Genomic DNA, 144,179 nt, shown 5'->3' with positions numbered 1-144,179 from the left:
CCATTAAGTCTCAAATGGCGATTTTTTTAATTTTTTTTGCAGTCACTATTGTGGTAAAAATCTTAGTTTAATGGGATTAGGATAAACAGTCGATGAGAAAGTACCTTGCGAACTAGAGGCCTTTTGAAAGATGATAGTGAGTGGATGCCTCACAAACAAGAGGTCTTTTATTGGATGCATAAAAGGTGCAAGTCACATAGGAATTCTACACAAAGATGGGATGAAATGGGGGAAATGTAGTGAAGCGAGATGAGCCTTATAGGTAATGGACCAAAAAACTTTTTTCAAGAACTTTTTTTGTCTTTTTAGTCTTTTCTTGAAGAACATTTTACAAATTTTTTTGGAGTTTTTTATTTTTTGATTTTTTTGGATCTTCATGGAACTTTAACAACACTATACAGAAATTGTGGAACTCAAGCATAAAACTACTTGAGATGTTGGATATTTATAGGCTCAGGGAGTGGATATCCCTCTAAAGAGGCAACCTAATATGCCCCATAACCATATTTGGCTATAATGACAAACAAACCAAGCCAATTAGCTTCCAATTCTCCTTTATTTTAATGGTTTTAGAGATTCCTCATGTTATGTTGCAAACTAAGTCACCCACGTCAAATTCCCGAGGTGTGACATTTTTGTGAAACTAGAGTTCAAGGAAATTTTCATACACGTGGAGTTTGTTTAGGTCATTGAGGTGTCTCTCATTGAGGAGTTGCATCTCATGCAAGTGAGCAACTTAGTATTCTTCTTCAGACATCATTTTCTTGAGAAAGATTCTGAGGGAAGGGAGCTAAATTTTAATGGGTAAAACAATCTCAGAACCATAAAAAAGGGAAAATGGAGTGGTTCTTGTGGGGCTATAGATGGAGGTGCGATAGGTCTGAAGGGAAGGAGCAATTTAGAGGTGCCAATCATGGCCAGTTGCATCAACAATTTTCTTTAGGATTTTCAAAATGGTTTTATTAGTGGCTTCAACTTGGCCATTGCCTTGGGGGAAGCATTTAGTGGAGAAATGTTGAGTGATTCCTAATTTCCTACACAATATGACAACTTTCTAGATTTTGAAAGGAGTTCTATTATCAATTATGATGTCTTGAGGGATACTAAAATGATAGATAATGTAGTTTAAGATGAACTTTGAAACCTATTTTCTAGTCATGTAGGTTAAAGGGATAGCCTTAACCCACTTTGTGGAATACTTAGGGTGGAAATAATATAATTGTGGCCATTTGCATAATTAGGATATATTTGACCAACAAGATCAAATCCCCAATAGGAAAAGGGCCATGGTGTGATGGTGGTTTGAAGGTCTTGGTCAGAAGTGTGTATCAAATCTTCATATTGTTGACAAGGAACACATCCTTTCACAAAATGATAGGCATCAACTTCCATGATAGGCCAATAGTAACCCATTCTGAGGAGATTTTTGGCTAACATGAGGCCACTAGAATGGGCACTACAAATTCCTTGACAAACCGCTTCTAACATATTTCTGGCTTCATATGAACTAAGACATCAAAGGAGGGTTCCATCAAAGTGTTTTTAGGAAAGTTTATCACCTAGGATAGTATATCAGTCAGTGCGACAGATGGAGGTTTTTCTTTGGTTTGTGGAAAGGGTGATGGGGATTTTTTTGTGATGAAGGTGGGAAAAAATGTCAGAGTACCATGGAGACTCAAGACTGAAAATCTCACACACCAGCTCTAATTCAGGTTACTCATAAGCAGGAAGAAAAATATTTTCAACAAGAAACTCACACTTAGGACTATATTTAGGCATGGTAATCATGGAGGATATGGTAGCCATGGTATCTACTACTTTGTTATTAGTCTTTGGTATCTACTGAAAGACTAGCTTAGTGAAGTGTTGTTTAAGATCATCAACTATCTGGTGATATGGTGACAACTTTTCATCCTTTGTTTGGTATTCATCTATGACTTTCCTAATGACCAATTGAGAGTCTCCAAAGACAAGTAGGCTCTTGATATTCCATCTAATAGCTTAGTGGAGCCCTGTTACTAATCCTTCATTCTTAGCTATATTTTTTGTGCAAGGGAATGAAATTTTATAAGACTTAGGAATAAGATCTCCTTGTGGAGTAATAAATAAAATTCTTGCCCCTGATCCTTTTTGTGTGAAAGAACCATCAAAATATAGTTTCCATTGTGTACTAGGGGTAACATTCATAATTGTATCATCTAGAAAATTTTCTATGATAGGATGGTCTCCTTGAAGATGAGCTTCTGCAAGTTGGTTGGCAATTACTTGTCCTTTTATGGCCTTGCAATCTTTATAGACAATGTCAAATTCACTTAAAATCAAGACCCATTTTTTAGCACGATCAGCAAGGGAAGCTTTTGATAAAAAATATTTGAGGGGATCTATATTAGAAATGAGGTGTGTAGTATGATAAAGCATGTAAAGGTGCAATTTCTATGTGTAAAAGACTATTGCCAAACAAGCTTGCTCAATAGTAGCATAGTTCAGTGCATAGCCAACTAATGTTCAATTCAGATAGTAGATAGCTTGCTCATTACCATTGTCATGTTGTTGTGCTAAAAGAGCACCCAGTGCAACTATAGTAGAAAAAATGTATAGAATCAATGGTCATCCTAGGATTGGAGGAACTAGAACTGGTGAATTAGCCAAATAGACTTTGACTTACTCAAACCTTTCTGACATAGGCAATCCCATTGAAACTTGGTGGCTTTTCAAAGAAAATATTGAAGTGAATGAAATTTATCTACTAACTAGAATACAAATTGTTTAATGGAATATAAACACACTTGAAAACTATAGAGTTGTTTCAATGTACACTAATACATTAGGGGCCAATTTGTGATGGCAGGCAAATGTAATGTGTTTTTGGCTTTTTTTTTTCAATTTTAGCCCGCCGACGTTGCAATTGCAATGCTAACACTAATACATTTGGAGTGTAATTGCGATGGAAATTTGTGATGGTGGCAAATGTTATGTTTCTAGCCCTTTTTTTTAATTATAACCTAAAAACATCGCAATTGTGATGCTAATGGGATATAAGAGAAAAAAAAAACCAAAAAATGTTGCTCATTTGAAATCGACATAGGTCTCTACGGTGAAAGGGCCAAGGCAAAATTCAGAGGAGGATGATGGCAAGGTGCAAAACAAACAAACCCATTACTCTTAGAATCCTTTTTTCTCCAATCATTATTATTATTATTCTGTGATCAATGAAATCGATGCCCCACATCTCCAAACATTGGTAGTTTTAAGGGCTTTTGCAAATTAGATGGAATCTTTGTTTTCTAAAAAAGATCTTTGGCTTAGAAGTTGGCAAATTTTTGTGCCGCATAGGGCATCAATGTGAGAAGAGTTTAAAGCCACGTAGCTTATTCGAGTATAGAAATGTATGAAGAATTTCATACCATGAGGCTTATTGGTACACAGATTATGTGAGAAAAGTTTTATGCCATGCTGCTTATTCCTTTCCTAAAAAATAACCCAACATTACTATAGGTAAAAGTAAACTTTCTCACCTTATGTATAAATGGTCTAGTCACTCCACACCAAAAGGGAAATGTATCAATTTTTTCTATGGATTAATGTCTATATGAGTGTTGATTTGAGGGTGCAGGTGAATGGTTCCAAAACAAAAGTAGGGTTTTCACATGTAGAGATTGTAATATGCTTTCTTCAAAGATTCACACACTCATTGCTTGTTTAATCTGGATGAAGCATCCGCACCAGATATATCTCATTTTATTTCTTATTTCATAAGAATCGTAGAAAAGTATTATGAGAAGTCATATATTATTTCAACTTTCTTAACCCCTATTAATGTTTGAGCTCAATCTACTATGTTTTAGAGCTTGTGTTCTTTGATCTTTCATGATTCGGTTTCCTGTGTTGCAGATTTGATTGAGTTTTATATCCTAATATAATACATAATTTGAGTGCAAATTCACTTCTCAATTTAAAGATGATTACAAGCTACCCTGTGGCACAAAAATAGATATATCTAGGCTCCCTGGTCATATCCTACAGACAAAAAGTAAGTGATATATGTACTTCTTCAATGCATTATTGTGGTTATCTTTCTCAGCAAGAAGATTAACATTGAGCAAGAACATAGTGATGCATGCTATGGAATCAACTTACAAGATAGGAAATGAAGATAAAGATGTCCATCTTTTTATGTACTTGTTTTACATTTAAGCTTCTATCTACAAGGTTATGTCTTAAAATGTGGCAGGGAGGTTCTACAGTTATAAGCAGCATCACTTTTGGATTTACCCTTGTTTTCAAAATATGATTCGTTTGAGTCCTTGAATGGAATTTAGTTCTCAGTTCATTAAGATTCTAAATCTATCCAAGCAAAATTTATTTTCATTTGACTATTCATGGCATGTTATCTTTATTTTTTTGGATTGCAACTACTCATACTATTTTGCATTTTCTTTAATAGAATTCTGAATTGGCCTTTTCCTCTAATATCTTGGAAATAATATGTTTGATCTTATTAAATTATGAATACAAAAATATAAAATTTTGGAAGACAAATACTACATGGAATATTCTCAGACATATCAATTCTAGACAGATTGCATTTGATCTCTTCAATTTTTATATGTAATTCTTTTCATGTACATTTTGTATAGATTATACACAATATTTGGTATTGCAGAACCTAATTTTCTTTGATTTCTCCCATACAGTTGATGATAAAGAGATTGGTAGCATTTAGAGCAAGCTATTATGTGAGTCTTTGTTTGATCAGACATATTGGAGAAGATCCACTTGACAAGCAGGCGAAAGAAGAAATTAGATCAAGTTTAGCATCCTTTTTGACCTAGTAGATGCATACCTTTTGCTTCTCTTACCCAGGATAAAGAAATGTTCCACTTGCTATGAAGATGTAATGGTTTTGATTTAGAAAAATAAGTTGCATTGTCTAGGGACATGCAAGCAGTTTGTATGTTCTGAATTTTCTAGCTATTTTAGAAAGTATCTTACTGGGCCATACAACATTGGTAGGCAACTTGAAATGAATCCATAAATATTTATGTGCGACTTCCACATATGATTCAATTTTTATCAAAATTTTATTTGCCTTTCAGCACAAAGTGAAGGGATAAAATGTTGTATATTTTTGTCAACCATTTGTTGGTAGAGATTAGCAAACATGTAGAAAGTTTTTACTGCATGATGGTTCTTCTTGTTTGCATGTAATAGTGAATAATTGTAGAGATCTTTCTTCCCAATCACATGTAAAATAAGAGTAGTAGAATACTTGTAATATAGTAAAAATTGAACGAAAGGTAACATTGTATATGAGCAATGCTTTTACCACTAAATGTATGAGACACATTTTAGGGAAAAATTCCTTGCTTAGATTGGTAATAACATTGAGAAAGTTTCAAAATCCTCTGATTTGGTAAATAAGTTCTATAAGAACATAATTTTACCTTCTCTTCATTTTCATCACAACCATACAAATTTCAGAGTCCTACTTGTATCATTTCATTTAAATTTTAACCTCTACCTTTAGTGTTCAAACTCTTGACATTTTGTTAAATGTCAGAAAGTAATTTCCAATGTCTATTATTAGACATTGTGAAATACTATCCACAACTACGTTCATGGACTAAGAAATTTGTATGGGATAATACGAAACTAAAAACCCCATTTGGACACAAAATTTGGCACTATGGAAGACTTTTCTACTAGCTAGGATTTCTTATCAAATCTTATTAAGTCCAATTCCAATACCAACAATTGAAGCAATTTTAAGATGAGAAATGCATAACAATGACAGAGATTTATTAACTAGGCAAACCCTTAATCAGAGGGAAAACCCTGGTTGGGATGGCACCCACAAGATGATGTTCTAATATAAAAGTTCTTTGTAAGACAATATGACCTTGTTAGGAGCTAGCTACATACAATCAATACAAATGATTCCCTAATAAGAGCATTTTAATCCTTTTTAGAAGATTTCAAACTTTTTAGGATTTTTTTAAACCCTATTAGGCACTAAGAGGAAGACAATTGAATTCACTATCCAAGCTGCTTCATAATTGTTTTACAAAACATATCTCTACAATAAGATACCCCAATAGTGAATTGATCAATACGACTTTATTGCCAATAAATTTTTTTTGAAGTTAAACATAATCTCAACATCATCTGCTTATCTTCTCTGATCAAATTCACATTCTTATCATCAATTTACACAATCACAACACGATTACACATAATACTATTACAACCAAGGAAACAACCTTTCCCTTATACCTTGTCATAAAACCCAATTGAGTCGACCTTGGGACTTTCCAATATACATTGAGTAATATAGGACCTCAATATGATATTACAATAGGGTTTCACACATTACAATACACTCTACAACTTCCAAAATAAATCTCAATTACAAAATCGGTTGCTAGTGAACATATCACACTTTACATTTCAATGACTACCATCGAATGATCTCCAACATTTGCTATCATGAACATAGCATCATGAGCATGTCTTCAACCACAATCTAGGCCCACTTAACATCATTCCATCTTGCTTAATAGATACAACTAAAATACAAGTAAGTTGTTTTCTGGTAGTTGGCTTGCAACCAATCTTCACTGAATCACCTACAACTCATTTAAATATTCATACTAAATTGAGTGAACACAGATGTAGCACTTGAACACACCCATGAATACTAATCTAAGCCCACATAACTTAACTAGCTATACCCAAACCTCATTGATCAAATCCATCTTTGGGATAAATTGCAACTTTTTTTGTCATCAAGTAGAATACATCAATGACAAACCACTTCACTAGATGTGCTTCCTACATCAACCTTGTTTTTATCTTCAACAATTACATCTCAAGTAGTAGTTGTTAATGTCTACTGTGAATCATTATCTAGTTGAGCATCGGTGATGTTAACTCTCTAAGCCTGCTGAGAACTTTGTTCTGGCATTGGTGCATCAGAATATTAACTACAGATGCCTGCTGAGAATTTTGATCCAAGTTTGTGGACGTTTGATTTAAATTTTCTATCATTTCTTCAGAGGGCAAGACAAATTCTAGTTGTCCCTATCTAACTATTTCATTTCTTCAATATACCCTATGGATGACCATTTCATTTCTTCAATATGCCCTATGGATATCCCTATCTAACTATATATCTTTTAATTGCATATAATAACTAATTTATGTGCTTTTTCATGACTATGTTTGACTCATATAATTGTGACCTCTCTAGCACTATGATGTCATTTAATATGTCTTGCTAAAGCTTGTAAATTTTGTTCCTCTTGCCATGTCATGTAATATGTCTTGCCTTGTAGCTTATATGTTTTGGAATTATTGTTAGGCCTTGCAGCTTGTATAATTTGATTGCTGGAGAGCTTCTACAACTAAGCAAGAAGGTCATTGCACGAGTTATAGCCGCGCACTCAGGTATGAAAATTGTATATTTTTTAATCTAATGTATATTTTAACTAGAATTTTAGCTTATATGTTTTGAAATTTCTTTTAGTGGCTTAATGTTGTAAGGTCTCTTGAAATAAGACCTTCAGGCAATTGGTCAAAGTTTTACAAATAATCTTATCCACAAATTTGCCTAGAGCAATTGACTGAATGTTATAAAAGGTGATTGGGTTAAATGTCTTAGGAATAAAGTCAAAGAAAGTATTTTTAAAATATTAAAGTATTTAGCTAGGTCTAAGAAGATTTGTGTACTTTTGACAATTTTTCTTAGTTTGTGAAAGTTGTAGACCGAAGTTTTCATAGCCTGATTTTTGCTTCCTACATAGAATGATCATGTAAGATAATATAAGTGAAGAACAAAATAGGGAGACAATCGCTAGATTGTGGTCTAAATTGAAAAGAAAAGGTGATGGAAAATTTTATTGTCCTTGCAAAATTTGTAAGGGCTTAAACCGTAGAAGACTGCTAATCAAAATAGTTAAGAGACATTGTAGGGAGAATGGTCACATTGAAGGGGGGCATGACTATCATCCACTAGTAAGTTTTTCGTTATATCATTTTAAGAATTTATATACATATGAAATCACTTGATGATGAGTTGATTATCATGGTTTATTTATGTTAATCAATTTTATATAGGTTGATCTCCCCAAGGAAGTACATGATATGAACCACAACAATCTAAAGAATATGGTTTTCGAAGTGGAGGAACATGGAAGTACAAATATCCAAGGTGAAGATAATGATCCCATGGAAGATGATGATCATGCACCAGAAAACACAATTGAAGATGATGGTATAAATACATTGATCCATGACACATTTAGTCCAAGCATATATGATCATGATGATGATGATAGCCTCGACGTACCTCTACTTGAGAAGGTATACGAGCCCCTATACAAAGACTCCCAAATAACTCTTCTATCTACTGTATTGTTGTTGTTGAACTTGAAGGTTATGAATGATTTATCCAACATAACAATGTCATGTATGTTAAGGTATGTCATATTTTTCTTTATAGTTAACAAAGGGTGAATAATGTACCACTAATATTGTTTATATTAATAACTTATATTTTTTGCTGTAGATTGATAGGCGAGTTTCTATTACCACCATCAAATATTCTACCTTGCTCATATCGAGAATTATATGCTATTATGAAAGATATTGGAATGGAGTATGAAGCAATACATGCTTGTCCTAATGATCATAGTATATATTATAAAGAACATGAATTTGCAACACAATGCCCTGTATGTCATATGAGTAGATATCGAACAGTTCAACTAACAAAAAAGGTGCCTCAAAAGGTTCTTTGTTACATCCCCATTATTCCACAGATGCGACAATTATTCAGGTGTAGTAGCTTGGATCAATTTATGGATTATCATATACGCAATAGAAGTCGAAATGACATTATTCAAATCCCTATGGATGGTTTAGCATTTATGCACATAGAGGAAAAGTGGCAACACTTCAAAGAAGAACCTCGTAATCTCAGGCTTTCATTGGTAGCGGACGATGTCAATCCATTTGGAGAGATGAGATCTATTTACTTGGTGTGGCCTGTTTTTGTTATGAACAATAACATTCCTCCATGGATGTCAATAAAGAGGGAGCACATTATGTTGGCAATGATTGTTCTAGGTATCTTATCATTTGATAGTTATTAATTTACATGTACTTACAAATCTTGCAGTAAAATGGTCACAATAATTATGTAATGTTACTATTCATTCAAGTAGGTAAATATCAAGTAAAAGATATGAGTGTATATATTGAGCCTCTTATGGATGAGTTGGTGGAGTTATGGAACGATGTCACTATGTATGACATGTCTGGACCAATAGGAGAAAGACAATTTCAATTCCATGCAATACTTGCATGGACAATACATGATGCCCTAGGGCTAACATATTTTTGTGGTATGTTATAGTGAATTCAAGTTGCCCACGATAATTCTAATTATAAAAATCAACATATTTAATAATCCAATTATATCATTATCTTGTAGGTCTTCAAACAAAGGGAAAACTTGCATGTTCAATTTGTGGTCCAAAGATGAAATCTCGTCATTCAAAAAGTTTAGGAAAGTAGGTGTTTGATGAGTGTAGACACTTCCTCCACAAGAATCATAAGTATCGAAGTACGTAAAAACATCTTTTCAATGGGAAAGAAGAGACTACATCAAAACCACAAAGAATGACACCTCACCTATAGAAGTTGGAATATAATAGAATTAATCATCGAGGTAATGCTGTTCCACTTAATGGTTTATGTTTGTAATTTATATATTTCTATTGTGATTTTTTTTACTAATTTTGTAATTGATGATCATGAAGGTCATCAAGGCAGTACTGACAAACTTCCAAAGGGACTAAAAAGCTATCCCAAACAATTTAGTAGGTTGCCCTACTATGAACACTTACAAATTGTGCATTTGTTTGATACTATGCATATTGGAAAGAATATAATAGAGACATTATGGAAAATATTGGATGGAAGGAGTGACAAAGAAAAAATTATAAAAATTTGTAATGACATTCATGAATCCAATCATGCATTGAAGAATTTCATTCACTCAAATAGCAATAGAGATCAAATTAATATAAGTGCCCTTCCTTGGTTATTAACAGAGCAGCAAACTAATGCCATAAAAGAAGTCATACAAAAATTTTGATTTCCCACAGGATTTGTTGTGAACATAAACAATCTCATATAAAAAAGAGTGAATTTGGGCTAGGGCTCAAAATGCATGATTGGCATAATTTCATCAAGGTAAGTTATGTTCTTCTATATTTTCAATATATTCATAAACTATGTGTACTATTCATTATGTTATGTTAGAAAACAATGAAATGATTGGTTTATAATTACTGCAGTACGTGCTTCCTCTATCTCTTTCAGAGAACTTCAACAATAACATCAAACAAGTGATATATGATCTTGGAAAATACATGAGGTAACAAGTAATATCTTTTCAATTTGTTGTATATATTTTTTATATTCACGATTTTTTTTTCTTGCTATGTAATCCATTGTATATTATTTTGTAAAGTATTGTATCTATATATTTTTTGTGACTTGAATCTCTTAATGAAGGTGGTTGCCATCTAAAGAAATCCTTAAAGAAGATATAAACTATTGGAAGAGAAGAATTCCTCATTTACTATGTGAAATGCAAAGTGTCTACCTCCAACTTTTTTTAATGCATAGGAACACTACCTCATACACCTAGTTGAGGAGATTGAATTGTGTGGACCTGTACACACTAGGTCAATGTGGATGGTTGAAAGGCACTTGAAATCTTTGAAGGCTTTGGTTTGACAAAGAGCACATCCTGAGGGTTCTATGGTATACCAGACTATGGTGTACATTACTGAATATCTTCCTAAGTTTGCATCAAATATCCATGTAGATCACATTTGGGATCTCGAGCCTTTTAAAAAATTAGAAGGGGAGTACTTGATGGGAAAAGGTACATTGAGGAAAGTGAGAGGTAATAAATTATTTCTTAATCTTCAAAATAAATCAGTTGTAAGTTGTCTATTTTTTTTTGTACAGGTGCTCGAGAGTGGGATGCACTACATTTGTATATTGCAAACAATCTTGATTGGATGACAGTATGGATTGAATGATGTCAACATTCTAGTTGCACATGAACATGGGAAGGTGTATATTCATTGGTTAAAGAAGCTCATCATAATGGAGATTCCAATGTTACACAAAGGGAAATAGATTTAGCACGTGGTTTAAGAGATTTCTACGTATGTACAAATTTATTAATCACCCGTATGTTTATCAACTCACGATACAAAAATTTTGACATGTTTCACATATTATTGCAAGTTAAACACCACAAGGCTATGTTCTGTAATGGTCAAAAAATTTGCGTCAAAGTGTTGGATGACACGAAGAAAACTTGTGATTCAGGAATAACTGCAGTCTTTCAAGTGACTAATATTTCATCTAGAAATGACTTACATCCTTCAGAGTCTGAAAAATGATACTATGCCATTTTGGATGATATACTTGAGTGTGACTTTAGTTCCTTATAATTAGTACTCTTTGTTGTCAAATGGTATAGGCTATGACTTAATCCAAATGATCCTGATAGAACTATTATTGAACATGATAATGGATTTACAATGGTTAATACAAGGTCATTTGAGCCAGTTGGGGACGAACCCTATGTTCTTCCAACCCAATGTGAGCAGGTATTTTACTCAGAGGTTCCACATAAACCAGGTTTATCATTTGTTGTTAAACATGAACCGAGAGGAAGGCCAATAAAGTATAATGCGATGGAAGAAGAAGATACCGAAGAAGTAGAAGATGATGTAGATGGTGATCATGATCGACAGTTATTGGATGATGTTCCTAACACAAATTTTCATGAAGAAGAAGAAGAATATGATGATGATGATGATGTTGCTACTGATGATGATGATGATGAAGATGATGTTGATGTTGATGATGATGATGTTGATGATGATGATGATGATGATGACAATGACGACGACGACGATGGCGAGGATGATGATGATGATGACGAGGATGATGATGATGATGATGATGATGATGGAAATGAGGATGATGATGATGAAATTTAGAGGTATGCCATCAATCCTTAATCTATTTAATATTCATTTCTTGATAGAAATATATTTGTCTTTTATGGTTACATAGTTTATTCATTATCTATTTAAAAGCTACAAGTTTAAACTACAAATAGAATACTACTAATATAAATTTACTATTAATCTAAATTAATTAAATAAAACTATTTAAAACACATATTGATGCGTGAATTTATTGAGCCTTATTTTCTTTCAAGTCAAAAGCATTTGTAAGTGTTTAGTTTAGAAAAGGGAATTCATTAAATATCTATAAAAGGGAGTTGTACCTAGAATAAAATTCATAGGGAAAACATAATATAAGTGCTTACCCAATTTGTTGGTTAATAATTTTGCCTCTATAGGTGATGCATAGACCTTAGGTGGACTTGCAATCATTCATAACAAGAGGGACTTCCATAGTGTTCTCACAACACCAACCAAGCATCTTCATAAGATCCCTCTCCTTGATCCAAGCCAACTCCATAACCTATCAGAGTGCACACCAAATCCTTATGCCACCTTAGGTTCTACATCTTTGGAATAATCCCATGAATGTCCCTCAATCCATCCAAGCAATCTAATCAACAAACTATCAAATGCTCACAATGCCTCAATAGGTGCCAAACTTGACTTCACCTTAACTAGGTGTTTCCTCCACCTCCAAACACATCAAAAAACTTCAAATAGCATGTCCCCAAGGTGACTATGCCCTCAACTCATCAGCTGATACAAAAACCCAGTTTTAGCCCTTCACTAGGCCTACTTCCCTAGTAGGATTATAATGTGAGCCTGATTTATGTGTTATATCATTTACCTTTTAATGTTAAAAATTTAATGTGATGCTTATAATGGATGTGATTATGATTATGATGTGATTATGCTCACAATAATTGAATTACATTTGTAGGAAACTGAACCCCTTTCAAGAGCATCCCGCACAGTCTCATGGATTGACAGGTATAGGTCAATACTCCTTATAGAAAGTCTATTTAATACACTTATCAATAGAAATATTGATGTCTTCTAAGATCTCTCCCATTTGCAGGTACTAGTGAATAGGTATTTGTCAGAAGTGTCTTCCTCGAGTGAGGGAAATATAGGAATAGAAGAGGAAAGTGAGACATGCAGTTTATCTAGAATAAGGAGATTAACTAGAGGTCAAAGGACTAGAAGGAAATTCAATAAACACATGAAAATTTTTCTTGCTCAAGGGGGGTCATGTTCTTATGATGATGAGATGGAAGGTGACATCAAGGTGCCCTTGAGGTACCAACATCTATAGAAATATTGGGTACCTAAGGAACTTCCTCAAATAAACATTGATTTTGTGTTAACGAGAGGATATATCGCATAGCAACATCATCATTACATGGTTTGGGCCTATTTTGTATGGACTACATAAAGGTGTCTTACAACAAAGTTTCTGAATTGATGGAGTATGTTGGACCATGCTATGATTACAAAAGTTGGATGCATATTGTTCAAGATAAAAAAAGTATGCATAGGTATGCCCTCTCAAAAAATTATATACAACAGCAAGACAATAATCAAAGTAAAAGTGTGGCTATATATATTTATGGAAGGCCAAAAGCAACAGGGAATATTGTGGGTTTTATAAATAGTACACAACTTGGGTCAACTATAAAACAACCCAATTGCATATTTGAGGCCCATGAGGGAAATCGTGTATTCATCTGTGCGATAAAATCAATACATGTAGGGGAAGAGCTTCTTATTGATTACAATTTGAACCACATAGATACAAATGAGGCTACTATCATGGGGTTGGTACATACTATTAAACCAACTTCTAATCAATGACTCCAACATACCATTTAGTCAATAAATTTTTGGCTAACATTTTTATACTTGATCTTTGACACAAGGGCACAATATGGAGCAACCGCCCGGAGGGGATGTTGGCGATGTTCCCGATTCATCTACACATGATTAGGTAAAACTCATTGTAATTGTGCAAACTAGATAGAAGAAAATGTTATTTTTTTAATGTTGTTTTCTTCATTATTTTGGAGTAATTTTGATAATACTAATACTATTGTTGTCATAGAGGGCCAGTGGTCGGAGGGAGGGAAAGGAACCTCCAGTCCCTAATCAACAACCCCTCCCCTAAGGAGGACCCTTTCTATATTGATTTACCAGAGACCAGTGACCCGATTGGTTTGATTAAAAAGGTGCTCAAGAAAATTGGCAAAGATATTATATATTTGGCAACCATAAAGCCTACTACTTGGGAAATAAAAGATAGGGGATCTAAATTGTTGCACACCTCTAAAACCTTCAAAGTAAGTATTAATGAAAATTTTAATTATAAAAAGAGTTCAATAATGGTTTTTATGTTATGCTCTTTTATGGAATTAATTAAAATATGGATGTGTTGTCCTTACAGAGTTTTTTGCATGATTTTGAGCCCCATTCCCATGATGAGGGTGCTGCAGGTGGTTCAAGTAGATCGCATGTTCCATTCCCCACTTGTGTTTTCCACTGAATATATATAGGAATGATCATAATCATTGACAATACATGCTCAAACAATCCCTTTTTTTAGTGCTCTAACAATCTTGTCCATGCTAGTCCATGCATTCTATATTTATGCATGCTCTAACAATTTTATTCTTCAGCTTCAAATCAATTGTATCCTATGACGATGCCGCCTCCATCCAGGACAACCACAAATCTCTTTTCGACTACTGAGTTGACAACACATAACTTACAAGCATCAACTTTTGCACCATCTACTGGTACACAAATCCCTCTTTTTTTCTCTTATGACAGCAACAAATAGTTTTTTTTTACAACTTTTTAACATCAATTATCATTTGTTCTTTTATACTTTGTGACAAAGACGTATGGAACTTATGAAAATTTTTGCAATAGGAGCTGCAACATCATTTCCTAGATGTTCCTATGTTCCTAGTATGGGAACGGTGAAGGATGTCATATTGATCGTTAGCGACGATGAAGGCATTCCATTAAAAGTAGCCAAAGTTCCAGGTACTTTAAAGTTATTATTATTCTATAGTGATATAATAGTAATTTAGTTTTTGATCACTCTTCATCGACTAATGATCCCATGATTTTTTTGTAGGGAATGATGTTTTTTGGAGAAAACTTGGTGATGAGTGTTTGTGAATATTCAGGCCCACCCTATGTACCTGGTGGAACATCATATCCTAACTAAAACCCCAAACCACTATTTTGATTTCATATCATTGCTATAATATTTTTCCTTTTCATCCATTTCTTGAACTATATTAAAGGTAGCTTCACTTCATTTATGAGTCTAAGATATTTTTTTTAACTTAAACGGTGGAATAACCAAGGCAAACCGTTGAAGGATGATCTTATAGAGAGCATGACCCAACTCTTTGGACCTCGTGCATTCGAGAGAAAAAAGCTCCTTGAAAAAGTTGGTTTATGTTTGTAGTATATTAGGGACCAGTATAGAAAAAAATTATGGGATAACCCCAGGTACGAGTGTTCGCCCTATGTTCCTAAGGTTGAGTGGCAGGATTTGATTTTGGATGGAAAGTATAAAGTTGAAAAGAAAAATAATATTACACCAGTAGAGAGTACAACAAGGTATGTGATATTATTCAGAATTTAATTATGTACTAATTAACCTCTATATTTATACTATCTAACATATTTCAAACTTTTCATAGATTGCCTAACACATCAAAGGCAACAAAGGCAAGACTAGAAAAGCATAGGACACACAAGCTCAGCTCTGGTGGTTTTTCGAAACTTCAAGCACGAGTTGTAAGTATTAGTAAATGAAAAATTGTATCAAATTTTTTATATAATGTGATGGGAAATGCTAGGATAGACTAGCTTTTCTATGCTTCTAATCCTCAACTTGGATCTCAGTGTTCCTCCACACCAATATATGATGCAGAGTAACACGCTTTGGAAACACCAACAAACTCCTAGCACCTTGGAACAACTAAGCAATTCAAGTTATCACCCCAATCCTCTGTTCTCCACAAGAACATTCAAGGCTTGATTCACCTTCAAACAAGGAACTAATCTTCTATTACAACTACTCCTTTAATTCATGGACCCAACTCATCACATAAGGTTGCATACGAGTTACTTCTCCCTTGTACCATTCAAGGTCTCATACACCCAACCTTGACACCAAGTGTTTTGGACAACTCCAACCCTCTAACATAAATGGAAACCAAAAAAAACATCAACACAACCCAAAAAAAATTAGGTCTAAGGCAAACTTGTTGTTACCAGTCACAGGGCAGATTGCAGCACTTGACCTTTATTCTACACACCCAACCAAGAGTGCAATTGGATCCTCTAAGACTCCCAAACACCAAAGATAGTTTAGAACAACTCCAACATGACCAAAATAAGGTGTAATAAGGGTTGGAAACCCTGCTAACTATTTACCATTTCCTTTGGATATTTTAACTACCCTCCATTGGTTGATGAAACAATGCAAGTAAAATTCACCATACCACACAAAAATGCGGGGCTTAGAGTTCAAAAGATGTCTCATAGAAGAGGATAAGAGAATTGGCTTACAACAAGGCTATAGAGCCGTGGCTAAATGGCTACGAGTAGAAATCAATGTGGAAGATTCTAATAATGATGCATCTGAGCCACATGTAAATAAGCTAAATGAAATTTATTTCAAATTGAATACTTTACCAATTAGTCTATTTGATGTTAAGTTCCAATATAAAGTGAGTATATCTGTTTTAAGCAAGCAATGATAACAATGTGTAGGATGTTGGAATGCAACCTGACAATCCTTCTACATAATATGTGGATGCTGAAGGTTCGCATGATGTGCATCCCAGTGGTGGAGGTATACATTTTCTATTAATTTTTTTATATGTAATTGTAATTAGTGTTTGGATTAACGTAACATTTTTATAGTAGCTGTAAAGGATCGAGGGGTTGATGTTCATGAGCATGTTGATGTTGAGTCTAGACAAAATAATGTGGTCGGATCAGGTAAAGAGCGCCAAAGTTATGTTATTTAAAATAATTAAATACTTGTAACAATTATAATAAATTATTTTTAATTTAACTCTTTTATTTGTTATTGCAAAGGACCCCCCTTTGCAACATCATAGAAAAATTGAGATCATCAAGAACAGAGAATAGAACAACTGATGAGGGTGGAATTGATGATGACACTGATGCTCCTCTTAGAGCTTACATAGAAAAAATAAATAGAAAGAAAAAAAAGAAATGATTGTCATCTACATACCTTAATTGATAATGACTGAATTTTATGTCTCAATGAATTTAATTATGTGCTAATGAATGTTCATGAATTATGTGTTAATGCAGAATATTGATGAATGTTGCATGTTAATGAATCTAATGTGTTAATGAATGTTATCGTGTGATATTGATTGAATGTTACATTTTATTAATGGTTGAAAGAATGAATGAATGTTAGATTTTAATGAGGAATGTAGAGTGATGTTAGGGGGGGCGGGGTGGTGGGGCCAAATCAGCTTCCACCTTCATGTGGTTGGCCCTGTTTAGTAGAGAATATTAAACTATTCTCGAAACAAAGTGAAGCTCAATAAGATACTAAATATTTCTCTATTTTGTCCTATGTTTAGACTGTTGTCCTATGCATCTAAGGCTTCATGCTTTGAACTGTCATGAAGTTCTAAACTTGTAACTTTTTTATTGCATCCTTGGATCTCAACACTGTCTTGGGACTGTGTTATCACCAATGATATGATTATCATAATTAACTAAGGAAACAATGAGTCGGTATGTTTCATTGGATCTCATGCAATGATAGAAAGGCAATGAGAGTACAGATACTTGTGATGATACTTGAGAAAACCTTTGCATGTCTACCCTGCATTGTCATACAATCAACTTACGATTGATGCATGTGTACAAGTTCTTAAAATTTACTAGATGCCATCTCTTGTTGATGCTAGATGCACATGTGATCTTTGTCTCTTGCCAATGGTTGAATAATTCCACCTTTTTGGCAGCTATAAGGCTCTTAGAGTGCTTAGTCTATGATGTATATAAAATGATCTTGATCGATGCCTTTGAAGGAGTGGATGATATACCTTTAATAGTGTTGAAGAGACATGAATATGAGAGGTTGCAACTGAAAACAAAATCACAACCTTGCATGTAATTATTTGATATCATGGTTTTAGTTAACTTCAACATCTATTATCCTTCCTTGTGCAGCGATAATGAGAATGCACCCATTAGAAACTTGTTATATTGAAATTCTTGATTTTGACAAAAGATTTGATAAAAGACCTCAAAAGTGAATAAAACCTCTATTAGCTGGTATAGTATTATTTAAATTTGTGATAACTCCCTTCCACAACTTCACAAATGATCATATACCATTACCTTTATAACAATATTTTCATCTAGTTACTTTAGGTATATCTTTAACATAATTTTTTTAAAGCCATTCACACTTTTGTTTCTGAAGAAGACTACAACTCTACCATAAATTCTTAGCTTTTCAATATAAAACAACTTGATTTTCTAATTCTTTATTTCAAACCACTTGTATCTCATACTGTCTTCAAGATATTTATTTCTTTGAAATAGATGGCAATAAATTATGCAAATGAAAGGTTGAAAGTTACATGATATGATGAAGAAAAATCTAGAGCATTTTCATGTTGTTTTTTCCTCCTTTCTGAGCACAATCTTCATGCCTATTCAATGTTGGTTTGTGCTTCAGGAATATCCTCCACATTCATCTATAAATGTATCTATCATATTATTTCCTTTAGAGAAAAAATCAATAATGATGCCAACCAAACCAAAATGTATCAATCGAATCTGCCTGGTCTCACATTCACTGGCACATAAGAGTAATTATTGATCTTTAAATGCAAGATAAAGGATAATTAAAGTTCTATTTTATTTTAAACTGGTCCTCCAAATCTTTCTCAAAGTCAACAAATGCCAATTCATGTTGAACTTCTGTTCAGTCTACTCACAAACTTCTAATTACTTTTTGAAACCATTCGTGCATTTATAATTTAATCTTCATCCTTTTTTTGAGACATTTTGAAGTTTAAATTTTTGTTGAGAAATGAAAAACAGGTGGTAGTTTTACTGTGACTATATAATTGATATAGAAAAATGCCATTTGAAAAGAAAGAATGTATAACATACCACACTTCTTTGTGAGGAGTCATCATTTCTTCTTCATGGATCTTATACCATAAAAGCTTTGATATCATCTTAAAAATGGTAGTCAGGATATATAGAATGTGTTCAAACCATTGATTCAAATGGATTGATTTTACAATGATGTGCATTGGCTATATAAAGCCATTATTTTCCATATGACTACCAAAACTCCCTTACAGGAAATTAACTTCCTAGCAACTAATAATTTATTCAATTTTTTATTAATCTAAACTATAAACTCAAAATTAGCCTACATTAATTTAATATTCTCCAACAGTTTTTGCAATATGTGAGAAGCCTTATTTGAGTGCCACTAGATCTGATGTCAACTATGAGCTCTCCATCCAATATCATTGGGCTGAAAAGGAATTTTGAGATATGCAAATAGCACTATCATATTTAGAAACCTGATGATAGCTACCCAACTTCAATTGGGTTAGTGACATTGTTGTTAAACTCTATTTCAAACTATGAGTTCATTTAGCAGTAGAGGATACAGATGGATAGCAAGAAAATTGTTCCATGTGTCATCATCTAATATTTTTATCATGCACTATATAAAAGAAGGTAGCTATTAACATTCTCAACTATTCTATAGGGATTGTTGAGGAGTTAGAAATGTTAAAAAGGCTATAGAATAGTGAAGCTATTTATCATGCTTGAAGCACAAAAGGTGGTTCATTCTATGCATTCTTTAGTAAGACATCATTTTGCAATAATGAACTGATTCTGAAATAAAATGATGCTATCAGTCCACTGTATCTAGTTTTTCAGATTGTTGCTTTACACAATATTTTAGGAGTCATGGCAATTAGTTATTTAGTAAGGCAGTTAATATCATCACATAGATTAATGAACCTTAAAGAACATAACAATAGATCTAAAAGCATAAACTGTGTAGACCATTTAACTTCTATCTGTACTTATTCAGATCCATCCAATTTTTAACTTGTTTCATTGGCAGGTTCCCACACTTCATGGTATTGATATTTCTGAAATAGTGGCATCTCAAAATGCAGTTTTTGAGCAAAATATCTCATCTCTTTGGGGTAGTGGAGAGTGGTGGATGTTTCTCGTATCTCAAAGCATGGCTATAGGAATTGTGATGGTCCATTGGGTGTGCAAGTATTTTGATCTTGTCATGGCCACAGGATGGGTATGTTTCAAAGCTATACCAATAAAATCATCTATATACTTAAAAATCTATAGAACTTCAAGCTATGTGGATTTATGATCTAATAAGTTTTACATAATTTTTAACATCTTTGATTATGTTGTCTTTTTTTGTTTTTACAATATTATAGGATATGGAAAAACCAATAAAAATTTTAATTGTTAAAGCTTTGCCTTGATTAAATATAATTGTAGCTTAGAAATAAATTTGTCTTAAAGGATCACTTTTGCTACACTTAAGGTACTTGGGAAAAAGATATACTATGGGATTATAATTTATATATAATGTTGAATGTAGTGGAACTACTCAAGCCCAACAGAAACTCTACATTGAATTCATTTACTAAGATTCTTTTCCTTAAGAATTATGAGGATAAGAATGTGACTATTGCAAACCTCCTAGAAGAGCTCCATATTCTTATAGTTAACACCTGATGGTTATTATCATTCTGTGACTAGCATTGGCTTACTCTCAGCATCACAATACTATAATTTTATGGGATGCATGATGCTTCTCTTTGGGGTCTCTGACCCCCTAACTAGAGGGAAATACATGTCCATGAATATACATGCATTTATAGTGTAGTTAATGTCAGAGAGAGGCTTGCCAATCATCCAAGCTGACCTTGCATGATGTCGGCATTTATCTACATAAAAAATCAAATGTGGATATATACATAAATATCAATGTTTTCATTATCTTTTTAGCTTATTATTGTTTCTATTTTTATTCTGGGTATATTTCATACAGTTTTAAGCATGGAAATTTTCATATGCATTACATTAATGCCAAGTCCAATGGTGATTGATATATGAGAAGTTAGAATTATAGAGTTAAACCTTTTGTACCATTGGTATGAAAGGCCTTGCACACATAAACTAGTGGTAAATAACCAGCACAAGCCATTGGACATGTTATGTCATGCAAATGCTTCACACCATCTTGTTTATGAAGTAGCATAATTTTTTCCATGATGCATAGGTTGAGTCCTACCATATAATAGATCCTTTGTCTTATATGATGTAAGTTGTAACAATGCATGAATTTAGGTTATTTAGTATTCACGTAGGTTTTTAGGTTAGCTATATAGTTGTTGACAAATAACTTTAGTATTAGAATATGTTGATATCATCATATTTAGCCCATACAAAAAAATGATTATATGTTGTTTCAATCTTAACAATTTTATAATTAATTTTTATAAATGCAAACAGGGTTGTCCACCCATAGAGTGGTTCTCCAGTTGGGTATAGGGAGGTCAAAATATAGAGGGAGTGGCTTCTCGAAGGGATGGTGAGCTTTTGAAAGGAACACTTAGATTATTTGTTTTTCAGGGCTCCCTTCATAGAACTTGGTTGGTTCTTTTTCCATGTGGAATATTTCTTGCCTCTTGAGGAAGCATATACCATCGTGGTGTACCCATCTGTGCATAAATAGACATTGGTGAGAAAGAGTTTGGGGTAAGAATTGACATTTTAGCTAAGGTGAAGGGATTGATGATTGTAGACATTGGGTAATCATTATAACTCATTTTCTTGTGCCTAACTAAGAATTTTAATTTCACCTAAGGGTTTTCATTGCACTGCAGGATGTACTGCGTAGAGCATTACCATAGTGAGTCAAAGATGGGCAACAAGTAATTTCTTCAGAAGGGGGGCTTCAGAGTTTCTTCACAAGTAATTTCAAATCTATGTAAGAATTAATTGAATCTCATTCTTATTTGAGTAGTGTTAATTGGTAATATTTGGGCATTGGATTAGTCTATCCATGCTATTTCTAATACCAACATCTAGAATAGCCCATTTGAAAGTGATTAGAGAGGTTACACAGGAGTACCAAAATCTAATTAAAGGTTTGATCACTCATGATGAATAGTTCTATATTTCTGAAGGAGGTTGAAGATAAATCTCCAATGAATATGGATTGAAGATAATAAGTACCCAAATTGCTAGTTGATTAGGAAGAAATGAAAAATCAAAAGAATCCATAAAGAGGTTGACCTTATCAACGATATTTAGTAGGAGTTTGGTTAGATACATGTAAACCAAAATATGGAAAATCAAGTATTTAGAATGGCATTTCTCTTTCAAAAATGTTATGACTAAATATCTAATTAACATACATTTAAAATCTCTCTAGAAATGTAAAACATCAGAAATTGAAGAAATTGAAAAAGGAAAACTAACATGGGATCTGCGTTTCTGATCTGCTACTGTTGGCTTAGTATGGGCAGGTATTGACCCATTTAGGAATCTTATATTTGATTTAATTTATTATAATTTTTTGACCAAATTTATAATCCCCCACTATTATTTATTTGCAATCTATGAGGTTTTTCACATATTTCCTAACTTTTATACACTTGATGGTGTGATGTCCTTTAACACAGTGAAAACCAAAAAAGTCATTTTCATTGTACCATGTGGCCTTAGGTTGACTAATGTCTAATGTTTGGGTCTATGAATAGATAATGAGGTCGTCTTTGATGAATTTGTAAAAAATGACATCAAGTGGTTCCTCTAAGGGAGTATAGACTCTATTTGGCTTATTATGGATACATGGCCTTCACCCAAGTACAAATATTATGGAATTCATTTGATTTGTTGGTTCTTGGTGGAATGATATATGTGCCTCTTTTGATATTGTTGTTGATAAATAATGGTCTTTCTTTTATAGGTTTTTTCTGCTAGAATGTTGGTTTTATCGATTACTCTTTTTTTCCAGCATCATGTTTTATCATTTGAGTCACCCCACTCTTATGTTTTTTCCTTATATATATTTATGACTCCATTTTTAATAAGTCCTTGATCTAGGCCCATGCCTTTCTCTTTGATGTCTTTTTACATTTACAAGTAGCTAATGTACATATGATGTATGAGCTTAGGGTGTGTGTTGTGATGAACATCTTGATGAGGTGTCATTCTAGTAAGGTGTGAGATATTCATGTTGTGAGGGTTTTACATCTATGTAAGAAGTCAATGGTTCTTTCACCTCTTTTCTATTTTGTGTAGGCTAAATCCATTATTGTTAGTTATATTTCAACATGGTGAGCATATTGTGGAACACAAAATTTTAAAAGTTATGTGAATGTATTCACAATCCCATAGGGTATCTAATAGAATCACTTAAGGGTAAGGCCCCCAAGGCTTTTTGGGAAGAGGCATATATGAAAAATGCCATTGTAGAACACCTCCTAGAAATGCATGTTAAATTATTTCATGTGTGACTAGATCCCCCTTCCCCTTGAAATTGTCAAATTTTTGGATTTAAAAGTATTTGGGGAAGCATGTCATCGCTATAGCCTTGTTGAATGGATATGGGTATACACTTTCAAACTTGAAGGCTTTAGAATCTATTCTATCCTTTAGTGCTTTGAGGATGCTCTTCATCTCTTGCCACTCTAGGTTTACAAGTGTTGTAGTTGGTGCCCCCAATATTGGTGCCCTCAATGCATGGTATGTATTTGATGCATTAGGTGAGTATGGATGTGAGTATTGAAGTGGGTGAAATGTTGATTTCCTTGTTACCTAGATAGGGGTTGGAAGTTATTGAAGTGGTGGGTGGACATAATGTTGCACTTGTAGGGTGAATTGCTTCTAGTATTGTGGATGTTTCTATGGAGGATAGTTTGATTATTTTATAAGTGGGTGACCTTTTGATTGTGCTTGTATATGTTGATGTTGTAATTACATTTATTATGGTTGTGGGGGTTGATATGTTAGTGAAATGGTTTAGGAAGCCACATTCTACTCGACATAGAATGAATGTGCTCCTACATAAGATGGTACTTGGGTGTTAAATGGCACAAAGTAATTCATATAAGGGACTTCCCCCATTTGTGGGTGTTGCTATGGTAGCATGTGTTGGTTACTTTCCAGGAGAGGCATGGAAAAATAATCGGTAATGGGCAAAAAATGATTTGTTCATGGAAGGGTTGGGGGTTGTTGTTGTGCTTCGAATATTAGCATGAAAGGATTTCTACTTGGGAGGGTTGTTGCCTTCCCTTTTGGTTGTGGTAATCCCCATGGGCCAAGTGGAAATAATGACATTGATAAAGATTTTATTTCTCAGTTGGTTCATGAAAACCTCTAAGATTGATGCAATAGGTCTCAATTCATTCATCTATTAGGGAGGTGGCTTAGATATCACTAGGACGGTCTATGGACTGAGTTTTGTGCTTTCCACACCAATACTAGGATTTAGATCCATGTCTTTCTTATTCATTTTATTTTTATTTTGATGTGTGGTGGGTGGCATGAAATGATGATGCACCTAAGGGTGGTATGCAAGATGATGTGATAGGAATTGCAAAGTGCAAGATGAGTTCTAAGACCTTTTAAAGATGAGATAACATATAATCTATGATGCAAAGTATTTATTGAGATCTAAAGACTTCTAAAAAATGCAAAGGAATGAACATGTGGTAATAAAAAGGATGATTATGGAGGATTCTATCCCAAGGGATAAAACTGTGATGAGATGAGTGAAAATTGTGTGAGAAAGAAGAAGGATCTAATTGTAATAGCTCATGCTACAACAACTCCACTTTTTGTCTTATGTTATCAATCTTGCACTCCAACTCTTTTTGTAATGTGCTTTTAGTGCCTTCTTTCTAAATTCAATCTAACCTAGCAATCCTTGCCTATATGGAAAAATAACTGTTTTGACAACTGATTGACAAGGGTGGTCAATATGGGCAGGTATTGATAATTGAATATAACTGAGGAATTTTTTTTTTTTTGTTTTACTTTGTATCCATCAAAATTGTGATGTCAAACCCAACCATTGTAGCAAGGTTTTTGTAGCGGCGATGCCATCTATCATTGCAATTGCAATATTTGGCACAAGAATTGTGACAGGGTTGATGTAGCTGCGATGACAACTGTCATCACAATTGCTCAAGTTTTCGTCACAATTGCGAAATCTACCACAAGAATTGTGATGGGGTTGATGTCACAATAAAATGGTTTCATAGTGATGGATAGGCATCGTAATTACGATGATATAGGATAGACGTCATAATTTGCGACTAAAAAACAATGACATCTATTACTGTCGCAGTGGCGACACATTTCTATCGTAATTGTGACACATAGCCATCGCAAATTGATGCCAAATGTATTAGTGGTAATAGGTGGAGGCATTTTCATGATGGCTTTCACTTTGGAAAGACCTACATCAATACCTCTTCTTGACACTATGTAACCTAAAAAATTTCCTAATTGGACCCCAAAAAAACACTTCTTCAGATTGAAGTGCACTTTGTATTTCTTCAATCTCTTAAATATGGTGGTAAGAACAACAATGTGGGAATCAGCTATTTTAGATTTACCTAGAATGTCTTTAACATAGTCTTCCATTATGGCATATAGAAGATCATGAAAAATTGTGGTCATTGTGCATTGATAAGTGGCACTAGCATTCTTCAAGCCAAAATGCATGACTTGATAACAAAAGGCTTGCTGTGGGGTAGAAAATGTCATTTTGTGTTGATCTTCTTCTAAAAATTTGATCTGATTACAACTAGAGAAACCATCCATTAAAGACAACATTTCATGTCCAGCAGTCAAATCCACTATATTGTCTATGTTAGGAAGTGTAAAATCAATATTAGGACATGCAATATTTAAATCTTGAAAATTTGAATAGATGTGGATGCCCCCAGAGGCTTTACCTACAGGAACAATATTAGAAGCTAACTTAGGATAATCAATATGTCAGATGAATTTTTCCTCTAACATTTCCTATAGTTCTACTTTGACCAAAAGTTCTACCTTAGGATGCATCTTGCAAAACTTTTGTTAAATAGGTTTAATCTTTGGATCCACTACTAAGTGATGCACAATCAAATCTATGTCAAAACTAGGCATGTCTTTGTATATCCATGTGAAATTGATTTTTCCTTTCTATAGGAACTCAATCATCACTTTTTACTCTTTTGGACTTAAGGTAGTAGCAATGTAGGTGATTTGTGGATTATCTACCATGCCCAAATTAACTAGAATTGTGTCTTCAATCAATATAGATGACTTTTCTAGTGGTAGTGTTCTGAATGGCAAGTCAGTCTATCCCTCTTCTAGAACCTCTAGGAGGTTTTCACCAAAAGATGCATCCTTTATTTTGTCTTTTTCTTCATCTAAGAGTTCTCCAAAAGAGTTTTTAGTAGAGGATGTTTCTTTGATTTTTTTATTTTTTTATTCTTTTTCTTTTTTGTGACTAAGAGAGTTGACTTGGCTACCAAAGTAGGCTTCCTCATTGTATTGGATCTCATGTTCATAATCTTGGAGATTTTTAAGGCCAAAGAGTGTCATCACTACTTCGTCAGAGTTAACAATATCAAGATCTAGTGGTGTGTCTTGAAGGTCCCATTTTATCATGTCAGGGTTGGTGAGGGGTAGATCAATGGATGATAGGTTAGCTATGGTAATGGCACTGACATGGTTATCTAGGTCATCCTCAATGTAATAGAATGATACTTCAAATAATTATTTCTCCTTAGTATTAGAATTAGGTTCAACTGTATAATAGTTGTTAGCAAAGGATACCTTGTGTTTAATGGATCCCAAACCATGTCCTTTAGGACAACTATTAGCCTCAAGGGGTTGCCCGATTCCATCTTCTTTAGGTTGAAGGCTAGTGTCGTGATATCCCATGTTTTCAATGATGGGAGGGGCCTTGACATACTTATCTTTAGGGAATTCCACAAGATCATCTTTTTCATCATAATATAGCCAATCTAAGATATTTGACTTCATGTGTTCATCACTAAGTGAACACCAATGCTCAAAGGTTGTTTTATTAACATGCATAGTATCCTTATTTGTAGAAGGTGGTATTTGGGAAGGTTTTCCAAAAGATCAAGGGGAGAGTGGTAGTTGTCCAACACACAAGACATTTTCAAATTTATACTCTCTCATTCCTCAATTGGAAAAGGTAACCTTCTTCACTGTAGTATCGACCTTAATATCTTCAATCTTCTCTTCTCCTTTATGGGAACTAGAATCAATATTGGATAGCTCTGAAATTATTGTAGAAGGTGTTTCTATTATGGTGAGAAATCTAGGTATAACCTTAGCAAACTCATTGACTGGACAAAATTTTTTTGGGGCACCTTCCAATCTCTTACAAAAAGAAAAAGGAAAAGGATTGCCTAGAATTCTAACCTCTCTTCCCTAGTGGAAAAGTTTCAAGCATTGATGATAATTAGATGGAACCACCTTTAGTGTATGTATCCAAGGTTGATCGAGAAAGATGTTATATGGTAATTCCAAATCTAGGACATGATATTTAGTATTGATTATAGTTGGACCAACCTTTAGTGGTAGCATGATAACTCCTTTTGATTCTCTTTCTCTTTCATCATATGCTTTAAGGATCATTATTTTATTGACATCTAGGAGGTCTTTTAGGAGCCCCAAGAAATGAATCATCTTCAATCTACAAAGGTTCAAATAGGATCTATTATCTAGAAGGACTCATTTTATTTTGTGTTGATGTATAAGGACTTTAATGTGAAGCGACAAATTGTGATGGTGATCAGGACCTTGGAAATATTTGTCTGTGAAGAAAAGGTGTTGTTATGTGGCAAGATTTCCAATCATGGCAGTGAATTGTGATGTATCAATGTTTTCAGGAACATGAGACTCTAAAAGAGAAGTCTCAAGAATTTCGTTGTGGATAGGCGAGGTGGTGAGAAGCTTGAGGATGGATATTTGTGTAGGAGTCTTCCCTAACTCAGATAAGACATCATAGTGAGAAAAGGATCGTGTAGCAAGCACATATGGAACTAATGGATTAGTGGGATTGGAGGTGGCAACTTGAAAATAAATTCTTCCCCACTGAGTGGTTGCACCACAATCAGTTTCTTGTGGGACAAGGTTATTCACATGAGTGTCTACCTCCTCAATGTGGCCACACATAGAGTCAAAACCACATATATCATTCATTTCTATCTTACCACAAAAGGAGTCAAAACTTGATATGTGGTTAGTAGAATAGTCATAAAAGAGAACATTAGATGTGGAGGCTCAGTTGACTTTGTTCATATTTTTGTTTCCATTATTATTATTGTCATTGTTGTTGTCAGGGAGTGAATTTTGAAATATCTTTAGTTTGGCATTTTTAGAGTGTGCTCCTCCTTCAACCTCAATTTCCCCATCACCAACAAGATTTTGGATGAAGAATTTGAGTTTGATACACTTATTTGTGTCATGTCCTTTAATGTAGTGGTACTTGCAATGTTTGTTTTCCTTATACCATTTGGATCTAGATTGATTTTCATCAAAAGGTCATGTGTTTGTAAAAATCATCAAATGGCGATCAACTAGCTTTTGGAATATGGCATCCTAATGCAGGGGAATCCTAGGTATAGGATTAATCTTGCATCACTAAAAAATATTTTAGTTTTAGTCTTTTCTGTTTTAATAAGGACTAGTAGACAGGGTGGTTACTATTTATGTGGACTTTCTATTTTTAGTAAGTTTGTCATATAAGCTTGAAATGTTCTCATTTTCTACATGAAGGTTTATTTTAGAGTTATAAGCCTACCATAAAATTATCATTGCTCCAACTTAAGTATTAGAGAAGTTATTATGGATATTTGGTGAAAAAAATTGCAAAAAAATCTTCAGGCTCACTGTTGGAGGCCTTAGAGTGCTTGGATGAGGTCCAAAAATTTGATAGAAGGGAATTTGCACTATTCTGAGCCTATAGACCAAGAGCTAGTATTTATGAAAAATTGCTTATAATAGCTAATCAGAGAAATAGTTTGTGAGTTATGGCCTTTCAAAGTTGGGCTACCTGAAATATCTAAAATAATTGTCAAAAATGTATTTGGCTGACTCTATATATATTGTGGGTTTTTTGGCCCTAGTTATTATGTTTCAATGTTTAGAACCTTCTCGAGCAGCATAAAATTGTCTATTTAAGAAAGACCTTAACATTGTCTAGGATAACTCTAACTAGTAGTTTGCAGCTTAGTCTTGCAAATTATTATATAATGAAAGCACCCATGTGGGTTAGCATACTCTACTTTTGAATTTGGTAATATTGCATTTATCGCACAAATAAGAAGTCCATTTTTTTTTCACATTTCTTGTTGTTTCTTTGTTTCTATTATGAGTTTATGGTTTTAATTGGAGCACCCTTCATCACATCCAAGGGTTCATGAAAGCTAGTGAACTTTTGATTTGAATTATAATCATGATTGTAGTTGTTATTGTTATTATTATGAGGAAAGAATTGTGTTTTATTGTGAGATTGTTGATTGTTCTGATTATTGTTTTGATTTTGATTCTAATTGTCATGTTTTGAATTTCTATTGTTTCAATTGTGATAGTTGTTTTTTTTGTTTCCACCTTGAAGGTTTTTTACACTTTTGACATCAGTGACACCATCATGGGTAACACCTTTATTTTTGGACCAAAAATTTAGTTTACTATTACTATTTGTGTCGTTGTTTGAAGATGAAGAGCTATAATTTTTATTGGAACCCTTGTCTAAGAGTTCATTTTCAATTTTCTTTCCTTTCTTGACTAATGTGGCAAAGTCTTCAAGACTAGCCATCTTCATTTGGAAAGACATCTCTGCATCAAATTCTTGATAAATATGTCAACAAGTTGGGAACCTTCAATTTTGTAGGGCATATAGTTTGCAAGATACTACCACCATTGTAAAAAATTGGCAAATGTTTCACTGTTTCTTTGTTTCATGTTGTACAAATCACTCAAGGAAGCATGATGTTCAATATTGTAGGAGTATTGTGCTATGAATTTTCATGTTAAGTCATTGAAGGAAGTGATGGAAACTTTGGGTATGTTCATTAGCCACTCAAGTTCGAGGCCTCCAAGGCTTCTTGTGAAGAGCCTCTTAAGATAATCCTCACTATAGGCCACTTCTTGACATAAGACAAAAAATTCTTTGAGATGTGTGGCAGGACATGTTGTTAGATTGTGGTGACTGATTAGGAAAGTACTATACATACTTCATAAAAAAATTTAGGCCCTATTTTATCAGGATTTTGGGCTGACATGTAATTATTAATTATAACCCTAAAGAGGTAAAAATACTTGTATAAAAAGAGCTTAGGGTTTAGGATTGTTTCATAGTTGTGATGCAAAATTGGTTCTTGCAGCAGTATTGAACTATAAGGGATTCTAGATTGTAATCAAGTTATAATCACTGGATCATAATAATATCAGACTTGCTATTTGGTGGACATAGCCCAGGGATTGGGTGAACCATGTTAAATCTTGGTGTCTTGTGTTCTTTTCTATGTGATCTATTATTTTTTGTTATTGGTTATATTTTCATGTAATTGTTATTTCTTTCCATGGTTTAATCCTAACAAGTGGTATCAGAGTGAGGTTATTTTTCATTTATCCTCTATAGGAAAGTTTCAAGGTTAAGTGGGAGGGATGGCAGATGAGGGTAGGTTGAGGGTTGATAGGTTTAACGGGAAGCAAAACAAATCCTTGGTATGAAGATTTGTAGAGATAGGAAGAATAAAACATTGATGCTATCTCAAGCTGATTATGTTGAGAAGGTGTTGCAATGTTTCTTTATGGAGAATGCTAAAGTTGTCAGCACACCTTTACTTGGTCATTTGAAGTTGACTAAGGAGATGTGTTCCAAGACACAAGAAGAGGAGGATAAGATGTCCAAGGTACCCTATTCTTATCTGTAGGAAGCTTGATTTATGCTATGGTATGTACTAGGCTAGACATTGCACATGCAGTGGGTGTTGTTAGTAGGTATATGGGTCATCTAGGAATTGAGCATTGGAATGCCATCAAATGGATTCTCAAATATTTAAGAGGAACATCTAATAAGTGTTTACACTTTGGGGGCTCTACTATTGATTTACAGGCCTATGTTTACTTAGATTTGGTAGGGGATATTGATACCAGGCAGAGTACTACATGTTATGTCTTTACTATTGGTGGGGCAACCATGAGTTGGGTTTCTAGGTTACCGAAGGTTAATGTTTTATCTACTACAGAGGAAAAGTATGTAGCTACTATAGAGGCAGCCAAGGAGATGATATGGATTCAGTTCTTCTTGGAAGAATTAGGACATCCTCAAAAGGATAATTATTTGTTCATGGATAGTCAAAGTGTCATTCATCTTGCAAAGAATTTAGCTCTGCATTCAAAGACCAAACACATACAATTGTGGTACCATTTCATTTAGTCAGTTTTGGAGGATAGATAGTTAAAACTAGAGAATATACATACAAATGACAATCTAGCAGATATGTTGACAAAGGTAGTAACAAGGGAGAAGTTGAACTGCTCTTCAACTTTGATTGGTCTTCTAGAATGAACATGAATAAAAGAACAACATAGTCTAGGGTGGTTTTATCTAGTGGGAGCCTTGTAGAGTAGTGACATAGCTACAAGATCCATCTCCTAGTGGGATATTATTGTTTAGTGTCGAGCCTGATCAATCTCCAAGTGGCAGATTATTAGATTGTGGTGACTGATCAAGAAAGTAGTGTACATACTTCATTAAAAAATTTGGGCCCTATTTTATTAGGATTTTGGGCTGACATGTAATTATTAATTATAACCCTACCATGATAAAATACTTGTATAAAAAGAGCTTAGGGTTAGGTATTGTTTCATAGTTGTGATGCAAAATTGGTTCTTGCAGTAGTATTGAGCTATAAGGGATTACAGATTGTAATCAGGTTATAATCACTGGATCATAATAATATCAGACTTGTTGTTTGGTGGACATAGCCTAGGGATTAGGTGAACCACATTTAATCTTGGTATCTTGTGTTCTTTTCTCTGTGATCTATTATTTTCTGTTATTAGTTATATTTGCATGTAATTGTTATTTCTATCTGTGGTTTAATCCTAACACATGTTTCTCTCATGTAGTTGTTGAATTTAGGCATCTCAAAATTTGGTGGAAATGATATCACGTTGATAGATTATTCAAATGGAAAGAGACAAATTTCCTCAAAAGAGAAATATTTCACCCCTTTGTTGCTCATATTTTGGACCAAACTTTGGAGTTCATGCAACTGCTAGGCTAGATCTTGGTTTCATTATATCTATGATGGTTGGGAATTGATGAACCCACCTCCAAAGTTATATGGATTCCCAAACATATTATAAGGTCGAGGAGGTGGTGAATGTATTGATATGTGGTGGTGGTGATTGGTAAAAATGTTTTTTTCATATTTGTTGGCATTTGTAGGTAGGGGGAATATATCAGTTGTATCAAGATTGTCATTTTTTGTATAGATATTTTCCTGATGTTTAAGCATCCTATAGCTAGACCTGTCAAGGTTGACTATAGAATACTAGCATGTGTTGTTGTGTTATGCATAGCACTAATCACTAATAATTTTTTGAATGTGTTCTACACTTAATTGGAATGTGGGTTGTGTTGAAGCACTTGATGTAGGTACTGAACTAGTTCCTACTATAAGCTCTTTTCCCTTGCCAAATGTTTGTGCTATGGTGAACATTGGCAATACGAGAGCACCACCTTTGGTAATTTTTCTAAACAAGGTGCTCTCATAAAAAATTGTAGGGACATTAAGACCATCTTTAACTAGGTTTAGGAAGATCTCAGTCTTGTTCTCCCTAATAGATTTTTCCACCATTTCTAATTTGTATGGGTTTGCAAGAAATGTTTGAACATCACTAGGAATGTTATTATTGTTAATGGGGTCTTCATCTTGGTACACTTCTTCCTCATCATGTATGTTACTCCCCATAGTGGTGTTTCAAAAATGATTCTTTGGTTCTTATGTCAATGTTGAGCTAGGTATACAAAAGTTCGTACTAGGGGGAAATGTGTTCCTAATGAGGTTGATCAAGGAGGAAACAAATTCTCCATCTCTTGTTGTCTTAGTGATTCCAATAAATGAGACATGGGATTAAATGTGAGTGTATTGGATCATCAATGTGTTTGTACCATACAATAGTAATAAAATTTATGGGTGGAAGCTTGTGGAAGAAGGAGATGTGAGAGATAAATTGAACCTTATATGATAAAAGAGCCAACAACCAAAATGTAAACAAAAAAGCTTGTTGATTTGGCAAACCAAGTGTGATATAGAATAAAGTATTTTCTCTTACAAAATATGGACAAGTGATCTTTGGGCAAGATAGGACACAAAATAGATGACTCAATGTTTAAAAATGACTTGTGATCCCAAATGAGTGAGTGCAACTATGATAAATGTTTTCTTGTGGATAAAGGTCTAGTCTTGTAATATTAGAAGTTTTGTAACTAAGATGTTCTTAGGCCAAAGGATTAGGGTTCAAATGATCAAGCTCTCTAGAGAAAATTTTACAAAATGGAAGACTAAGAGTTTCAAAAATGGATTGATGTGGAAAATGAGGGTGATGTGGTCACTAGGTGGATAGCTTAGTCCTCTCTCATTAGAAACAAAAATCTTAGGTTTACTCCAAGGAAAACAAACCAATTTCAAAGTTTGGCATTGTATAAGATTCTATCATAACAATCTTATTTGGCTTCTTCCTACTTGATGACTTTGATTGCATATCAAAATTGTTTATCACTATGTGCTAGGCTTTTCCTTTCCTTATAGGAAAATGGTTTGGATAGTTTCACCTTCCTAAGTTTGACTTTGTTAGACATAGTAGGAACAAAATAACCCCAATTAAAAGACCAAGCACAAGAACTTTATCAAAAATATTGTGAATAACAAGACCCAATGAATTTCAAATGCTAGACCAAGTATAAGGACTCATGAAAATAACCATAGTTCAAGAGGACCCACTTACAACCATTTTTTACACTGAATGTTTAGCTCACCATTTCATTCATTTTAGACCTCATTGATGTTTGGTATTGGTTTTTGGATGTTTAAACACTCAAGCACACTAAACACATCAAAAATCCTAATAAGGCTACAACTAGGATGTACAAAGATCAACTAGAGGGCATCCTTGATATATAAAAGGTACATGAGGCCCAAATCTATAGATGAAAGAAAATAGTGCCACATAGTTGGGAGGAGATGATAACCCAAATCTCCACCTTCACTTCCCAAAGGTATAAAATTCTTTGGGGCTTAGCCAAGAGTGACAAAATTCTACTTCCAAGAGAGGTTTCTTTTAATTTACCTCCTGATATTTATACTCTGCCAGAACACTAGAGTTGAGGTCATCCCAAGGGGTGATGAAATTCCCAAGTAGGCCTCCTAAAAATGAAAACAAGATCAATTAGTTCTTGTGCACTCAAGATCATCTAAAGGTTTGAGAGGACATAATACATAAGTGGCCTCGGGGTTTAAAAGAAACTTGTTCTTTTCCAATGAAGCTTTAGATTTTCTATCTACTCTTGAAGAAACTCATGTTTAAGCATACATTATTCTTCCAACTTGACAGTGTCGTCAACATAATAAAAAGTGATAATTTGTCAACAAAAGTAAATCGCTCATCATCAACATAAGAAAATTGATGAAAGTAGAAAAAATTCTCTTAAGTCATTCAAGATTAAGCGTATTCATTTTAAGCACCAAGTTTAAATATTTCATAGCAAGCTTCTTTTTCCCTTAAGCATTCAAGATTGTATAAGTATGTTTTAAACCCAAATCAAAATATTTCATTTCATTCTTATTTTCTCCTTAAGCATTCAAGATCACATTTTTCTATTCCACACATCCATTCCATGAAAAACTTGTTCATTCCTTAAGGCATTCATGAGTGTGTTTGAAAAACATTCATTCTAATGAAGTATGTGTAAATTCTATTAAACATTCAAAAGTGTATGTGTATTGTTACCTTTAAATGCATTGAAGAGTTTTTTTGGATTTAGGTTTTAGTTGCACCATACATTCCAAGGATAAGTGATTAATTCATAAAGGTTCATTTTTCATCTAAATCTCCCAAGTGATTAAAATCACTATAAATACTCCAAGGTTTGTCTCCTGCAATAAAAATCAGATAGGAAAATTTGCATGCCAAATATTTAGTGAGTTAGGCATCAAAAACATAACTTAATAAGTAAATAATCAAAGATGACAGAGTAAAGGCAAAGATGACAAACTTGCAGATGATAGAACACAAAATAGTATGGTATACTTTTCACTAACACCTTGCAATTGTAGATGGCAGAAAGGTATCACAAATGCCAAAATTCAGAGGTGCCAAAATAACACAGACAACAAAACACTAAAGATATTGAATTTTCACCACACGCAATGTAGATGAAAAAACACTGACCATAGAGACAAAAAATTAATGAAATAATAGATTTAAGTTTTCCAAAAACATAGACAACAATTCTTAGCCAAACATTAGAGACAAAAGTTGGCGATTCTACAGATATTCGTCCATGTACAATAGAGATAACAAAGTGGGTTAAAAATTAGAGATGATAGTTTGTAAATACAACTAGTTTTTTGGCCGCCCACTATGTAGACAACAGAAGGGTAAATTTCAGAGATAACAATGGAAGCCATCGAGACATCAAAATGTAATAGAGATGATAGAATAGGAGATTTTTGCAAGATTGAATAGTTTTGCAAAATTGTCATAGGTAGAGATGCCAAACCGCATAGAGGTTGATCTGTAAAGATGACCAACTGCCTTTGCAGAAGACATTGTATCCTAACAGAGATGATAGTGTGCAATTTTTGACAAAAATTTCTAAGTTTTGACTAAATTTGAAAATGGAAGAGGAACATGGGTCCCACCGAGCATGCCAAGATATATACGTGAAAACCTTCTTTGTCAGGAGCACGCATAAATAATAAAAATGTTAGTAGCATGTGTATATAACAATATCAAAATCATGATAACTACTAACTAACATTTTATTTTAATACTAATGCAGTAGATAAATAAGAGTCCCCACACAACCTCAAAGGAGCTCAACAAGGGCACTCACAAGAGGCCTTGTTGGTGTGCTCAAGGTTTAGGGATGTGGATGTGCTCTCCCAAACAAAACTATGAATCTCAATGATATGAAAATGAAATAATGAATATAAACCTATGCTAAATGATCAAGAATACCTAAAGAGATGGTTATGGAAACAACCATTAGCAAAACTACATAAAATTACTAAAGAGCTCTAGAATTACACTAGCATGATAACAGTGCAAATCAGGGAGATGAGAAATGCTTGAGACAAGAGCTTTATTTATAAGCTTGAAAAAGGTCTTAGGGAGGTGGAATCTATGTGACATCCACATAGGTGCCACAAGTGAGACACCTAGGCTAAGGAGACAAACCATGCAAAGGTCAACATAAGCCTTTTTGGTGAAAGGGATGGCTCAAGGTTTGCTCACACATTTTAGCAACCTTGTAGAAAGGAAAGGGGGACAAGTGTGTAAGAGTGTAAGACTTTTTGAATAAAACAATAAAATGGAAGCTTTCTTGGATCTTGAGTTGCTCACACATATGTGATAAAATATTTAGGGACTAAGATGTGTTTAGAAAGGTGTTTAGGATTAGTTAAGTGAGATTAATTAATGGATAGTATTCAAAGGATGAGAGTGATGGGTGTAGACTAGGTTTTAGGATGGGATTAGGATTAAATTAAATATGATTTTAACTTAATCATAGGATTAAAAAAATTATTTGTGGAGGGAATTAAATAAATTGATATTTATTTAAAAGGGGATTTTATGGAGTACTATGCATTAAATAAATTTAATATATTAGATGGGATGTATTTAATTTAAATTTAAATACATTAGAGAAATGAAGCTATTTAATTAAATAAGTAGAAGAATATGACAAATATAATTAATCAATAAGTAATTAATTGTAATTTCAAAGGAAATATTAAAAAAATTAATATAGCATTTGGGATGATTTTAAGTATCTAAAAAACTTTTAGCAAATTCATTTTCTCTTCTTAAATCATTTCTCAGTTGTTCATTCTATAATTTCAGGGTTGTGATCTCAATGTCCTTACCATTTAATTCATGATTGGTAACCATCACTTGATTCATGGTTTCTAGTTGCATGCTAGCAATCCTGTCTACCTCTGATGTCTTCTCTTCTAGTTTGTTGGTCAGTATCCTTTTGTCATGTTCAATCATGACTTTTTCTTCCTTAGCTTTTTTTTCTTCTCAGACTCCTCACATAGCAATATTGATTGGACTTGATAATATTTATGACCTCTCCAATTAGGGCACCATTCTTTTGCATCAAATCTGCAAAGGTTGCATCAAATTCACTTGAGTTTTCATTTGTAAATAATTTAGTAGTGTCTCCTTCTTGGTATTATGTGTCATTCTTCTCAAAAGCTATCTCTTTCCTTCTCTTTAATGATTACTTCAACTCATCTCTTGCTTCACTCAGTTGATGTAGGGCAAGCTAGATTTCAATAACCTTTCACAACTTGTAGATTTTCATCTTCAAGATCTTTCCTCAAAGTTGCAAAGCTTTCCTTTCTAAAGAACTAGGCTCTAATACCAATTATTGGAAATACAATAGGGAAAGTAAACTCTGAGAGGGGGTGGGGGTTTGGATTACTACTTAAAAAATTTATCTATTAAAATATTCACCACACATCCATCTCATAATTTGCATGTAAACTGAAATAGTAACTAAACATATTTTCATCCATAGCATGAAAGAAAATAACATTCAACATATGACACAAGATATTTGGTTACCCAGAAACCCTCTAATGAGGAGGTAAAACTAGGGCGGGGATTAGACCCACAAATATTCACTACTATAGTTGCAAAGTGTATCCAATGAAGGTTGCAATGTTTGATCATAATCTATGATCTACCCTGTGAAAGTTTTGCCCTATTAAAGGCTTACATATTAAGTTAGATATTACTATGTTAAAGGATTTCAACACCTTGTTATAATTCTATCTAGTTAAAGGACTTCAACTGACAATAAAGTAAGTACCCTATTGAAGGATTTACAAAAGCCTGCTAGGACTACTCAGTTAAGAGATTTTCACTAAATTTCTTATTAGAATGTCTCAACATTGATCCTTTAGTTATAAATTCTTTGATAGATAACATATCACCTCTTTCTTGATGTATACTTGATCCTCTCTAATCAGATGTATCACTTATGTCATGTCCTCTACTTTCCTCTATTCTCTATAACTAATTCTATAATTCATATCTCAATTAACAACTCCTTAGTCACCATAAATGCTCTCTCCTCACATGTAAAATTCTCTCTTTGCTCATAAACTCCTTAAGGTTTGTCCTCCTTAAGAAGACCTAGGTGACTTAGGGTTAGGTAGGAATCAATAATTTTGATTCACCCATTTTTCCACTTATAACATCCTTCAATCTAATTGGTTACATGTATTGCATAGGGACTCTCAATATAGATTCATTCTTATCATCTAGAATCTCAAAAAAATCCTTAAGTCAGCTCAAAAATAATTTACATAGGAGTTTGTGTCATTACAAACAACTATGTCCAAAAAAATTTACTTGACACTTGAAGCCTTTGATGCCTGGCATCCACTATATCTTCAATGTTGTAACTCGACCTCTGAATGACTCAACATCCACTATTCTCTTGGCATTTGAATCACTTGGCATTTACTAACTTGCTCAACAATAGAGTGACTTGGCACTAACTGTCTATTTGACACATACTGGTGCTTGGAACATACTATATATATTGCTTAGCTTGCATTATCTAACAACTTATGCTCGACATACACTACTTGCTCGATATGCACTTTATGAATATTACTAAGTGTGTAGTCACTCATATGTCAAAACTAATATGAGATTAAGATATGGATACATGAAATGCAAGCAGTGCCTCCAGCATATCATCAATGCATCAAGTTTTCATTCCAAGGCTCTAAAGTTACTATACCTGCTAATTCTAGTTACACTTGTAACATGCTAAAATTTGTTGAAAATTTTGTACCTACTAATAGAGAATCTATGGATCATCATGTCAATAAGCTAAAAGAAATGGATAATTCACTCAAGTTAAGAAAAATTGGGATGGAAAAGTATCACATTGAACATGTTCTATCTAAGTAAGAAGAAAATAGGGCCTATCCTCAACTAGAATTCCCAAAAAGAATGATCCAAATTGATTAACCACAAGGAAGTGATCAATACACAAATGGATCAGGCAACAGAGAATAGGGAGAAAGGAGGTCCTATGGTCTTACTATTTTGAAAAGTATGTGCTTAAATCTTGAATAGATAAAAGACAAACACTTACCATGAAGTAGGATAAATCTAGAAAATGTTGATTTCTGATGTTTGTATATAGTTTCAAAGATCTTTGCAACTTGATCTAGACTAGAAATGTCGAGATAGAGAAAATGCAAAAACTTTTGTCATTTTGAAGGGAGGTTGACCTTGACCTTGATAGCAGGGCACAATCTTACCCAAGGGCACAATTGTACCCTGAAACATTGACTTTGACCTTCACTACACTAACAAAATGTTTATTCATGGATCCTACAAGTTTGATGAAAAGGGTATCCAAATCTATTATTTAATTCACTATTCAACACTTGTATCTACAACAAAAATGATTGTGTTGTTTGGATGAGCAGTTTGCCTTGGTCAAACCCTGGTTTGGAATCAACCTTAATAATGAAATTGAAATAAAGAATCCTAGCAAGTAGTAGAAGTAAATCTAACAATGAAGCTATGATATTCAATAGATATGCAATTTTATTTAAAATGTAAACAAGTATATTGATATGAAAGCTTGAACATAACATTATGAAATGTAAATCAAAACCTCCATGGTTGTATGCTTGGAATCCAGCTTGATAGAAAAATGAATAAATCTTGAAGATGAATAAAGGATCCTGAAGGAAGATCACATTACCATGATGGCTAGATCTAGGGTTTGAATGATCAATCTTGAATGCTTGAATGAAATCCCTTCAAAGGCTTGAATGCTCCAATCCTTGATCTTCAATGGAAAACTTGAATGCTTGAATGATAGAATGCTTGATAAAATCTCCTTATGAAATGTAGATAATCACTCATAGTAAGTAGATACTTGTTCATGTGTGATAGATCCTGGATGTCAAAATCAGGGAAGAAGGCTTCCTTATATAGAGATCTAGGGCACAAACTCCTAGAGAAGGCTGCCATGAGAGCATTAAATCCTAATTAACGTTAATCCCTAGAAATGTGTTCGAAATAGGGAAGTAAACTTTGAGAGGGGGGTGAATCATCACTTAAAACTATCAACCTCTAAATCTATTCACCACACATCCATCTCACAATCTATGCATTTAAATTGAAATACCAAATTAAGCATATACATCCATAGCATGAAATTAAAATATTCAACACATGTATGACACAAGATATTTGGTTGCCCAAAGACTCTCCAAGAAGAAGGTAAAACTAGGGTGGGGATGATACCCACAAATCTTCACTACTACAGTAGTAAAGTGTATCCTTTAATGAAGGTTACAATGTTTGACCATGAAACATGATCTACCCTGTGAAAGGTCTACCCTATTAAAGGCTTACAAGATTGTTAGATCATACCCTATTAAAGGATTTAAACACCCTACTAAAGGTGTGCATGATAAAAGGACTTTAACTTACAATTAAGTAAGCACCTTGTTAAAGGATTTACAACCTGTTAAGACTACTCTATTAAGATATTTAACTAATTTACCTATTGGAATGTCTTAGCAATTATCCCATGGTTAGGACTCTATTTCTTGATGTGATATCACCTCTATACTGATGCATACTTGATCCTTTCTAATCAGAGTATCTCTGTTGTCCTCTGATTTCTTTCCTTTGTTTTCCTTTAATTGATTCTACAATGTAACTCAACTCATAACACCTTAATCATCATGAATACTCTTTTTGTGCATGCAAAACTCTCTTTAATTCTCCTTAGCATTTTATTAAAAAAATTGGTTTTTTCTTCCTTAAGAAGACCTAGGTGACTTAGGATTAGGTATAAATCAATGGTAGTGATTCATGCATATTGTCACTTAAACCCTCCCTTTTTCTAACTGGATGTATGTAATACATAGTGAATCACAATTAAGATTTTTCCTTATCAACAAAGATCATAAATCAATCCTTAAGTCAGCCCAAAAAAAGTTTAATAGAAGTTTGTTCCATTACAAACAACTATGTCAAAATTGTGCAACTTAGCACTTAGAGTCCCTGATGGTTGACATCAACTAAAACTTCAATGTTGTCACTCAACATTTGAATGACTTGGCATGCACTGTCTACTCGATACTTGAATCACTTGACACATACTATCTTCTTGGCATGTAAGTGACTTGGCACTTGAGTGGCTCAACACTCATTATTTGTTTAGCATGCACTAAATATCTATTGCTCGACATATACTATTTGACAACTTATGCTCGACATGTATTACTTGTTTGACATAAACAGAGTAAATGACTTAAGTATATTGTTTCTCATATGTCAAAACCAAACTAAGATTAACAATCTCCCACTTTGACATGAGTGGAAAAATACTTGATCATGTATGAATAACCTTTAACCTTTCAAGCATAACTTAGATAATATCCATATACATACAAAATTTCAAACTTCAAAATTTTGCAAAAGCTTATGACTCATAAGTCATACCTCAAGATTTAATAACTCCCCTTGAGTTGATTGTGTTGTTCTATATCTATTTGAACTCAAAATTATTCCTCCTACTAAGTAGATTTGTATGTATTCTATTTTTGTCATCTCCCTCAAAAAAATTATCTCCCCCATACATCTTATCTCTCCCATACCTAAGTAGATTTCTATGTACTCTATTTCTATCACCTCCCTCAAAAATATTATCTTCCCCATACATCATATCTCTCCCATAACTTATTTTGCCTCCATTTTTACATTGATCTCAAAGGGTTAAAGACTTAGAGTGTGTTTGTCCAAAAATGATTTGTGGACTTCAAGCATGATTTTCAATGTTGCATCGTAGTTATCACAAGCTACCTCCAATGATTTTATCTAGATGGCTAGCTCAACAGCAAGGTGAACTAAACCTTCATGAGTAGAAAGATGTAGATCTTTCTTCATCAGTGTTTCAACAAAGGTTAGTTCCTTGTGTAGTATCTCCATATGTGGAGTGAGAATTGACTAGATACTTATTATTTTATCCTTGATGTTCACTTATTCTATTTCCAACATTGCTAACTAACTTTGGGAGTTGAGGAGATGTCTAAATATTTCTCACCCTAAGCTTGAGACTTTGGCAAAGTTATACCAGATGACTGTATATGACTCTCCAATCTCAAAATATGACTCCTTATTTCTTATGTGAAGAGCGTGGGATTACACAATTTGGTCTACAAAGAGAAGATATTCTCCACGTCCTTCTTCACACTGTCTATTTTGGTTGCTAACTCAACCTATGATAGTGCAATACCACTTGATATATTTTCATCAACCATACATTGGAACTTTTTCTAAGACCATTTGAGTAATTTTACATTTGAATCTAGGTTTGTGTCATTTAGCTTTTCCACTAAGCTGGTTAACTATTCAATTATTAGCTTCTTTTCCTCTAGATCCAATAGTCTAAATGCATCAATAAAAATGTCCTTGATATCTTTAAAGGCTTGCTTCTACCTATGCTTCCATCTAAGTAGTTCTTGATTCTTCTTTGCTAGAGCATCCTATAGTATACCCATTTGCTCAATAGTTATAGTTGCAAAATCAAATTTGGGCAACTCAATCACCTCATCCAAGTTTGCATTGACAAATGATGTGACTTCATCTACCTTAGATGTGCTTGGGCTTGATCATGATGATTGTAGGGGTATAGCTTCTATACTCGGCCTTTGAAGAGCTTCACTAGGAGAAGTAGTAGTTTCTAGTAAAGTTACCAATGTTTGTATTGCTAATTGTTCCTCAGGTTTGGTATTCATACCTAGCACTTTAATCTTATCCTTTTCCTTCTCTACATTCATAGATGCACCTTGTGCTTGTGTTGTAGGTGTAGGAGTGTCTACCTAACTGTTTGAACTTGTGTTCCTTCAGTCTTCTCTATTTCATTTTTCTACTCTCCAACTATCTCACTCTTATCATGTTTAGTTACCCTTATAGTGACTGAGACTAGAGTACTTTGTGCCAATGTACTGGTGGTAAAAGTAGCTGGCTCCTTCCTTTGATATATCACAAGGAGTAAGGTAGGTTGTATCATAGAAAATTGAGAAGGGTTGTAGGTGTAACTTGTTTCTATACTTCCTCCCCTATAGATATCTTATCTACCTTCTCAATCTCATCAAAACTCTTCAATATAGGATTCTCACAAAGTTTGGATTGGGTAGTGGAATTGACCAATATCTTTTTCAAGTCATTCACTATGAGGGGATTGATATTTTGAGTGATATAATGAGAGACATCCTTAATTTTTACATTACCACATTTTGTATTCACCTCATGTGGAGGACTGCCACTTGACACTAGTGTATCTGGTACACTACTCATCCTTGGCTAGTGCCTATGTACCTAACCTATTTGAACTTATGTTCCTTCATTCTTCTTTGTTTCAACTTTCTACTCTCCAACTATCTCACCCTTATCATGTTCACTTACCCTTATAGTGACTGAGACTAGAGTACTTTGTGCCAATGTATTGATGGTAGATGTAGTTGGCTCCTTCCTTTGATATACCACAATGGGTAATGTAGATTGTATCATGGAAAATTGTTGAGGGGCTATAGGTGTAACTTGTTTCTATACTTCCTCCCTTCTAGGTATCTTATTTTCCTTCTCAATCTCATCAAAACACACCAATACAAGATTCTCACAAAGTTTGGCCTAGGTAGTGGATTCCACCAGTATCTTTTTGAAATCATCTACTTTGAGGGGATTGATGTTTTGAGTGATAGAATCACAAACATCCTTAACCTTTACATTATCAAATTTTGTATTCACTTCATATGGAGGACTAGCACTTGAGACTAGTGCATCTAGTACACTTTGTTTTATTTGCTACTCATCCTCAGCTAGTGCCTATGTATGTAGATTTGTTTTGGTGTCTTCCTCCTATGTAACTAGCTCAATATCAATTGTGATTACCTCAGTTACCTACTATTTCTCTTTTTTGTCCTCACCTACCTCAATAGGTGCCTACAATATTGCCTTGGGTGTTGTCAAACCATATAGAGATTTACAAATCAAAGTGGTATTTTGTACAACATCCTCAATCTTGTTCTAGAATATGTTGAATGCCCTATATTTTGCTGCAAATTTTTTAGTATGCTTCTTCAATTTCTTGGCCATTGATTCCCTATCTAGTTCCAACATTACTCTGGCAAGTGTAGTCTCTCTAATTTGTCTTTCTATGTCTCGACTATATTGCCAGTTTTTCTCAACTCTATCAGATAATTCCTTTGATAGAGAGTTGGAAATCTTAAAATGGAGTTTGTTTAAATGTTTCCATCATGGTATAAATTGACTCCTCTTTCTGGTTCATCTCAACTTTTCCAATTGTATCAAATTTATTATGTGGAGACCAGATAAATCAGCATTTTTCTTTATATTCTCACATATGTTGTCTATATCTAAAGAAGGACTATGCTTACCACTTGAAATTGGCTATTGTCATTAGATTATGTCTTCTCTTGATCAAATTCAGTTGGAGCAACATATTTTCAGCTCAGTCTCTTCTCAGATTCTTCACCTTGCTAACTTGACTAGCTATCTTCTCCTTTGGCTTGATTTCTTCTTGAGCATTCTTTGTAGTAACCCTTGTGCTTGCTCTTGTAGAAGGGTATTATAGGCTTAGATTGTGTAGCCTTCCTTATTTTTCTAGAATTTGGTGTCTTAGCTTTCCTTTTCTTTTGCTCGGGTGCTTCACTAGTTTCTTATCCCTCAACACCTTCTTTAATTTCCACTTCTTCTACTTGGTCTTCTCCTTGACCTTCAGTTAAGGCCAACGGTGCTTGATCTGATATATCATCTTCTTCTTCTTCTTCATCTTCTTCATCCGATCCTTCACCAGTTTTTTTAAAAAAAATTCTTCACAATTTTTTTCTTTTTCCTAATGATTGAGGCAGTCTTCAAATTCATTGTTATCTTAGATTTGGCTGCATCATAGTTTCCAAAGCTAGTAGTCCTAGCATCTACATCTTCTACAAGTAATGTTGTTATTGTTGTAGAGGCTTCATCAATACTGATTTCATAGCTTAAGGGCCTTGACACCTAACCCTTGGAACAACAACTTGAACATAAGTATAATCAGTATCAACTAGAAAGAAAACATCATTAAATTTTTTCTCAACTAGTGAAACTAGTATCCTCAGTCTCTTTTTCATTGATTTTTTGAAGTCCTTAAAATAGCTTGTCATAATTGACTCAAAATTGTTCCCAAATTGCTCAAAAAACTCTCCTATCTACATTGCAATAGATCTATTTGTTTTCTAGGACACTTTACCAAATGTGGGGATTGTAGTCTATAAATAAAAGAACATACATACAAGGATTGAGCCAAATTTATAATGTGCACTTTTGGTCTTCCTTATAACCCCCAATTTTTCTAATATTTGTTGCATTTGCAACTCGACAATGTCATAGGTATGATCCTTCATTACTATCTTATAGCCCATATCAATAGCAATACATCGTACACTATTGAGACTACTTGATTGATAGAATTTATGTGCTATTATCCTCACTACAAATGCAATTAGGGAATCTAAAATAGTATCAATTTTCATCCCTTGATTGTTTCCCACTACCCCTGTATTCTTTTCAATGATCTCTTCAGATTCAATTCTCATTATTTTAGGTCAGTCAAGTATTGGATACCTTATTACTCTATGTACAATTTTCTTGGTGATCTTCACCAATCCAAGCAAATAGAATTATCATGAATTCTACTCAAGACTATCTTAATCCATTCAGTCTTGAAAAAATTTGGAAAATCTAGGGCATGGGTCAACCCTTTCCTTTCTACAATTTTGAATTCATCCTTCGATTCTTTGTTTTCACATAATTTTCCATAGGTTTCCCTAATTTACATGTCTCATATGCTACCAACCTTACATTTATAGCAGCATATTATGTCTTCAATCATCAAAACTCCTAGTGGTATCATTGACAATGCACTAGATGGATCTTTCTTGTAAGTGATATACAGTATGGCTCTAAAGTCTAGTCATCTGATCTCATTACTTATCAATTTCACATTTAGAATTTCTTTACCTTATTTAACCTTAGCAGGTGAAGAACTAGATACCATAATGTATGTAGAAGTTGATGAATGCCAATTTCACAGCTCACCAAGATCACCTGCATGCAAATAACCTGTCAAAGGGAATTCAAAGAAGGAAGAGATGGAGCTTGGAAAAACACTAAACAGATTGAGAGAGAAGATATTGTAAACTAAGAAAAAAGTATTGCTATTGAAAATGAGATATGAGTTATGAAATAGAATGAGAAAGCCCAAATATAAAGGCCTCAAGGAAGCTTGTAGAACAAGCTAGAAAGTGCTAGAAGATAAGGTTGACAACTAAGCATACATCCACAAAAGGTGGAATATCCTTGATCAAGGTGAGGAGATAAGTATGACTTAGATACAAAGAAACTCATGTGTTGTCAACAACTCCTAGACTACAACTAATAAATAAATGCATTAACCTAAGTAAACTTAAGTAATAGAATAAATAATTAACAAATAATTGTTTACTCTAACAACCCCACTTAAGTGCAACTTAGGGGAATGCCTTAAGCTCACAAAAACTAAGATGAAATGTAGAATGGGTCCCGATAACAAGGCCATATTAGGCACCCATGTACAATGCAAAGAAATGTAACCACTAAAAATAGGGAAAGAGAGAAAACCTCATGGGAAAAACCCTCACCCAAAAAGAGGTAAGAAAATCTAGTGGACTGAAGAAGCCTCCAACTAGAGGAATGTCCCATAAAACAAGAACATGGAGAAGATCGTGAAGAGCATCACTGAAGCATGAAGAAGCCTCAAACTTTGTCATCAAAAAGAAACTACTAATATGAAGAACCTCTATGGAAGAAGAAGATACAAACTGAGTGTGTTTATATGGTAGATGATCCATCTCACCAAACATAGGTAGCTAGCCACTACAATCGCCTAGTATATAGGATCAAGTACCAAACACATAGTTCACACTATCAAACCATCAAACCAAGGAAGAATTAGAACAACAAAATAACTCCCCCTTAATGTAGATGGGGTGAGATGATAGGAAACTAAAAAGGTGGGCCAAAAATCCTCTGTAGAAAGAACCAAGAATGATGAGAGAGATGAAGAGGTACACACACCTATAAAGGCATGGTCACCGATGCTGGATGGGGCAAAAAAGGAAGATGACACAAAAGTGGCAAACAACTATCCCCCCCATGCTGCTTTATAAAATAGTGGAAGTACAACTATCTCAAAACAATGTTCATAAATCTAAAATGAAAAATGCCACTTTATCATATTGTGTGTACATAAAGATGCTTTAAAATGATAGCTACAATGATTAGAAAAGGAAAAAAAGTTGATACAAAAGATAGTACAGCCCAAGAAAAAAGATCACATGCCATGAAAATGATCTTCAGACCTGGAACACCCAAGATATCCACCAGAGAGAAAAAATGCTAAAAACATGATAGAAAGAGCATCAGGTAGAATCTGAAGGAAATGATAGCATATCTGAAAAGATGACAAAACCATATTTCCAAAAATATAACATTTTCAAAAAATGGAGATGGGACACAAAAGATATGCTTGCAAGAGTCAAAAATAGAACTTTGGACTTTGGCTACAAAAAATAGTCACTAAATTGCATCAAAACCTAAAAATACCTACACCAATGTCTCTATCTTGGAACCAACTTTTTGGCACTTCTTTTGGATCACAAAAATACTTATGTATGATCAAGATATGGCCAAAAAACTACGAGTAAGTCAAAATGGGACCTGGAGTGTTAGCAGGGGTGCTGATACAGGGTGACATCATGATGATATCAGCAAACCATGCCATTAAAATTGATAGCCTTGTAGCCATTGTAGCAAAAAATGGGCCACATGGCAATTCCATGTGGATCTCATGTGGCAAGTTGTTGAGGTGGTAGATGACATGGCAAGGACCACATGGTAGATGCCAATGTGGCATCCATGCCACATGGTACCCATAAACTTTGCCAACTATTGTTGAAATCTCCACATGGGTAGGTGAGTTGGTGGGGTTGTAGGTAGGCGATGGCTACTAGTGGCAATGGTCACAGTGGTGGCTGGGGCTGGTGGTGTTAGGGCTGCAATGGTCAAAGGGAGGCACCAAGGTGGGCATGGAGTGGTGACCATAGTCAGGCTATGCCACAATGGTCAGAGGGAGGCAATACTGGCTGTAGCGGTGAGTGAGTGGTGCACAAATAGTGCCATGGTGACTGTTGGGTGGTGGCCAACTCTACAATGATTTTTTATTTTTATTTTGTGCTGAGTCTGTGCAGTCCGTACGACTGCCCAGGGCTAAATGTTTTTTGCCTCCCAGAACTCCAATCACCAAAATGAACAACTTTTATATGGATCTCAACTATAATGAGCCTTCTAAACTCAATGGAAGCATCTATTTAGGCCCAAAGTGCTCCAAAAAATGCTCTTCCCCTAGATTGAAGAAAAAAATCACAAACACACTAGGCTTTGTGTCTCTAAATCACAATTTCAAATATCCTTCAGCCAAGAAGCAACAAGGAGGCTCTGATACCATGTAGAAGTTGATGAAAGCCAACTTCATAGCTTGCCAAGATCACCTACATGCAAATAACCTGTCGAAGGGAAACCAAAGAAGGAAGAGGTGGAGCTTGGAAAAACAGTAAATGGACTAAGAGAGAAGATATTGCAAACTAAGAAAAAAGTATTGCTATTGAAAATGAGATATGAGTTATGAAATACAATGAGAGAGCTCAAATATAAAGGCCTCAAGGAAGCTTTTAGAACAAGCTAGAAAGTGCTAGAAGATGAGGTTGACAACTAGGCATATGTCCACAAAAGTTGGAATATCCTCAATCAAGGTGAGGAGATAAGTATGACTTAGATAGAAACAAACTCTCGTGTTGTCAACAACTCCTAGACTACAACTAATAAATATATGCATTAACTTAAGTAAACTTAAGTAATAGAGTAAATAATTAATAAATAATTATTTACTCTAACAATGTAAACTAGAGTTTGCAAGAATTAAAACTTCATAGCTCAGCACAAGATAAATACCTTTCTAAATCTACTGTGATGGTATCAAGAAACTATTGCATTTGGCTTGCAAACATTGGTATGATCTCTTTCAATTTCACCTTTTAGTCTTTGTGATCTTCTTCAAATTCAAATGATGTCAAATGAGCAAAAATCGGTCATATAGACCTCAAAACCTTGCATTTAATGCTTAGTGCTTACACGGCTGTAAGCTTGGCTTCAATAAAGATTTTGACTCACTCAGCTTCCATGAAGTTCCCATTTAACTCGAAAACCACTATGAGCTTGGTCAACACTAACAACTTTGATAGCACAACATCAACTAACATTTCACTTGGCAACCATAGTGAAACTTTTCATGCTCAACAATAACATGAAAACTAGCAAAACTTAAAGATTTTTTCTATATTCTTAACAACACTTTGCATCTTTATTCATGCATATGTAATATTTTCATAGCTAAATCCTTAGAATTGATGTATAGTAAATCTTTTAGATAGCGGTCCCAAATAGCTCTTGATTATTTAATTAGAGGAGGTGTGATTGCTTGACCTATTGGGTGAAGTGATCCCTTCTAAGCTTAATGTGTCACAATCTTCCTTTGTTTTCCATGTCTTGCTCATCTCATCTCTGACATTCTCAACATCTACCGTTCCTTTTCCTTTGTTGAACTTGTTGCTTGATTCCTTTGACCTTGCTATACAATTTCTTCTTATGTGACCAGTTTTCAAATAGGTAAAACATGTGGTTTGACTCAACCATCTATTGTAACCACTTCTAAAATGTGTTCTTATGCAATTTTCAGAAACATATCCATACTCTCAAGATAGTAGTGACAACTATACCTTGTATTATAATCCCAATTACAAGAGTTTCCCTTATTCTTTACCTTTTTTTTCTTGTTTGATGACCTTTTAGGCTTGGATCTTCACTCATATGCTCTATGTCCATATTTCTGCTAGTTATAACAATATCCTTCAAATCTTTGTGTGATTGAGGTCTTGGTTCTGCATTCTTGTGTCTGATCTCCTTATTTTTTTGCATTTATGGTAATGATCCATGAAATTCTTCTTAGGATTCTCATTTGTAGTCTTACTCCTGTAAACATTAGTAGTATGACCTATCTTACCACAAATATGACAAGTAGGTTTGGAGTTCTTACCTTTTTTACTTCTTTCTTCACCACTTTTGGATGATTCTCCTTCTTTAGTACTAGTGTATCCCAATCCAAAAGTATCATTGTTGGATCTAGGGGATCTCATCAATTGTTCAAAGTACTTGATGGTTTCACTAGGTTTGTTGAAACTATCAGCAAACTCCTTTTCTCCTTTTAGATCATTTCTCAGTTGTTCATTCTACAACTTCAGTGTTGTGATCTCAATATTCTTTGCATTTAGTTCATTTTCTACAATCATCATTTGACCCAAAGTTTCTAATTGCATGTTAGCAATCCTAGTTACCTCTATAGTTTTCTCTTCTAGTTTGTTGGTCAAAATCATTTTTTCATCTTCAATCATGACTTTGTCCTCTTCATATTTTTTTTTCTCCTAGGTCACCTCACATAGCAATACTGATTGGACTTCTTGCTATCTCTTTGGATTTCTAAATTCTTCAGTTAGAGTCCATTCTTTTTCATGAGATTTTCACTGCTACATTAAATTCATTTGTGTTTCCATCAACAAACAATTTAGTAGTGTCAATCTCCTGGTATTTGTGTCATTCTTTTCAATAGAAATTTCATTCCTTCTATTTAGTGATATCTTCAAATCATGTCTTGCTTTATTCAACTAATGTAAGGCAAGTTGTATTTCAATCTTCTAACTGAATAGTCTTTCTCAATATATAGACTTCCATCTCCACAATTTTTCCTCAAAGCTGCAAAGCTTTACTTTCAGAGACCTAGTGCTCTAATACCAATTGTTGTAAATACAATAGGGAAGTAAACTCTGAGAGGGGGGGTGAATCAACACTTAAAAATTCCAACCTCTAAAACTATTCACCACACATCCATCTCACAATCTATGCATATAATTTGAAATACTAAATTAAGCATATACATCCATAGTGTGAAAGTAAAATATTCAATACATGTATGACACAAGATATTTGGTTACCTAGAAACCCTCCAAGGAGAGGGTAAAACTTGGGTGGGGATTAAATCCACAAATCTTCACTAGTAATAAAGTGTATCCAATGAAGGTTACAATGTTTGACTATGAAACATGATCTACCCTATGAAAGGTCTGCCTTGTTAAAGGCTTACAAGCTTGTTAGATCTTACCCTATCAAAGGATTTAAACACCCTACTAAAAGTGTACCTAGTAAAAGGACTTTAACTTATAATGAAGTAAGAACCCTATTAAAGGATTTTCAATAGCTTGTTAAGACTACTTTGTTAAGAGATTTAACTAATTCACTTGTTAGAATGTCTCAACAATTATCCTGTAGTTAGCACATTGTTACTTGATGTTAGATCACCTCTATACTGATGTATACTTGATCCTTTCTGATCAAATGTTTCTTTGTTGTCCTTTGATTCCTTTCCTTTGTTCTTCTTTAACTGATTCTATAATGTAACTGAATTCATAACACCTTCATTAATGCTCTTTTTGTGCATACAAAACTCACTTCAATTTTCCTTATCATTCTATTGAAATTTTTGGGTTTGTCTTCCTTAAGAAGACCTAGGTGATTTAGGGGTAGGTATGAATCAATGGTAGTGATTCACCCATATTGCTGCTTAAACCTTCCCTTTTTCTAATTGGATGCATGTAATTCATAGGGATTCACAATTAAAATTTATCCTTATAAAAAAAGATCATAAATCAATCCTTAAGTTGGCCCAAAAATGGTTTACATAAAAGTTTGTGCCATTACAAACAACTATGTCAAAACTATGTTGCTCGACACTTGAACTCCCTGATGCTCAGCATCAACTACAAATTCAATGTTGTCACTTGGAATCTAAATGAATCAGCATGCACTATCTATGCGGAACTTGAATCACTTAGCACATAATATCTACTTGACATCTAAGTGACTTGGCACTCATTGTTTACTCAGCATGCACTAAATATATATTACTTGGCATATACCATCCAACAAATTATGCTCGACATGTACTAATTGTTTGGTATGAAAAAAGTAAATGACTTAAATATATTGGTCCTTCATATGTCAAAACCAATCTATGATTAACAAAATGGATAAAGATTAAATGTAATTTAAGAGTCTACCATTCCAAAACCCAAAATAGTCAATCCCAAAACTCCCAACAATTGAAAAATGGACCTCAATTTAGGGATGAGGTCGACCTTGCCCTAGGTTAGGGTTGATGTCATCCTTGACCTAGGTTAGGGTTGAGGTTGACCTTGACCTAAAAGGTCATCCTTGACCTAGAATGTCAAAGTCCTCAATTTCATAGAGAAAGTTGTTGGAAATAGGTTGAAATATAGGGAGAGAAGCATAACAAGGGGAAAATAGCCAAATCCATGCAAAGACCTATTCAAGGAACTTGACATGACCCTAGAACACTTAGAGGGCTTAACACTCTTAACATGGAATTGCTTCCATTTTAAGATGGTACACTATTTTTGTCATCTCTTCTTGAGTCCTCCATCATTACGGGAGACCATTTGAAGCAAAGAGACCTTTTGTGCTATCACCTCAGACTAAATTCAACAGGGCCTTTATCAAAGCTACTATACCTTTGGAAGAGGAAGATGAAAATAGAGCCATCATTGCATGGTTATATAAAGAGAAAATTCTAGCAAATCTCAGAGATCAGTCTTGTGAGATCACATCCAAAAAGTATGGTCCAGGTATTAAGCTAATGAAACACTTTGGTTACAAAGGTAATGGTCCAATTCGATGTAACAAAAATGGCTTGATTGATCTTATCAAATAAATATCTAGAAGGCCTCAATACATAACATGCCTAGGTTTCAAGATGGTTCCCTTTCATCTAGGGATCAGTAAATTCATACCAAAATCTAAAAGTTCATCTGAACGTGAGTCACAAACTAAGTCAGATAATCATGAGGACAACTCTAATGATGAGGATATTTTTCCTTATCCAATTCCTTTAGATCTTGTTAAGTTCTTCACAGAATTAGATGACTTCATACCACAAGTTAATACTGCTGATGTTGACAGTGATTCTTCTGAAAATACTACTAATACTCCTCATATGCAATAGGAACAAGGAGAGTCTAGTCATGCTATAGTTGTTGACCAACTTTGTAAAAATCAAGATGATAATGAAAGTGGAGAATGAGTTCCTTGTAACTATTGGGAAATTCTACAATCTAACTCCATGTACCATAGATTCTCAAGAGCACAAATTTGATTTTCTCTTAGAGGAAACTTTAGACAAGGATACAAAGCAAGTTCATACATATGAAAATCAACTTGAAATAGGTGAACAATCTAGGGTTTGGTGGGATGAGTCTCACCCTACTAGTGTTGATGGGTCATCAATTAATGTTGTTAGAACTCAAAGGCATTCAAATATACCTTTAGAAGAAATCACTTTATGTCTTGAATTACTTGTCCAAGCATTTGATGACTATACCGTGAATGTGATCGAACCCATGACATCTCTCTCACTCACTTATCGTGAGTTAATAGATTGGAATTCCAATACTACATCTAGTGAAGTCCCTATATTCTAGAATGACTATGCTCTAGCCTACTATTTACATGATTATATTTATATGTTGGAAGTTGATATCAAATATCCTAGTCACTGGTAAAGCAGGCATAGGTGTAATACTCCCAAGATATATCCTAGGGCCTATCATACTACTACTACACATGTGTCAATGGAAATCTCTAGATCACCTAGATTGAATGGCCAATCAATGGTCGAGAGGCAAACATGTATTAGAGCTCCTCTCACACATCATCCCATAATAAGATCAATATCTACCATCTGAAATACCATACTACTCCTAATGTGTGAAAAAAATATTGCATACATGCTACATTTACTATTAACAATGCAAAACAACCTCTAAAAAATCACATTTTCGATAAAATAATCATTCAAACAAAGTCAAAACCTTGTATGAGATTTCATATTCTCACATGAAGAAATGACTTCCTCGTGCAAGAAAATTCATTGGACTATGTGACAAAATAGTGTCGTACGAGAAAAACCTCAACTACATGCAAAAAATAAAACAAATTTTGGGTTTCTCATGCAAGAGATGGGTACATCCTACACAAGAAAACCCAACACCCTATGCAAGAAATTTCCTTATTGGCACTTCCTCACATAAGTTTGCTTGGCAGCTCACACAAAAAACTATGTTCTAGCATGAGAACACCAACAAAAACATTTTCAAAACACCCAAAACATGCAAAAAAAATCATCAAAAGGCATAAAAATTTAAATGCAAGGAAGGATTTTGGACTACTCATTGGAGGTCCATAGTCTGTCAGTCGATAATGTCATCTGAAATGCTCGAAATGATGTGAACGTACAAGAACCACCATATTTCCACCTCAGAGCTCTTTTCTTCATGAAAGAAAAATGCACAAATTATTTGAAAATGACCTTTTGGGCTTTTGGGCCCTTATATAGTTTTTGACCTAATGTTTCAAAGTTCTCCAATTGACGTGAAACTTACCCCGTTAGCTAATTTAGCTACTTTGAACCCATTATTGGGATCAAAATTGAAATTTGATAAACTCTAGTAGCTCAAAATTACACTTTCAAAATTTGAGACCGACGTGATTGAATGCTTGTGCAGTTCCTCTTACTAATACTTTGCAAATATGAGAATTTCGTCAAATCACACATTAATTCAACCTTTTCAAAAAGTTTAGAAAAGGTCAACCCTAGTCAATTTTGGTCAACCATGGTCAACTAGACCTTCATATTTCTTCAAAATTAATTTCATTCTAATGTGTCATCTTTTGACTTTTCTTCAGAGGGGGCAAGATGATGATCACATCATTGATCATCTTTGAATCCTTCAAATATGGCTTCAAATCTATATATAATGTCCTATTTTCTAGGGGCATCTCATCACTTGGAGCATATTTGTTCCCCTTATTTGGCATCATATGCTACTCAACTAATCAATCTTTTAATAGTCCTTGTCATAGTTTGATGGAAAGGTATTGGGCTATTCTAACCGTAACTCCTAAGGATTAAGCCTCATTCTAAGGATGATTCTATGATTCATGATTAGGTGTTGTTATCATTTTATGGACTAGTATTTAGGTGTTCTATCTGGGCTCTAGAGTATTAAGCTCCATTATGGAGATTGATGTAGGTACGCTCTGCTACCACTAACAAAGGTATGCTCTGATACCACTTGATGGAGACACGACCTAAGCACATAATGGACACAATAGGAAAGGGAAAATTTTATTAACTATGAAAATATGCTATTACATTCAGTATAGAGAAAATAGACTTCAAAACATGCCCTAAGGGCTTACAATAGCATAAATCTGGAGATAATTTCTTCTCCCAGTACCTCCTCTCAAACTCCACTCCGAACTGCCTTTTACAATGGCAAAAATGTTCTTAAATAGACCCCGAAGGGTTAAGGATTAGGAATACATTCTAGAAAGTGCTAGTTGGCATCCACCGACCAAATAGAAGGCTCTAGAAGTTGCATTAGAAGTCAGCACAAAATTAGAAGAATCCAGAAACAGTAATTGAACTTCTGGGAGGCATAACTTTTGAACCGTAGCTCCGATTGACGAACCGTTTACATTTCCAGAAAGCTCTCAAAGCGATCTATAGCCCTATGGACCAGATTTTCTTGTCTCCCATTTTTCAACCCTATTTGAGGTCATTTAATGCCCCTAACTTGACTTTGAAGTATTCTTAGGATATCTCTAAAAACTGAAAAGCTGCGATAACTTTCAAACCGTGGGGCCTGTTGACCTGATTCCTTTTTTGGAATGCTCTAAATTACAATTACAATCATGTGACCAATTTACACCTTCTAGTTCACCAAAATGATGGCTCAATTACTTACTCCTATTTTTTTGGCATTTACACATATCCCAAGGTGATTAAAAACTCTAACCCAGAACACTAATAGCAAAACTATGAGAGTTGGAACCTTTATTTGACCCAAATGGGTATCCAAAAATGAAAACACATGAAATAGAAACTAATTCTAAGTACATTTTTTGGATGACACAAGATTGCCCTTATACCTTTAGATGCTCCTGCATCAGAGATAATTCTAAACTCTTGCTTTCAATCACTATTTAATGGAAAAATATCATGGAAATCTAACTTGACTACTGAGGATTAAGCCTCATTCTAGGGATAATTCTACAAATCATGATTAATCTTGTCTTCTTCTAATGGGTAGGTATCAGGGCAATCTAACCTTGACTTCTAAGAATTGAATCTCATTCTGGGAACAACTATGTGAAGTTTGACAATCATTGGTCTTTCATATTGGTATCTAGATGTTCTATCTAGATTCTCTAAGGCTAATCTTTCTTCTGGAGATAACCTTAAAAATCTCATCAATTGGTCTTTGTGTCATCAATTTCGAAACCAATCTCAACTCTTGATCTATATTTTCAAACTTTTGACTTCTCTGAATCAATGTTCTACTTGCACATTTATTCAAAGATGGGAAAATGGAATACCCCTAAATTGGTACATTCATATTCCAAGCTAATTTTGGTTTAACAATCTTGCTTAAGTCCTATTATACTAGGCATTTCTAATTTTGATAATCTCTACTTGACCTAAGTGTCAAATGCAAAAAATCATTAACTTGTATTAATCACCTACTTTACTTAACTCCTAAATATTAATTTAATTAGCTAAATTAATCCTCTTAATTGAATTAATTTAATTATAAGTCCTAAGTACTTTAATTAAATTAAATCTACCTCTTTAGCTAATACACATAAAGAAGCAATTAAAATACTTTGGTTTAATTAAATATATGTCATGATTATTGAAACTAATTATTTAATTAATTATAATATCTAATTATGACCACATGTTGGAATGGATCAATATCCTTTCCTATTTTATCTCACATGAAAAAGGAATTAATAATATTGATTAATTCAAATATGTCTTCACAATTGTTGAAACCAATTATTTTAATTAATTAGAAAATCTAATTATGATTACATATTTGAATGGATAATTTTTATCTCCTATTTCCTCTCATTCAACTCCATCAAAAATGGAGGACTCAATCTCATCTTCAATCAGGACCATACATGCGGTTCGATCTTGACCGTTGATCGGGTCCAAAGTTCTATAAAAGAAACCTTCAATCTCTCATTTTGGAGGATGCACATGAAAAGTATTGAATTAATGCCAATTTAATTACTCAAGTACCTTGCATTCAAATTTTCTCTTGCTTTCATATGCTCATCATTTGGACTAAAGTGTATTCATCTAGTTATTACTTTCCATTGTTCTTAGATTAACTTCAATTTCATTTAGATTAATCTTTGTATCTTTGAATTTGAAAAACATAAAAAATACATATTAGATTGCATTTTCATTCTTCCAAATTCTTCATGCTAGTTTGGTTTGATTGTTGATATCTTGACCCTAAGAGTGAATAGAAAAACCCCATCTAGTTAGGAAGCAGCATATCGCCTTGTGCAGTCATACCAAATGGACAATCCCATGTTCATTTGAAGATGTTTCTAACATGTAAATATCATGTTGAAGTGTGTGTCAATTTAGAGGCCCATAATTAGCACTCACACTTGCTACTAGTGGGGCATTTAGGTCTATCATTATGGTCGTACCAATATAATTACAAATTTCCTCCCCATATGATCGAGTTTGGAAGGATGATGGTCTGTTAATGTATATTATTTGAGGGTAAGACCTTCTTCTATATCTTTATATTAGAGTGTATCTTTTGTGTTCCCTAGTTCTTTTCTTTTAGTGTTTTTCCCTCTTGGATAACTATTCTATTCTATGGGTACCTAAAAATGGAGCTTTTCTATTATGTAGCTTTGTCCATTTGCTATCTTGTTCTTCTATCTATTATATATTTGAATTTTCACATTTGGGGACAATGCAAAGTAGGGATTTAGGAAACCCTTCCATGTTTACCCATTTTTTTTCCCTTTATCTTCATGAGCTTTTCTTTATGTTTGATCCATTGTTGGTTATGATAAGATGTCCCTTGAGAGCATGTATCCTTTCACTCTTGGGTTTCGATTCCAATCCATCAAATCACCCTAGTATAGCTCTATGCATATGTGTGAATCATGTGTCACCCTCAAGGAACTAACATTCCATAGAAATACTCATATGTGGACATGCTACTATGTCTCTTCTATTGTTCAAATCTCTTACACTCCCCATATCATAGTCCATTACAAGGGGATATCTTATCTTTGTGTCTAACTTAGATTTTACATAGCAATCATGAGATGTCTCCACCATAGGTTGTATTCATAAAAATTTTAAAGTTTAATTTTATTATCTATCTTTGAGGAGTCCAATCCATTATATTTTTATCCTTTTCTTTCTCTATCGTACACATATCTAGCTCAATAGTGTGTGTATTGCAACATGATTGTGTATTATCCTATCACAAGCATATCTATCTTATGCTACACATTTTGGCACATGTTTCTAAGCTAACCTATTACATGCCTAAGTAGAATTTACTATATGTGTTGGAACACTATCAAAATCATCTCTATTACATGAATACCTAACATTTACTAGGCATGTCAAATCCATATTAAAATCACCCTATCGCATGCTTATCTAACATAATATAAAATTCCACCTATATCAGCATACCATTGATGGTTATGTGTGTTAATAATGAATTATTTACGTTACTATTGGGGAATTTGATATTATGTGAGAGATATGATTGAGTTCTTAAGTGTTACATTCATGATGATATTTGTCATTGATGTCAACATAGATCAGTTTCCTAGACAGTTCAACCAAAGTTGTAGAGGAGGATTTGTTTGGTGCAGTTCATGGTCATAGAGTTATGCTATGTGAACTTGAAGGTATATTTAAAAGCCTATCTTGATGCCATGTCTATGTTCACAGAAAGGTCTATGAAGATTTTTGTGGGTTATAGTTAGTTTTATCCATTTTTGCCCCGTCAAAGATTTGAATTCAAATGTTAACCCCACCCAATGGCTAGTTCCTAGATCTAACATTATTTTAATGCCATGGAATTTTTAAAATTAAAAAAACAAAAAAAAACCTTATGTCTTGTTTCATCGGCCTACAGCTTTCTATGCCGTCAAATTTGGTTCAAATCTGCAGTGGGCAATTTCTTAAATTCTCCCAATGCACGTCTTTTAAATATTGCGGGATAACCCCTCGACACCACTTGGATGGTGGGCCCTTTTCTCTCGGCAGGCCGCAAAACATGAGTTTTGATCACCATCAGATCTTCATAGATCCATGGCTAAGGCTTCCTCACTTTATCAAGGTGCAAGGGTTTTAATTATTGTGGGCAAGTGCCCTAGTAACACTTGTCCCAGATAACATCATGGGCCCGCCCTTCTCGCAGGAAGATACTTGATGAGATCCACCATTCGATGCGATCATATCAACGGTTGGCACATGCCTGCAAGATGGAGTTGCAAGGTAATTAAACAATGTAGGCATGCCCCTTTGTGACACCTATCCCATGACATTCCATATTCCTAACTGTGCCTTCCACCATCCGATGTGATCTGATCCATGGTTGGCACATGCCCAGAATATGAAGATGCGAGGATTTTAAGCAATGCGAATATGCATCCTTGCAACATGTGGCTGGTGTGACATCATGGGCCCACTTTTCTTAGAAGGTGATTATGGTTCATCCTTGGTGGCACTTGTCAGGCAAGTTAGGGTATGACAGAGGTATTTCATTGGCCCATTCAGTTGACTTGGCTTGTAGTCCTGTAGAGCTATGATCACTGTAGATTTAAATGAAATCAAGGGTTGGTGCATGCCTGCAATAACAAGATACAAGGACTTTAAGTAATGCGAGAAAGTGCCTTGTTGAGGCATGTACCTATGGGGACAGACTAGTCTCATAAGACATAGGGTAACACTAGGGTGGTACCAATTGTGTGCCAAGCTGATGCCAGATGGGGCCGAGTCAGGTTGAGTTAGCTGCCAAGTGTTTCATGTGCCCAGGAATTTTGAGGGGACAAATGCAATATATGGGGATCTTTCACAATCGTTCATCTCATAAAGATCAATGAACTAGGCTTTCCCACATTATGGAGTTGCATGAAGATTAAACATTGTGGGGAAGCACCTAAGTGACACGTGTCCCAACGGGCTCGATGGAGGCAGTAATAGTTAGAGGCACTGGTAGTTAATGTGACCATTGTGGTTAGAGTTTAAGGAGGTGAAATAGTTAGTAAAGAAGACATGGTCAAACTCGAGAAGACTTTACAGGGTGGCAAAATGAAATGCGGCGATTGGTCCACGTGGTCCATCCTGGTGCTAGGGTTACATTGACGTGCTAACTTTGTTGATTCACGAGCTAGAAATAGAGAAAATTGAGGTTTTTTGCACAATTTGATCTCTGAGATAATTTCCAACCACCCTTGAATGAATGCAAAATGTGGGAAAACACTCCACCACCTTCGATCTGATCCATCTACTTAGTCAGAGTTTTTTAATGGCATCATTTCTGTCTTCTTAGGGCCCTGTTCCATCAAGGATCAGATATCATTGCATCTGGATCTGTACTCAGATTGGATTTTGTTCTAGATCCCCATGATTTTTCTCTATAGGACTTCAATGTAGTGGTTGCAAAGTAATTACAGTTAGAGGACATCCTAGTTATGCCTGAACTATAAAGGCAAATTTTGTAGATTTTGTTCAGGTCAAACCTTCTCTAATTTCTCTAATATTGCTCTGCAAATCTTCAGTGTAAATTCCCTTTGCCTCTGAACTATATGGCATTCTACCTTATCTCCTTCAACCATTGATGTAAAGTGCAAGAACTATTTTCCTCTCATTGGTGTTTTGTGGATATCTACAATCCGTAAGACTGTATCTCTTTTGGCCTATGAATGATATATAAGTGAACCTTCTCTTTCCTTGTGTCATTCATCTAGGTTTCTGATCTGCATGTGGTTGTTAGATTAAAGCAAGTCTGAATGTGTATATCTTTTTGTGTCATGATGCTTCAATAGTGCATGTATGGGCAGAGATCGATTTGAACACTCTATTTTGGTGCATCACCCCCTTAGACTAGAATAGGTAGGTTTTCTTTTTATGCTCTCCTTCTCCCTTTTCCTCTCTAAGAGTAGTTAGGTGCACACTGATAGTAAGAGGAAGTCGGCCTTCTCTAGAGATTCAACCTCACAGTTCAAGTGCCATAGCTTGGAGGTTGTTTCAATGTTTCACAAGGTTGTCCTTAGGTAAGATTTTGGACAAGGGTGCAAACCTCTATCACAACATTTTTTGGCACACCCGGTGGGACATATATCAAAAAATTTCAAGTCTATTGGTGTCAAGAAGAAAGATTTCAAGATTAATATCGAGGAGATAGTACTGGCTTTGGTGTTCAAGCCTTCAAGAGGTTCATTCTTCAAGTACTTGGCAACTCTGAGCTTCAAACACATCTGGTTCTAGACCAAAGTTGTAGTAATTCATGCCCAAAGCTGAAATAAGGACATCTTCTAGAGGTAAATTTCAGTACCAAGAGCTTTCATTTTCAAATCCTAGAAGAAGGAGGGCTAGAGCATATTTATCACTAGTTAGGAGTGCAATAGTAACAAGCACACCTACAAGATCAACCTCTACTCCTCCTATTGTTAGATCTCAACCTAGGTTGCCATTAGTGTATATCAATAGATCACTTGTCTATATCGCACAGCCCAAAGCTCATGCTTTTGCCACCTTCAATGGTGGCAGTCCTCTTTTATTTGCCCAAAGACATGACATACCAATAGCTGCACTCAAAAGTATACCAGAGTTTACTGGTGAAACTTCTATCTCTCCCTTAGAACACATTCAAGAGGTTGCAAATGTTTGTAATATCCATGGCATTATAGAGGATGATGTTGCACTTAGGCTTCTAGCCCCATCTCTAAAAGGAAAAGCACTACAGTGGTATAGAGGTTTGGCTCATGGTTCTATAACAGATTGGGATGGGTTAGGAGTAGGACTATGCAAACACTTTGAGGACAAAAGTGATTACCTATCACTTTTAGAGCAATTGACTATGATAAAAAGGGCCCCTTGTGAATGTATGACTAATTTCAACTATAGATTTCAAAAAACATGGGATAGAATACCTATTTCAGTGAAGCCTACCCTTGGTAATGCCTTCTTGTATTACCTTAGAGCCTTTAATAGTGATATTGCTACTGCGATCCAAACTATGGGAGGGGATAACTTGTCTGATGCTTATGACATAGCAATAAAGTCAGAAGTTAGCTCCAAGGAATCCTATTCCCTTCTTCATTGATGTCCCAAACCATCAACCAGCAATGGCTCCTCTTCCCACAACTTCTACATCATAATCCCTTGCTCCAGTCCCTCAAACTTCCACATCTTCAAGCAGAATAGATGAAATCAAGGAGATGATGCAATCTATGATGCTGAACATAGATAAGAGATTGTAGGCCCAAGAAAAGAAACTAGAAGATAGTTTCTCTGTGATGCGGAAAATGAGCAACAAGGTGGTGACTTTAGAAAGATAGCAGGCTCAAGGTAGTAAAGCTCATCAATTGCAGCACCAAACTATGAATAGTGGTAGGCCTCCAAATAAAAATTATGGGAACCATTCTTTTGATTAGAATAGATAGAGTGGCCATGCTTCAACCTCAAATGTAAATCAAAGTAGGGCCATAGTCCCTAAAAACAACATGGCCCAAGATCAGGACTTTTTTCCCTCTTGTAACTATTCTTATGCTCATTGCATTTGTCAGAAGGCTAAATCTTATTTGGCTTTGACCATCCAAGAGCTACAACAAGAAAATCATACAAAGAGGACCAATTTAAAGAGACCCCATATATACAAGGACAAGGTGATTGCTCCTTTATGAATCATCAAATGGAGGAACATTGTAAAGTAAACCAAGATTCCATTGCTCACAATACTAGGATCAAAAGAAGAGCTATTGAAGATGCTACCCTTCCTCCTCCTAATCAGGCCTCAACTTCAAATGCAACACCTCATGAGCAATCAGCAGTGGATGATCAACCAAATGTTTTTCAGCAGCAAAGGCAAAGTAATGTCAGAAAGGATGTGAGTGACCCTCTGGTTGTTCCATCTCAACCCCCTACAAGGATAGCTCCCAAGGCTTCTGCCAAACTACCCTCTACTCCATTTAGTGTAGTAGAATAGATGAAGAAGAAAAATCTGAATATTTCCATATGGGATGCTGTTGCCACTATACCCATGCAAAAGAGGTTGTTGCAGCAAGAGTTGGAGAGTATTGAACCAAAGGATCAACTGCCTAGCATGGAAAGTGCCACAAGCCTAGTACAACCACCAAAGGAGATAGAAACAAGTAAAAAGGTCAAACCTCCTCCATTCTATGTTTCTCTAATTATAGGGGATAAACTAGTCCACAATTGCATGATTGATTTAAGGGCTAGTAGTTCAGTGATGCTTAAGTGTGTTGCTGATGCTTTGGAGATGAAATACGAGCCCATTGTTAAGGATGTATTATAGTTGGATGGTAGTACTATCAAGACTATAGGGATCCTTTAAAATGTAGAGATGGCCCTACATGCATGCCTTGGTTGTACTGTAATTCAAGATATATCAGTAGCTGAGGTCAAGCCACATTTTTCCATTTGTCTATCAAGAGACTTCACTACCCAAATAGGTGGTTACATATCTTTTGATTGGTCATATATGTTTTTTAGAACAAGATATGGGGCCAAAGCTTCAATTAGAGTAGAGCCTCTAGCCCTCCATCATACTAAGCCTTACACCCCTAACCTCATCAACATGAACTGCACTATCCTAGAAGTGGATGAGAATGACATAGTGAGTGAGCCTGCTTCTTCCCTAGCAAAGATACCTAATTTTCTCTTAGATGAATGGGCTAATGTATATCAATTTGATCCTATGCCAGAAACCCTTTAAATAGGCCTTAGTACATATTGTATATTAGAGAAAGATGCTCTAGTTCCCGATCTTGTGGGGACTAAAGAAGATATGAATGGGATATGGAGTATGTACTTTGATGGCTCAAGAAATAAAAATGGATCAGGGGTTGGCGTGATGTTGGTTTCTCCTGCATAAGTAAGGTACTACTTCTCCTTTAGGCTCTAATTCAGTTGTACTAATAATGTAGCCAAGTATGAATCCTTGATTCAGGGCCTCCTACTTGCTCAAAAAAGAGGAATTCAAGCCTTAAATGTGTATGGAGATAGTGAGTTGGTGGTTAATCAAGTGAGAAATTAGAATATCACCAAGAATGGTTTGCTTAAGTCTTATAAACATAGGGCATGGGATTTGCTTGAAGGTTTCAATGCATTTAATATTCAGAGCATCCCTAGAAAAGAAAATAGACATGCTGATAGACTCGCAGAAATAGGTGCATCTCATGATGTGCCAAAGGATCTTAGGGAGGAGAAGAAGCAACAAATCAAGTTGGGAGTCAGGCCTGCCATCCCTAACAATAACATACATTGGCAAGTGTTTGAATCTGATGAATATATTGTGAGCTTCTTACAGAACGAAGTAGAGTTTTTAGAGAGAAATCAGTCAAGACTGAAAGATCAGTATGGTGATCAAATCATTAATCTCAGCTCCAACAAATTTCCTAAAGGTCTCATTACTTTAGAAAGTGTTTTTAACCCTGATGACCAAGCAAGAGGTAGAGTTATGAACTTAGCTTCTGACCAAGATGATCACACTCTAGTCATTATTGCTGATGGAAAGTCCTTAAACATGGGGAAGGTATGTTCTAAGATTGAGAAGAAAAGTTTTATTCATCTATGTCAAGAATTTAATGATATATTTTCTTGGACATATGATGATTTAAAGGGTTTTGACCCAAGGTTGTTTCAGCATACCATAGATTTAATTGATGATGTCAAACCAGTAAGACAAAAATAGAGGCCAATGAATCCTAAAATTGAACCCTTAATGATAAAGGAGCTATCCAAATTGATTGAGGCCAATATAATTTTCCCCATCAAACACTCATCATGTGTAGCGAACCTTGTCCCTCTTAGGAAGAAGAAGAGAAATTAGATTGTTTGTAGACTTTAGGGACCTTAACCAAGCTTCCCTTAGAGATCATCATCCTCTTCCTTCCATGGAGCAGATTTTGTCCAAGGTTAGTGGTTCAAGGAGGTTTTCATTTCTTTATGGATTCTCTAGTTATAATCAAGTGTTGGTCAAAGAGTCTGATAGATACAAGACTACATTCACCACCAAGTGGGGTACCTATGCTTATTGTAAAATGCCATTTGGACTAACTAATGCAGGTGCTACATTTCAAATGGCAATGGAGATGGCCTTCAAGAACATGATTGAAAATTTTGTATTAGTTTACCTTGATGATATCACAATATATTCAAAGAATGTGGAAGATCATTTTGATCATTTAAGACAAATATTTTCAAGGTGTAGAGAGTTTGGGGTCTCTCTTAACCCAAGCAAGTGTGTCTTCACCACCAGTCAAGGAAAATTATTAGGACACATTGTATCTAAGGATGGCTTAACCATTGATCTAGAGAGAACAAAAAAAATACTTGCTCTCCCTCTTCCTAAACATAAGAAAGGGCTACAAAGTTTCCTTGGTAGGATAAATTTTGTGAGAAGATTTATCCCTAATCTTGCTACCATGGTGAAACTCCTTACAACTATGCTCAAAAAAAGTATGGTATTCACATGGACCAAGGAAGGGAGAGAAAGTTTTGAAGAGATCAAGGCAGCCATAGCCTCAACCCCTACTCTCATTAATCCAAACTTTGAGAAGGATTTCATCCTATATACCCTAGGTGGTGAGTCAGGTATTTTTGTTGTCTTGACTCAAAAAAATGATAAAAATGAGGAGCATCCCATAGCCTTCTTCAGTGAAGGGCTTAAAGAGTATGAAGACAAGTAAAACTTTGTAGAGAAGCAAGCCCTTGCAATCATCAAAGCTTTGAAGAAATACAGACACCTCCTGTCTCACAATAAGATTCATTTGTTAGTACCTCATGCCAACATGAAGGATTTCCTTTTGAGAAAAGATATTAGTGAGAAAAGAGTTGGTTGGATTACAAAAGTGATGGAATATGATGTTGACATCAATATCACCAAGCTGGTAAGAGGGAAAGGATTGTGTAAACAAATGTTATCATCTCAGAAATTGGATGAGGAAGTTGCTATGATACTAGCAAAGAAACAAGAGGCAAGAAATGATGACCCAAAAAATTGGATGGATGATATGAAAAACTTCTTATTAGGCAATGGATACCCTCAAGGATTAGAGAGGGCTAAAAGGAGATAGTATAGATTGCAGTCAATTCCTTATGTCATAGTTGACAATGTCCTTTTTAGGAAAGACTTTAATGGAGCCCTATTAAGATGCATTGACATAGACCAAGCTGAAAGGATGATCAAAGAACTTCATGATGGTCCTGATGGTGGTCACTTCTCAGCCAGAACAATTGCAATGAAGATCATGAGAGCTGGTTACTACTGGCCATCCTTGTTTCATGATTGTCATAAGTATGTAAGGAAGTGTGAGAAATGTGCCTTCTTCTCTATTAAGAAAAAACTTGCAGCCCTTCCTCTCCATCCTGTCTAAGAGGACCGGCCTTTTCCTCAATGGGGATTGGATTTCATAGGCCCTATCAATCCTCCTTCTAGTTTTGGTCACAAATGAATTTTAGCTGCTACAGGTTACTTCACTAGATGAATAGAGGCAATTTCATTGAAGGATGCCACAGAGTCTTTAGTTGTTGAATTCCTTGATAGAATTGTGACCAGGTTTGGTGCTCCTTCAACCATTATCTTAGATAATGTAAAGTCTTTTGCAGGAGTTCAAATTTGTGCATGGGCAGTTGATCATAATATCTACTTGAACAAATCTTCAAACTACTACCCTCAGGGTAATGGCCTAACTGAGTCATCCAATACGAATTTAATTAGAATCATAAAGAGGACAATAGAAGATAACTAGAGGTGTTGGCATAAAAAATTGAGAACAACTCTATGGGCTGATAGGATAACACCTAAGATGTCATTAAGGAGTTCACCATTCATGTTAGTATATGGTAGAGAGGCAAGGCTTTCAATTTCATTGGAGTTCCCATCCTTGGAACTAGCTCATCAACTGGAGCTAATTGAAAATGATGCCATGACAGTTAGAATGGCAGAATTGATGGAGCTAGAAGAAAGAAGAAATCAGGCCATGCAAACCTTGAGAGACATCAACAACAAGTGAAAAAGAACTTTGATAAAAGGGGTAGGGTCAGAACCTTTAGGGAGGGTGACTTGGTCTTGAAATGGGATGTAGATAGGGAAAAACTAGGGAGGCACTCGAAATTTGATGCACTGTGGAGTGGTCCCTATCTAATTGTCAGTTGCAAGAAGGCTAATGCTTTTCAATTGAGTAGGCCTGATGGTGAAGTTTTTCCCATCCCAATCAACAAAATTCATCTCAAACCATGTTTCTTAAATTGTGGGGGGTTTGCAACATGCCCAGGGCAGGTCACCCCTATAGAATTGTAGACAGTCTATGGAGCCAGATGCCCTACAATAATAGTTGGGAAAGTTAGGTAGGGTTCATTAGGGCCCGGGGCAGCCCTACTATTCTATTGGGGGTCAAATAATTGAATTTTCTTGTACAGAGGTAAAGTAGTTTCCTTTCAATTGTTTTCCAAATTTCCAAGATGTGCACGAGCACATGTGTTTTGTAGAAGGTTTTTCAGTCTCTCATTTCAGTTGCAAAGGGTAGGTTTTCTAGATTTTCAGTGTTTTGCTATCGCAGAGGTAGGGTTAGGGTTTTATAGTGCACTGGCCCACATCTTTCCCAACCCTGTAGCCCAATGGATGTTTCAAGTCACTGATTTTATGTGTAGTAGGCTCGCATCCCCTCTGAGTTGCCAAAAAAATTATCAATTTTTGCCCTGCCAAAGATTTGAATTCAAATGTTAACCCTACCCAATAGCTAGTTCCTAGATCTAATGTTATTTTAATGCCATGGAATTTTTAAAATAAAAAGAACAAAAAAAAAACCTTATGTTTTTTTCAGTCAGCCTACAACTTTCTGCACCATCAGATCTATTTCAGATCTATGGTTGGTGCTTTCCTGCATTCTCCAAATGCACGACCTTTAAATATTGCGAGATAGCCCCTGGCACCACGTGGATGGTGGGCCCTTTTCTCTCGGCGAGCTGCAAAACATGAGTTTTGATCACCGTCAGATCTTCATAGATCCACGGCTGAGGCTTCCCACTTTATCAAGGTGCAAGGGTTTTAATTATTGTGGGCAAGCACCCTAGTGACACCTGTCCTAGATGATGTCACAGGCCGCCCTTCTTGTAGGAAGATACTTGATGAGATCCACCGTTCGATGCGATCAGATCAATGGCTGGCGCATGCCTGCAAGATGGATTTGCAAGGTAATTAAACAATGTGGGCATACCACTTTGTGACACCTATCCCATGATGTTCCATATTCCTAATTGTGCCTTCCACCATCTGATGTGATCTGATCCATGGTTAGCACATGCCCACAATATGAAGATGCAAGGATTTTAAGCAATGCAGGTATGCACCCTTGCAACATGTGGCTGGCATGACATCATGGGCCCACTTTTCTCAAAAGGTGATGATAGCTCATCCTTGGTGGTAGTTTTCAGGCAAGTCAAAGTACGACAGAGGTATTTCATTGGCCCATCCAGCTGACTTGGCTTGCAGTCCTATAGAGCTTTGATTGTCGTAGATTCAAATGAAATCAAGGGTTGCGCATGCTCGCAATAACAAGATGCAAGGACTTTAAGTAATGCAGAAAAAGTGCCTTGTTTTTGAGTGTCCTTGTGGGGCCAGACTAGTTTCATAAGCCGTAGGGTGACACTAGGGTGGTGCCAGTTGTGTGCCAGGGTGATGCTAGATGGGGCCGAGTCAGGCAGAGTCAGCTGCCAAGTGTTTCATGGGCCCAGGAATTTTGAGGGGACAAATGCAGTATATGGGGATCTTTCATGATCATTGATCTCATAGAGATCAACGATCTGGGCTTTCCCACATTATGGAGTTGCATGAAGATTAAACATTGTGCGGAAGTGCCTAAGTGACATGTTTCCTAGAGGGCCTAGTGGAGGCAGTAATAGTTAAGGCACTAGTAGTTAATTTGACCGTCGCGGTTAGAGTTTGAGGAGGTGGCACAGTTAGTAAAGAAGACATGGTCAAACTCGGGAAGACTTTAAAGGGTGGAAAAATGAAATAAGGTGATTGGTCCACATGGCCCGTCTTGATGCTAGGGTTACATTGACTTGCTAACTTTGCTGATTCACGGGCTAGAAATAGAGAAAATCAAGGTTTTTTGCACAATTTGATCTCCGAGATAATTTCCAACCACCCTCAAATGAAGGAAAAATGCGAGAAAACACTCCACCACCTCTGATCTGATCCATCTACTTAGTCAGAGCTATTTAATGGCATCATTTTTGTCTTCTCAAGGCCTTGTTCCATGAAGGATCAGATATCATTACATCTGGATCTGTACTCAGATCGAATATTCTTCTGGATCCCCATGATTGTTCTCTATAGGAATTCAATGCAGTGGTTACAAAGTAATTACAGTTAGAGGACATCCTAGTTATGCCTGAACTATAAAGGCAAATTTTGTAGATTTTGTTTAGGTCAAACCCTCTCTGATTTCTTTGATATTGCTCTGCAAATCTTTAGTGTAAATTCCCTTTGCCTTTGAACTGTATGGCATTCTGCCTTATCTCCTTCAGCCATTGATGTAAAGTGCAAGAGCTATTTGCCTCTCATTAGTGTTTTGTGGATATCTGCAATCCGGATGACTGTATCTATTTTAGCCTATGAATGATATATAAGTGAATCTTCTCTTTCCTTATGTCATTCATTTGGGTTTCTAATCTGCATGTGGTTGTTAGATTAAAGCAAGTCTGAATGTGTATATATTTTGGTGTCATGATGCTTCAATAGTGCATGTATGGGCAAAGATCGGTTTGAAAAATCTATTTTGGTGCATCACCCCCTTAGACTAGAATAGGTAGGTTTTCTTTTTATGCTCTCCTTATCCCTTTTCCTCTCCAAGAGTAGTTAGGTGCACCCTGATAGTAAGAGGAAGTCGGCCTTCTCTGGAGATTCAACCTCACAATTCAAGTCCCACAGCTTGGAGGTTGTTTCCATGTTTCACAAGGTTGTCCTTAGGTAGGACTTTGGACAAGGGTGCAAACCTCTGTGACAATAGTTAGTTTTGTGGAGACTGTTCTTAGAGAGAGTTTATGGTTGATAATTTCTTGTATTTGCATTTTATATTTTTGGTATGGCTGAGCATTGTTCAACATACTTGGATTATATTTAAAGAAATGTTCATGATGCTATGGTTGACATGGAAAAAATAGATGTTCATTTTGTGAGGTTTGGTGAAGATTGTTCAACCTATGTTTCCTAAGAAGCTGACTATTGATAAAATCATTTTAGGAAGTTTTAATTGTATTGTAATATCTTAATATGGTCCCATATTATTCATTCTAAATTGAGGAAGTCTCAAGGTCAACTAAATATATTTTTTGGTATAAAGGGAATTTTTTTATTCCTTGGTCGTAAGTGTGCATGGCATTGGATCATTTTGCTGTGTATGTGAGCTTGAATGAAAATTTGGGTGAGATCAGGGAAGAGATTGATTCTAAGGATGTACTAGAAATAAATTTGTTGTTTATTTAGTTCAAAAATTTGGATATGTTATTTGAAGATTGTTTAGTGAAGACAGTCTTAGGCTATTTAAAAAGTGGGTTCAGTTGTCATCTTTTCAACTCCTAATAGGGTCAGGTACAACTCCTAATAGGGTTAGAATCTCTGGATAAGGATGCAAAGTCTCCTAATAGGGACTCATATGTACTGATTATATTTCCTTGCATCCTAATAGAGTCCATCCTTTCACAAGGAAATTTTATATTAGTACATCATCTTGTAGGCATCATTCTCACTAGGTTTTTTCCTCTGATCAAGGGTTTCCCTAGTTAACAAATCTAGTGTTATTGTGCATGGTTATCTTTCTATGTTTTTTGCATCTATTATATACATGTTTCAGAATTAATAAAGATATTGATAGGTACATTAAATGCATAACTAATTCACACCCCCACCCCTCTCAATTATATTGGCAAACTTTTCTTTCTAACAATGTGTCTATATAGGTTGTCTTGATTATCTATCACACTCTTCTATTCCCTGTCTACTAAATGTGGCTCAACAAAAATTTAGGGCATCCTAGCTAGGAGAGACTTCATGTAATAAAATATATATAAGTAATTAAAGTAAGTATTTCTTACTTTATCTTACTTCTCTCTATTTGATATGATATGCTTGCTAGAATAGGGGCAAAAAATAATGGCTTAAATTTGAATCCTTATGTAATTTTTTTATTTTGCATCACTCTTGCCTTAGACTAAGACTCAAAATCTACCTCAATTTAGGTATCCACTCATCATGCCTCGTCATAACTCATTTTAAAATCCATAACATATGACCAAAATGACACAAGATGCATGCATATTTAACAAAGATGTTCATGACATGATGCACTCTCATCTATAAAATATATAGATGAAATTTTATATTAAGGCATTTAAAAATAGCAGCTTATAATTTTAATGCTTTATTCCACTACCCATTGACATGTGATTCTCCCTACATGCATATATTATCATTTTGAATCCTTCATTTGGTCTTCTTGACAATTCTAAACTCTCTTGTCCCTTCTTGAAACCTCTCTCCATCATAGTTTTGCATTTAAATCTCTTGATAATCCACTCTCACAACATCAATATAGGATTTTTAGAAAGGCAATTTCTCTTGGAAAATTTTGCCTTCACTCACACCTATATTTCCCATCTAATGGTGTTGAGGGGAGTCTCTTCACTCTCGTTGGTCATTTATTTTGATAATATTAATAATGTCTTTACTATTTTCTTGTCATTTTATCAATGTACACATTTCACTATTATTATTATCTAAATTACCATTGTGTCTATATGGATGATGTAGAGGTGGAAACACCAAAGTAGGGGTCTGACTTAGGTAGTCCTCCAAACAACCAATCCCAACATTTTATTTGTTTCTATGTGTGAAGTTTTCTTAGAGGAGAAATCTCAACTTGTGCACTTCATCAAAGTCTAAATTTGGTGTTATTCCTTCCTTATCCATTCACTCACCATTTTTTTCATAGCACAGAGTTCATCTTTCTTATAATGCTATTTATTTTTCATCCTTTAGTATGTTAGTTTAGTATTCATTTCCTTTATCTTCTTTTTGGGAACTTCCTCTATACTCTATCTATATACATAATTTGATATAACTCTACATTATCATCCTATACTACACCATCATTCATGACCTACACTAGTGTCTAGGAAAGTGAGTTTGCAAAGCTCAATGTATTTTTGTTGTAGTTAGCTCTTTTTATTCCTGTAATCTAAATATTTGCATCTTTTGGTATACATAATTCATTTACACTTACTTATCCCAACAATCTCCTTAATTAAATTCACTTTCATTTACACACTAGATTAATTAAACTAAATTAAACTCCTCTTGAATAAACAACAACATTTAATCCCCCTATCTCTATGTGTAAGTTCAATTAAGGAAGCACAAGGAAAGGTTATGTTACAAAGTAAAGTCCACAAAGATAACTAAGACAAGAGGTGGGGGGGGGGGAGGGGGGGGGGGGGGGTGGGTGGGGAGCGGTGAATCATTTATCCAACTATTAAAATATTTATCAACCTTATTAATCCTTAACCATGTGATCAATATAATCAACAACCATAAGGAGAGATACATATACAATAACACCAGATATGTTAACTAGGCAAACCCATGATCAGAGGGAAAACCCCAATGGGGATGGTACCCACAAAATGATGTACTAATATAAAATTTCCTTGTATGAGGATGGAATTTTTTAGGAGCCAATAAAATACATTGAGTACATATCAGTCCCTATTAGGAGATTTTGATCTTGTTAGGAGTTGTAGAAGGCAGAAAGACCCATTGTCCAAACAAATTTAGGGGCAAGACCACCAAAATCATTGTCCAACTGGTCTTTTTATTATTCTTTTTAGAATAATAATAAAAATGAATGATCTCAAACACCTTTTTCCTCTTGATTGGACCTTTCCTCTTTTTATCTCAATACCAGATCACCAACTTTGCATCCAAATAATCCCTTAGATCACTTACTCGCATTTACCAACTTTGTATATAATGTGCACAATTCACACACTTGCTTACATGTTACACTTCTCCACAAGGAAAACAACCTTCCTTTATACAACATCCTCAAAATAATTCCTTGAGTCAAACTTGAGGCTTTCCCAATTAATTATAATAGGACCTCATTTTAAGGTATTACAAAACATTACATCTTTTCGTAATTACAAATTACTTTTGGCTCATAGTCTTTACAACTTCTCATACGTGCAACTACTAATATTACACACTTGTTGATGTAAGAAAGTGTGTAATATTAGTAGTTGCATGTATGAGAAGTGTGTAATATTACACACTTGCTGATGTCATTAACAGGTTTTCAACTCCCATATCTATTCATCATCATGGCTGAAGGCTTGGGCAGATTCATTAAGTATCAGGTGTCCCAGAATTCTATTCAAGGTTGGTGGTGGGGTAATGGCTTACCTTCTCTTTCCCATCTTCAATTTGTTGATGATTCTACTCTTGTGGGTCTTGCTAGGATCAAGGAAGTTGAAGCCTTTCGACATGCTTTGGACATTTATTTGGTAGCTTCAGGCCAGAAAGTTAATGAGCACAAATCTTCCATTTACTTTTTTAACACTCCTGATTCTATTCAACACAGGATTGTTGGTATCCTGCGGTTTCAAATTGGGTCACTTCCTTTGACTTATCTTGGCATTCCTATTGTTGTTTCTAGGCAACCACATCTCTTTTGGAAAAAATTGATTACCAAGCTTTAGGATAAGGTAAATCATTGGACTCATAGATGGCTTTCTTCTGCTGCTCGAGTTACTCTTCTTCAATCTGTTATCAAAGCTCTTCCTACTTATAGAAGCATGGTCCAGGCTGCTCCTGTTTACTTTCTCAAGGAGTTTGATGCTCTTTCTTAGCAATTCATTTGGAGTGGCAATTTTCATAGTACTAAATGGAGCTTGATTAGTTGGGCAACTGTTTGCAGGCCTAAAAAGGAGGGTGGTCTTGGTCTTCAATTAGCTCTCTTGAGTAGTCAAGCATTGGCTGCTAAAATTTATTGGCAATGGTGCTTTGAAGATAGGTGCAGTGTTAGTCAAGAGGGGTCTGTTCTGGATATGTAAAGGAGGTTCTGAGGATTTGTTTTGGTCTAATGCTTGGGATGGATTCCCTTCCATTTTATCCATGTACCCTCATCTTCAGTCTATTTGTGACTCTTTTCATGCGGCTGGATGGAATAAAGTGGCTCATTACAAGACTCCTTATCAACTGGGACTTGTCGTTGCTTATAGATGGAAGCATTATTCTGATTGGCCTCCTAGAGGCACAGACGTGGATCATCAAGAGCTTTCTCAAATCCTAGCCTCTAGAGAGTGTTCCTCTTTGCTAGGTCTAGATGTTTTGGCTTGGAGAGGTACCTTGTCTGGTAAATATCATGTCTCTACTAGGTATCAAGAGATAACTAGACAATTATTTGGGGATGCTGAGGTCCCTCGGTGGAAGCAAGTTTGGAATAAAGTTTCTTGGTCCAAGTACAATTTTTTCATGTGGCTAGTGGCTCACAGTCACTGTCATACATGGGATAATCTTTGTAAACATGGATTTCAGGGCCCCTCTTATTGTGTTTTGTGTGGTAATGGGGAGGAGTCTATCTCCCATCTATTCTTCCATTGCTCCTATTCTATTCAACTATGGCACCTTTGGTGGAGTGCTTGGGGTTGCTCTTGTAGGCATGCTTCCTCTTTGCTTGAGTTCTGGGCCCACTTGGGCAATGCTCCCTCCAAGTCTTCTCCTCTCCATGCTACTTGGATTGCTAGACCATCATTCATACTTTGGCATATCTGGTTGGAGAGGAATCGTCAAATATTCCAAGATGTTCAGCTTGGTGTTTGCCATCTTTGGTGGAAGATCTCACATTCTTTTCAAGAAACTATTCAAGTGAAGTGTGAGCTAGATGGGGGTATGGATCCGGTTGATCTTGCTATATGCAATCGCCTCAATTTTCATCTTTAGGATGGGGCTATAGCTCAAAGGTTTCCTTCTGTGTCCAGGAAACTTCAGCATTAGAGGAAAGGTCAGGTAAATTAGGATGGGCATTGGACTCCTCCTCCCTATGGAGTTCTAAAAATTAACACTGATGGTTCTTCCTGAGGGAATCCAAGCCCTGCTAGTATTAGGGGAGTGGCTCATTGTAGTTCTAGTGATGTTAAATTCTTTTTCTCAGTTCATAAGGGTGATTACACTAACAATCTCATGGAAGCTTAGGCTATTTTATATGTTGTGGAACAATGTTGCTTGCAGGGACGAAGTACGATTATCTATGAGTCTGATTCCCAAGTGGTGGTGAACTTGCTTTCCTCACAGGAGCTTGAGGATGTTAGTTGGCAGCTAGCCACTATTGTTAATCAAATTATTCTCTTCTCTACCTCTTTTCAGTTCATTAGGTTCACTTATATTCCTTGTGAATGGAACAGAGTTTTTGATTGTTTAGCCAAATGGGCTTCTAGTCATGATCCGAGTTGGAATATTATGGATAGGGGACAACTTTCCTTTGAGAAGGTGCAAGAATTTGATGATCTTGTTTCTCAGGATCGAGCTCCTTGTTGAGCTCTCCTTGTTTTAGTTGTTTTTGTCTTAATAAATTTTTACCCCTCTTTTTCCAGTAGGTTGTCAACTATCACCATCTAACTGCGCTCATCAGGATTTTATCCCAGTTAAGAGATACAAATCAATCATTAGAAATAAATTTTTAGGTACATAGTCTACTTATTGTCTTCTGTAATTCATGAATATCTTTTGCATGTCTTCGACTCTCTATAAACACACTTGCCCATAGAACTAGACATGATGTAGAATACATCCTTAAGTGCACTTGATCTCAACATCAATACACAATTTGTATAACCTGATTCTTTGTCTGCTACTTTGCCAACCTTCATAGAAACAATATTGTGTTGACATCAATGAAAAATATAATAATGAATGCAACATGTCAATCATGTAAAAAATCTCTCTAATGCTTAGGATATTCCCCCAAAGGAATACCATCACCATTCATGCTAACAGGTTCAACCCTTGATGTTGTAACCAATCTCTAGGTTGGTTTATTTTTTTCCTCCACACCAAGATTTTGAAAGAACTTCAATAGTTGTGTGAAATTATGACCCTTTTTCTATTGTTCTCCTATTTTTTGGTTGTTCTATTTTTATTTCAGCTTTGTAGGTTTTTCTTTGTCTAATGGAAGTTTTGCAATATAAAGTAATTTAGGATGCCTTCAATAGTAATTATTAGATAATTATGAATAAGAATCATAAATGGAACATGTTTTCAACAATATTTATAACATGCTACTATGATTATAATTCAATGAAATTATTTCACTTGTTCTTGACATGAATAGACTAGTTTGATGAATATTATTGCATTTGACACATAAAATGATAAGATTATATATTAAATAATTATGTCATAAATGAATTTTTTTGGAAGAACAACATCTTCACCACTAAGACTATATATATAATTAAATAGTAGAAATTTATAATTGATAATGATAAATTTAATGATTACAAATACATGAATAATCATTAGATAATTATAAAAAATGTATCTAAAATGAAACATGACTTTAGCTCCTCCATATTTACTTTAATTATGACATGATCAATGGAATTATAAATTCTCTACTCTTTTCACATTGTTTGGGGAGATAAGAACCCAACAACTTTAATGAAAGTATAGATATCTTTGACAACAAGGCTACTCATTAAAAAATTAGATGATATATAAAATATAATGTCAAATATATGTATCCTTGTATCTTTATTTGGTTTGGGTATACAAGTGATCTATAGTATACAAGACTATCTCATGCCTTTATTTACTCCTACAAAATTTATACTTGTGATATATTTTTCAAAAGCATAAGCTTTTGACTAATTCACCAACTCAAATATACATAATGATTAATTAATAATTTATCAATTTACACATTTTAATGAATAAAATTATCTTTGACAAAAATAAAGATAAGACTAATCATCATATATTTATACATGAAAATCATTTATATGAAATGCAATTTCAAGTCCATGTTTGAATGTTTTCTATGCTACATTTCATGTAATTAATATATTTATTTATCTTCACATAGTTTTGAAAGATGAGAATACTAGTTTAATGAACACAATTAACTTTAACAACAAAGATAAGAGTAATCTTCAAATAGTTATCATTTCAATGAAATATGATTTCATATTTATGTTTGAATTTTTCCTACTCAATAGATTTAATGTAATTATTATTATAACTTATTGATCTTCAAATAGTTTTGGGATATGAGAATAGTAGTTTAATGAATAGAAATAGCTTTGTCAACTACAAAGATAAGATTAATATTCAAATTATTATACATGGATATCGTTTAAACAAAACATGATTTCAAGTCTATCTTTGAAGTTTACTATCCAGTATATTTTATATATTTATTTTATTTATTTATCTTCACATAGTTTGGAAAGAAGAGAATGACAACATGATGAATATAATAATAAGCTTTGACAATCATAAATATAAGACTAATCATCAAATAATTACATCATTTAAATAAAACATAAGTTCAAGTGCATGTATCTTGATAGTTTTGTTTGGATAAATACAATGTTTATAACATACAAAACTATCTTATATTTTTAAATCTATATAAGAAATACCTAAAACAACTAAAATGAAACATTTATACTCTACCTCCTATAACATTCAAACATATGACCTCTTTTTCAAAAACAAAAACCCTTCACCACTCAACAAACATAGTTCAATGAACATAATTAGCTTTGATATCAAATAATTATATCACAATAAAATATTAATTCAAAGCCCATGAATCTTGACAATTTGATTTAGATCAATATAAAGTTTAGAATATTAAAGACTGCCTCATGTTTTCATTAATATAAGAAACATCTCAAATGAAACATTTGTACTCTACCTGCTATAAAATTCAAACATATGACCATTTTTTTGGAAACACGAACACTTGACTACCCAATTCACTCTAAAATACATATTAATAACATTAATAATTGCAAACTTTAATATATAAATTTGTTTATGGGATCATTCACATATATTCTGTCTTTTGAGCTATAAGAATGACTTAATAACTAAGGTTACCTTTAAATAAGGTTGTGGGTCTCTCCCATTCCCATAATCCACGTGGGGCCTGACTTATAAGTAAAGAACAATTCCAAATTTTCTTTGTTTAAATTGAAAGCCTTTTAAATTATCCATTATTGTCAGGCAAGCATATGATGAAAACCTGGTCTGGTGGTGATTTGGTTAGAGGAAACTGAGACATTAAAAAATAGGCAGAGGCAGTTGTGGCCCATGATAACCATTCCCAATCATTATCGTTATTGACATTGTTTATACCCCAGACAAATGCTCATTTTATTCCATTGTCCACTTACATCTTTCCACTTCAGCCATTATTTATGTGCAATATCTATCCAAACCCACTGTACATTCGACTGCAAACGTAAATAATTAATTGGAATTCAAAATTCAATAGGTTTTGTCAATGAGTTTTGCTGAATTGTTCTAAATAAAGTGGTTTTTTTAATCTAATTGAAGAGAAATTAGTTTACCTTTGTACGACAATTGTATTAGAAGATTATGTACAAAGTTTTGGTAAAATGGAATAACTTAAATGAACTCAGTTAATCATTTAACTTCTATCTGAATAGGTCTCAATCTAGAATACTTTTGATATGTCCGTTAACTTTATGTTTTACTGTACATTTGATATCCGTTAGTTCTTAAGAAGTTTCAATTTAAAATGATTTTGATATGTTTTACTGCATTTTTTATATTTGTCAATTCTTGAAGAAGTTTCAATTTTAAACCTATTTGATATGTTTTACTTTAATCAAAGAAAGTTCGTTCTAATGTTTGGTGATTCACATCAGATAGTTAAACGATTCTTGGAACATGTTGGTGAAGTGGAATAGTTCTCATCAAGCATTGTTAATCCTTATCTATTAGTTGAAAAGGTTTCAGCCAAGAGCGTTCGTAATATGTTTTATTTCACTTTTAATATCTTACATTTAACTCTATAATTCCTTTAATATATCTTACTGCACTTTTGATATCAATCAACTCTTAAGAAGTTCCAATCTAAATGCTTTTGATATGCTTTACCATTCTTTTTTGAGATCCACGTGTTTTAATCTATAATTTTCAATTGAAGCGATTGTAGCTCAAAGTTTTTTATACTATCATTATCTATCCTTTGGACGACTTTGGTAAAGTGGAATAGTTCTAATTGCGTCCCATTTATCCTTAAGTAAAAAGGTTTCAGCTTGAACACTTCTGATATATTTTGTTACACTTTTGATATTTGATAACTCTTGATTAAGGAAGTTCAATCTAAAACGTTTTGATATGTTTTATTACTCTTTCTTGAGATCCATGTGTCAGTACATGATGATTGTCTATGCTAACACTTATGATTTAAGCTTTCTTGTTTATGATCTTTGTTTTTGTGCTTTTGATTTGTATTAACCAATTTTTAGTTGTGGAGAGTTTAATTTTAAGTTTGTACTATTGTATTAGATAACAAAATAATTTACTAATGATTTTGGTGAAGTGGAATAGTCCCCAGTTGTAAACATCACACACTAATGACTAACTCCTACACTAAATGTCTTAAATAACAAAGTTTACTTACTTTTTCGAAGCTTACTTTTGTCTTCAGTATTTAATGTTTAAGAGTAACCCCACTTAATCGTAAATCTTATTTCAAGAGATTCAGCCAATTAGATGGCTAAACAGTTATGTGGATGGTTTTAGTGCAGATGAATAGTTTTAAGGAGGCCCATTAATCTTTAACTCCTAACTAGAGATTTAAGACTTAAACATCTCTCAAAGTGTTTTATTGAATTTTTGATATTATGATATAAATGATCTTTTTAGTCTTTAATTTGTAGTAGTAGAGATTTAGTGTTTAAGTAACAAAACAATTTACGAATGAATTCGGTGAACTGAAATAATTTTGTTGAGTCTATTAACCTCCAGCTCTAAACATCACACACTAATGAGTGACTCCTTGGCTTAATGTTTAAAATAGTCAAAACAAGCTTACTTATTTCCTCAATGTATGATGTTTACTCTAAACATCACACACTAATGAGTGACTCCTTGGCTTAATGTTTAAAATAGTCAAAACAAGCTTACTTATTTCCTCAATGTATGATGTTTAAAGATGACCCCACTCAACCGTAACTCTTACTTCAAAAGATTTCAATCTAAAGTTTGTTCAACCAATATGAATATTTTAGTTAAGCTAAATAGTTTTAAATGAATTCAGTTAACCTTTGACTCCTTAACTCAAAATTTTAGACTACAACATTTCTAAGATGTTATATTGAGTCTTTGATATCTTGACATTTTAGAAAATTTTAATCTTAAATAATTTTGATATGTTTTACACCTCTTTCTTGATATCTACATTCTAGTGCCTAACAATTTACTAAACTAATGCTCTTGATCTCCACTTTTGAACTTTTTGATTTATATCAAATGATTTCTGTTAATCTAATGGAAAAAACTGTGGAAGATTTTGGTGAGGTGGGATAATTTCACATGACGCCAATTAATCCCTATTTTTATGCTTCTGATCTCTGTTTTTGTGAAAGTCACATCACATAACAAAATGATTATGTGAATTTGGTATAAAAACCAGCACCAAATAAAAAGAAAGCAATATGTTGTTTGGACTTTAATCAATAATTAGTTACAGGGAAGCGTGCATCCAATATTGAGTTAGACAATACGCCAGTTTTTTAGTGGCTCCTCACGAGCTCTTCACGTGTATGTCTGTTGATCAAGGGAAGCAAAGGCCCACCTTCATCATCTTCTCTATTCCTCCCACAAACACTAAATTATCAGATTCATCCAAGCCCCTCTTCCCTCATTTCCTTTATTTTTTCCCTTGGAATGTTCATTTCCAAAGCCACTTTTCACATGAGATTTGACAGCCCAATAGTTTATTCCATTGATTGCATCTGATTTCACTGCTAAAATTTAGAGTCGTACACTTTTGTTTGGTTTAGGCTTTGATAGTCTCTGGTCCATGTGCGTACATACAAATCTAAGCAATTTTTTATCTTACTGACTTTGTCTGAATTGGTAGGTCCTTCCCTCATCCTCATTGTTGTCGCCCAAATCAACAGTGTGGTCCCCCATGGACATTTGGGATTTGGGTTCACATAGTGTTTTTAGCCTCCTACAAAAACCCCCTTGTGTCATCAGATCTATCACTCTACAAATCTTGTTTTCAACATTACCATATGTTGTGAAGTTTATTGTAAGAGAGTTTCTAAGGCTAAGGAAGTAATGGGTCATTGTTGTGATACTACTCTTGGTTTGGGACTCAGAAATGAGAAAAGTGGACAATCTAATGGCTGCCCATCAGCTCCAATCCAGTTAGATCTCCTCCCAATGGCTGCCTCGGAGGTTTTCCAATGTGCAAAGAGTTCGTCAGGTAAAAAAACTTCACTTTTGAATAGGAAAAGTGTAAATTGGTTTTGGTTATGCTTTTGATCCATGGTTTTCTAAGATGGGGTTTGTGATTGCAGAGCAAGGTTCAAGGCAGAATGTCATTGATATCAACAAGCTGCCTCTTCCAACCTCTTTGAATTCTTCTTTTAGCCAACATCATGATGTTGTTGGGACTTTCCTTCAGAGAGAAGGCAGCTATGGTGTAAGTATCAAGAGAGAACGTGATGGGCTTATGGAGGAGTTTGAGGTGGAGAAAGGTGGATCCAGAGTTAGTGATGAAGAAGCAGAGAGTGGTGGTACAAGGAAGAAGCTTAGGCTTTCAAGAGACCAATCTGCTGTTCTGGAAGAAAGCTTCAGAGAGAATGGTACTCTTAATACTGTAAGTGTACTAAATTTGTGGTATGGGCATTGATATCTATGCTTTATCGTTTGTTTAATAATCTATCATCATTTTGATGATGGGTCATATACTATAATATGATTGTTCTGAAGATGGATCATATATTATGATTGTTCTGACCATGGATCATATATATGATTGTTCTGATCATGGATCATATAGCATGACTCAAAATAATAGGCAAGAAACGAACAAGCAATCTAATCTAAAAACATTTGTGACCAGTTTCATAGATATAAATTGTGAAAATAGATTGTAGAGCGCGATCTGAAATGTTGATGAAAAAAAATCACACACAATTTAATCAAGAAATAGTTATAACCAATTTTATTAATTATAAAAATTCAATATCTTTGACAAAGATGGCATCTAAATATAGCAGTATTTAACTTCTCTGTTTATATTTGCAGATGCAGAAGCAAGCTAAATGTAGCAGTATTTAACTTCTCTGTTTATATTTGCAGATGCAGAAGCAAGCTCTAGCCAAGCGGCTGAATCTTCGCCCTAGACAAGTTGAGGTCTGGTTCCAGAACAGAAGGGCAAGGTAGCAATCAGCCTTAGCCTTGATCTTTCTTTGCATGATGCGAAAACTTATTCATGTCATTTTCAGTTTTAACTGTGTAAGATTTGTTTTGCAGTAATGTTATAGATCACATTATATGGTCTATCATCAGAAATATATAGAACATAAAGAACATATGCTTATTATTCTGATGATGGATCATAAAGTATGATCTGCAATGTTAGTGCAATATACAATTGAATTAAGACATAAGATACACTAATTATCATGTAGATGTCTTTAATTGATGCGAAAAGCGATAACCCGAATGATCGAAACTGAAAATATGGATTGAATTTTGCAGAAGCAAGCTCAAGCAAACAGAAGTGGACTGTGAATTCTTAAAGAAGTGCTATGAATCATTGACAGAGGAAAACAGAAGACTACAAAAAGAGTTAGCACAACTGAGATCAGTAAAAGCTGCAGGAGGATCTCCACTGTACATGCAATTGCCAGGGGCAGCTCTAAGCATATGTCCTTCTTGTCAAAGAGTTGTCAACTCTGATAAAACCAGGCCTTTTACTGCTTTGCCAAAACAAGAGTTGTATAGCTCTTACACACATTCTTCGGTGGCATGCTGAATATAAATTCAATATATATATGTACAGTCATTCCTTATCAATACTATTCTTCTCCACTGAGGCCGCCTCCATGTTTATTTAGGAGCTGCTGTGCACTCATTTGAATGTAAAGCTCAACAAACTAACCAGTACGTAGATATGTTAGTGGGATTTCTCCCTTGTTCCAAATGTACTTAACTCTGTAACAAAAATGTAGCCATATAAATATAAAATAACTGCTGATATGTAGATCAGATAATTCTCTTTGGTTTTGAGAAAAAAAGCATAATATCATTGCATCAATTTGTTTGTTCATTGTCATTTTAAAGTCATACATATTCACATACTTTATAAGAAAGTTCATTGCTATTGTAGAATTACCGTTAGACTAATAGTCAACTTTCTTCTTCGAATTTCGTAATATGGCTTAACACATCGTGTGTTCTATAATTTTAGTGATTGTTTCATATATTGACAGATCGATCTTTTGGTACAAAGACAAACACCACTCTAATAATTACACCTATACAAACAACTAGAAATTGTACTACCATATAGTGATTAGCTTTAGACAATTATGAGCTGACTAATAGTCATATGATATCTGTTCTAAGTTAGGCATCATTGTGCATAGAAAGTGGAATGAAATGATACCCAAAATCTTCATGATTGAGAATTGAAAGAAATTTGGGTAGAGACTATTACTGCTGCAGTGGTAAGTGGAGTAAGGATTTGACAAAATGCTTGGTGGGGATAGTGAAAATGAAATAGAATAATGGGACCCATTGAGATGAATGATTATTGCCTAGTCTTCTCTTCTTTGAAGTGCACCGACATGAAGCTTTTGATGGACAGTGAATCATGTGGGTGAGACAAACGGTGCATGAATTCGAAGCTAAGTTTCCTTTTTTATAATCTGTACTTTGAACCGAAAGCACATTCAATCTCCAATCACACATATTCTTTTCATTCATGTCAACATTAGTAGATACCAATCTAAATAAAATATATTATCCCCTCATTGTCTTAAGATGTCGGAAGCATTATCTTGTGATCCCTTCAATCCTTCCAATAGCTTTCTAGACCCTATTATACTATACTATATGGAGGGTATTTCAAACACACTGTTAACATATCTTTGAATGGGAGATTTCAACCAAATTGCCAAATTTTGAGTATTGAATATATTATAAATAAGTCTATTATAAGTGTAGTGTGATATTTGCAATCAATATCTTCTTGTGAATCATTTCATATCTTTAAAAATTTAAGAAAGATCTCAAAGTGACGACTTATGCTCCGTACCAAACATAACTTTGTAAGGCCCACTACTCATATGTAGATTATGTAGTTGCACGAACTATACTAGTGATAAGAATTTTTGAAAGATGGTGGTATTTTCAGTTATTAAAACTTTTTGATTTAAAAATAATATAATAAAAAGTAAGAAGAGCTTTAATATTTGAGTTGCTTTAGTAGTGGAGGATTTGACCTTTGGAAAGAAAGGTCACAAGTTCAAAATCAATTAGGTTGAGATGTGTAGGCTTCTAATTATGATATAGTTAAGTGCCCCTCACAATGAGTACTAGGTTGTTCTATATTAGTGTCTATATAGATCGAATGATTGGTATAGTGGACATGGTATAGTGGATTGCAAAAGCTCATTAATTTTCCTTTCCTTCAAAGAAATAAATTATGGTATTTTTTTATATATAAGAGTTATGAAGGTTGCTTATCTTAAAATTATATATTTAGAATGACGTCTTATTACATTTTTTTCTCTCTTTTATGAGAAAATTGAAATATTTTTTGTGAAGTATTTGATAATATGGTAATATATTATACTTCAACTTGACTTATTAATGGGCCTCTGAGGGCTAATCCTTTGTCAAAAGAGAAGAAAAATGTGCATTGACGTCCTCTTAACAAGGGGTGGATGACAGAGCCTCTAGGGACAATCCAAGCTAGTTAAAGGTTGGGTTTTCTACTAGGGACAAATTTTGAAGCATTTGGGCAACAGGGGTTAGGAGCCACCCTAAAGTAACAAATAATGAGGCCAAATGTTTGACAATTGTGGATGCAACCTTTCTTGCCAAAAAATTGGTTGTATGGAACTCCATTTGGAAGGAGATTCCTAGCTTGTCATGAATGGAACTACAAAAGGTCAAATGGATACCCAATATCTTATGAAGCACATCAGATGGATTGGAGCCATTTTGCAAGATTTTGAGGACTTCAAAGTATCGCAGTTTTGTCAAGAAGCAAATTCATTAGGAGACAAACTTTTGAACCATCAAGCTAATGGGTCCATTGAGGACACATTCAAACTTCTTGAAGATCTTAGGTACCTGTAGTAACTAGATTTTTCTTATTTTTTGGACATTCTTTGAATGATTATTCCCATCACCCAAAGGACAAGAGTGCAATGTGTATTCAAGAGCATGGTGGCACCATACGTATAGTCAAGTTTTCAAAAAAACACTATTACGGATGTGTCAAATCGAGGGTTTGTGGTAGTATGAGCAAGATTTCTATAAGATTTGTGGCATTATGTTTTAAGGTGGTATATTGTGAAGGTTTCACACACTTCAAATCAAACTTTGAGTACAAATTGGCCTTTAAGAGACAAAATGGTGGCATACTGGACTCATATTGCCCTTCCTATCTACGATGCTTTCTAGTTCTGGACATCAATTGAGTGGTGCAATTGAGGCTAATTTCTCCCTCCAAACCACAGGCCAATCATCATCCTTATGTTGGTTAATAGTTTTTCTTCCTTAATATATTGTTTTGTACCTTGACTCTTTATTTTCCCTGTGGCTTATGGAAAACACAAAGTTAACAATAGAATGGGTCGATGTAGTAATCTATTCAAAGACTCCTAAATTGAAAGGTACATCTCCCTTATAAGTGCAAGCTATGTAATGAATTTTTTTTGTGTTTTATGGGGGGTATGCTCTTAACCCAAGAGTAGAAGAGGCAAAAACCAATTTGCTTAAAACTTTAAACAACTTAGGCAAGAAAAGGAAAAGAACTCACTTAATGCACTTTACTTAAAATGACAATGCAAGAAGTTGAGAAACATGCAACAATAACTAAAACAAAAGGAAGAGAGGAAGAGCCCATGAAATAGGTGATTCCTAGATTACAAAACCTATCTGATGCTTTGATAATACCCAGATTATCTATTATTCAACCACACCAATGATTAGTTTCTAACTTCCAAATGTAATGAATTAACTAAAGACATGGACCAAAAGAAATAATAGAAGACATGTTTATGTTGAATATAGTAAAGCACACCATTCATTAAATAAAGGGAATAAAACCAAGTTCATTCACACTCATTTAATTTTTAGCATTAACACATTCATTCCACCAATTCCACTTAAACTAAATGAACAACAAAATCTAATATGAACTCAGAGTCTCACATAGTAGTCAGAGTTATAGGCATTTGCCCAAAGTAAATTTTGTCAATGTTATTAACTTCTTGAAAGATTACATACATAGGCCTCCTCAAAATGGTTGGTTACATTGGATGATTGCTTTGTAGAGCATCTTCAAATAGAAATACTATTAATAGAACAAGGTTCAATCGTTTGCATGTTATAGGGATTAACAAAATGACAAGAGTGGCTACAAAAAGAAAGATGAGAGAGAAGAATGACAGATGCCAAAGATAATAATGTCTTCTTTGGGGTAACTGATTTAGCTATATATGCTTTCATAGCATTTGTTACATTCTAGATCTTTTTGGCATTTGGAATGATAATGTTGTCAGCCTAGACCATCTAGTAGTCATGCATGTTTATTAACTCATTCATTTTGGCCAGTCCGAATTTATACCTCTCTGTTTCTTTAATAATGACCGCATCTGCCACTGAGAGCTCTTGGATTTTAGACACTTGGAAATTGAGAGGATCAATGGCCTCATTGACAAATGTCAAGGACTTTGACCTCATTCTCTCAATATGCACAAGCTTTCCATTGGTGGATACAAAAGACACTGTGTTCAATATTTTCATGTTGTAAAAGTATTTGTCAATAACATTTTGCACCAAGTCGCATACATCTCATAGCTTATTTGTGGACCTCGCAAAGCTTTCTATGAAAAATTCTAAAGATTGTTTCCAATGAAACAATGGCTTCATGCTCATCTTGAGGATCTTGTGAGTAATTGCCACATTAGTCTTCATGTCAATTACCACTTGTAGAAGGGCTAATTTCTCTATTAGTCCATCAGCTACCTTCTATATAGTCTTCTTATCGTCCAAGGTCACTTCATTGAGCTTGTGTGTTTCCAACATCAAGTTTCCCAAATTTTCCATCAGTAGGTTACCTTGAATCTTCAATTGGTCTAGCCATGCCCTTCCAACTTGCCCGAACTGCCTTTCATGTTGCAACTGTGTCAACAAGTTCTTGTTTTCTTCTACACTTGGGTCAAATTGACCTAGGGACATGCTTCCAAGGGAAAAGTTGATGCATTCCACTAGCTCTTTGTTTGAAGCCTTCAACAAGTCTTTCTCTCCTCTAAGCTCTTCTAGCTTGTCCTCAATTTTCTCATTGGTAGATTTCCAGATGTTTACCATGGAATCATGAATAGGGATACCAAGATCCAATGTTTTGATTTAAGAATTATCTTTTGAAAGCTCATGAAATATGTTGTCATTCTATGGCTCAATGATTTTGATATACATGTGACCAGTGGAGGAATCTATAGCCAACACCACAATTATCTTCTGCTTCTTTGTTTTTTTGGATGGACTTGTGTGATGCAAGAGCATCTAGAGGTATAAGGGCAATCCTGTGTCACCCAAAAAAAAACCTAGAAATAGTTTTTGTTTCATGTGTTTTCATTTTTGGATACCCATTTGGGTCGAATAAAGCTTTCAACTCTCATAGTTCCACTATTAGTGTTCTGGGTTAGAGTTTTTAAGCACCTTGGGATACATGTAAATGCTGGAAAAATAGGATTATGTAATTGAGCCATAAATATGGTGAGTTAGAAGGTGTAAATTGGTGGGATGATTATAATTTCAATTTAAAACATTCCATAAAAAGAATCAAGTCAAAAGGCCCTACGGTTTGAAAGTTATTGTAGTTTTTCAGTTTCTAGAGACCTCCTAAGAATGGTTCAAAGTTAGGTCAGTGGCATTAAATGACCTTGTACAGGGCCAAAAAAAGGGGGAAAAGTGAAGTTGGTCCATAGGGCTATAGAGCACTCTGAGAGCTTTTTGAAAATGTAAATGGTTTGTCAATCAGAGCTACAATTCAAAAGTTATGCCTCCTGAAAGTTCGGCTACCATTTCTAGATTCTTCTAATTTTGCGCCAACTTCTAATGCGACTTCTGGAGCCTTCTATTTGGGTGGTGGATGCCAACTAACACTTTGTGGAATGTATTCCTAATCCTTAACCCTTTGGGGTCTATTTAAGAACATTTTTGGCATTGTAAAAGGCAGTTCAGAGTGGAGTTTGAGAGGAGGTATTGGAAGAAGAAATTATCTCTAGTTTTATACTATCGTAAGCCCAAAGGGCATGTTTTGAAGTCTGTTTTCTCTGTACTGAGTGTATTAGCATATTGTCATAGTTAATAAAGTTTTCCCTTTCCTGTTGTGTCCATTATGTTATTGGGCTAGACCCCATCATTGTGTAACCAAGTCCTTTGATGTAGTAGCATCCTCATATCTCCTCTTCCTTTTGTCAATAGTCTCCTCGAGCAATGACTTTTTAGATAGTACATTAATAGCTGACTATAGAGCAGTGGGGTTGAACAACTTTCTTCACATTAAAGGAGTTGTGTTGTCCTAGGAAGCAATGGGGAAAACAACTACCTTAGTTACCGTAAGGGCTAAGGTATCTCCTTGTTGGGATATTGATGAAGAGTGCTCCCCTTAACACCATAAACTCATAATAGAAACAAAGAAACAACAACAAATGTGAGAACAAAATATGGACTTTTTATTTATGGTACAAATGTGTAACTAGAAATTTCACAAGTACAAAATTATAACCTCATGGGTGTCTTCATTATACTAATCTATAAGACTAAGTTGCGATCTACACCTAGAGCTCTCTTAGACAATGTTTGGGCCTTTTTTCAAAAGGAAATTTTATGCTACCCAGGAAGGTTCTAGACATTGAAACTTAATACCTAGGGCCAATGGACCCTAAAAATACATGTAGAGTCATCCAAATATATCTTTGACAATTATTTTAGATATTTTGGGTAGCCCAACTTTGAAAGGCCATAACTCATGAACTGTTACTCTGATTGGCTATTATAACCACTTTTTAGAAATGCCAGCTCCTGATCTACATAATCAAAACGATGCTAATGTCCTTCCATCAAGTTTTAGGACCTCATCCAAGCACTCTAAGGTCTCCAATGGTGAGCCTAAAGATTTTTCTACAAATATTTCTATTGAAAATTTGCAATAACTTCTCTGATACTTAAGCTAGAGCAATCCAATTTCTATGGTAGGCTTATAACTCTAAAATGAACCTTCATGTAGAAATGAGAACATTGCGAGATCATATCAAAAAAATATTAAAAATAGAAAGTTCCCATAAATAGTAACCATCTTGTCTACTAGTCCTTATTAAACTACAAAAGATTGAAAATAAAATATTTTTGCATGATGCAAGATTGCTCTTACACTCAGGATGCTCTTGCATTAGACACTCTGGGTAAGTTGAAAAGTGGCTCTGTCACATCTTAGGTGTTTAAAGGAAAACCAAGATGGTGAACCGTCTCCCTTGTTAGCCATGATTAATCCTTTACTGGCCTCCCTTTCTATTTGACTAGGTATTCCTCATAAGTTTTGTTGCTTGTACTTTTGCCAACATGACTATCCAATATCTCCTCAATCTCCTTTATAGCTAAGCTGGCTATTGAAATACACCACTATGCTTCTACAACTTCATCTCCATCACCTCCTTCATAATACTCTGTCAAATCTAAAATATTGAATGCTAGTGAAACATTTAATTTAGCAGGCAACACTATTTTATAAGAATTTCTAGAATCATTTCTTTTCACTATCTTGCATAGTCCAAACTTCTTTATCTTCAACTTTTTATATGTACCCACTGGAAAATAATCTTTTCTCAAATGAACCATGACTTCATCTCCAATATGAAATTCCTTATACCTCCTTTTCAAATCTTCCTTAGCTTTATACTATGTAGTCATCTTTATGATTTTTTTTCTCACCTCCTTATGGATGTTCTTCAAATGTTTAGCAAATTCATTTGCTTCAGCACTACTTATCTCTCCTTTATCCAATTACCTCAATTCTGAAGCATTTCTAGGACTACTCTCATATACAATCTAGAATAGTAATTTATGAGTACTCCTATTCACTGAATTATTATATGCAAATTTTGCCTATGGTAAAATCATATCCCATCCTTTTGTTTGATCTCCAACTAAATATCTTAGCAAGTTTTCCAAACTATGATTCACAACTTATGTCTATCCATCAGTCTGTAGATGATGTGATGAACTGAACTTCAACTTTGATCTTCAATTTGTTCCACAATGTACGCTAAAAATACCCAACAAATTTGGTATCTTAATATGAAACTATACTCTTTGGAAGATCATGTAGTCTCACCACTTCTCTAAAAAACAACTTTGCTACATAAACAACATCACTAGGCTTCTTGCAAAGAATAAAATGTGCCATCTTTGGAAACTTGTCAACCACCACAAAAATAGAATCACACCCACGTTGAGTCCTTGGTAATCCAAGAAGAAAATCCATGCTAACATCCTCCCACAACTTCTTTGGTACAAGTAATGGTTGATACAACCTTATATTTTGCTTCACTCATTTTTCCATCTAACATATTGTGCAACTTTGGAAAAACTTCTTCACATCTTGCTACTACTGTAGCCAGAAATAATTCTCAACAACTAAAGCTATGGTTTTATCTCTACCAAAATGTCTAGCCAATCCCCAACTATGTTTCTCCTTGATGAGATTCTCTCTCATTGAACTTCTAGGAATGCACAACTGGCTCCCTTTTATTAAGAATAGCTTGAAGAAGCTAATCAAAGAGGGAGATTGTTGAGAACATACAAGCATGACTAATATGCTTCAATCATTTTTTTGTCATTGATGTCAAACCAAATATTTTCAGGCAAGACAAGTGCTTATAAGAATTAAGTACTATCACTTATTTGATTGATGAAGATGATTTAGTCAAAAGATGTAACAATAGCATGTAGAGGAAAGGTTGAGTGATTTTGTTGTAAAGTAGTTAAAGAATTAGTTAAGATAATAATAACATTATGTATTGATAATCTACTTAAGATTACAAAGACTAGTTACACTAAGAAGATTTAGAAGAACAAGTTACATAAAGTTTGTCTACCAAGCTTGATCGAGTGGATAGTAGGTGCCGAGAAAAGTCAGTGCAAGCTAAGAAAAAAACTAGTTGGTGCCAAGTAAAAGTTCATTCTAGTGTATGTCGAGCAGAATAGTGGATGCCGAGTAAATTTTAGTTGATTCCAAGGACCAGTAAACTGTAGTTCATGTCAAGTGATTTTTTAGAGGATATTGAGCAATGTAGTATGTGTCAAGCATCAAAACTAAGATAATGTCGAGTTGTTGCATCATTTAAAAGATTGTGAATTCGATAGATTTGAGCCAACAAGTTTTTTTTCTTTGATTATGTGAATTTGGTGAAAGATAAGGTTTTTGAGTCGGTGGCATAGAATTCAAGGTAAACTATTTTTAGGTGAATTCAAATAGGATTCTAGGAGAAGTTTCTAGAAGAGATATCAAATGTGGGGTAGATTCATTGTATCCTACCTAATCCATCCAAACTTTAAATTGGACAATGGAGAATGAGTAGAAAAGGATCTTAATTTCCTATATATTGGAATGGCTGGTCATGAAGCAAGGTTGTGATGTGTGAGAACCTAAGGCAAAGAAGGAATCAAGGGTGTTTCTTCATCAATTTACCTAAGAGAAGAGTCTGCAATGGTATGTTAAGCAAGAAGGCTTAAGGATATGAATGCTTGAAGAGTGAACAAGCTATTAGAGTTGCAATGTATGAAGGCCAAGTAGAATGGAGGACTAAATAGTGATCTATAATGTATAAATGAAGTTGTAAGTTGTTATTAGATCAAAGCCTTACTATTACTTCCTAACAATTGTACCACTCTAAGGTAAATCCTTTAGATTAAGGTTGACCTAACAGTCATCTATAAATCCTTTAACTAAGTGACATTCCAAGTGAATGATCTAAATTCCTCTAACAAGGCTCACTCCTAGCAAGGTGATTTAAATCCTTTAATAGAGTCACATTTAACCATGTGTATTGTAACCTTTAACTGGGTTGGCCTTTCATAGGGCATCACTTCAGAAGAGTGAAAAAGAGTAGCATGTTACTAGTGGTCTTTCCCAAATTGGGTTTCCACATAAATCATTGTTTCAAGTGCATTGATGAATCTATTATGTTTCATGTTTACATTTTTACAAGTTGATTTTATAGTAACCTACAAGTTTTAAGTGATTGCACAATCTTATGGATGTATGTATGAAGTTAAATGTTTTATGGGTTCACTAAGCTATGAAAAGTTTTAGCTATACATCTGGACCTTGGATAACTAATTCACCCCTACCTCTTAGTTATTCTAAAGTATTCCAACAATTGGTATCACAACCATCTACTTAAGAGGACTAGTTTGAAGGTACTAGAAGCACAAATACCAAGATGTCAAAAGGAGAAGTACCTAAGCTCAATAGAGATAACTTTCCTACATGGAAAATTTGATGAAGGTACATCTTGGAGGACTTGTAGATCATGTATAATCTACCATTTCCACTAAGCATGTTAATCCTGCTGGCGCCCCAACCACTGAGGATATGAGAAAGAAGAAATAACACAACCAAGTAATGTTGGAGATTTCCTCTACCCTAAGCTATACTAAATTTGATGATATCAATGGTCTTAATAGTGCAAAGAAAATGTGGGATACCCTAACCACTATCTATGGAGGAGATGCAAATGTTCTATGAGCTAAAGTTGAAAGTCTTAGAGGTAAGTTTGATAACATGAAAATGGAAAAGGTGAAAATATTTCTCAATATGTTGCAAGGATAAAAGAATTTGTTAATGTAATAAGAGGAGCCTCTAGTAAATTAGATGATGGCAATGTGCTAAGAAAAGTCTTGAGAACACTACTACTTGTATATGCTATTAAAGTTTTTTTAATTCAAGAACTGAGATGTATACCAGGGAATAATCTATCACTTGAAGGACTAGTAGGTAGATTCACTAATTTTAAGCCATCTAACTTTGATAATTTCAAACCTAAAAGTATTGAATTTTCTTTCAAAGCCAAGGTATCATTAAAAGAACTTGAAGAGAAGAAAAAGAAGAATTATGTATCTAGTGATAGTGATACATATGAGGAGGATGTAGAACAGCTTGAAGCACTAAAAGCAAGAAGATTCCATAAAGGTAAAGGTAAGTTCAAAGGTAAATTGCCTATCATTTGTTTCAATTGCAATGAGATTGGTCATATTGTTGCTAGATGTCTAGAAAAGAAGAATTATAGAGGTGGTGACAAATACAAGAGCATACAATATGAATACATCAAAGACTAAAAAGACAAAGGAAAAAAGTCATGTTACATTGTTGAAGAGAAAAAAAAAAGTATGATTATGGTGAACATGATGATGAAGTGGTGTATGTTGCAATGAAGAATGAAACTAATGAAGATGAGGCAACTGCACTTGTGACTTGTGTGAACAAGAATGATAGATGGGTCATTGAGAGAGGGTGTTCACATCATATGACTGGAGACAAAAATAAGCTCATTACCCTTAATTGTTATGATGGAAATAGTGTAAGATTTGGTAATGGTGCACATTGTTTGATAAATGGAAAAGGTTTTATCAAATTCACAAATAAGATTTTATGTGAAAATGATTACTATGTTGAAGGACTTAACTATAATTTGTTGAGTGTGTTACAATTGAACAACTTAGGATGTAAGATTGAGTTTGAAAATAAGATTGATAAGATATATGAGACTGATGGGAAATTGATTTGAAAGGGTGATCAAACTAGGAGTAATCTATTCTATCTTGACATAGAGGATACTAATTGTCTTGTTGTAAAATTTGATGATGTATGGCTATGGCAGAAAAGGTTATGTCATGTCAATTTTGATAACTTGGTTAGTATTAGTACCATGAGAAAAGTTAGAAGTTTTCCTAAGTTGAAGAAGTTTGATAATGTAATGTGCAGACAATGTCAGTTAGGCAAAATGACAAAGTCAAGTTTGAAGAGTAAAACTCATACCTCTAAAAAAATACTAGAGATTGTTCATACTAGCTTGTGTGGTCCAACTGATTTGCAAAGTCACAAAGGAGATAAGTACATTATGCTACTTGTTGATGATTATTCTAGAATGATGACAGTTATGTTTCTAAAACAGAAATCTGATGCTTTCCAAAATTTTAAGTGGTACTTAGCAAGAGTTGATAAGGAAATAGGTAAAAGTCTGAAGTGTTTGAGATTTGATAGAGGAGGAGAATTCACTTCAAATGAATTTGAGATATTCTATAATGATAGAAGAATCAAACGATAGACATCTACACCTAGAACCCCTCTACAAAATGGAATAGTTGAAAGAAGGAATAGATCTATAATGGACTATGCTAGAACACTCATGATGGAGAAGAATGTTGCTTCAAAAGACTGGAGAGAAGCTATAAGTATAGCTATCTATACCTTGAATCATGTATAGGTCAAGAAAGGTACTCATCCAATAGCTTTTGAACTATGGTATGGACACTCACCCAATGTGAAATATTTTAAGGTATTTGGAAGTAAGTGTTACATTCTTAAAGATTTTAGGAAAGGTAAACTTGATGCAAAAAGAGATGAAGGTATATTTCTAGGATATTTCACATGAAGTAAATCTTATAAGTGTTTAAATACTAACACTAACAAAGTTGTGGAAAGTGCAAATGTTAACTTTGATGAATATACAGAAGTACATGAAGCTGAACCTATGAAAGAACTAGAAGAATAAAAATCATTTGTATATTTTTATGAAGGTATGCCTACTAAAGAAGATGCTACAAATCAAGCTACAAATCAATAAAAAGTTTTAGTAACTACTAAGTCACACCTTATGAATGTAGAGTTTCATTCAAGAACTAAGCTACATTCAGATGCCAAGTTATAGAATGAAGTTGAAGCACATTCTAATTCTAAGATTAGTGTATATGAAAGAAATGCTAAACTACCTGATAGGGATGTACATAGTTATTTAGAAGTTGAAAGATAAATTGAACAAACTAGACCTAAACCAAGATTGTTCAAATATGTGAAGAGACATCATCTTGCTATACAAATCATTGGAGTCAAAGATGATAGACCAATGACAAGAAACAAATTAAGAGATGATACCTGTTTGCTAAGTATGAAGGAACCCAAATCAGTGAGATATGCTTTAGAAGATGTGGACTAGAGTAAAACCATGGAAGAAGAAATTAAACAAATAGAGAAAAACAAAATATGGACTCTAGTTCCTAAACTAGAAGACAAAAATGTAAGTAGCACTAAGTGGGTATTTAGAAACAAGCTAGATAAATATGGTGAAGTCACAAGGAATAAATCAAAATTAGTTTAGAAGGGATATGCACAAGAAGAAGAAATTAACTATGGAGAGACATTTTCCCTTGTTGCTAGGTTAGAAGAAGTAAGAACTTTATTTGCCTATTCTACATACAAAAGTTTCAAAGTTTATCAAATAGATGTTAAATCTACATTTCTGAATGGCATATTAGAGGAAGAAGTTTACATAGAGCAGCTAGAAGGAATTTTTGATGTTAACAACAAGAAAATGGTATGTAGACTACACAAAGCTCTATATGATTTGAAACAAGCACCAAGAGCATGGAATGAGAGACTTCATAATTATTTTGTGAAGATTGGATTTGAAAGGACTGATGATAACAACAATTTGTACATGAAGAAAGAGAAACGAAAAGGTATTTTGTTATCTAATTTTTTTGTTGACGATATCATATTTGGAGGTCAAGATGCTTTATGTAAGGATTTTGCAAAGTAGCTGAAGCAAGAATTTGAAATGTCTATGTTTGGAAAGATCATTTTTTTTGTGGGTTTGCAAGTATATTAGATGAAATATGGTATATACATCACTTAGTCAAAATATGTCAAGGAAATATTGAAAACTTTTGGATAGGAGGATTCTAAACTAGTAAGTACACCTATGGTGACATGGCACAAGTTATCAAAGAATGATGATTCAACTGAGGTAAATTAAACATTGTACAAGTGTATGATTCAAAAATTACAATATGTAGTACATAATAGACCTAATATTGCATTATCTATAGGGATAGTTGCAAGATTCTCTACTAATCCCAGGGAGAATCACTTGATGGTTGTAAAAAGAACAATGAGATATCTAAAAGGAACATAAGAATTTGGTCTATACTACAAGAAAAATGAGAAATTTTAATAAGAGCCTACACTAATGTTGATTGTGCTTGAAACATTGATGGTAGAAAGAGCACTAGTGGAAGAGCATTTTTCTTAGGAAAAAGGCTGGTTATATATACTAGCAAGAAACAAAATTGCACTTCACAATCTACTATTGAAGCTGAATATGTTGTTGCTACTATAAATTGTACAAAAATTGTATGGATCAAATAGCTACTCAAAGGTATTAAAGAAGACATCATAGAATTAGTGATACTTTATTGTGATAATACAAGTGCTATCAATATAACAAAGAATCTACAGATGCACACAAAGACTAAATACATTGCAATCAAGTATCATTACTTAAGAGAATTAATTCAAGATAAAGAGGCGAAGATGGAATATTTCAACACAAAAAAGAAAATTGATGATATCTTCACAAAAGTATTACCTAAGGATGCTCATGACTATCTAAGAGGTAAACTAGGGGTGATATCCCTATCAAAGGCTATCTAATAACAAGAGGAGTGCCTTGCATCAAATGAGTTGGATTTTATATGTTACAAATTGGTGCAGTGGATCTTACTTTATGAGCTACCTACAGTAATCAAAGAGCTAAAAGATCAAATCAGTCACAAGCAAGGTAATAAAGGGAGAAAATTGAAGAAATTGAAAAAAGCTTATATCTACATGTTAAGATGACAAGTTTTTGGCATAAGTATTTGGAATTGTTGTCAAAGATGGAGATAATTACTAATCAAACTAGTATAATTGCTAAGAGATTGACTAATTTTAGAGGGATAAATTTTTTGAAGGAGACAGTTATTGATTAGGAAAAATAGAGGGAGAAATCCTAACATCTTCCTAGTAAGAGGGAGATACAAGAAGAAACTCTAAGAGAGTTATAAAAAAAAATTATGCTTCTTCAATCTATTCTCAACAATCTCCCTCTTTAGAATTGATGGTAAACCAAACCAATAAACCAAATGAAAAACATCTTGTTCAACTGAACTAACTAGTTCTTTAAAATAGTAAGACCAACAAAATACCAAAAAGAAAATGATTCTTTGTATTGAAATCTCTCCCTCTATCAGCAACTTCCATCTTCTAAATAGGTTACAAAACTCTTTCTTATAACTCCCTCTGAGTTTCTTCTTTTATCTCCCTCTTACTAGGAAGATGTTAGGGTTTCTCCCTCTATTTTTCCTAATCAACAACTATCTCCTTCAAAAAATTTCTCCCTCTAAAATTAGTCAATCTCTTAGAAATTATACTAGTTTGATTAGTAATTATCTCCATCTTTGACAACAATGCCAAAGATTTATGCCAAAAAATTGTCATCTTAATATGTAGATATAAGCTTTTTTCAGTTTCTTCAGTTTTCTCCCTCTGTCACCTTGCTTGTGACTGATTTGATGTTTTAGCTCTTTGATTACTTTAGGTAGCTCCTAAAGTAAGATCCACTGCACCAATTTGTAACTAGTTCTAAAAACCCTTTTATCTCAAAATTTGAAGTAAAATCTGTTCGCTGTCTCAAAATATCACACGAAAAGAACAATATTTTTGTATTTTTTCTATTTTTCAATGTATGCAATTCTAACAATGCAGCTACTATGAGGTCCTATTATAACATGGGGTTTAGTAAAGAAAATAACAAAATTGAAAGCAAAATAACATGAAATCAAATGACTTGAAATTGAAATTCCTAAATGGACATAAGCTATAGAACACAACATGCTGCAAGTTAAACCTTCGAAGAAATCAATAGGAAACCAATGAAAATAGGAGCAGAACTTCCTAAAATCCATTGATGCAATCATCGGTGAGAATCTTTAACAAATCAAATGATGTTTCACTCTTCATCAAATCACAAGGCCATGGAAAGTGTGCTAATGCGAGACAAAAAGCTATGTAGACACAATCGGGTGATGTCTTCTCAAGCTCGTTACATTAGCAGATTTCATATATCTATAGCAAACACCAAAACTAAAAGATCGCATATCCAAAAACAATGCAATAAACCTTTGGCTCAACCACAATCTCATGAATAAAATTCACAAAACAATGACACATTCAGGCAAGAATAACTACACTTCAAATGCTAGCACCAAAAGCATAATTTTATTGCATAATAATGGCGGCCCTTTTTACATTTTACAATGGGGTATATATAAGAAATCATCTCCTCAATTTGTGTTGAGAGTGAGAGATATCTTGATGCAATAAAATGCTTTTAAAATATTTAAACAAATTAAATATATACAAACTAACAATCTAACTAGTGCTTAGAGGAGCTCCATCCATATTTTATTCATTAATTGGATGTGTGAGCCCTTTACATGTCAAAAAAAATAAAATCATGAGAGAGAAAATAGGAGGAAGCCATTAGTTGAAGTGGAAGTGCTTGGAGGCATAAAAAATGGAAACTAGCCCTTCACTAGGCATGTGCCGGAGTTAACTTGCCATTAGAATGTGCTCCCGATGCATGGAAAGTGTTATCTTTGAAACTGATAGTTAACTTTTGGTGCACCTCTAAATTGTAGAGCTACATAAAAATGCAGATCTACAGACCTTCGAAGCTGTGTAGTTGCAGACCTACGGAGCTGCGGACCTCGGAAGCTCAATTCGCCAAAAAATCAAAGTTCTCAATTTTGAAAATGGTTTTTGGGTTTTTCTAAAATGGGGTTTTAGATCATTTTTTGTATACATTATTTGCCCTTTTTTGATGATTTACACCCTCTTTATAACCAATCACTTTCATAAACTTAAACTCCTTTTGCTTCTTCAATCTAAAATCCCAAGGCACTTGTGTTGAATCTTGCCATTAATAGCCACATAAGATGAGGAACCTATTCTACTTCATGTGTCCAACCTCTGTATCTTCGACCTTTGTCTTCTCTCCAACTGCCCTATCCTTCGCGGCAAGAAACCAAGTGATCCAAATGATCAAATGTTTGAAAGTTTTTCATATTTTTTCGCAAATTAGCATTTTAAAATGGCTTTCTCGGAGGTCTTCTGCTCAAAATTTCAAGTTGAAATTTCATTGGTCCCTCAAATTGGGTAGCCAAAGGCTTGCTATTTTAGGGACTAAAATTAGATCTTCAGTTCTTCTTTCCAACAGTGTAAGCAGTTCCGAATTCTGAGACCTGAGTCAAAAGTTATGACCTCGACAAGTTAAGGATACCTTTTTTACCTACACAAATAAGCAAATATTAGTCCATAGAGTTGAAAATGCTTAATTAAGACAAACACCTCTAAAATTCTATTTTTTAATGAATGCAACTCTAATAATGCAGCTACTATGAGGTCCTATTCTAATAGGGGGTTAGCAAAGAAAATAACAAAATTGAAAGCAAATAACATGAAATCAAATAATTTGAAATTGAAATTCCTAAATGGACATAAGCTATAGAACACAATACGCTGCGAGTTAAACCTTCAAAGAAATCGGTAGGAAACTAATGAAAATAGGAGCAAGGCTTCCTATAATCCACTGATGCAATTGTCGATGAGAATCTTTAACAAATCAAATGATGTTTCACTCTTCATCAAATCGCAAGGCCATGAAAAGTGCGCTCATGTGAGACAAAAAGCTATGTAGACACAAATCGGGTGATCTCTTCTCAAGCTTGTTACATCAACGAAATTCATATATCTATAGCAAACACCAGAACTAAAAGATCACACAACCAGAAAAAACACAATAAACCTTTGGCTCAATCACAATCTCATGAATAAAATCCACAAAACAATGACACATTCAGGCAAGAATAACTACACTCCAAATGCTAGCACCAAAAGCATAATTTTATTGCATCTCCATCTTACTAGGCAGATGTTAGGATGTTACAAATTGGTGCATTGGATCTTACTTTAGGATCTACCTAAAGTAATCAAAGATCTAAAACATCTTGAATCAATCACAAGCAAGGTGACAGAGGGAGAAAATTGAAGAAACTGAAAAAAGCTTATATCTACATGTTAAGATGATAAGTTTTTGGCATAAGTCTTTAGCATTGTTGTCAAAGATGGAGATAATTACTAATCAAACCAGTATAATTGCTAAGAGATTGACTGATTTTAGAGGGAGAATTTTTTTGAAAGAGACAGTTGTCGATTAGGAAAAATAGAGGGAGAAATCCTAACATTTTCCTAGTAAGAGGGAGATACAAGAAGAAACTCAAAGGGAGTTATAAGAAAGATTTTTGTAACCTATTTAGAAGATGGAAGTTGCCGATAGAGGGAGAGATTTCAATACAAAGAATTATTTTCTTTTTGGTATTTTGTTGGTCTTACTATTTTAAAGAACTAGTTAGTTTAGTTGAACACGGTGTTTTACATTTGGTTTATTAGTTTGGTTTGCCATCAATTCCAAAGAGGGAGATTGTTGAGAATAGATTGAAGAAGCTAAACAAAGAGGAAGATTGTAAAAGGGAGATTGTGAGAACATACAAGTATGACTAATATGCTTCAATCATTATTTTGTCATTGATGTTAAACCTGATATTTGTTGGTAAGACAACTACTTATAAGATTTAAGTACTATCACTTAATTGATTGATGAAGAGGATTTGATCAAAAGATGTAACAATAACACCTAGAGGAAAGGTTGAGTTATGGTGTTGTAAAGTAGTACAAGAATCAATTAAGACAGTGATAACATGATCTATTGATAATCTACTTAAGGTTACAAAGGCTGGTTACACTAAGAAGATTTAGAAGAACATGTTACACAAAGTTTGTCTGTCAAGCTTGACCGAGTGGATAGTAGGTGCTGAGAAAAGTCACTGCAAGCTGAGCAGAAAATTAGTTGGAGCTAAGTAAAAGTTCATTCTAGTGTATGCCGAGTAGCAAAATGGATGTCAAGTAAAGTTTAGTTGATGCCAAGTAGCAGTAAAATTTAGTTCGTGCCAAGTGTTTTTTTAAAGGATGCCATGCAATATGTACCGAGCATCAAAAGCAAGATAATGCTGAGCTACTGCATTATTTAAAAGATTGTGAATTTGATGGATTTAAGATCAAAAGTTTGTTTTTTTGGATTATGTGAACTAGTTGAAAGATAAGGTTGTTGAGCTAGTGGTAGAGAATTCAAGATAAACTATTTTTAGGTGACTTCAAAGAGGATTCTAGGAGAAGTTTCTAGAAGAGATATGGAATATGGGGTAGATTAATTGTATCCTACCTAATCCATCCAAACCCTAAATTGGATGATGAAGAATGAGCAAAAAAATCTTAATTTTCTATCTATAGAAATGGTTGGTCATGAAGCAAAGTTGTCATGTGCAAAAACCTAAGGAAGAGAAGGAGTCAAGGATTTTGCTTCATCAAGTGACCTAAGAAAAGAGTCTACAATGAAATGTTAAGCAAGAAAGCTTAATGATATAAATGTTTGAAGAGTGAACTAGCTATTAGAGCTATAATGTATGAAGGCCAAGCAGAATGGAGGATTGAATAGTGATCTATAATTTGAAAATGAAGTTGTAAGTTGTTATCAAATCAAAGCCTGACTGTTACTCTCTAACAATTGTATTAGTCTAGGGTAAATCCTTTGGATTAAGGTTGATCTAACAATAATTTGTAAATCCTTTAACTAGGTGACATCTCAATTGAATGGTCTAAAGTCCTCTAACAAGGCTCACTCCTAATAGTGTGATTGAAAATCTTTTAACAAGGTCACGTTTTATAATGTGTATTGTAACCTTTAATAGGGTTGGCCTTTCATAGGTCATCATTTTAAAAGAGTGAAAATGAGTAGCATGTTACTTGTGGTCTTTTCCAAATTGGGTTTCCACATAAATCATTGTGTTGAGTGTGTTGATGAATTTGTTATGTTTCATGTTTACATTTCTGCAATTTGATTTGACAATAACCTACAAGTTTTAAGTGATTGCATAATCTTATGGATGCATACCTTAAGTTAAATGTTCTATGGGTTCACTAAGCTATGAAAAGTTTTAGTTATACATGTAGACCTTGAATAACTGATTCACCCCCCCCACCCCTCTTAGTTATTGTAATTTATTCCAACACCTTTGAAAAACATACTATCCTAGATCATAAAATCCAACTACTTTGTCCTGTGAAGTGTAATAGGTTTAGTACAAGTCTTCCACACTTCACCAAAATTAGGATCATCTAGATACAAAGTACTAAGTTCCTTGAACCCAACCACCTCTATTTGAATTTCTATCAACAAAAATTGTGTTCTACTAAGAGCATCTGCAACTTTGTTAGACTTTCCACTCCTATGTTTCAAAACAAATGTATAGTTCTACAAAAACTCAACCCACTTTAAATGCCTCTGGTTCAATTTTCCCTAACTATTCAACTATTATAAAGCTTGATGATTAGTATACAAAACAAACTACTTAAGAGGAAGATAGTGTTTCCACTTCTCCAATTCTTGAACTATAGCATACAATTATTGATCATAAATCAAAAATATTTTCTTTTTGCACACTAGTACATTTACACTTGTTTTCTACCAAAATTTTCAACCTAAGCTATGAATCATTCATTTTAAATTTTTTTTTGATTTTTGTGTTGATTGAAAATAAAAATTATATGTCCACTTTGGTCAAAATTTTGACCAGCTTACGTTTTTCGAAGTTGAAAATATCCTAAATTTTCCAAAGTTGGTCAAAATTTTGACCAACTTGGGTCATAACAAATAAAAGTTGGGCTTATATAATGTTATTTCATGCATCATGCATCAAGCTTATAGAAAAATTGGGCTTATAAGAAAAATGGGCTTATCATATCGTGCAAAATGAATGGAAATTCATGGCTTTTCATATCATTTCATTCCTGCATTGGCTATGATGGAAATTTGTGGCTAATTTTAGGGCTCATTTTGCAGTAATTGTGGCTAATACTAGGTTCATTTTGTAGATTCATTTTGATTGTGGCTAATACTGGGTTCATTTTAGGGCTCATTTTGTAGTGATTGTGGCTAATATTGGGTAATTGGTCTTCTATATGCATTGTTCACTTCTGGTAATTGGTCATTTATTTGAAACATATCAAGATGTGTCTTGTGCATTAGTAGGGACCTTATGCATTTAAATTTTGGAAATTTTAGGATTATTCCTCAATAGAAATGTGATGTTGACACTGAAACTAAAGGTTAGAAAATTTGTACAATGCACTAGGGTGTTTTATGGACTTGAATAACATTCTTTTTCTTTACCTTTTGTTCTATAAGTCATGTTCACTTCTAGTTATTGATCACTTGTTTGAAAGATAATGAGATGTGTCCTATGCATTAGAGGTACCACATAGGTTTATACTCTTAAAAGGTGTATTGACTAAGCTGTGACCTAAAAATAACCTAGGAATTTCTATTACATTGCAGATATGATTTTCTTGTGCTCCCTTATTCTATCAGTTTTGTCTTCTTTTTTTATTTTTATTTTCAATGATTGTAGATTAGAAATTGAATATTGTTAACATTTTTACTAGTGTTTACATTTTATTAGGAACTATTACCCCATTTTTAAAATTGTCTCATTTGGTACATTTTGCATAAACTATATATTTTAAGAACCTTTTTATTTTGTCAAATTTTTGTAGAGTCATAGAGCTTTTGTTGAGTTTTTGTCAAATCTAGATTTGTGAAATTTTCAAGAGTATTTAATTTGTACAAATTGGTTGGAGAACATTGAGCTACTTGGATAGCAAGAATGTCATCAACATACAATAGATGGATAACTATGAACCCAACCATATAATACCAACACATCGTTCCTCCTCTAACATTATTTATTTTTTGTCAATTATATATTACAAAAAGGGTGGGAGGATGGAAATATCTTTAGGGCACCTTGACATTCTGCTATATTTCATAACTAATATTGTCAAATCTTTTCTATAGATCAGCTCATAGAACATCTAACAAGGCTTTTGCTAACAAATCAACTTATGTATTCCTCTTTTTGTCTCTAGAATACTCAATCTTAATTCTAGAGGTGACAAGTTGATTGTTAATAGGTTTATTTCTAAGGCTATCTTGGCCTTTTGCCACTTATTGTTGTCCTTAATGACCTTGGAATACTTGCCAAGGCTCACCAAAAACTCATCAAAATTTGGCTAAGTGAGTCGATGAGGAAATTACTTTGTCACAGAAATTAACTCACAAGTACTTAGGAGCTAGATGAGTACTTGATGAGTTTTTGATCTATGATTTTACCAACACATTGTATATGTGGCATGTAGGTCTAAGATTATATTCCACTACAAAAAAATCAATCATGGAAGAGGTCAATCTAAGAAGCTTGATGTTATATGGGTTCTTTTCATTTTTGGATTTTTTCATATATTTACTTGATGGATTAGAATCTTCATTCCTTCACAAGAGACTTAGATTCAAGATATGAATTAGAATACTTGAATGAACTCTCATCATTCTTGCATTGGAGTGTCCAACAATTGCAATCTCTCCATTTTCTTTTAGCTTAGTAGCACATTTTTAAGGTTAATGAAAGGGTGAGTGTTTCTAAGGTTTGGATTTCCATAAAAGGTGGAGGTGAAGTCTCACCATTCTCCCATCAAAGTCTATCAGAATGACAATGTCTCCTCCACCATTTAGCATAGTAGCATGTTCCTCAAGGTTAATGAAAGGGTGAGAATTTTTGCAAGATTTAGATTTCTATCAAAGGTGGAGTTAAAAGGTGCAAAGTAGAAAAATATCAAGGAATTGATGTTATTCTTAGGAAAAACTTTAAGCTACATATATTAAATATTAGAATGATCTATTGGTTTTCAATGTATTACATTCAAATAAAATTTTGCTTGTACATCATGGGAATAGAATTTTGTTTATACATTACAATTATCTCTCACATGAATTAGAGGCATAATCATATGCCTATGCATATATTTGGTTCTACATACTACTATCTGAGATCTTGTCACACATGATCACGTACATATGAGAACATATCACATTCACTTTCACTGAAGGCATCACTGACCGATTTGTTTCTTGATCTCTAACAAGTAAAAACATAGGAAACTGTACTACTACTACAACTAATAGTTACCCTTACATATGAGAACATAGATATCATATTCATTGAACATATCTCATATTCGGTTCTAGTGAAATCATCACTAACAAAATTTTCACTTGATTTCTAAAAAGTGACAACATAGGAAACTCTACTGTTAATACAACTGATAGTGAATATAATCAATTTAATGCAAAATAATGGTAATGTTCTCCCCACAATGTGAAATATCTACTTAAAAACATTTTTCACAACTAATAGTGATTCCATGTCTGAACAAGTGGGAGAAAGATATCTTGTGCTATTGGCACACATGATATTTATTTTTATGATGCCAACTATTATAGATGCAAATTTAGTATCAAGAAAATACCAATATAGCTTATTAACACACATCAATGAGATAATGGAAAATATAGCCAATGCCCATCCAACATTGCTCGAACCATCTAGACATAACACCATCTGCTGTGCTACCCAAAAAAAAAAGCTCAGCCACCACACAAGGAGGGGTTCCATGAAACTTCTTGCTACACTCTACAAGACATAGAGCTGAGCACAAACCACCTTGTGGATAATCTATGCTTTTGTGGATATGCATTGCAAACATTTATTCAAGATTTGATGTACAATTCTCTTCTTTTGCACTTCCAATTGTTTGTTTACTCTCCCTAAATGCATTGTAGAAGACAGAGAACAGGGCACAAATCACCTTGTGGATACTCTATGCCCTTGTGGGCATGCATTGCAAACATTTATTGAAGGTTTGATGAAGAATTCTCTTCTTTTACACTTCCAAATGTTGACTCTCTATAAGTGCATGGGCACTTATTCCAAATAATACTATCTAGATTCTTTAAATAAATCTAGATCTACATATATTCCATTGTCTAATCCTTAGATATTAATTTGAAGGTGACATTTTTCCTTGTTACTTCTTTTACTTATTCTCATCATTGCCTATTTCCCTATTTTCCCTAGTTTAAATGTGTAGGCATCTTTTTCAACTTAGATTTATCTTGTTGTTTAAGGTCATTCTTTATTAATATACCAAAACCTTTTAAATTGGAAGCTTTTCTTAAAATGGTTAATAATTTGTTATGGTGGATAATAGAGTGTGATCCAAAATGTTGATGCTAAAAAAACTACCAGAATCAAAACCAGAAGCATAAATTTATACTCAAATGGGTTTTGGAAGTTTGAATGCATTGGTTAATTTCTTATTTAAAGATTCAACATTAAGAATTCTTTTACTTTTGATGCGTGTACCTAGTTTTTTTACTTTCCAAATAGTTAGTCATTCAAGTGCTAATCTTTAATATATAATATTTGTAAAGATGTCTTTGTTTGTAGTCTCATTTATGTCAACTATGATAATATTGATCTTATGTCTATTATACTTTTATTTCAAGTTATGGAGTATCATTTTTTCCTTAATTGGTTGGGTTTTGAAGTTTTTTGTTGGGTGTATAACAAATTTTCAATAAAGACTTTTCCAATATTGTCATAGTTAGGGTTGACTTTTTCTTTTTTAATTGTTTAAATTATTTTATTATTTTATTCCTTTCAGTCTCTTTATATGTCTCCATTTGTTGGTTATTTTTTCTTCTAGTTCTATAATCTCTGGTTTACTTTGGAAAAGAGTGAGTATTATTACTACTATAGGTCTAAAATGCCATTGTAATCACCATAAAATGCTCATCCAAATATTACCAAAATTCTTTCATACCATTTAAATCATACCTCAATATTCATTCAACCAAGAAAATCTTTTCTTTCACTAAAAAATGGAATGCACAAATATTCTCCAACAAATTGGCATAAGGGGAGTACAAGGCCAATTCACACAAATAATGTTAGCTTAAAAAGTCATTTTGCATGCCTAAGAATTTTCATTGCATTCTTGATAAGAATACAAGTTAAAAAAAGAATTCCACCCATCCCATAAGAAAATAAAATAATATAGAAAATACATGCCAAAACAATGGAAAATGGAGCACCAGGGCTACACAAATTAAAAGTAACAAATTAAATGCTTTTACAATATGACCATTAAAAATTCAACTACATTGATCCTAAGAAATAAAATATGATTTCTTGGAAATGTATAATAGCACCCTTATACCAATTAGTCTCGACCATGTGCTTTCAAGAACATTGCAAACTTACTTGACATGTTTTAGAGTAGAGGCAATGATAACATGTCCTTTCTCATGCAATCTTAGTATTACCACACTACCTTTTAAGAATATTTTTGTGTTTTTGAAAATATAGAAAAATCATGCAATGTGAATATGCTAATTGCTGGTATAATTTTTTTTATGAAGGGTCACATTCATTATTGTGAATGCAACATGCACTCTCTTGATGCTAGATGACAATTAGAGCTTAAGCTAGACTACAAATTTTTTCATTTTTAGCAAGTAATAGTATAGATGAAATGCTAGTAGAGGTTGGAATAAAGATTCTAGACTATGGCTCTCAACATAATCCCCCCAAGACCTTATATAGAATGTTGGAAATCTTCTCGTGGAAACATCATTTGACACAATGACAAGTATACAAGCCCAAACACCTTTTTATGTGGTATCATGTCTTAAATTATTTGATATAAGAAATGGTTTATTTTATTTGCATATTCTACTTCAACTAGTGCTATAAAGAATATTTTAGAACTAGATGTGTGATTTTGAAATAATTTAGTATTTAATTTATTAGTCCCTATAGGCAACACAACTATTCTTAGAATTTATGCAGCTTACTTGTTGGGAATTTTTTCTTTGCTTAAAATTTATTCTCAAATTACAATTTTTTTTGTCTCATTGATAGAATTAAATCTCTATTTCTGTTGCCTTTAATTTTTCCATATTAGTTGATAGTAGAGCATTCTCTTATTCCTATGATTGATATGTACATTTAAATTCAATTATCCAAAATAATTTCAGTTCTAGAGCTCTCTAAAAAAGAAGTAGATATTTGAAGCTTATTCATTCATTTGTAGAGAATAGTCCATCGAAAACCAAGTCGAGGTGATTTCTTGCAAAAGTGATCTTCTTCATTTTTTTGTACAATTTTGTTGGAAACCCCTGCTATTCTTTTATAAACTATTTTTGCAAACAATTTATATGGACAAAATCACCATTTAGAGAGATTTCTAGAAAATTTTATAGTTCTAAATTTTGACATGTCTTTGAAAAGTTATGGCCATTTCAAAATTGTTGTTGTAGATCATTTTGTATCCTCATTCTTAGCCATGATGACCACTATACCTACTATCAAATCTTTTTGCACTCAACAACCTCTAATCCTACCTTCAATCCAAGATCTATCAACAAAGCCCAGAGGATGATTTAACTCTAAGTAGTGTGATAGTGGAGGGATTTGCATCAAGTCTTGTTCATGGTCTCTTATGCTTAATATTTAGGGCATCTGTGGACAATAAAGTTTTAAAATTGTTTATATCTCTTATGGAAATGCTATTGTTTATGCTATGACTGCATGAAATGGTTAAATTTATTTAGGTTTCTAATTTTATATCATGACTACATTTTACACAATTCAATGCATTGAATGGTATGCTCATTAAGAGTTATTGCTCCAAAACATTTGTATCCATATGTTTACTATCTTTTTATGTTCTGGATCATTGGAGACCTAGGGAATTGCACTCAAAATTGCAAAAAATTTATTGTATTATAATGCATAAGTGTTGAATTAGAGAACACATTAGTTATACCAAATTTTTCTTTCAAAACCATATGTGCAGATATAAACATTAAGAACAACATGTTCAATTTTTTATAGATAATATACAAATTAGTTAGATCAATTTTTTCTTTCAAAACTATTGGAAATTTTTTAGAATAATTGAGAGGGGGGGTGAATCAATTATCCAAGGTCTAAATGCCCTAATAATACTTTTTCAACAATTATAGTGAGCCCCTTAAACTATTCATGCATCCAAGCTTAAAACAACGATCTTAGCATGTTACAACAAATCAACATGTAGGAATAAAACATGCAAGATCAACACATGACACAATTTTTTATGTGGAAACCCAATTTGGGAAAAACCACTAGTAACATGCTACTCAATTTTCACTCTTCTGAAGTGATGCCCTGTTAAAGGCCTACCCTGTTAAAGGCTTACAATACATTGTTAAATGTGACCTTCTTAGAGGATTTCACCACACTATTAGGAATGAGCCTGGTCAAAGGACTTTGGAAAATTCGCTTGGAATGTCACCCTGTTAAAGGATTTAAAACATGGCTATTAAACTAACATAAGTCCATAGGATTTATACTAACTGTTACAATTGCTAGAGAGTAACAATAAGGTCTTTTGATCTAATACAACTCACAACATATCTTGCATATTTTAGATTATATTTTAGTTCAATCCTTTTCTTGGCTTCAATCAGTGTGGCTCGAACAGCTTGTCTTCCAAGCTTCATCTCCTTGAGTCTTCTTGCTCATCATACCAATGCAATCATCTCTATTGTCACCTATCGAAATAGAGTTTCTGTGCTCTCTTCCTCCTTAGCACCTTCTTCAACACTTCATGCTTTCATACTTGACCAACCTCTTGCTTGGTGACCTCATGACTCCTTAAATAAAAATCTGGAATAATTTTCCTGCTCGATTCTCTCTCTCCAACTTTAGGGTTTCAATAGATTAGGTAGGATACAATGTATCTATCTCATATCTCATTTTTATCTAAAAAATTTGTCTAGAATCCCAATTATATTCACCCAAAAATGTTTTACATAGAGTTCTGTGCCACCAGCTCATCATTCTTATCTTCTATGTAGTTCACAAAATTCTAGATAACAACCATGTCAGCTCAGATTTGGTGAATCTTTGACTTTTCAAATAATGCAGTAGCTTGGCACTTACTGACTTTCTGATGCTTGGCACATGAACATAACTTGGTACTTGATCTTTACTCGACACTTGATCTTCACTCGACACTTGATCTTCACTCGGCACTTGATCTTCACTCAACGCTTGATCTTCACTTAGAACTTGATCTTCACTCGGCTCCTATTGAAACTTTACTTGGCTTGAACTAGCTTTCTTAGCTCCCTTTGATGATTTTAATCAAGCTTTGCAGACAATCATATTACGAATTCTTCTTCTATAGTTTCTAAGTGTAACCAACCTCTTCATCTTTAAGTATATTGTCAATACATCACTTTATCATTTTCTTAACTGATATTTACACTTCATTACAAAACCATAACTCAACCTTTCCCTTAGGTGCTTTTGTTACATCTTATTGATTCTTCATCAATCAACTAAGTGATAGTGCTTGGAGCTTATAAGAAATTGCCATTCCAGCAAATAGCAGGTTTGACATTAGTGACAAAATAATGATTGAATACATTCTATAGCAAAAATATCTTTCATATAATGATCTTTTCCAACCAGATTACAACAATCTCCCTCTTTGGCATTGATGGCAAACCAAACTGATCAACCAAACCAAAACTGACTAATCAACCAAGTTAACAAAATTTTAACTAGGCTAAAATAGTAAGTCAAATGCAAAAAATAAAATCTGTTCACTTTTGTATCTCCCTCTGATCTTATTCCTTCGGATCTATCATTTTACCGAATCTCCTGATCTGCTCCTTCTGAGATCTATCATCTTGATTTCTTTCTTTGCTTCTACTCCTCCCTATCATATCTCCTATCCTTTTTTCTTCATGATCTAATTAGTTTATGCTATTTCTCTATTTCAGGGATTTGACCAATTGTAGCTATTTTTCCCTCTTTTCTAGATTTGATTAGTTTCTGTTATTTCTTTGTCTTTGACAACAATGCCACAAACACATTATTTTAGCATCTTATCATGCAAGTGTAGCATTTATAATAACTTCCAATATCTCCCTCTGCCACCTTGCTTGTAACTTGTTTGGAATGTTAGCACTTTGATTACTTCAAGCTAAACCTAAAGTAAGTACCATCTACATCAACTTATATCATCTAAACAATCAACTCATTTGATGTAGGGCAGTCTTGCTATTACTTAAGTAGCCTTGGTTAGGTGTATCACCCCTAACTTACCTCTAAGATATTCAAATGCATCTTTAGGTAATGGTTTTTTGAAGATGTCAGTAGTTTGTTCTTTTGAATTGATATATTTCATCTTCACTTGCTTGTCTTCCACCAATTCTCTTACATAGCGATACTTGATTGCAATATGCTATGTTTTGGCATGCATCATAGGGTTCTTTGATATGTTGATAGCACTTGTGTTATCACAATAAAGTATCATTGGTTCATTTATTTCTTCCTTCATTCCTTTCAATAGATGCTTGATCCACACAATATTGGTACAATTTATAGCAGAAGCAACATACTCAACTTTGCTGTGGACTGTGATGTACAACTTTGCTTTTTACTAGTCCAGGTGACTAATATTTTTCCTAAGAAAAGTGCTCCTGCATTGGTGCTTTTTCTATCATCTATGTTACCTCCCCAATCTGCATCAGTGTAGGCCTTCAAATCAAAATTTTCAATCTTCTTGTAGTACAAACCAAAATCATCTGTACCTTTTAGATACCTCATTATTCTCTTGATAGCTATAAGATGATTTTCTCTTGGGTTTGTAGAAAATCTTGCCACTATTCCAACAAATAAAGCAATATCTGGTCTACTATGTACAACATATTGTGTCTTTCCAATCATGGATCTATACACTGTCTGGTTTACTTCAGCTAAATCATTATTCTTAGATAACTTATGTCCTATCACCATTGATGTACTCACTAATTTTGATTCATCTAAACTAATTTTTTTGAGTATTTCCTTGATATATTTTGATTGGGTTACAAATATACCATGTTTTAATTGATGTACTTGCAATCCAACAAAAAATTTGATCTCTCCAAACATTGAAATCTCAAATTCATGTTTCATTTGATCAGTGAAATCTTTGCATAAAGCATCTTTTCCTCCAAATATTATATCATCAACAAAGATCTCAGCTATCAAAACATCTTTACCTTTCTCTTCCTTGATATACAGATTGTTGTTGTCAACTATTTTCTCAAATCCTATCTTGAGAAGATATTTGTGAAGCCTCTCATACCATGCTCTAGGTGCTTGTTTCAAATCATAGAGTGATTTATGTAGTTTACAAACTATATCCCTATTGTTCTCATCAACAAATCCCTCTAGTTGTTCAATATAGACTTCCTCTTCCAATATACCATTATGAAAAGTAGACTTTACATCCATCTGATAGACTTAAAAACCTTTATATGCGGCTTATGTAAGTAAAGTTCTTACTCCTTCCATTCTAGCAATAGGGGCAAATGTTTACCCATAGTCTAATCCTTCTTCTTGAGCATAACCCTTACATACTAGTTTGACTTTTTTTCTAGTAATCTCATCATTCTCATCTAGCTTGTTTTTGAATACCTACTTGGTGCCAATCACATTCTTGTCAGCTGGTCTAGGAACTAAACTCCAAGTTTTGTTCTTTTTTATTTGATCAATCTCTTCTTCCATAGCTTTATACCAGTCACCATCTTGTAATGCATCATACACTATCTTAGGTTCAAATTTCCTTAATAGACATGATTCATTTCTTAGTCTATTCTTTTTCATTGGTCTTGCATCTTTGTCACCAATTATTTGTTCAACAGGGTGATGTCTCTTCACATATTTGGATAATCTTGATTCTATCCTTGTTTCCATGTTTAATCTTTCAGATTCAGGGTCACTATGCACAATGTTGTCAGGTAGTTCTATATCTCTTTCATGTGTATTGATTTCAGAGTCAAAATGTGCATTTTTCTAATTTTGTAACTCAACTTCTGAATGTAGCTTGAAATTCATTCGTTGTGACTTAGTTAAAACTAAAATTTGTTGTTGAATCCCAATTTGATTGATAGCATCCTTGTCAAAAGGCATTCCTTCATAAGAATACACAAAAGTTCTGTATTCATCTAATCTCTTTGGTTCTTCAACTCCTGTATGCTCATCAAAGTTTACATTTGCACTTTACACAACTTTTTTAGTGTTAGTATTTAAACACTTATATGCTTTACTTCTAGTGGAGTAACCAAGGAATATGCCTTCATCACTTTTTGCATCAAATTTTTCATTTCTAGTATCTTTAAGGATAAAGCATTTGCAACAAAATACTTTGAAATGCTTTACATTGGGTGAGAGACCATACCATAATTCAAAAAGTGTTGCATTTGTACCTTTCTTGACTTGTACTCAGTTCAGTATGTGAACAGCTACACTTACAACTTCTCTCCAATATTTCAAAGCAATAGTCTTTTCCATCATCAATGTTCTAGCATAGTCAATCACAGATCTATTTCTTCTCTCAGCAATTCCATTTTATGGGGGACTTCTAGGAGTTGATATTTGTCTCTTGATTCCTTTGTCATTGCAAAATATCTCAAATTCATTTGATGTGAATTCTCCACCTCTATCTGATCTCAAACATTTCAAACTCTTTCATGTTTCCTTTTCAACTCTAGCCACATACCGCTTAAACATTTAAAACACATCAAATTTTTTCTTTAAAAACATAACAGTCATCATCCTAGAATAGTCATTAATAAAAAAAATTATATATTTATCTCCTTTGTAGCTTTGCACTTCTATTGGACCACATAAATCAGTATGGACTAACTCAAGTTCTTCTTTAGATGTATAGTTTTTACTCTTGAAACTTGACTTAATCATCTTTCCTAGCTGACATTGTTTGCATATGATGTTGTCAGGCTTCTTTAGTTTAGGTAAACCTCTAACTTTTTTTATTTTGTTGATATTGACTAGATTATCAAAGTTGACATGACATAGCCTTCTATGCCATAACGACACATCATCAAATTTTGCAACAAAACAAGAAGCATTTTCCATATCAAGATAAAATATATTACTTCTTTTTTTATCTCCTTTTCCTATCAATTTACCATCAGTACCATATATTTTTGCAGTTTTGTTTCCAAATTCTACTTTGCACCTTACATTGCCTAACTGTGAGACACTTAGAAAATTGTAGTTTAGTCCTTCAGCATAGTATGCATTATCACATGAAATTTTCTCTGTAAGCTTAATGGAGCCTTTTCCTTTGATTTGACATGGAGCATCATTTCCAAATCTAACACTATTTCCATCATACTAAGTAAAGTTAACAAACTTACTTTTGTCTCCTGTCATGTGATGTGAGCACCCACTATCTATGATCCATCTGTCATTCTTGTTCATACATGTTACCAGTGCTATAGGCTCTTCTTCATCAGACTGGTCCTTTATGACCACATAAACAACTTCATCATCATTATCATCAAAATCCTCTTCAGTAATACATCACTTCTTGCCTTTTTCTTTGTAATCTCTCTTATCATCTTCTCTTCTATTTTTATACTAGTTGCCTTCCTTGTAATCCTTTTTCTGTGTACACCTTGCAACAATATGTCCTACTTCATTGCAATTAAAACAAATGACAGACAACTTCCCTTTGAATTTTCCTTTGCCTCTGTGAAATCTTCTAGCTAATAAAGCTTCCAATTGTTCCACATCTTCTTCATCTGTGCTATTGTCACTAGATACATATTTCATCTTTCTTCCCTTCTTTTATTTCACCTGGTCTGTATCTTTCAGTGATAGCTTGGCCTTGAAAGAAGATTAAATATTCTCAGATCTTTAGTTGTCAAAGTTAGATAACTCAAATGCAGTAAGTCTACCCACTATACCTTCAAAACTTAGATTGTTTCCTGGTACACATCTTAGCTCTTGTATAGCTAATACTCTAATAGCATAGATAGGGAACAAGGTTCTTAAGAACTTACTATTAACAATATCATCATCTAATTGACCATTCAAACATCTTATTGCACTTACCACTTCCTTTATTCTAGAGGCATACTGAGCAGCATTATCACTTTCCTCCATTTTCATGTCATCAAACTTTCCTCTGAGGATTTCTTGTTTTTCTCTTTGGACATTTTGATCTCCTCCATAAATGTCTAATGGGGCTTTCCACATCTTGAATGCAGTGTTGCATCCTTTGATATCATCAAATTTAGCATAGTTGAGTGTAGAAGCAATCTGCAGCATTGTCTAATTGTGTTCCTATTTGTTCTTTAAATCTTCTGTAGTAAGAGTACTAGTTGGATCAACATGCTCAGAAATAATTGAATTTTGGGCATAATCACCTATGGATCCAAGATGCAGCTTCATCAAAATTTTCCATGCAAAAAAGTTGTCTTTGTTGAGCTTGGGAACTTCTCTCTTAGACATTTTGATCTTTTCTGCTTCTAGTTCCTTTAAACTAAATTAGCAGCAAGGCTCTGATACCAATTGAAGGAAATGTTTTAGAATAATTGAGCGAGGGAGGGGGGGGGAGGAGTGAATCAGTTATCCAAGGTCTAAATGCCCTAATAATACTTTTTCAACAATTATAGTGAGCCCATTAAACTATTCATGCATCCAAGCTTAAAACAACCATCTTAGCAAGTTACAACAAATCAACATGTAGGAATAAAACATGCAAGATCAACACATGACACAATATTTTATGTGAAAACTCAATTTGGAAAAAACCACCAGTAACATGCTACTCAATTTTCCCTCTTCTAAAGTGATGCCCTGTTAAAGGCTTACATCACACTATTAAATGTGACCTTGTTAGAGGATTTTACCACACTATTAGGAATGGGCCTGGTCAAAGGACTTTGGAACATTCACTTGGAATGTCATCCTATTAAAGGATTTACAACATGGCTATTAAACCAACCTAAGTCTATAGGATTTATACTATCTGTTACAATTGCTAGAGAGTAACAATAAGATCTCTTGATCTGATACAACTCACAACATATCTTGCAAATTTTATATCAGACTTTAGTTCAATCCTTTGCTTGGCTTCAATTACTACAACTCAGACAACTTGTCTTCCTCTCAAGCTTCGTCTCCTTGAGTCTTATTGTTCATCATACCAATGCAATAATCTCTATGGTCACCTGTCGAAACAGATTTTTTGTGCTCTCTTCCTCCTTAGCACCTTCATCAACACTTCATGCTTTCATACTTGACCAACCTCTTGCTTGGTGACCTTATGACTCCTTAAATAGAAATCTATAATAATTTTCCAGCTTGATTCTCCCTCTCCAACTTTAGGGTTTCAATAGATTAGGTAGGATATAATGTATCTATCCCATATCTTATTTTTATATAGAAACTTCATGTAGAATCCAGTTGTATTTTCCCAAAAATGTTTTACATAGAGTTCTGTGCCATCAACTCATCATTCTTATCTTAAATTTGGTTCACAAAATTTTAGATAACAACCATGTCGGCTCAGATCTGGCTAATCTTTAACTTTTCAAATAATGCAATAGCTCAAAACTTATTGAATTTCTGATGCTTGACACATGAACATAACTCAAAACTTGATCTTTACTCGACACTTAATCTTCACTCGACTCCTATTGAAAATTTAATCGGCTTGAACGAGCTTGCTCAACTGCCTCTAATGATTTTAACAAGCTTTGCCGATAGTCATATTACAACTTCTTCTTCTATAGTTTCTAAGTGTAGCCAACCTCTTCATCTTCAAGTATATTATCAATACATCACTTTATCATTGTCTTAACTGATCTTTGCACTTCATTACAAAACCATAACTCAACCTTTTCCTTAGGTTCTTTTGTTACATCTTATTGATTCTTCATCAATCAAATAAGTGATAGTGCTTGGTGTATATGAGCAATGTTAGTATGCTAATAGAAACCAAATTTAAATAAAGCTTCTACAAACTAAACAAAATTCACAAACTTCAAGATAGACTAAGATGAGCTCTCAATTGAGAATATGAGCCATTAATGGACTCTCTCAATAAGAAGCTCTCTTGTTGAGTAGCTTTATCTAAATGGATAGGATGTATGCTCAATATGCTTCCAAAGGCTTCAATGGATGATTGTGGATTTTTGGTGTGGATAGATGGGTTTAGTATGGATTTGGCTCTCAAAATAGCATTATAACTTTACTTCATGGATTGTTTTATTTTACAAAGGGGAAGGATCCAATTTATAGGCAACAGGCTTGAGGGATTGAGGGCTAAGATGCAAGGATGGGAAAAAGCTTATGGAGGGCTCAGATTGCATGAGAGGAGAGCACATGGATTGTGCTTCCTTATAGCAAATCAAGGAGTGACACATGTCACATGGTGAGAGGATGGAGGAAAGGGGAAGGATGAGTCAACAAAGGAGGCTCAAAGGATAAAATCTTCATAAAGACCCTCATAATGACTTGTAAGAGCAATAAAAGGGCTTGTAAGAGTCATTTATGACCTAGTGGACTTCATAAAGTTTTATGGTCGAGATATTTTGAGGGTGATGAGAGAAATTTCGACTTGGACTTGATTAGGAAGGTTTTAAGCTTGCTTAGGCTTGTGCAAATGATTAGAGGATGGATTAGGATGGTTTAGGATTAGTTTAGGGATAGGCAAGTGGATGGCATTTAATGAGGGTGGGTGAAGGAGGAGATATTTGTTAACTTTGGCTTGGGTTAGGAAGTTTTAAATCATGTTTAGGGAATGTGACAAGGTTAGGAGGGGATTAGGATTAGTTTTAAAGAAATCTTCTAGAAGAGTCTAGACTTTGGATGAGGATAAAGACTTTCTAGAATAGTCTAGAATTTCCTAGGATGAGGATGAAGACTTTCTAGAAGAGTCTAGAACTTCTTAGGGTGAGGATAAATTAGATTTTTAGAAAATAAATAAAGTTTTATTTATTTCAAGGGTTTGGGTTGAGGAGATATTTATTAAATTTTTTTTAATAAACATGAGGATTAATATTTAATCTTAATTAAATATTTTGAGTTGGGATTAGGGGTAGGAAATGATGGGATTAGCCTTTAATCAAAATTAAAGAAGGATTAGAAGATTTTGGAAGAGGTTAGTGGTCTTAAGGAAATTGGCCAAGTTTTGGGCAAAAAATAAAATTTTTATTTATTTTAGGATTTTTGGTCAATTTATTAATTAAATAATTAATAAATAAGGAAATAATGTTTAAATAAGATTTAAACATTTTTGGGAGGGATTCCTTAATTAAATATTTTTAATTAAGATAAAGGGATTTAATGGCATAAAATTAATTAATTAATTAATTAAATAATTAATTAATAAATGATGATGTCCTTAGGACTTTTTCAGAAAATAAAAATACTTTATTTTCTAAAGGTTTTTAGGTGTCTACATTTTGCCCCTCTTTGATGTGATGCTGCAAGTGGCATGGCATCAAAGATAAGAAAATAAGATGCCCAAGGCTAGAGCAGAAGAGGAGAGAATGGACTGCGAGTTGCCCCCTCAAGAAGGTAGCGGGGAGAGAAAGCGAGGCTCGATGGCTTCTTGAAAAGTACAAGAATCTCGGATGAGCAAGAAGACTCAGATTGTCAAAGCGAAGGGGCTGAATTAGCTCAAACTCTCACTATGGGAGAATGATAAAGGAGAATTAGATGCAGAAGAGGAAGCAAGCTTAAGACTTTAGGGAAGGTGGAGGATGAAGGAGCGGAGCGCTATAAAAAGGAGTCTAGGATAGGGAAATGGATGAGGGGATTATAAAGCTGATGCAATAGGATTTCAAAGAGTCAGATTGGTGGAAGATGGGTTTCGAAGATCCCTAGAACTAGGATTGTGGATCTCGAAAGATGAGGCTTGGTGGATTGATTTGGATTGGTGGATCCCTAAGGCTAGGATTGTGGATCCCTAAAGCTAAGAGTGATGAGTGATTCAAAGAGATACTGATGCATAAGCTGGGGTAGGAGAGACGGATGCTGGATATGGATGGGGGATAATAGAGATGAAGGAAAACTATTGAAGCTTTTTGAGCGGGGGGATACTTCAAAGAGAAGTACCACCATGTAGTTGAGCACTAGATTTTCTATAGGACTATTGGTTAATTGTCAAGGTTACCAAGAACATCAAGGCCTTTTCACCAACCGTCTAGAGGACTGACAAACTGACTCAAAACAAACACGCAAGGGTTGCCCGAGCATCACACATGAATCCCAGAGGAAGCAGTGCGGAACCGACACTAGGTAACCCACAAGCAGAAAAGAAAAATAAAAAAAAGACTTGATCAAGACCTTACGCTCTAATTGCCCCATTCGCAGCATACCATGATATGGAAGATCGTGGCAACCTTGAGGAGGGAACAAGGAGGTTGCTTGGAAAAGATACTTCAAGACTCAAAAGCGGAGATTCCAAATCAAAAGAAAGTGAAAATCCAAAAGAAAGCCCTTTGCCAACGAGATGGGTAGGACGAGGTACTAACGGACCAAGATTAGACTTGAGGAAAGCTATATCCTGCAAGGACCTATCGAAGAGCACCTAAGTTGGTGGATCGGGATGAGTGGTGCGTCTGGCAAGCTAAACTAAGAAGGATAACAGTTTGGTGATAGGAGATCTAGCTAAAGGATGCATTGAAATAGCTAAACAAGCTATGTGGTGTGTACAAGATGCTGATCAAGGATGAAATGACATGAAAGCTGGATAGATACAATGGTACTAAGTTAAAGAGGATGTACAGGTTGATTGACCAAGATATGTTACAAATGTACAAGTTTGTTCATGTTTTGGTTTTTTGTGAGATGGAAATGTTTGTGAAGGATGGGATGTCTATAATAGGTGATAGGTGGATAGGTAGATGGTTTGCGAAAATATCAAGTGAAAATGGGGTTTTGTGTGTGCACGTGATAGTATACAAGCTAGGATACAGGATTATTTATAGGCTGGAATATGGTACAAGCTTTGGACAAGATTTGGATATACAAGGTATGGTACAAGATTTACAAGGTATAATACAAGCTTTGGTACAAGATTTTACAAGCTGTACAGGAGGTATTTACAAGCTTCATCAGATTTTGGATATTTGGTTGGAACACCAAGGGAACAAGAAAGTGTGTCTAATGGGATGGTGGGTAAATGGAGGAGGGATAGGATAGTGATAGATAATGGATTAGTCTTTAGTACACAAGGTGCCTGAATTACCAAGTTTTCACCAAGGTACCTATCCAAGGTGCTTGAATTGCCAAGTTTTCACCATTGGACGCTTATTTCTCTTTACTATTTTTTTTTTGTATTTTTCAAAAGCTAGGTATACCAAGGATCTTCAACCATAGAACTTATTGAGATGAATGATGTTAGTAGGATCATTCAAGAGTTCTCCTTCCAGTGTAGATAGCTGATAGGCTCCAGAGCCAAAGGAAGCAGTGACAACATAAGGACCAAGCCATGTAGGTTCAAACTTGCCTTTCTTTTCTCAATCTACTTGGACTTTCATGTTTTCTTTAAGGACCATGTCACCTAGCTGAAAGTGTCGTGGAAGTACCTTCTTGTTGAAATTCCTTTTGAGACGAGTTTGATAGACTGTGAGATGATCATAGGCTTGTTGTTGCTTCTCGTCTAAGAGATCTAGCTGGGTGAGCCGAGCTACTCTATATTCTTCATCTGATATTTGCCCTTGCAAAGATATGTGCAAGGAGGGAAGTTCAACCTCTATAGGTAGTACCGCTTTGGCACCATAGACTAGGGAGTATGGAGTTGTGCCTGTGGATGTACGAAAGGAAGTTCGATAGGCCCATAGGGCTGGATTTATTTGTAGGTGCCAATCACGGCCGAAATCATTGACAACTTTCTTTAGAATTTTGAGGAGGGTTTTGTTAGTTGCCTCTGCCTGGCCGTTACCTTGTGGGAAATATGGGCTAGAAAAGTGGTGATGGATGTGAAGGGAAGTGCATAATTCTTCCATGTTGAGATTTTCAAAGTTACCTCCGTGGTCGGTGAAGATGGTGGATGGGATGCCGAAGCGGCAAACAATGTGGTACAAGATGAACTTGGAGACCTGAACTCCTGTAGCTAAGATTAGGGGGACTGCTTCCACCCATTTAGTGAAATAGTCTATAGCTGTTATTATCCATTTATGTCCATCATATGAGAGGGGTGTGATAGTTCCAACTAGATCAAGGCCCCAACAAGCGAAAGGCCAAGGTGGTGCAATAGGCTGTAGATCTTGTGTTGGAGCGTGCACAAGATTTGCATGCTGCTAACATGGGAGACACTTTTTGACAAAGTCACAGGAGTCTTCTTCAATGGTAGGCCAATAGTAGCCTGCTCTAAGGATTTGTCATGCTAGGACAATACCACTCGTGTGGGCATCACAAAGTCCAGAGTGTACTTCCTTTAACACCATCGCGGCCTCATTTTGGTCTAAACATCGAGAGAGAGTATCGTGATAACCCCGACGATATAGGGTATTGGCTATGATAACATAGTGGGATGATTTTTGGATGAGGTTCTGGCATTGGGTACGTGTGAGGTGAGGGGATATGATACCATCATTAAGGTAAGCATGAATCTCATGGTACCAAGGGGATTGGGGACCAACCAAGATACAAACACAGTTTGAATCCTCATTCGCATAGGCGGGTGTGAGGAGTTGCTCCACTAAAAACTCATACTGTGTAGTTGCTTGGGGAATTTCCAAGAGCGAGCCTATAGTAGCCATAGCATCTGCTGCTTTGTTCTGTATTTGAGGCACTTGTGTAAACTGAAGCTTTGTAAAATGTTGGGTTAGCTGATCAACTAGCTCTTTGTAGGGTAATAGCTTTTCATCTTTGGTTTGATATTCATTTAAGGCTTGCTTGATGATGAGCTGAGAATCGCCAAAGATTTGTAGCTCAACAATGTTCCATTCTGCAGCTATCTTTAATCTTGCTATGAGGGCCTCATATTCAGCTATATTGTTGGTGCTAGGGAATTGTAGCTTGAAGGCTTTTGGAATGTAATCTCCTTGAGGTGTGACCAACAATATTCCTGCCGCTGATCCATGAGATGTGTATGAGCCATCAAAATAAAGTTTCCATGGGGGTTGTTCTTCAATTAGACAGATATGCTCATCTGGAAATTCTGTGATCAATGGATAAGCATCTATTAGAGGTGCATCAGCTAGGTGATCTGTTATAGCTTGCCCTTTGATTGCCTTTCTATCCACATACTGGATGTCAAATTCACTAAGGAGCATAACCCATTTGGCCAAATGGCCTGTAAGTGCTATTCTAGAGAGCATATACTTGAGAGGGTCAATCTTGGAGACTAGTTGGATGGTATGACTTAGCATGTAATGGCGAAGCTTTTGAGTTGAGAAAACAACTACCAAACAAGCTTTTTCCATAGGAGTGTAATTGATTTCATAACCAACTAGGGTTCTACTGATTTAGTAGATGGCTCTTTCTCTATTGTAGTCATCAAGTTGTGCTAGAAGTGCCCCTAGAGCAGTAGGTGTTGCTGATATGTACAAAATTAGGGGACGACCAGGAATTGGTGGAACCAAGATAGGGGGATTGATGAGATACTGCTTGAGATGGTCGAAGCTGTGCTGACATAAAGGATCCCATTTGAAGTTCTCATCCTTCTTCAGTAAATGTGAAAATGGTGTACACTTATCTGCAAGCTGGGAGATGAAGCGCCGAACAGATTGGAGCTTTCCTTGAAGAGAGCGAAGCTGTTGCAGTGTCTGGGGAGGAGGCATGTCTAAGATAGCCTTGACCTTCTTGGGGTCGATCTCTATACCTCGTTTAGAAACTATGAAGCCTAGAAGCTTGCTAGATGTGACCCCAAAGACACATTTCTTGGGATTCAGCATGAGATGATATTTGGCTAACCTATCAAAGACTTTCTCCAGGTCAACAAGATGATCCATGAAGGTATGAGACTTGACCAAGATATCATCCACATAATCCTCCAAAATGCTATGGATGAGATCATGAAAAATGGTTGTCATAGCTCTTTGATAGGTAGCCCCAGCATTCTTTAGGCCAAAAGGCATCATGTTGTAGAAAAAGGTTCCCCAAGGGGTAGTGAATGCTGTCTTATGCTGATCCTCTTCTGCAATCTTGATTTGATTATACCCAGAAAATCCATCCATGAGGGACAAAATTTCATGTCCAGCTATAAGATCTACAATCATATCTATGTTGGGCAAGGGAAAATCATCTTTTGGACAAGCTTTGTTAAGATCTCTAAAATTAGTGCAGATTCTGATGTCACTGGAAGGTTTAGTGACAGGGACCATGTTGGAGATCCACTCTGAGTAGTCGATAGGTTGGATAACCTTAGCAGCTAACATTCTTTCTAATTCAGCTTTGACCAATAATGCCACCTTGGGGTGCATCTTTCTAAGCTTTTGTCTGACGGGCTTGATCTTTGGATCAACTGCAAGATGATGAACTACAAGCTTTGGATCAAGTCCTGGCATGTCCTGATATGACCATGCAAATCGGCCAATGTTCTCTCTTAAGACCTCAAAGAGGAGGTCAGCTTGGTCTTGTGATAGGGATGCAGCAATGTGAACAAGTCTGGGGATCTCTGAAGAACCAATGTTGACTTCTCGAGTATCCTCAATTAGAATAGAAGACACCTCTGGTGGATTATCTCGAGGAGGCAATGCTAAATCCTCATGTTCTTCTTGTGACTCTAGATTTTCTTGCTGAGGGATTCTCTTTGTTGCCTTAGCTAGTCTCAGATTCACCTTAGTTCCAGTTTTGGGTGTATCGGAACTAGGTTGGGGATTTTCTCCAAAATACCCTTTGGAATATAGCTTGTAGATATAGGCAGAATCTGGCTTTGTTTTCTTGTGAGGAGTTTCAGCTCCCATGAATCTTAGAAGTGCCTCCTCTGATGTGAACTCATTGATGTGTATGACACTTGGTTGGTCCCAATCTATGAGTTGTGGATGGGCGAGTGGTAGGTCAATGAGGTGGATGGATAGTTCTTGGAGAATAGAGTCTCCGAGGGAGATTTGGTCTAGGATATCATCGTAGGCTCTCTTTTCAACTTCCTCAGGAATGTCTTTGATTTTGATAAGGTTGTGGTGAATTTTCAAAAAAGCGTGACCATTCTCATTGGTGCTCCCAATTGTGGGTATGCCAAAGCCAAGACCTGACTTCGATTCCCACTTGTGTGCGTCGATGGGGCACTGCATGCCTCTTTCTTCTGTTCCTAGACCACCACCTTGATAGTTCAATTTGTTAGTGATGAGCTTATGTTCTTGGGGATACTTTTGGCTGAAGTGATCAAGGCGTGTTTGATTTCTTTGAGGTGCATCCTTATGTAACCATTTGTTGATATCTGGAGTGAGCTCCTCATGAAGAGGGATTTTTGAGGATACAAAGGTTGTTGGGCCAAACTGTTTGTATCGAGGAGGTGGAATCTCCTTAGCTTTGTGATATGTCAGTCATCCATGGGCATGTGGATCAAGTGGGAGTGCCCCGACAGCAAATGCATCTGACAGACTATACTCTCCACAACCTTTGTTATTGATCTTCACGGTAGACAGGGTAGAGGCAAGGATGGTTTCTGGGTCATTATAAGTGTGGGATGAGCTGGCGATGGATGTGCTGATATCAATTCCAAGGCAATGGTTTGTATATGAAGCTTCAATCGCATTGCAGTAAGCAAAGGGTTCTGGATCGGCATGGATGGTTACCTCAGTGCCTTGATGCGGAAATTTGATGCACTGATGGTAAGTGGATGGAACGGCTTTCATGGCATGAATCCATGGGTGACTGAGGAGGATGTTAAATGGTAGGTTTAGATCAATAACATGGCAGAGTGTCTCTTGGATGACTGGCCCAACCTTGATTGGCAGCAAAATAGTTCCTTCTGTGGTTCTTTCCAAGTTGTCATAAGCTTTGATGGTGATAACCTCACTGATGATATCTGCCTTAGTATACCCAGCTTGTTTTATGAATTTTAGGGTGCAAATATTCAAGGTTGATCCATTATCTATCATTACTCTTTTCACAGCAAAGTTGGATACCATGATGGCTATGCGAAGCGGAAGGGTGTGATCTGGCTCGACCACGGGTATGTCGGTGGGTTTGAACGATAGGGCACATGAGGATGAGAGGTGTCCAACAAGATTACAAAAATTAGTAGCATTGATATTAGAAGGGACACGAGATTCTATGAGAGCACTGTCAAGGATGTTCTTGTACATAGGACTAGTGCGAAGAAGGTCTAAAATGGAGATTTGGGCTGGCATGTTCCCAAGGTGTTCCAAGATATTGTACTAGCTTTTTGATGGAGCTGATGGTGTTGGTGTAACAGGTGGGCCTACGATGTTAAATTGCGCTCTTCGAGTGGTGATTGCACACTCATTGTTTGGTCCTTGGATATTGATAACATTGATGGAAGGCTCTTTCTCGGATATACAACCTATAAGGCTACCATAGTCTATATAGGATGAAGTGTGGTCATTGTTCTTCCCATGCTGTTGGTTTGGCTAACGGTTGTTGGTGTTGTTGTTGTTGGTTTGGATAGGTGCTTTTCCAAGATTTTGGTTGTGGTGTGGAGGCAAAGCCTGCATTGGGAGAGGTTTGGGCACCAACAGTGATTTCCTTCCGATCAATGAGGTCCTGCACATAGTCTTTCAGTTTCATGCATTTGAGGGTAGTTTGACCTTTTACCCTATGAAATTTGCAGTACTCATTATCTTTGTACCATGCAGCTTTGGATTGGCTTGGGTCAATTTGCTGGGTAGGAGGAAATTTGATGAGGTTTTCCTTGACTAATTTCTCAAAAATGACATCCAATGGCTCACCAAGGGGTGTATAGTTTCTAGGTGTAGGTTGGAATCTAGGCTTTTGTCCTGCAGCTACATTGATGGCATTAGCTTGATTGCTAGACCCTTGGAAGTTGGGTCTTGGATTGTGGTTTTGATAGCTTTGGTTATTCTTTTGTTGGTAGTTGATAGCTTGTCGATTTCTTGGTTGATATGGTGGGTTGGACTGGTTGTGAGAAGGACCAACAATATTCACATGTCTGGTGTCAGTGACGCCATCTATTGCAACGTGCTTGTTTTTGTTCCAATACCTATACTTATCATTGGAATGTGATTGATTTTGGTTGGCTTCCTTGTAAATCTTGACCACACCATCTTTGATGAGTCCTTGCTCAAGGATCATTCCTTTCTCTTTGATATCTTTGTAGGTCTGCAAACAGTTCATGGTCATGTGGTGAGCCAAGCTAGGATGGGCATTATCAATAAACATTTTCACCACATGGCGTTCTGGCAAGGTGCAGGATATTTGGGTGGTAAGGGTTTGCCATCTTTGCAGGTATTCGACAAGGCTTTCTCCACCTCTTTGCTTGGTGTGGACAAGATCAACTATTGATAGCTCTGTTTCAACAAGATGGGCATATTGGGATACAAATGCCTCAGATAATTCAGCAAAGTTTTTAATTGTGCCATAGGGGATTCTATAAAACCATTCAAGAGCTGGTCCAGCCAAGCTTTTGGGAAAAAGGCGCAAGAGGAAGACATCATTGTATGCTACGTCCTGGCAGTGCATGTAAAATTCTTTGATATGTGTGATAGGGTCTCCTTTTCCTCTGAATTTGTCAAATTCGGGTACCTCAAAGTGTTTGGGAAATGGTGTCATGGTAATGGCTCTGTCAAATGGGTAAGGACACACATTCTCAAACTTGAATGTCTTTGGATCATTCCCTTCTTGGATGGCTTTCAGAGCTATCTTCATTTGCTCCCATTCTGAATTGATAGGTGATGGCTGGGGTGCCCCTAATGTAGGAGTGCCTTGAGGTAGGTATGTGCTGGATGGGGCCACTGAATATGGATGGCTATGAGGGATTTGCTGATAGGGATTGTACATTGTTTGGGCAGCTACATGGTGGATGATAGGTTGCTAAGGGGGAGGTGGCGCATATTGCTACATGTGCTGCGAGGCTTGCTGTTGATATGGGATTTGAGGTTGGGATTGAGGAACATAAGCTGGCTGTGGGATAAATGGATTGCTTTGTGGAGGTAAGGTATAAGATGGTTGAGAGGCTTGGGGAAAGGATCGGGGGGCTTGTGGGGTTTGACCAATATATGTGGGTTGTGCCCCCATTTGGGATGGTATCTGCAAATAATTGGTGGTTGGCTGGGGTGGTGGATTACCTCCTAGAAGTGGCATTGAAAAGTAGTTGGTAATTGGAGGTAATGGATTAGTTGGTGGTGGAGGTGGTGGGAATTGAAAGCTTGGGAATGGAACTGATGGGGTTTGATAGGTTTGTGGTTGGATTTGGAAGCTTGGTAGAGTGGTGGCAGGGGCTGGGGTCACTTGGGAGCTTGGTAGAAAATTGGTAGTAGCTTGTGGGATTTGATAGCTTTGTGGAGTGAGGGTAGTAGCTTGTAGATTTGTGGATAATGGTATTGAGCTCCCAAGACCTAATGGAAATGATGGGATTGTGCGTTGGGCTGCAGTGAACAAGCTGGGGGTGATGAAAGGTTGATTACTTGGCCCCATGGGTGGCATCCCTATTGTATATTGCTGAGGTTGGCCAAAGATGCTAGCACTGATTTGGGAGATGGGTGGATTTGGAAGGCTGGGTTGGGGAGCAGCAGCAGCAATAGTGAAGGGGGTGAATGGTGAGCTGTTTTGGGTAAAGGGGGTTTGGAGCGGAGAGGTATGAACCAAGGATGGAGTGGTGGTGGTTGGGTTGGCTTGCGGCATGGAGATTTCAACTTGGGTGGATGATGGTATGTTTTGGTCTGTTGGATCATATGGATTGGTTGGAGGCTCTTCTTTTGGCATATATTGAGGATAATTTGGATCATAAGAGCCTATGGGTGGTGGTAGCTGCCCAAAAAATGGGTGAGATCGATTTGATAATGGAGGGGGTCTTCCAAAGTCAAAGGTTCCTACATTTTCCCTTCAAAAATTAGCCATGATTGTCTCTTTGTTCTTGTCTATAATGGCATTTACCAATACTGCATTTCCTGGTTGGTTTGTGAAAGCTTCAATGTCAGTACATGATGGCATAGCTTTCTTTAGGCTGAAGGATGGCTGAGTGCTCAAGGGGGGTGAGGCTGTTCAATCCAAATGATAGGGCTTCATTGTTTCTTTCTTCTTGGCTAAGCGAGTGACGGGTGGCATGAAAAATGCTCCTAGGGATGAGATGCAATAATGTTGATGGATGCAAAAGGGGGAAGGCTTCTCTATGCAAATGATTTCCTAGGTTAAGGAAAAGCTATATGACAAAACCTAAGGAGGATTGGGTTGGAGATTCTAACTTCAAAGATATGTTGCCAAAGCACGAAAGGTCTGCTTTCCTATGTGCAAGCTTGGTGGTGATTGTGTCAACTTAAGGATAGACCAATGATCCTTTAGGAAGAACACGAGATTGACCACTTGTGGATCCCAACCTTTACCTCAAAGTGATGAGGGATAATAAGTGACAAAGCTAGATTACCCTAGACAAAGCTCTGTCAAAGGGATAACCTTGGTGAGATTGATGGATTTGGAAGTTTTTAGGAGTGGCAAACTTTTGGCAAAAGTGACAACAATTTTGAAGGCTTGGATGTGAGGTTTTGATTGCTGGCTAGATGGTTTGATTCTAAATGAGATGGATGAGATAATAATGCTTAAGGGGATAACCTAAGATGGCTGGATTTTCTACAAAGATGAATCTAAAGTGAAGCTTATCCAAGAAGATGTGGAGAAACAAGGGTGTCTAATCATAGAAATCATGCCTAGTTGGTAAGGCATAAGTAGGATTAACTCCTGGATGTTGGCTAAATTTGATGTTGCGCTCTAACCAGGCCTCTTGAAGTGCTTCGTCGGTAGCTTTTTCCTCTACTTTGTGGAGTTTGGCAATTCATGGGCTTGGTGTTATTTCTTTTCTCTTGGCTAAAATTTCTTGGTATGCTAGAGATGGTTTGAGTTTAACTTTGTGGAAATTTTGTTTGGGCTTGGGTCGCTCTGACATCAATTCCTGAATCTGCTTGGCTTTGAGAGATCTTGGTTGTTTTGCTTCAACTCATTCAACTTCTGGAATAGGCAGTGACTACACTAAGTATGCCCTAAGCTAAGATTGACCAAGTTTGGAAAACATTCATTCAACAAATAAAAGATCAAGCAATAGATAGAAACAACTAGATAGAAGTTTTTGATCCTCAAAAAGTGATACTTGCGCCAAGGAGTGTGTATGTTCTACAAATGTTTTGTCAGTCACCTCAAACACATTAACATCCTAGATGGTTGTCTACAAGGCTGACAGTTGGTTTAGCTAAGGAGTCATCGATATACTCAAGGTACGTGAGACCCAAATCCGTAGATGAGACCAAAAAGATGTCACACAGCCGAGAGGAGCGGTAACCCACTTCTCCTCTTTCACTTCTCAAGGGTATAAAGTTCCTTGAGGCTTAGCCCAAGTGACAAAATCTTGATCCCAAGAGAGGTGCCTTTCGATTCACCTCCCGATTCTTATACTCCGCCAGAATGCTGGAGTTGAGGTCGTCCAAGGGGTGATGAAATCCCCAAGTAGGCCTACTAAAAAGAAACAAGGTTTTGGATCCTAATCTTATGCACCCAAGATGGCCTCGAAAGAAAACAAGGGGAGAGAAGACTTGGATGACCTTGGGCTAAAAAACACGCTTGTTCTTTTACCAACTGATGCTTAAGTTTTTTGATCTAGACTTTGCAAGCACTCATGTTTAAGATACAATGTTTATTCCAACTTGAAGCGCCAACAAAAGTGAATTGATCGAAGAATGCAAACAATAAGAAGAGTTAGGATCAACAAAAGAAAACTCGCGCACCCAGAGGCCCTCCACGACAAGTATCGATTAATTTTCTTTAAGGCATTCAAGATTGAGTGTGAGTTTGTTTTAAGCCCAAAACAAAAGTGTGTGAGATTCAATTTCAAGCACGCACCCGGAGGCTCTCCACGTCAGTTGTTGTTCAATTTTAGTGCCCAAACTTGAAGTGTGATCGATTTAATCTAGAGTTTTGATCATTTAAGAATTTTGATAAAGTTAAAGCAAACATTCAAAGATCAAGTGAGTGAGTTAGATTGTGGAACATTTAACACCTTTTTCAAGTAGACACATCCCCATAAATGGCGCTGAGATTGCAACCAATGGTTAATATTTGATGGGTGATTAGAAAAGAGGTGAGTCCAAGGAACTACTCAAATTGATTTTTGCAAATTTGTATTTTAACTTAACAAGGTTTCTTAAATGTCCAAAAATAAAACTTTACCTAGATTGCATGTGGAAAAGAGATTTGTTTTGTTCAATTTTTAGAAGCTCCAAATGAAGTGTTTGATATTGCAATGGTTAATTGATCTTTAGAATTCAAGATTGGATTTGTTGTTTTAACCATGCATTCAAGGAAAATTTGATTTTAATCCATGGCATTCAAGAGTGATTTTAGCAACATGCATTCAAAGACAAGTGGTTAAACATTCAAGTGTTTTCTTTTGAGCATTCAAGATTGAGATTTTGTGTGTTGTTTTAAGAACTTTAAAGTGCTTTGTTTTAACCTTAGATCATTCAAGATTTTTTTGGACTCAAAAGTGAAAATGACTCTTTGGACTTTGGTTTTCATTCAAGATTTTGTGTTCTAGTTTGCATGTTTTAAGCCCAAAAATGATATTCCTAGATTGTTTTGATGCATGAAAAACTTAAGAAACATTCAAGATTTTGCAATAAGACATTTGTTTGGAACAAATAACAAAGCTTTTAGGGCAATTTTTGGCAACCATTTAGGACTCTTAGTTTTCATGAGATTTTTTAAAAGAACTTTAGTGTGCACTTAGTGTTGATTTTGAACCTTTTGAAATGGAAACTTGAAGTTCTTTTTAAATTCCCAAAAATGAAGTGTTCCTAATTTTGCATGAATGCATCTAAAACCTTGATGTTGCAAGGATGCAAATGATTAGATTGGTTTAGTTTCACTTGTTAAAATATTTTTTCTTTTTTGCAAATTTGTAATTTTTCAATGGATTTAAGTATGATTTGGGGGTCCATTTTAAGCACTAAAAAGAAGTGTGTATGATTTTGCTTCCTTAAAAAAAAAAATGGCCAAGATCTCCCACAAGAAGAAGAAGAAGTAGATGAAATAAGAAGAATATAGACAAGAAGAGGAAGAAGAATTTCAAGTTCTTTGTCCACCTATAAGCTTGAAAAATTTGCAAACACTATGAGATAGATTATGAGTTCCTTTGTCTTCTTCATGCTCATGTGGACCTACAAAACCAATTTATACAATCCTACCAATCACAAAAACAAGAAAAATTAGCCAAAATCAGCAAATAACATACAAAACTTGACTAAAAAAGCTAATGAAGATGACCCATGCGGGGTCCCACCGGGCGTGCCAAAATGTATATGAGCAATGTTAGTATGCTAATAGAAACCAAATTTAAATAAAGCTTCTACAAACTAAACAAAATTCACAAACTTCAAGATAGACTAAGATGAGCTCTCAATTGAGAATATGAGCCATTAATGGACTCTCTCAATAAGAAGCTCTCTTGTTGAGTAGCTTTATCTAAATGGATAGGATGTATGCTCAATATGCTTCCAAAGGCTTCAATGGATGATTGTGGATTTTTGGTGTGGATAGATGGGTTTAGTATGGATTTGGCTCTCAAAATAGCATTATAACTTTACTTCATGGATTGTGTTATTTTGCAAAGGGGAAGGATCCAATTTATAGGCAACAGGCTTGAGGGATTGAGGGCTAAGATGCAAAGATGGGAAAAAGCTTATGGAGGGCTCAGATTGCATGAGAGGAGAGCACATGGATTGTGCTTCCTTATAGCCAATCAAGGAGTGACACATGTCACATGGTGAGAGGATGGAGGAAAGGGGAAGGATGAGTCAACAAAGGAGGCTCAAGGGATAAAATCTTCATAAAGACCCTCATAATGACTTGTAAGAGCAATAAAAGGGCTTGTAAGAGTCATTTATGACCTAGTGGACTTCATAAAGTTTTATGGTTGAGATATTTTGAGGGTGATGAGAGAAATTTTGACTTGGACTTGATTAGGAAGGTTTTAAGCTTGCTTAAGCTTGTGCAAATGATTAGAGGATGGATTAGGATGGTTTAGGATTAGTTTAGGGATAGGCAAGTGGATGGCATTTAATGAGGGTGGGTGAAGGAGGAGATATTTGTTAACTTTGGCTTGGGTTAGGAAGTTTTAACTCATGTTTAGGGAATGTGACAAGGTTAGGAGGGGATTAGGATTAGTTTTAAAGACATATTCTAGAAGAGTCTAGACTTTGGATGAGGATAAAGACTTTCTAGAATAGTCTAGAATTTCCTAGGATGAGGATGAAGACTTTCTAGAAGAGTCTAGAACTTCTTAGGGTGAGGATAAATTAGATTTTTAGGAAATAAATAAAGTTTTATTTATTTCAAGGGTTTGGGTTGAGGAGATATTTATTAAAACTTTTTTAATAAACATGAGGATTAATATTTAATTTTAATTAAATATTTTGAGTTGGGATTAGGGGTAGGAAATGATGGGATTAGCCTTTAATTAAAATTAAAGAAGGATTAGAAGATTTTGGAAGAGGTTAGTGGTCTTAAGGAAATTGGCCAAGTTTTGGGCAAAAAATAAATTTTTTATTTATTTTAGGATTTTTGGTCAATTTATTAATTAAATAATTAATAAATAAGGAAATAATGTTTAAATAAGATTTAAACATTTTTGGGAGGGATTCCTTAATTAAATATTTTTAATTAAGATAAAGGGATTTAATGGCATAAAATTAATTAATTAATTAATTAAATAATTAATTAATTAAATAATTAATTAATAAATGATGATGTCATCAGGACTTTTTCAGAAAATAAAAATACTTTATTTTCTAAAAGTTTTTAGGTGTCTACACTTGGATCTTATAAACAATTTCCATTCCAGCAAATAGTAGGTTTGACATCAGTGACAAAATAATGATTGAACACATTCTGTAGCAACAATATCTTTCATACAACGATCTTTTTCAATTAGATTACAACAAAAACCATATGTGTAGATATAAACATTAAGTACATGTCCAATTTATTTGCATATATATTTTCTTGTGAAGAAAGACCATGCCTAACAACATGAACCCAAAACAAAATAACAAGACAATGGCTACATTGTGGTCTTAGTTTTGAAGAAAAGTTGATAAATGTAATTGTCCTTGCAAAAAGTGTAACGGCTTAAAGAATCAAAGAATTCTAATTAAGATAGCCTAGAATCATTGTAGGAAACATGGCCACATTAAAAGGGGGCCATGATTTTTGTCCATTGTTGAATGTGGATTTCCTACTAGAGGAACATGGAGGTGTGAATATCCAAGCTAAGGATAACACTCCCATGAAAGAAGATGATAATGTGCCAGAGGACATGATTGAACAAGATGGTATTGGAGTAGGTAATGAAGAGGCTCATGATGATGATACTAGCATATTTGATAATGATGATGAAGATGGTCTTGATATATCTTTACTTGAGAAGGCACACAAGCCCCCTATATGAAGGCTCTCAAAAAACTCTTCTCTTGGTTATAGTGTTGTCGGTGAACTTAAAGGTTATGAATGGTTTATCCAGTGTAGCAATGTCACATATGCTAAGGTATGTCATTTTTGTCATCTTTAATATTAGCATATAATTACTATTCATTATAATAATGATGCATATTTGTTGTTGTAGGTTGATAGGTGAGTTTTTGTTACCACCAACAAACATTTTACCTCATTCATATTGAGAATTATCTACCATTATGAATGAAATTGGAATGAAGTATCAAACAATACATACATGTCCTAATGATCACATTCTATATTATATACAATATGAATTTGCAATAGAATGCCCTAATTGTCATATTAGTAGATATCAGTTAGATCAAATTAAAAAAAGGTGCCTCACAAGGTTCTTTGGTACATTCTCATTATTCCACATCTTCAACAATTATTTAGGTGTACTAGCTTGACACAATTTATGGATTACCATGCACACAATAGAAGTAAAGATGACATTATGTGAATGCCTATGGATGGTTTTGTATTTAAAGGTATAGAAGAAACATGGTCACACTTTAAAGAAAAACCTCATAATCTAAAGCTCTCATTGGTAGTAGATGGTATCAATCTATTTGGAAATATGACATCTATATACTTAGTGTGACTTGTTTTTGTTATTAACAATAACATTCCTCCTTGGATGTCCATAGAGAGGGAGCACATAATGTTGTCAATGATTGTGCCAAGTATTTTTTTATTTAATAGTTATCTAAATTAATTTATAAATAGTGCATGAAAATGGTCATAATAATTATGTAATATTTATGTTCATTCAATTACTAGGTAAGTACCAAGTTAAAGATATGAACATGTATATTGAGCCCCTAATTGATGTGTTGTTGAAGTTATGGAATGGTGTCACTATGTATGACATCTCTAGATCAATATGACATCAACAATTTCAATTCCATGTAATGCTTGTATGGACAATTCATGATGCCCCTAGGCCAACTCATTTTTGCAATGTGTTATATTGTTAAGATCACATATATTTGGTCTATTATAGTGCTTATAGATTACTATTGTATGCTTAAGTTGTGCATAATAATTGTACATGATCTTTTAGGTCTTCATACAAATGGAAAATTTGTATATCTAGTTTGTGGTTTGAAGATGAAATCTTGTCATTCAAGAAGTTTAGGAAAGTAAGTGTTCGATGAGTTTAGGTACTTTCTCCACAATAATCATAAGTACCGAAAAATATCTTTTTAATGAGAAATAAAAGACATCATCAAGGCCATGAAGAATGACACCTCATTTATGGAAGTTGGAATACAGTCGACTAAATAATCAAGGTAATGCATAGTTTGTCATCCAAAGTTTAAAATTTGTTTTTTGAGATTGTCTTATATTTACTAATGATGTAGTTGATTTTCAAAAAATATTTTTTCAATGGAAAAGAAGAGACATCATCAAGGCCATGAAGAATGACACCTCATTTATGAAAGTTGGAATACGATCAACTAAATTTTTGAGGTAATGTCCAATTTGTCATTCAAAGTTTAAAATTTGTATTTTGATATTGCCCTATATTTACTAATGCTGTAATTGATGCTCATGAAGGTTGTCAAGGCATCAATAACCAACTTCTTAGAGGAATGAAAAGTTATCCTACTCAATTTAGTAGGTTACCATACTACAAGGATCTCTCAATCATGAATTTGTTTGATGCTATGCATATTGGAAAGAAGGTAACATAGACACTATAGATATATTGGATGGAAGGCATGATAGAAAAAAAATGCCAAATTTTTTACTAAAATTCATGAATCCAATCATGCACTAAAATATTTCAATGAATTAAATAGCAACGGAGACTGCATAAATACAAGTGCCCTTCCTTGGTTATTAATGGAGTAACAAAGTGATGCATTAAAAGAAGTCATAAAAAAAACAAAATTTTCAATAGGATTTGCTACAAATATCAACACTCTTCTATCAAAGAAAGGTGATTTTGGGCTAGGGTTGAAAACACATAATTAGCATACCTTTGTCAAGGTAAGTCATGTTCTATATTTACAATATATTTGTAAAATTGAATGTACTACCTATTGCATTATTTAGTAATATATTGAAATGATCATTTTTTAATAATTGTAGTACATTTTACCTCTATCCCTCTCACACCAGTTTAAAAATATTATTAAACAAGTTCTATATGATCTTGGAAAATACACGAGGCTAGAAGTGTTTTTTTCTTAGATTTGTATAATTTTATCTGAAATCTATTGTATAATTTTATCTAAAATGTTGTTTATATGTTCTTGCATGTTGAATCTCTTTTGGGTGGTTATCATCTAAAGAAATTGATAAAAAAGATATAAAGTATTGGAATAGAAAGATTTCATAGCTTATGTGTGAAATGAAAAAGTGTCTACCATCAACCTTTTTCAATGGTCAAGAACACTACCTCATACATCAAGTTGAGGAGATTGAATTGTGTGGACCTATATAAACTAGGTGAATGTGGATGGTTGAGAGACACTTAAAATTTATGAAGGGCTTAGTTCAACAAAGAGAACATCATGAGAGTTCTATGGTGGAGGGAGATATGGTATACTAGACCATGGTGTACATTAGTTAATATCTTCCAAAATTTGCAGTAAATATCCATGTACATCACATTTGGGATCCCAATTCTAATGATAAATACAAAGGGGAGTACCTGACAGAAAAATGCAGATTGACGAGAGTGATAGGTAATTATAAATTGTTTTTTTTTGTAGTTTATTATTTCTTATCTATCATCAACATAAGTTATTTCTAACTAGTCTAATTTTTTTTTAATTGTTTCTTGTGAGTGGGATGGACTACATTTATATATTGCAAACAATCTTGATTGGATGATGGTATGGATTGAACAATCTCAAAAAAATAGTTTCTCATTAACATGAGATGGTGTTGCATCATTGGTTAAAGAAGCTCATCATAATGGAGATCCTAATGTTATGCCAATGGTACTTGATCTAGTATGTGGCTTAATAGATACAAAGGTATGCAAAAGATTACTAATCATGAGCCATAAGTTTAATATCAACTCACAGATTGATGCAAATAATCTTGACATGTTTTAATAGTTGCAGGTCAAACATCACAAAGCTATATACTGCCACAACCATAAATTTTGCATAAAAAGGTAAAAAAAAATGAAGAAAACATGTGATTCCAAGATAAGTGTAGTCTTTGTGGTCATAGATATTTTGTTTAGAACTAACATCCAATATTTTATTTAGAACTAACATACATCCTCAACAATTTTAAAACTAGTATTATGGCATTTTGGATGATATACTTGACTGTGACTTTCATTCATTTAAAATAGTTCTATTTGTTGTCAAATGGTACAAGCTACAAATGAATTGAAATGTTCCTAATAGGATTGTTATTGAACATGATAGTGGATTTACAATGATTAATACAAGGTCGTTTGAGCCAATAAAAAATGAGCCCTATATTCTTCCAAGCCAATGTGAGCAAGTATTTTATTTTGGTGTTCCACACAAACTAGGTTGGTCATTTGTTGTTAGACATGATTCAAGAGGAAGGCTAATAAAGTATAATGTGATGGAAGAGTAAGATACTAAAGAAGCACAAGATGAAGTAAATGATTATCATGAATGACTATTACCTAATGATGAAGAAGATGAAGATGGTGATGATTTTGGTCATGCTGATGATAATGATGATGATGATGATAATGATGTTGATGATGAAAATCATGATCATGCTAATGAAGATGGTGATGATCATGGCGATGATGGTCATGAGGATGATGGTGATGAAGATGATGATGATGGCAATGAAGATGGTAGTCATGGTGATGATGATCAAAGTGACAAGTATGATGATGGTGATGATGATGACATGGATGAAGATGATGATAAATGAAATGTCTATCTAGGTATGATCAATTTCAACTATGATGGGGTTATGTATAGCCAAATTTTTCTTTTAAAACCATATGTGCAAATATAAACATTAAGTAGAACATGTCAAATATTTTTTTAGATAGACACATTAGTTACATCAAATTTTTGGCTAACTTAAGATAAATGATTTACATATACAATCTACTTTATTATTAATACTTCTTTTGATAAGTCTATTACTTTCAGTTTGCGACTGATTGATAAGAATTACTAATCTTTTTCATAGGGCGACATGGATAGACCACCACATCGCACTAGCGGGTATGCACCATCTCACACACCTTCTTCAATGAAGGTAAACCTTAATTACTATATTTGTTCAAATTATATAGAAACAAATGTCATATTATTATGTTCTTTTCATTATGGATTTGGAGTTATTTTGATGAAATTTTATTAATATTGAATTTTTTAGATATATACATTAGTTACACCAAAGTTTTCTTTCAAAACCATATGTGTAGATACAAACATTAAGTAGAAGATGTCAAATACTTTCATTTTGCTACTAATTTCTAAAAATTACTAATCATTTTCATAGGGCAACATGGATAGACCACCATGCATAGGCGGGGATGCACCATCTCACACACCTTTAGTGGAGGTAAACATTAATTATTGTAATTTTTATTGTTATATAGAAACAAATGTCATATTATTATGTTCTTTTAATTATGGGTTTAGAGTTATTTTGATGAAATTTTATTGATTTTTGAATTTTGCAGATATACACACTAGTTACACCAAATTATTTTTTCAAAATCATATATGTAGATACAAAATTTAAGTACAACATGTCAAATAGTTTCATTTCGCTGCTGATTTCTAAGAATTAGTAATCTTTTTCATAGGACAACATGGGTAGACCACCATGCACAGGTGGAGATGCCCATCTCACACACCTTCAATGGAGGTAGACATTAATTATTGTAATTTTTATTGTTATATAGAAAAAAATATCATATTATTATGTTTTTTTCTTTATGGTTTTGGATTTATTTTGATGAAATTTTATTGATATTAATGTCACAAATGATAGGAAAAAGCTGGAATGATAGTAGATCAAATGCAATTTGAAATACAAACATCATTTCCACATGACATTGCCCTTAGTGTTGACCCTATGTTCATGGCCCAACAAATCAAACAAAGATACATTGATGAAATTGTTAACATTATCACTGAGTGTGACACAAGCAAGCAGAAAGAGGCAATAAAAAAGAATTGGACCATAGGGTCAAAATCTTTGAAGGTAAGCAATAACTAATCTAAAGAAATAATAGAAGTTCAATAGATGTTAATATTTTATAGTATCTTATGGATCATGATCTAAAATATTATGTGTTCTTGTAGAGAAATATGTGACGGTTGTAACATCATGTGGTGAACATGGTGAGAGTTGTAGCGCACAACCTTCATGTAAATAACACTTTCTTTGTTTCTTTTCATCAATGTTATAACACTTAACTTTACTTTTGGATGCTTCTAGCTAGTATCCCATTTGATCTTTATCCATTGCAAATTTCTTTGCTAAAAATATTGTATTCTTTAGCTCATGATGAAGTGTGGATGCCTCCTTCGGTAGATGGTCCAATATTGCCTTGTGCATTGTCGACAACAAGAATCATCCAAGCATCCTCATCTATGCCCACTACACCTAGTAAAACCTTATTTTTTTATATTTTGTAATGTACTAATCATGAATTTTTTTTTGTTGGGTGGATTTTGTACTCATGTACCTATTTTGTGCACTAATAGATAAACCTTCAGTTGATAGAGCAATAAAGATCAATACTACTGAAGCTGATCCATTTTCTGGAGTAATTTGTGTAATTAGTACTTGTTCATTTGTAGGGACATTGTTGCTGAACAAGAAAACAATATTTCTATTAAAATTATGAAAGATTTTAGGTGCTTTAAAATTATTATTATTTAAAGTATAAATTTAGTTTCCTTATACATAACTCATTTTGGGCTGATAATCCCTTTATGTTTTTGTAGGTAATAATGTTTTATCTAATCATCTTTTTGATATGACATTGAGGCTACCCACCATACATAAAAGGTATGTAGTTTTATATCATTGCTACATAATTTTTCTTTTCTTCTATTTATTTTACTATATTAAAGTTATTGATTTAACAATTTAATTTAATTTTTTAAAGGTGGAATTTATAGACTTATAAGTTAAAAATTCAACTGATTACATCTTTTGAAGACCTATTTGGAAATTTTTTTTTTGACACAGCCCTACTTCTAAAAGGAGGATCAAGGCATATAAAGACTATGAGGGATCAATATAGAAGGGGTCTTAAGGAGAACCCAAAGTATGATCATCCTCCTATGATTCCACTGATGGAATGGAATGAAGTAATAGAAAATACAAAGGAGAAAAGGCTATATGAAAATAGAGTAAATGAACCAACATAGGGAAAAAGAAGGTATTTCATGATAGTATCAAGTACATTGTAATCATATACTAATTAGTGATCTTTATAAATATATAATCTAGCATGTTTGAAACTATTGATAGACTGCAGGACACATCCATGGCTACAAAAGAAAGACTAGAAAAGGTTGGCCAACACAAACTTGGCTCTAGTGGCTATATGAATCTTCAGTCTTGACTTGTACAAGGCATAGAATTCAATGTGGAGCTCATGGACGAAGATAGAAAAATTGCCTTGAAGGAAGGCTATAAAGTCATGGCTACATGCCTATGACAAGAATCTAAAAGCCTTGCCCAAAAATTTGGTGCACCAAATGAGTCACAGGTAAATTGGTTAGATGAAAAGTAAATAAAATTGAATAGCTAATAAAATTCTTTTTTGGTGCTAGTTATGAACATAAATTGACTGCACAACAATGCACATAACATTTTACAGTAGCCTTCATATCCTATCATAGAACCTATTCGTGATGAAGGCCATGATGTGCATTATAGTGGTGGAGGTATTAATTTGCTATTGGAAATTAATTATACAATTTAACATCTTGAATCACAATTTGAATTGTATCTTTTTTTTAATATTTTACAGCATGTTGAACATCATGGTGAAGGAGTGGACCATGTTCCAAGTGTTCAACATGTTGACATGGTAGCGGATCAAAATGTTAATGTACATGATGTGGCATTGTCAATCAATAAAAATGCATGTTATGTTGTACTAGTACTTAATTATATACTTGTAACCGTTAAAAAAAAAAAGTGTATGACAATTTAAACCATTTACTTGTTCTTGCAATAAAGCCTCCTTTAGTGTAGCAGCCTCCTGCTCCTCCAAAGAGGAGCCATCATAATTTGACATTACATGTACCACAAGAGGAGGACAATGAGGAAGATATCGATGCTCCTATCAGCCTTTTTCTTAATAGATCTAAGAAAAAAAATAAAAAAATGATGTGTTAAAATGGTTCTTTGATAAACCTTGTTGGATAACGAAAGAACTTTGTTTTAAGTAATTATCTCTGAATGTTGAATATTAATATTTATTTTTATTTTATGTTAATGAGTAATGTTATGTATTAGTGAAGTCTTGATTAGTATTATGTATTAATAAATTTTATATCATATTAATGAATGTTATGTGATTGTATTGATTGAATGTTATAGTTCATAAATGGATGAATGAATGAATGAAGTATGTAATTAGATGATAATGGGTAATTTAGATTGATGTTAGGAGGAGGGGTTGAGGCTAGATGAGCTTTCACATTCACATAGTTGGCCTTTTTAAGTAGAGAATATTATAGTATTCTCAAAACTAAGTGAAGCTCAAACTAACATACCAAGGAATCACAAAACCCAAATCCATCTATCTCTCATCTTCTCATCCCAATAAGTCATCTTTTCTACCACTTTTTGCATTTTAAATATTCTATTATTCACTATCTTGATAATGATAGCCTCCATCTTGTCAGCAAGTTGTTCCTATCCTATCCTTTTATTTTTTTAAATGCATCTATTTTTCTCTTGCCATAACTCCCATATGACAATAGATGGTGTTGTAGTCCACAAGCCACCATACAAGCAGTCCTTATTTCAAATAGATGTTTTTCTTTGGTCTTATCAAATTTTTAATTAGGTAACTATAACACTCCTTAGTATTCTAGTTTGCAGTAGTCATTTGATAGTTTATTTGAACAACCTTGACCCCATAAGAAGTTCACAAACCATAGTGGTTGAGGAATATCGGAGAAACCTTCATTATTGGATCCAAACCAAGGTAACCCATTTACTTTGTTTTTGCCTACCATGGAAAGAGTTGTAAACTTATCTTTGTATTCCAACTTTATTAAACTAATTTCTCCTCTATTTCTTTTGGTGCTCAAAATTGGTATTGCTATTGAAAGACAATAGCAAAGAAAGCAACATGTGAGTATGTAATGTTTAAAGGTAGCCTTCATTTGATAACATTGATGGGATATGTTTAGTTTTATTTGTTACTTTTGTATCTAATTTTAAATACCTTTCTAGGTTTGCGTGTATGTTTATAAAATTCAATAGAATGGTCTTACTCAAACATAATTCTTGTTTATTTTTTGTGGTTTTTGATATTAGCCCATGGAATTAGTTTAGTATGACTCTAGGCAATTTCATCAGTAGTGCAACCAGAATTTCCTTCACCTTGCAATCGAAGCTTGTTCTCTAGCACCTAATTCCCTAAAAAGCTTATAAAGGTCTTTTGGGGTCCTACACCTTTCCCAAACTCCAATAGGGATTGTGATGAGTTTTAGAATGGTTTTACAACCTATTCAACATAACCAAAATGATGGTAAGAATGGGTTAATACTTGATTCAATAGTTTCTTCACAAACAAGGCTACTAGAGGAGCCCCAATTAGGCCTCCTGGTGGATTTGTAGGACTTTTACCTCCTTTATTTCAAGGATTCAACACAACTAGTAATAAGAATTTTTTTTATAAATGACCCATTCCCAAGGATTTTTTGGGGTCTCAAGCCTTCAATAGGCCATACAACATTTTGGCCAATAATGAGGGTTTTAAGGGTTTCATAAACACCTTTTTGTTCTACCCTTCCACAACACTTTCCAAATACGTTCAAAATTTATCCTTCACAACATCATGCCTCCTAACACCCTTCTTGAACCTCTCAAAAGGACTTGTCATAAAATACACTCCTCTACCTTTTAGAGCTATTCTGAGCTGTTGTTCACTCCTAGTTAGATACTATTGTATTTACCTAGGGCAAGATCACAGAAATGCTTGTACTTTTTTGGTGGGCCCCTACTTGCACATATTTAAAGATTAGGTTCTATGGTCCTAGATTCCAAATCACCATGGTGTGTCCACAATGGAAACAAGATCTACAACCCCATGTTTATAAACTCTCCAAAA

At 34.6% G+C, this 144,179-nt stretch overlaps 1 protein-coding gene across 1 annotated transcript; it reads left to right on the top strand.

Moving 5' to 3' along the window:
* Positions 1–82,241: 82,241 nt before the first annotated feature.
* LOC149557912 (homeobox-leucine zipper protein HAT14-like) lies at positions 82,242–84,264 on the top strand. The gene is made up of 4 exons (XM_089832369.1): positions 82,242–82,466; positions 82,561–82,862; positions 83,348–83,427; positions 83,750–84,264. The coding sequence occupies exons 1-4, from the start codon at positions 82,319–82,321 to the stop codon at positions 84,024–84,026; spliced, it is 807 nt and encodes a 268-aa protein (XP_089688495.1). The 5' UTR covers positions 82,242–82,318; the 3' UTR covers positions 84,027–84,264.
* The last annotated feature ends 59,915 nt before the right edge of the window (positions 84,265–144,179 follow it).

This window comes from Cupressus sempervirens, chromosome 5, assembly GCF_028749045.1.
Source record: "Cupressus sempervirens isolate cs-2001-9-10 chromosome 5, ASM2874904v1, whole genome shotgun sequence".
Lineage (NCBI taxonomy): Eukaryota > Viridiplantae > Streptophyta > Pinopsida > Cupressales > Cupressaceae > Cupressus > Cupressus sempervirens.
The sequence above is the reverse complement of the archived record's forward strand: the minus strand, read 5'-3'. Positions and strand labels throughout refer to the sequence as shown.

Excerpts from the sequence above, each read along its gene's own strand:
- LOC149557912 (XM_089832369.1), top strand. The coding sequence starts at position 82,319 with ATGGGTCATTGTTGTGATACTACTCTTGGTTTGGGACTCAGAAATGAG. Across the intron at positions 82,467-82,560 it reads ATGTGCAAAGAGTTCGTCAG|AGCAAGGTTCAAGGCAGAAT; the intron begins GTAAAAAAACTT and ends TTGTGATTGCAG. Across the intron at positions 83,428-83,749 it reads TTCCAGAACAGAAGGGCAAG|AAGCAAGCTCAAGCAAACAG; the intron begins GTAGCAATCAGC and ends TGAATTTTGCAG.